This window comes from Chamaea fasciata, unplaced genomic scaffold, assembly GCF_029207755.1.
Source record: "Chamaea fasciata isolate MVZ Bird 193981 ecotype frontalis unplaced genomic scaffold, bChaFas1.0.hap1 SCAF_22, whole genome shotgun sequence".
Classification (NCBI taxonomy): domain Eukaryota; kingdom Metazoa; phylum Chordata; class Aves; order Passeriformes; family Sylviidae; genus Chamaea; species Chamaea fasciata.
Genome location: NW_027094107.1, coordinates 1,957,288 through 2,096,027, shown reverse-complemented (window position 1 = coordinate 2,096,027; position 138,740 = coordinate 1,957,288). Strand labels below are relative to the sequence as shown.

The window sequence follows — 138,740 nt, the reverse complement described above, 5'->3', positions numbered from 1 at the left end:
AGCCAAGTGCTAGCTCTACCCACCTAGGCCTGATCTAACCACTGCTGTCCTGGGCTCGAACTTCACATTGTTACTGCAGCTGAGTTAAGTGACAATGAAAATTTAAGTCCTGATCTTAGGAACTCTCTGTGGCTGTGACAAGGACAGCTTCAGAGGTTGATGTCATCGTCATTTTTCTTTAGAACTTAACACGAGTCACGTGGGGGTGTGAAGAAATGCTAATCCACAGCTGTTGTGTACAGCCCTTCTGTGCTGCCCCAATACAACTGTCACCGCTGCCTCCAGAACAATGTCAAACGTGGAGAAATCCACCCGCCGCACAGCAAGGAATTCAGAGTAACAGGGAGCCCAGCTAGGGACAGTAATGCCCTCACTTCTGAAAATCAGCTTTGTTCCAAGGAAACAAGAGATTTTATTCCAGTGGAAAAGAGTCTGAGCTCACGGAGCGTTTTCAACACAAGGAAATTTAGCACTGAATCCCACCTTATCATGTCGAGGTTTAACACTGCGAGGGGATCCAGCCCTGGTGGGATTTCCTTTCTATTTTAAAACAGACCTGATTTAAAGCTGTTAAGATAGTTTTGTGAGAAGACCTTGCACCCCTGAACCAAGACCAGCCAACCCTTTGCTCCCATTCCATGACACCCTGCAGAACAAAGAGCAGGCCCTGCTCCTGCTCTGCCCGGTGATGCCTGGCACCAGGAGAGGCACAGCTCAGGGATCCCAAGGGCACTGCCACCCGTTCCTTAGTGCTGGAATATCCACTTCTCCTGCAGCACAGCCACGGGGCGGGGAGCTGAATGGGGAAAGCACGTGGCTGCCAGCACTGGCTCTGGCAGCAACCACTGCACGGCCCCCAGGTTGATGTACAACCTCCCGGAGAAGAGGTGACAGAAGGGAAGGAGCAAAAGCGCAGCCAACCATCAGGGTTACCCGGGGTCAGCGAGGGGGAGATGGAAGGAGGAGCTTTCAGATTGTATTTCCTCAGATCAAAGGTGTCTTGTGCTGCTCCCTCCTCATCCCGAGCGCAGCAAGCACATCCAAAGTGAAGCATTTTCTGAATTCCGCCCACCTTCACCCCAAAACTGTGAGGTGGCCAACGTGTGGGATGTGCAGTAGGGGTGAGCATGGGGTGCATGGATCCATCCTACAACACTGGCCAAATCAGTCAGTTTTTTTCCTGGAACAGTCCACATGAACACACCCTCTGGATTAAACGAGAAATGAATGGTCGCTTTGCTTGTCTTATGGAGAGAAGGCTTCAGTTTCAAAGTCTCCCTGGTTATAATAGCCCCTGAAATAAAGGGAATGCACAGAAAAATTCAGAACTGCCTTTTACACCCCTCAGAATTCCTCTGCTTTCCCTGGGGCTGCAGGGGGAGCAGCATTGGGTTTCCGTGGTTTACTTGATGTGTAGGTTGTGCCTTGAGCCTGTGTTTCAGTATAGGTATATCCCCAAGCAAACCTTTTATTCTGATCCTTTTCCATCAACTTGGGAAAAAAAAAAACAGCTGAAAGGATCATAAATAATGAGCCTTTGATTTATTGCTTTCATAGCTCGAGGCTATTAACTGAAAAATGCACCTTATGGACATCTAACACCACTTGGCTTGCCTGTAATGTGCACCAGTCACAAAACAGAGAGGATTTCTTTTCCCAGCTGTCTGCAGTGCTGCTGAGGAGAGCAGAACTCACCAGTGTTGGCTTCGTAGTCCCCAATAAATCTCTTGGTGAGGAAGCGCACGACCAGGGCTGCAAAACAATGACAGAGAGGTGGGTCCTTAATGAGAGCCCAGATCCACCTCAGCACAGCTCCTGGAACATCTTCCTGCAGGAAGGAGCCTCCCACCAAACCGAGTTAATTTCTGCGTTGCTCACATGTTGTTCTGCAAGTGCTGCTCTCAACACTCACAGATAAAGATCTGGGGCCAAGCTGGGGTTCCTAATGCAGAGTTTTTCACAGCTTGTGTTGGAAATGAGCCCTCAGATCCAGGGTGGCAGCTCAGCGTGGGACAGGGAGGTTGTTTCCCTGTGATCGCAGGTAAAACAATCTCTCCTTTGTTCTGAAATAATTTAGGAAAAGAGTAACAAGCCAGCAGACTGTAGCTAATCCAAATTTAAGCATTTTATGTCATGCAAGAAGCGAGGCTGATGGATGAAATGAAACCCCCACAAAACCCATTAGTGGTATCTAATCACAGCCGGCAAACAAACGCCGTGTGCTCTGCACCCTTGGGTCACGCTGGAGCGCCCTGGGCCTTCTTATTCACCTTAACCTCGGCTGCTTTCTTAGAATCTTTGATAAGAACACTTTCCTTTCTCTGCATAAAGCATTTAAATCCCATCGTGGCAACAGTAACGTGTTCCTGTGCTGCTTTGATCTCAGTAGATTCCTAGGAACTTGCAAAACCACTTAATTAACAGTTAAAATAAAATGTCTTACTCTGCAAGCAACATTATTTTATAACAGATTTCATTTCAAGCAATAATATTGCTCACAGTGGTCCTGGGTCATCTTTTAGCACCCTTAGATGAAGTTGCCTGTGCAGCTGTCTTCAACAAACTATTTAAAAATAATATGAAGATGTGGCTGCTTCAAAGCCAAAACAATCAAACATTTTGCTGAACCCCGTGGAACCACAGATGTCATAAAGCAATCTGCTTTTAATAATTCCTGAAATCACGGAGCAATTATTAAAATGCACTTTTTTACCCTCTTTTCTTCCCCTCTCCTTTGGAGAATAATAAAGGCACGTCTTGTATGCCGTGATTTACCTGCAGAGCATAAAACACTTACAGCAAGAGGATAAAAGCCACATTTTGGGGGGTGCAAATTTAGCCACAGTTAAATAATTTTGCACAAGACCAGCTAGAACCATTTGTGAGTACAAAACTCGCCGCTGGCCGCTCACGGACCCGCAGCAAATCTGCCTCACAAAGCCTTTAAATCTTTAAAATTTAAAGAAAATCTTATTTTCTTTAAAAAATAACAAAAAAACCCCCACCCCAAATCCAAATAGTTAAGCTGGGCCAAATCTCACAGCTCTGGGTGTGTTTGGCAGGAGCTGCAGGGAAGCAAAAGCGGGGCACACACCTGTGCCTTACCTGTCTTGCCCACGCTGCTGCCGCCCAGCACCACCAGCTTGATGATTTTGTTGGGAGCACAGTCCAGCGCGGGGTACTCCGGGATGGGCAGCAGCAGGAAGTTGGTGGAGTACTGAGACATCGTATCCTCAGGGGTGAGAAGCATGCCAGAAGGGATGGCTCTTCAGCCCGATTCGGGGGAGAAAAGCAGGAGCGCTGCTCCCCGGCGCCTGTGCCCGGCTGCGGGGAAGAAACCCTCTCATCCCACCGGAGACGTTTTCCCGAGGAACGCCAGAGCTCCCGGCCTCCTCCGGCCGACGGCTGAGCTCAGACAGCGCCTTGGGAGAGGCGAAGGGAACTTTTTGATCGGCCCCCGTGAAAGCTGACTCCGGCATCCCGCGGCCAATCACGGCGGGACCGCGACATTCCTGCAGCCGGGCACCGAGCGGCGGCCGGCGCTGCTCATCGCTCCGCACGGCCTGCTCCGCCTGCCGCCGCCTGGAATCCCACCCTGGGGGGGGTCGCAGCCGTCACGGTCACCCCCTGCTCCGCTCTAATCCCGCTGTGAATGATCCTGTTCTGCCTGTCCGTTCCTTTCCCTTCTCGAAGGCTGCAGCCCCGCGCTCCTTGTTCTCCCTGTGCCTTTGTGTGCGGCTGGTGGGACCCCGCTCGTCAGGATAACGAACGCTTCTCCATCCTCCCCCTCCCCAGCCTCCTTCAGAGCTCTCGGGCAGCTGTGGGATATTCCCAAATCCCAGCTGACGCGTGAATCCTCCGGGGAACATTCGATCTGCTGCTTTGTGCGTGCTGGGAACCCTAAAGGCCCGCTGCAGCGTGGGGTGGGACGCCGCGGGCTCCCCAAACACGGGGAAGTGAATTTAGGGCTGGTGACAGGCTTGGGAAGATGAGGAAGGACGGGGTGTCTTTTCAGAGGGGTTGGAGAGAGAATGGCTCCTCTGGGAAAACGGAGTGGGGGTTTAGGACAGCTGGCAGGGTCTGTGGGATGACAGCCTGGGACTGAGCACTGCTCACAATCAGCTCTCAGTTCTCTGGGAGAACAGGGAGGGAGGAACGCTGGGGAGGGAGTGACCCAGATAAAGCAGAACTGCAAATAATACGAAACAGATGTAAATTAAACTAAGGAAAAACAATGTAGTTGGAGCAGTCATCTTTGGAAAACTTCTCGCAAGGGAGCAGAGGCGAGGCTGGGACGTGGACTGTGTCAGGCTGTGTGAGAGACAGGGATGGGAATGGAGAGCAGGAGAATCCCCCCCAGCTCCTGGAGACCTGGGGATGCAGTTTTCCTGCAGGCAGGAGATGGGCTTGGCTCGCTCTGGGGAGGCTGCAGCCACCAAGAAGCCTCTGTGTGCCCAGCTGCCCTCCCAGCTCTGCTCTGACCCACGGCACACACCTGGGGGACCCCAGCAGGGTCCTGAGCCAGGGTGGGTCCCCAGGGGTGGGAAATGAGGGCAGGGCTCCCGGTCACTGCCCCTTCCCGAAGCCCCCAGCCCAGCTTCCACACCGGCATCACAGAGCAAGTGCTGACTGCGAACGGCCCTGAGGAAAATCCAGCTTTGGGGCACAGCAGTGCGCTGAAATCAGCACAAGAATCCCAAGATTTATGGACGTGTCACTTCTCCAAGGTCCTGTTTCCCCTCTAAAACCTCGTTGTGCAGCAGAATTTGTGCAGGGATGCTCTGCAAAGCTCTCAGCCTTGTTCCTTCGACCATCCTGGCAGCTGATGAAGAGGAGGAAAAAATTTCTGGAGGCTGATGCAGCTCATGGAGCTGGGAGAGAGTCACTGGATCCTGTCTCTTTTGGGACATGACTCCTGTGGGAAGGGTTTGCAAATCTTCCTGTGTCAATTTGCTTCCAGATTTTTGCAAAACCCCAGACACTGGGGAAAAAAAAAAAAATCTTTTCCAGGAAATGTCATTACCGGGGTGCTTTAATCTCACACAAGTTTTGAAAGAAGAGGCAAAATGAGAGGAGGAATAGGAAAAAAAAAGCTTCAAATCTTGTTGTCAATTAATAGGGCAGCACTTTGAAATGTGTCATTGAGCTGGACAGTGATAAATTTGGGATTAGTTAGCAGCAGTCAGTCCCTGTCTGCCTCTCCGAGTGCTGGAACCTTTGTTACCATTTGCTATGAAAAGCATATGTTAGTGAGTAATATAAAAACATTCATCACAATAGTCCTCCTCCAAAAACCAAACAGTCGTAGATCTGTCAGCTTCTAGGTGGCCAGAAGAGCTCCAGCCCAGGAAAAAAAAAAAGCCAGAGAAGTTCAGAAAGACCAGGAAGCATATTCTATACGAGCAAAGACATTCCTAGAAGAAAACAGCTCTGCTGGCTTGCTCCAAGAGAAAAAAAAACCTGAAAAAACTGAAAAAAAAAAGTTAAAATCGTTTTGGGTAACCAAATGCGGTGCTGAGGAGCACAACAGGGAGTCAGAGGCACATGGAGGGTGAGCTTCGGTCTGGATGAATGTGAGGCAGACAAAAAGAATGCAAACTGTGCTCAAATGATGCTGAGCTGGGATGTGGCACTCGAAAATCAGGAGTCACAGGAATGGGCAGGGAGCAGCTGCTGCGTGAGGAGGGACAGGGAAGCTGTTCCCTGTGCTTGCAGGGCTGGATCTGGTGCTGACACGGGAGAGGGGATGTGTGGGGGCAGGAATGAGACAGCAGTGCTGGAGGAAATGTCGAACTGCTGCTTTTGGCAGCTCGGAGGGCTTCTGGTTGCCTAAAACAAATGTGAAAGCAGTTTTAGGCTGCATGTTGGAAGCAGACCAGTGCAGTTCGAGTTCCTTTGCTAATGTGGTTCAATGTGAATTTCTTCTGCACCAGCCCAGGCTTCTTGTGCTTCTCCCCAAAGCTGGTTCCACCACGTGCAGGAATCTCTGTGCAAAGAGGAGGGTTTGTGGTACAAATAAAACCAAAAACCTATGCATGCTCCCAAACTTTTCGATCTACTCTCAAACTCCCCCCTCCTTTTAACTTCGAGGTTTAATTCTGAAAGGATTCAAGTAAAATACAGGACCAAAGCCAGAGGTTTTCAAACGCGGTCCTTCTGTGATTTTCTAGATTGCCAGAGCAGCCTTTTCACAGGGTGAAGCCACGCAGAAGGATTCACACTCTCTGGGATTGTATAACCCTTGGCATGTGGAGTAACAATTGCTTTTAAAGGAGATATTCATTGTTTGTGCACAATGGACTTATATTTAGCTAAGGAACCCATGTTTTAAATTCGAATTCTCTTGGTAAAAAAAACAATAGCTTAAGTTAGAGGGGGAATATTTGCAAAACTGAGAGTGACTTTGGGACCATTTGGATGGTTCTGGAGGTTTCACTTTAGCAGCCCTCGGGTTGCTCATGCAAAGATCCGTGCCTTTGCTTCACGCACAGAGATTGTTATTTCCACACCAAATTTTTTTTTGCAGATTTATTTACTGCTCTGTGTTGCTTTTGGCTCTGTTTGTTAGAAGATTTTCTATTTATATTGTTGTTGGCCCTCCTGCACATCTTCAGGGACGAAGCTTGCTAAAAATAAAAATATTTGCCGTGACCATAGCGCCTGTCACAGGAGGATGTCAGAGTGCCTCAAAACTGGTTGTAACTATTCCTCATGCATTGTACAAAAGGAGTAAGAGATGAGCAGAGCCAGGGAGACCTTGCTAAGATCCCAGCAGGTTGGGAAAATGTTTCTCCTTCTGCCTAGCTCTGGCAGAAATGTTTTTTTCCCGCAGAAGTCCATCTGTAACCATTACATTTGCCTCTGGTACATCTGTCATGGAATATATTGGTGTTAGGGGGACTTGGAAGGAGAGAACCAGGGGTCTGTTCAGAGCAGAAGTGGGAAACGCAGCTGTGGGGAAATGCCAGGGGCTGTGGCAGACGCTGAGACAAAACTCATGGCATGGCTGCACACACCCCTGAATTGACTCCAACCAACAAGGATCGATCCCTGCAGCTCCCTCTGCACCTCCCTGTTGCAAACTCGGGGCCCAAAGGTCACTCCTCACACTGCACTCAACAAACATTTTCCTTGAACCACCTTTCTGCTCCCAGTAGCTGAATACCTCAAAGCTGAGAAAGGCAGAAGAGGAGGAGGTGAGAAAGGAGCAGAAATGAGTGTGGTGTGCTCGAGGAGCCAGCCTCGGGCTGTGCACTCAGAATTCCACCTGGCTGAGTTTAAATGAATTAAAAGTGCATCTCTGTGATCCACCAGTGACCTCTGAAGACATCTGGGGACAAGACCACAATTTTAGGCCCGTAATTCTACTCAGCACCAACTTGTACTGATCCTGAGGCCAAAGGGCAAGGAAATGTCCTTAGATGCTGCTGCAACAGCTGTGATAAATCATCTTTGAGTCTATTTTGGGACGTAAGAGAGGTGAACATTTGAATACATGCTTCAGTCTGGTCAAACAGATTCCACAGTTTCTGCATTTCCTGATTTTAAAGCCCTGCCATTCCTGGCCGCCCTGTAAGGCCATGTGGCCCTTTTCCCTTTGGGATATTTTGTGAGGGTTGGGGTTTTTGTGCTCCTGAGGCCTGTCCCTGGGGAGGCCGCAGTGGATGATGTGGGAAGTCCAATGTGTGTCAGAGGACATCGCTGCAGGCGAGCAGCTCAAACAGAATGGAAACATCTCAACCTCAGAAAAAACTTTCTGCTTGGGGATCTGAACTGTTCTCCCTTCCCCACAGGTATTCCCCCAGGGGCTGGGGGGTGGAAATAGCCCTGGCACCGCTGGGATTGTGAGCAGGGAGCTCCCAGCCGCCCTCAGCAGCACTTCCAGCAGCTTGTGAGCAATGAGGAGAGGCCGGGAGCCTGCAGGCTGGACACAGCGCTGGGTCAGGATCAGCCACATCCCAGATTTCTGCCCATTCCTCCTTGATTCCCAAGGGCTGTTTCTTCTGAGATGTGCCCTGCAGGATGAGCTTTGTGGTGTCTCGGGAGCTGTTGGAGCCCTGGGCACTGGGAATTTCAGGCTTTCTGTGCTGACAGGCGCTGTCCCTCAAGAAAACACCACATTTGACCCGAGGCCGTGGAAAAGGCTTCCAAAACTGAATGATAGAACTGGGATTGTGGGTGTGGAGTTTGAATAGAAGTGTGTGACATCACAGGGTGCAAAACTCAGATTTTAAGGTTTTAGAATATAATGATATATATAAAGCAAGATGGAGGCTTCAGGGCGTAGGATGAGCTCTTCTTTCACCTTCTTCCTCATGGCTTTGGGTGGTGTATTGTAACAGGGTGAAAAAATCTGCATTGTGGACCATGGGTGGTTGGCTATTGGGCTAAAAGTAAAAACAATATAGGTGTCCTCTCGTAATTGGATAATTTATGCATAAAAGACCTTGGAAAGGGTTAGAGCCAGAGCCATTTTCTACCTTGTTAGCTAGAGCTCACAGCTTGTGGGACTGTAACATAGATAAGAGTCAAACATCTGAGTCTGAATGTGAAAACCGCATCTCCTGAGTATTAGTCCGGGCTCTAACAGAAGAAAAGAAGATAAGAAACACACAAGGAATGTTCCCACTCCTTCTCCCACCGGATTTACAGTGGACACTGTTGTCACCTGCAGCTCTGTGCTCTCCAAGAGCCTTTTTGTCCCTTTTTGCTGGAGCAGGGCCGTGTGGTGTGGACAGCAGAGGGTCACCGGGGCAGCACCACTGCCCCACTCCAGCTCCAGATCCCACTGACCCACAACCACTGGAAGGAGTCTTGGGAATGACAGAGCTCCATGGGGCACCTCGGAGGGGTTTTGGTGCTCTGGGGTGGCCGTGGTGTCCCTCGGTGGGGTTTTGGTGACATGCCCCCGTTCCCAGCCCCCCCGTGGGGACAGTGCCTTCCCCCAGTGTCACCAGCGACCCCCGCAGTGCCCATCCCAGTGGGCCCCAGGAATCACGGAATTCCCTGAGGGGGAAGGGGCACACAAGGATCATGGAGTCACAGACTGACAGAATGTTATGGGTTGGGAGGGAGCTTAAAGATCATCCTGTCCCACCCTGCCATGGCAGGGACACCTCCCACTGTCCCAGGGTCCAGCCTGGCCTTGGGCACTGCCGGGGATCCAGGGGCAGCCACAGCTGCTCGGGGAAACCTGTTCCCCAGCCCGGTCCTGTTCCAATTCTGATCCCAATCCCATCCTGATCCAGTTCCCATCCCAATCCCATCCCCCAGCCCGATCCCCATCCCAATCCCGACCCCGATCCCAATCACTTTTCAGTCCCAGTCCCAATCCCATCCCTTTCAGATCCCGACGCCACTCCAATCCCATTCCGGTTCCGATGCCATCCTGATCCCATCCCGTTTGTATCCTCATCCCGTTCCTATCCCGGTCCCGATTCCGTTCTCCAGCCCGGACCTATTCCCATCCCGATCCCTTTCCCGATCCCTTTCCTGATCCCGTTCCCATCCCGATCCCGTTCCCATCCCGATCCCATCCCGATCCCAATCCCGTTCTCATCCCATTCTCATCCCGATCCCGTTCCCATCCCGGTCCCGATTCCGTTCCCCAGCCCGGACCTATTCCCATCCCGATCCCTTTCCCGATCCCGTTCCCATCCCGTCCCCGTCCCAATCCCGATCCCGTTCCCATCCCGGTCCCGTTTCCATCCCGATCCCATTCCCATCCCGATTCCATTCCCATTCCCATCCCGATCCCATTCCCATTCCCATTCCCATTCCCATTCCCATTCCCATTCCCATTCCCATTCCCATTCCCATTCCCATTCCCATCCCGTTCCCCCGGACCGAGCACGCCCGGGAACGCTGTTTGCGGGCCCGGGCGGGGCGGTTTGGGCGGCGCACGGCCCGGGCCGGTTATCGGGTGCGCAGCTGGCGCTGTCAGTCGCGGCCCAAGATGGCGGCGGCCGGGGGCGGATGGAGGCGCTGGTGACGGTGCGGAGACTCGCCGCCGTGTGTACCATGGTGAGAGCCCCTCCCGGCCTCGTGCCCCGCGCCGAGCGGCGGGGAGCGGCCGCCCGCCGCGCCCCGGCGCCCTGCGAGCAGCAGAAGTGGCTCAGACCCATGGCTGCGGGAGGCCCCGCCGGCGGCCCCGGGGCTCTGAGGGGGCCGGGGCGGCCCCGGGGCTCTGAGGGGGCCGGGATGGAGCGGGGAGCCTTGCCGGGGCTGAGTGTCGGTCCCCAGCCTGGCCGGGGCTCGCAGGGCTTTGGGATAATGGGCTGAAATCCCTGCTGGGAGAGGTGTTGGGCGGCTCGGCAGAAACGCGGACCCGGCGCTCCCGGTGGGTGTGTCCGCCGCCGCCTGTGCCCGGAGATGGTTTTGGGGCCGGTGGGCGCTGCCTTGGGAGAGAACGGGAATTCTCGAGCGTTGATTGGCCTCGTGCCCAGGTCGCGGCCGGCTGTTGTGATAAGTGAGTTCATTTAAAACTTGTTCTACTCGTTTATCAGAGCTCCGCGATCGCTCCACGTGCGTGCGTGTCCCAGGGGAGGGAGGCGGGCTGCTAATTGCGTGATTGTGCAGAATTTTTAATGAACTTACGGCGCTGTGTGAATAGAGCCCGGCAGTGGCTGGGCCGGTGCCGGAGCGCGGCTGACTCACCGTGACACCTCCGGCCCGGCCGGGAAACACCAAAACCCGGCCACGGGGAACTTCGGGGAGCTGCCCTGCCTCTGGGCTCCGGCAGGGGCGAGGATCCCCAAAGCCAGCCCGGGATGGGGCTGGAATTCCCAAAGCCAGCTCGGGATGGGGCTGGGATCCCCAAAGCCAGCCCAGGGTCAGGCTGGAATTCCCAAAGCCAGCCCGGGTTCAGGCTGGAATTCCCAGACTTTGTTTTTTCTAATCCCAGGTTTTCACTGCTCCAAGGGCAGATTTCCAGCTCCTTTCTGCAATCCCAGCAGGGACTGCTCCACACCAGTTTCCTGCCTCTCTTTTCACCTACGTGGAAGAGGAGCAGGATTTTCCTACTTTTCCCTGCAGGTGCTGACCCCCAGTTTAACTCCAGGCTGGCAGTTTGCAGCTCCACACCCCTGACAAGAGACACTGATCTTGTTTTCACACCCCTGTCTTTGGGAGAAGACTTCCCAGCACTTTATCCTTCCCTGATCCCACCAAATGTGGGGTTTTCTACGTGGTTTGTGTTTTTTAATTGCCCATCACAGCCACGGGGTGGGATTAAGGCCACGAGAGGTGAGTCAGGGCTTTGCTGTGGAGTTCTGCACCCCAGGGGCTGGATTGACTCCATCCAGGGAATATTTTGGGTCCATTCCTGACTGAGCACATCCCAGTGGCATTTTGGCATTTTTGCTCCTGTGCTTGCCTGGATTTTGTTTGGGATGGTGGCTGGAAGCCCCCCACTCCCCCTGCTGAAGCTCTTTTCCAAGAAACTTTCCTGGGGAGGCAGATCCTCCTCACTGTGCTTCAAGTGGAGAATTTGCTGTTTATTGTAGAGCAGTGCTGGTGGCACTAAATAATTGCGTGGAACCGGCTTCCAAATTCTTTAATTAGTCATTTAATCAAGTGCTGTGGGATCTGTCAGCATCAGTGTTTTAGGTGCATGTGACTGCCTGTCAATATTTACATTTATTCCCTCATCCAGCCCAGGAAATCAAGGCCTGGGTGCTGTATTTTAAAAACTGGATCAGTTTATTTGCATGCCCAGCAAGTCAAAATACTGTTTTGTGACCTTTGTCATGAAGGTACATGAAAAACCTCAGCCTGCTTTATAAAAACATTGAAATGCATGAACAAAGTCCCTTTTGGGAGCTGCCTTCTTCAGGATTGTGCTGATCCATGGTGGTTGTTAAAATCATTGATAACATGATTTTATAATATAAATAAATTATTGAGAAAATCCATAGGACTTTACATATTTTTTTTTAGTAAAACGTGCGGTTTTCTACCAACACTTCCAGTCATCATCCGTGCCCCGGGCTGGAAAGGGCAAAGCCAGGTTTGTGACACTGTCAGGGACATCCCAGGGATGTTCCTTTGCTTCTCAGCCTCTCCATTCCACTCCAGTGTCTCTTTAAAAACGAAATTCCCAGCCTGAGCTTATTAGCAGCCAGTAATGAGGTTGGACTCAGTCATCTCCCCCTCCCTAAAATAACTTCCCCGTGCTTCGGGGAGGGTCAGCTCTGCTGGTGCCGTTTCCTCACTCCCTCTTGCAGGGTTTCATCCCTTTGGGGTGGCAGGGCCAGGGATGGAGCAGGGATCGTTCATTTGAGTGTGATTCACTGCGGGGGGAACCGCTGCCCCAGCTCTGCTTCCCTGCCCCCACTTTGGTGTCCCAGCCCTGCCCTTGGCTCTGGGGGTTTCCCTCTCTTGGCAGGATTGAGGGAGATGGGAGCAGAGAGCTCTGCTGAGGCGTTCTGCATTTAAAAAAAAAAAAAAAATCTACAGTTGGTGTTTCCAAAGTGTTCCAAGGGGTGTCTATGTGTGGGGTGAGCAGGGGGGAATCCTCTCGTGGCTGAGCAGGGCAGGATTCCTGGCTCCGGCTGCATCCTCTGCCCCAGGACGTTGTTTGCTGGGCTCTGAGGCAGCTGTGGAACTGAGTGTTTGAGTCAGAACGTGAGGATTTTGTTGGATTGACAGAACTTTTGGAAAGCAGCTTGTGAGGAGTCTGAAGCCAGCCGTGAGCAGAATGTTGTCACTTTGTGGGCAATTAGGGCCACTTCCTCCAGGTTCATGGCTAATTGGTTGTTGAACCAGTAGGACGTGCCTGAAGAGCTCCAATCCGGGCTACAACTTGGGGGTAGTTGTACCTGCTCTGAATCAGGAGGTAACTATTGACTTAGTGCTGGAGGGAAGGTGGCTGCAGCCTTGGGAAGTCGCACATTTCCATTTGCCACCTGAATAATTCACAGGCAGGGCTGTGGTGTCCCTGGTGTGTAATGTCACCTGTAGCTGTGGGACTTTGGGTTGGCTCTATCAGGGAATTAACATTTATAGCATTTATTTTTATCACTGGAAGGAGGGAGGGTGGAAGTAGAGCTGGCTAAGCAGATTTCTGTCTCCAGCCCTGCTCTGCTTCTTGACTGACTTGTTAAGCTGAAAGAAAGAAAATATTCCTCTTTGCACTTCAATCCCAGCCTGAGGATAATTGTTTTTTTTGGGGGGGAAGAAATCCATAAGCCTTTGGAAAGCAGGGAGGAGGTCACTTCAAGGTTTTCCAAGGTGCCGTTTGTGTTGTGGTTTAATGCTGTGTGTGATGGGTGTTTATTGCTGCAGATTTGGGGCTGGGAGCAAAGCCAGGCTGCAGTTCAGGTGGACCACACAGGTTCCTTGGGATTTTACAGGAGTCCTGAACACATACATGAGCTTTTGTGCTGTCCTAGTGTCTGCTTTGACTGTCTATAAACTTTTAAAATGTGGTGCTTTAATTGTCCTGAGGAAAATGAGAGCTCATGAGAGAGCCCAACGCATGGAACTGGGGAAACTGGGCACCCCATGATTCATCTGGTCAAAGTAGACACTGATATATGATAGGACCTCTGCTTCAGAGCTGCTGCCATTTAAAAATGAAGTGAGAACACCTGGGGAAAGATGCTAAAATAACCGAATGTAGCTTGTTCTGTGTTACTGAATCTCTGTTGTTTGGTTCTTTAATCAGGATTCAGAGCAAATGCTTTTATTGCCTTGGGTTCGTCTGTTTACATGCACATCACTCACTGTCTTGTTGCTGTTAAAAAGGAAATGGCTTTCAGCAGATGTCAGTTTGGGGGATTCCTGCGCTTGTTGCCAAAATAAAGGGCAGCACAGTACATTGTTATGGTTTGTTCCTGTGTCGTGTTTTGTATTTTCAGCTCCTTTTATAGTGGATCTTTAAAGTGGGCTTGTAAAACAGACGGGGATAAACTTTGTTATGGAAGGACAGGAGGGAATGGTTTTAAACTAAAAGTGGGTTGGTTTTGACTAGAAAGGAAGGATTTTTTCCATTAGGGGTGGTAAAGCCCTGGCACAGGGTGCCCAGGGAAGCTGTGGCTGCCCCTGGATCCCTGGGAGTGCCCAAGGCCAGGCTGGGATAGGGAGAGATGTCCCTGCCCATGGCAGTGCATGAGCTCTAAGGTCCCTTCCAACCTAAACTATTCCATGATTTATCCACTTAACCTCTCCTGCACTGAGCTGTGAATGTATTTCCCCATTCAGACATGTTGATTGGCCCCACGGCTGAATTTTACTGCTCTGTGCCTGTGTCATGTCTGAAGTTACAACCTGTTCATAAATGAAATATAAGCCTATTCATAAATCCTCCCCTCAGCATCCACTTCCTCACTGCCCACAGCATTGTCCCTGCACTGTTTGATGTGTGAGGCTCCTGATCAAGTCTCTCCGCCAGCTCACAGCAGAACAATGCTGGTGAGCACTGGGCCTTGCACAGCTGGGAGCTGTTTGTGTTTGTTGTCTTGGAGCCCAGAGAGCTGCGAGGCAAAGCTCCACTCCTGTGTGTGCTACTGGGGCACTGGGAGGACTCTTGTGGGTGGGGAGATCAGGGGTGTGGACTGGGAGCACTGGGGATGTGGGAGGCTGGGATGAACTGGGAGCACTGGGGATGTGGGAGGCAGTGGCTGAGGAGGGGAAGGAGCTGTTGACAAAGGTCAGCACCAAGCAGTGGTTCTGTTTTTGCTGCCCTTTCTCCACATGCTCTTGTCACTGGAGCCCAGCTCTGCTCCCTCACTCAAAGAGCCTAAAACGAGAGGGTTTCACAGGAGTGTGGGCCCTGCTGTGCCTTTGGGAGGAGTGGATCCTGTGCACCTCGCAGGACCAGCTCCTCATGGAATAAACATGTGCTTGGAGGAGTTCACAGAGCACCCTGCATTCATTGGTTTCAAACCACTCCAATTAAAGCTTCAGAGGAGTGAACTTCGGAAATGCAGCACTCCGGAGTTTCTCTGGGTGAGCTGGCAGCAGTCAGGGTGCTCGGTGAGCTCTCCTGCCCGCTGGGAATGGGCACAGCCTTTCCAGGAGGAGGATTCCGTGGAGCTTTGGGTAGCCTGTGACACTGCTCCTTTCAGGATTATCAGTTTGTTTGGAGTGGTTGTGCAGGCAGAGCGCTGCAATCCAGGGTTCAGTTTACAGTCATTTGTTCTGCCTGGAACACAGACAGCCTTCCATGAAAAGGGATCCTTTCAACCCCCCAGCTGACAACTCTTTTTATCTGACTTCGGTGCTCCACAGCCAAGGAGTTCTAAAGGATGGGGAAAGCAACATCTAATCTGTGTTCAGAAGACCATGACAGTGTGTTCTGTAAATTTGCAGCAACACAACCCCAATCTGCTCCGTTTCCACTTCCCCCTGGGGTAATTTGAATAGTCCTGGAGCTGGAAGTGTTATCTCAGCAATTACAGCAAGTGCAGGCAGACTTCTGCATCAGCTCATGCAGATTCCTTTCCTGGAAGGTTTTAAGTAGCTCTGGCTTGGCCTGCTTGTTCTTCTTTTCCCCTTTTTGTTTTGATTTGTTTATTCACTCTTAAAACAACTCCTCAGCAGTGGGTTTAAGCAGCTCCTCTAATCTGGAGTGCTGCACGATGGTTTCCCTTGGAGCCTTTCCACACAACCTGAAAGCTGCTTCCCGGCTTGTTTTAAACGCTAAATCTTCTCCCACTCTCAATTGTTAAAAGGAAACAGTCAAATGAGTAATTAGAGAGCAAGACTTGTGCTCCAGGCATGTTCTGGACGCTGAAATCATGTAGATTTTTTTCCCCTTTTTCTGCATTTCTTTAAGGGAAATGTCTTTTGCAGGCAGGTGCTCAGTGGGAAGCAGCTGGTTCCAGTCCAGGAGTCGGGATGGTGTGGAGTCCAACCAGAATATCCTCAGGGATTTTTTATTTCATCAGGTTTTTACTCCAGTGATGCTACACAGCTTCTGGGTGTGCATCCAGCTGCAGGGGAAGGTTAGAGATACCCTGAGTTATTGAGCCTTTAATTCTTCATTTGAGCTGAATTAGAGTCATTGCAGAGAGAGAAATGCATAAAAATCAGGTAATGTGGACATTAATTTTTGTACTGAGCTAAAATGATAATAATTATCCTTAAAGAAAGGCTCAATCTTCCAATTTGCATGGGCTGTATGCAGAGGGCTTTAAATTAACTGATTGTTAAAAGTGAGCTAATGGAATAAATTAGTCTTGGGTGTGTTGTAAGCAGGCCTCAAGCAGCTGAAGGGTGGAGGCAAGCATAGAGAGCTACAGTTTCAACAGGGTACTACCAACAGATAGAAATTTTTCTGAAATTTTGGGAGACACGTCCAGATTTTACAAGTTCTCTTTGACAATCTGCCACTGTCCACAAGTGAACTGTAAATGGAGCATCTGCTGGGGTGCATGTTTTTATCTGTGTCCACCTCAAGGAGTGGAGTACCCAAAATAAGCACAGCAAACTTTAACCAAAAGAAAAAAAAATTGACTTCTTGTAGATTTTGGCAGGATCAATACTGAAAAAAGACCAAACTGTAAGTTTGTAGTTGTATTTTTGAAAGGACTTCACCATTTTAGTTAATCCCCTTGTGCTTTAGCAGCTGCTCCATCCCTGTTAACTCCATGAGTTAAAACCTCATGCAGCATTTGTTTGACAAGTCTCTGAATTTCTGTGTCTGTCAATGTCACTGAAGAGATCTCGAGTCTTTTTTTGTCATTATACTGAGCTGCTGGTGGTTCTAAACCCCCTGGCAATTCCAGCCCTGTGTCATTAGAGCCCCTCAGAACTTGTCAGAGGTAAATGCCCTGAGCTCTCAGGGCAGTGGGATCTTCTCACTCCTGCCCCTTTCCCTGCTCTGTGTGTTTTCCCCTCATTTTCCAGCCCCACTGCTCACTGTTTGCTGAGCAGCAGCACAGCTCTGACCTGATTATTTTGACAAGAGCTCAGAATAACTGTGAGGATCCTGACCCAGACTTGTGCTAATTTTGCTCCTTTTTTTTTTTTTTTCCTGGAGCTGCAGCAGCAGCTGCTCCGTGCTCAGAAGGTCTCCTCACACTCTTTCTGCTTTTCTGACCATCCTCACACGTGCAGAGTTACCTCCAGAGCAGCACAAAGATATTTGGGAGTGGAAATGTGGATTCCAGCTAAGTGGGGAAGTGTTAGTTCAGGGTAAAAACTTGGGTAGTCTGTAAAAACAATCCTCTAATTCTCAGCCAGGGTTTGTGGTCAGTCAGGATTTCACTGAAACTCTGTAAAACCCATGTTGCTGAAAAGGGAAGAGGTTGTAACTTGAAGCAGGAGCCACGAGGATGCTGGAAGTGTGGAATTCTCAGGTGACAGCAGCTCCTGTTCTGAGCTGGGGGGTTGTTCTTGATCACTCCCAGCTTTTATTCATCCACAGCTTCACCAAAACTCTCCAACTCCCAGCTGAATTGCAATTTCTACCATAAAGCTAATTAACTATAATACTGAGAACTGATTCCTGTCAGATAAGTGAATGCAACCTATAAGCTTTTTCTCTGTGAGAGTAATTCCAAATCCAGGAAGTTTAAGGTCACAAAGTATTGAAGCTCCAGGAAACTTGATACATTTCCAGTTTCTGAAATCAGTTAAATCTAGGCTGTGCAAAAAATACTCATTTTCTTTGCAGGAATAGGGATTTTTTTTTGCTATAAAGAGCAGTAATGTTGTCTGTGCTCTCCTTTTGGTGCTGCAGTGAGTTACCACTGGCTAAGAAACAGAAGTCTGCTGCCATTTATTCCCCTTGCATGGTGCATTGAACTGGAAATAAATCTTTAAGACTTCTCTACTGAGCAAAAATCACTCAGAGCTTACGAGCTGGGAGAGCTGATAGATCTCTCTCGTGGTTTTGATGGGTTATTCAGTTAAAATTTCAGAAATACTGTGGGATCCCTGCCTCAGGATGGCCTGGTTAGACAGCTCCCTCAGGGAAGGGGCTTTGGATCTGCTCTTTTCACATCCCTTTGCTTTAAAAAAATTCAACAAAACTTGCCTTGGGTGTTTTCTGGGTAAATATTAGTTTACCCCCATGGTGTTCTCTCTATATCTCATCCAGATCTGAGCATGGAACAGAATCCCAGCATCATTTAGGTTGGAAAAGACCTCCAGGATCGTGGAGTCCAAGCTGACAATCCCCACCTTGTCACCTGCCCGGAGCGCTGAGTTCCACATCCAGCCTTTCGTGACATTTTGAAATCAGCACATTGGTGTGATATCCCTCACTTTGTTGGTATGAGAAAGTGAGGAAAACCTGAATATTAATTCTTTGGGCTGTTCGATACTTTAATATTTGGCATATGGGATTTTTTTAAGGGTGTGCTTTGTCTTTTCAGTGAGCACGAATGTTCTTGGGTAGACCCTTCATTTAATTAGCTGATATGCATAAAGCAAAACGACTGCAGCTATGGTAGGAAATGCTTTATTGTTGTTTTTTGAAAGCAAGACGACTGAAACTGTGACAGGAAGTATTTTATTGTTGTTTTTTGAGGGTTTCCTTGATCGTTTTTAGCTGTGTGTATCCCTGCTGAGGTGGTGATTGCTGAGCTGGGCCAGGCAGTTCTGCATTTTCCTGTTGGATAATTCCAGAGCTGGGGAAGCACAGCCAGTTCTGTGAGCGGGCTGTGAACAGAAAAGGGGAGCTCTGAGACAGCACTTGGAGTCCCAGGAATTTGCAGGAAACTGAAAATCCTGCTTACAAGTGTTGAAACTTCCCTTGTGGCCTCCCCCAGCCCTGTAAAGCACGAAATTCACATCTCATTGTGTAAGTCAATCACTATTAGCAGGTAATTAATGAGGGGGAGGTTTTCCTCCTGGGCTGATGTGTGTTGTATAAATGTGGGTTTATTCCTGCTCAGTTTGATGGTCCTGAAGCAGTGCAGCAGATCCTTGAGAGCATTTCCTTGCACCTCCCAGGAGTGAAGGATGCACTTCTGGGGTTGTTCAAACATTCATTTATTTCCCCTGCACCAATCTCCTGCATTCATCTTTGTATCCAGCTGTATTTTAGTTTTTAGTGTTTGTTTAGCAATTCTGTGCCAAGCAAACTCAATTGCTATGGATGTGGGATTTCTTTTTTTCGTGGCATTTCTTGTTGCTCCCACAATATGTGACACAGTTTAGCAAAACTCTGTGCTTTTCTTTTGGTTTTAGGTGTGGGAAGTACCACAAGATGCTGAACCCTTTGGCTGTGGCAGCCCAAAGAGGTGCATTTCTTAATTTTCCAAATAATAAAATAAGTTTTCATGTGATGGACACTTGCCACTCGGGTTAGATTTTTAATTCTAGACAAGATGTGACTTTCGTATTTCCAAAATGATGAAGTGTGGATTGTTTCTCGTGAGGAAATGGTCCTGTGATCTCTGACAGATGGAAAAATCTTTTAGCTGGGGTGGGAGAAGGTGTGTGACACCTGTCAGTGTGACAACAAACCATTTCATCTGCACTGGGTTAATTGGATAATTGTTAATTGAGTTGCAGAGATCCCTGATTGGGAGGAGCTGGACTTTGGCTGCAGTTCTGGACCTTAGCCCAGAACGTGTCCGAGTGGTGCCCTGACAAAAAAGGATTTTCCCCCCTTTTCCTTGTTTAGAGCAGTTCTCCTGGACATTGACTCCGTGGTGAATCATCTGCAGGGGAGTTATTTTTCCATGGAATGCTGGGCATTGCATTTCCTGGAGCTGTCTCACTATTTAATTTGCGAGTTTGCATCTTCAGAACTATTTATGGTTAATCCGTGATTTCTTTTGATTCCTCCCACAAGTGCTTCGAGTCCTGCTTTGGGGTGGGGTTTTTTTATGATTTTAGGAATTTAAAATATTCTCTGACAAGAAAGTTTAGAATCATCACAGAATCCCAGAATGGTTGGGTTTGGAAGGAGCCTCAAACCTCATCCCACTCCTTGGGCAGGGACACCTTCCACTATCCCAGATTGCTCCAGCCTGGCCTTGAACACTTCCAGGGATGACGCACCTACAACTTCAATTGTAAATCATACATTCAATATAATCTAATTTATTAAGGAAACTTTATTTTTTTTTAATCTGCCTCTGCAGTTAATTTACCCAAATTTATAAAGTTTGGGCAAAAAATACAAGGAAACACTTGGAAAAAAAACCCCTCACCTATAACCTGTCAGGTTAAATGGATACAAGTTGGTGGTTTGGTTGACAACCCTGGTTTATGGTTCTTCAAGTCTTTATATCATAGTTCTATAAAAAATTACAATTCTTATGGTTTTATTTATTTGTTCAGGTATTCATCCCATGTGTTGCTTTTCCACTGGAGCTTTTGGGCTGTCAGGTTTCACTGGTTCTCTGAGGTTTGGGACCTCCTTTCATGGGCTTTTCTCCAGTGTTTCCCTAATAAAATACTGGAGGTCCTGGAGGGGACGAGGAAACTCCAGAGAAATTGAAACTGAACTTCACAAGCTCACAAGATTTACAAATCCTCCTTTCCTGCTCTCCAAACATGCAGCATGGAGGAGCAAAACAACCTCAGCAGGAGCCAGGTCTGATTTCCAGGCTGAAAATTCCTGAATTTTCACCTCTTGTGCATTTCCCTGGAATTTTGATGATCCTCTCCAATTGTACCATTTCCCAGAGGCAGTGTGGATCAGAGCAGTGGAGGTGGAGAGCTGAGGGAGCCCTTGGAGAGACCCTGTCAGCAAATCCTCCTTGCTCGTGCTTCTCCTTTTTTTATTTAGGTTTGGTTTGGGATTTTTGGGGGGAGATATTGGAGGGAAAAGAGCTCCTTGGAGGCAGGGAATGGCTGCAAGGAAACAAATGAAAGGAGCTGCCTGAGCTGGCACTGGTGCCTCAGAAATGTCGTGTGTAATTGCTGCTTGAGCAGAGCTCTGCTTGTAAATCTGTCAGCACCCTGTGAGTGTTTTGTGGGGTTTGGAGCACCCAGCTCTGAGCCTGCCCCGTTCTCTCTGTCTGGAGAAATGGACCTCACTGTAAATCTGATGGGAGACATCCAACTACAGCTGTGAAACCAGATTATTCCTTGGTTTCTCTGCTGGTTTCTTAGGGAATTTTTTACTTATTTCTCTGTTAAAGACTTATCTGGATGGAACTGTCCTTACAGTCTCTGCTTAACATTAACAGGGAGATGATGAAAATGTTTCCTCGGCGATTAAAAGGCATCGGTAGCTTCAGGGGAATAAATTAATTGAGTTTTGCTGGACTGTAACGTTTGGTTCAATGCTTTTCTGAGGTGTCTGAAGGTGGCTCACCTGTGCAGAGGGATTTCTGTTTGGACAAGGTTAGAGCTGCAGTGACCTGGGCGTTTAGAACAGAATTAGAAACCCAAAGTGTTTGGATTCTGCATCAGAGGAGCTCAGGATTGTTGGAGCATCAGCAAGAAACATTAAAGAACAAGGTGGAGAGGAATGAGGGAAGGTTCCAAATCCCAAGGTATTCCTATCCATAAAGTGTTGGATTGAAAATGGAAAGAGATGCAGCAACCACTTTGAATATGAAGTGGAGCAAGTTAAAATTCAAAATAAAACACTGGAATGCTTTAGTTGTTGCTTTCTGTGCCAAGTAAGAGCAGTGCTGTTTTTCAGCTGTATCTAAAACAGCAAATTCCTTCCTCATTGTACTGCTGGAAACTCAAGGACGTGTCAAAATGCGCGGTGAGCCTCATGCATCACCCTGAAATGAAAGGTAGCAAAGCCAAAGCGCTTTCAGGTGATCTGAGATGTGATGAAACTCTTTATTTCCGTTCTTATGAGGGTTTGTAATCAAAAATTCACTTGTCCATAGTATTCTGCAAAATCAAGCTAGAAAAATACAGGCTAAGTCTCTTTATTTTTACAGTGCATTCTTGACTAAATAAAGTTGCTGTTTCTAGGTCACTGTGGCCAACCTGGTATTTTAAGTGAGAACAGTTGATTGTGGCAATTTCCAAATAAACTCAAATGTAGGGAAGCCTTCTGTTAGATAACTAATTTTGGCTGATGGAGTTGAGATTTAAAATGAAACCTTGGTGCCTTTATGATAATAAAGCATCATGTTCATTTAATTCTGAAGGACACAGCAAGTACAAAATACTGATTTTTTCAATGGAAGTCAATTATTTCCTAAGCTTTGGGGTTTTTTTTAGGAAATCTGAATTTTATCTAACATAAATATTGTTTTTTGTAGGGCGCCAATGCCTCTGCTTTGGAGAAAGAGATTGGTCCTGAGCAGTTCCCTGTGAATGAGCATTATTTTGGCTTGGTCAATGTAAGTCAATTTTCTGTGCTTAAAATTGCTGGGGTTTAGTTCACATCCTCATTTGGAGCTTAACAGGATTCTCTGAGAACTTGTTTGATGAGAACTTCTCACTTAGAGGGGACTGAGCACAGGCACCACGTCCTGCAGTGTGATTATTAACCAAGAAATCATTTCATCTGAAACACAGGAAAATAAATGTACTTCTTGTAAAATCTCTGCGAGAACCCTTCCTCCTCCAGTGCATTTCTAATTCTAAGATTTTAATATTTAGCTGGAAAATTAGAAATAATAAAGTGTGTCCATTGTGCATATGCTGATCCAGAGAAGATTTTTCCACTGATGCTGCAGTGCAGGGGAGGTTTTAAAATGAGAATATGTTACTTTTCTAAAAACACCCCTCTGGTGGGAGGAGTGGAAGTTTTGTGCAGGAGATGAATGACATGCACTGGGTGGATAATTCCTTCATGTAGTAATACTCTTCTGGATTTTTGGCAGCCATGAACCCTCCAAAAAAGCTGAATTTTTGCAATTTGTGGGGCTGTGGAGTTGTCTGCCTGCATTAACTGTGCAGAGGATGTTGGTCCTGGTTAGTTCAGAGCAGCAGTGATTCTGTGCCATCCTATTTATGATGGGAAAAAGGCAATTTTGGCAGAACTCACTAGAAACAGAATTATTTCTGTGTGCTGGTCGTCAGGGTTGTGTTGAGAGCTGGGAGATGCTTCATCTCTTCACACACCAAGTATGGCCAGCTAAGTGGTATTTATTGAGTTCATTAGAGACCCAGTTAATTGACTTTGGGTGACTTTCCAGCGGTTTATATTTCAGACACCCATTTATCCAAACACACAGAGTTCTGTTCCCTAAGCAGGGTCTTGGTGGCCATTCCAAAGCTGCTGAGGTTTGCACCAGAATGGCAAAAAAAAAAAAAAAAAGGAATTGTAACAGAAATAGCAGAGCACTGAATGGTGTGGAGAAGAAAAACAGCATCCTAAAAATAACCAGAATTATTAGAACCCCATCCACTCTCTGTTTCGAAGGACAAAACATGACTAACACTGTTGTGCTTCGTTTCTTGCAACTGGTTCCTTGAGGGGTGGTGTTTTCACGCTGTTGTTCTGCTGAGCTTTTTTCTGCAGTTATTTTGGGTTCTTTCATGATTTGGAATTAACTGGAGCATTCTAAAGAGTGCAGTTTCCTGCCTTCAGCACCAGTGCTGTTAAATGTGTGATTGCACTGCAAATACAGTCAGGTGTTGAACTTGTGGGCAGTGGAAACCAAAACTTTGGGTTGAATAGTTACTTAATTTTTGCATCAGTGAGCTAAAGCAACCTGACTCTGTTAAACCGTGTCTAAAGCCACTGCAAAATATGTGGGAAACTGTTAAAAGTAGCTTATACTTACTAAAGCACAAGAGGGATGGAACAATGGTGTCATCCCAGAATTTCATCTCCACTTTCATTTTAAGAAGCTCCTGTCTTCAAACAAGCCCTCAGACTTAGGCTGGCTATTTTGTGTTGTGTGCAGATTTATTTAGCACGGTGCTTCTTTGTCTTTCTAGGTCACTAACAAGCATGTGAGTGGTTCTCTCTCCTAATTCATGTGTTTAGTTTCCATATTTATTTTCCTCATGTCGATAAATTTTAACTGTTGTTCCCTGTTGTTTGCATATGGTGTAAATCAATGTTACTGGAGCTGTAATCCGTGACCTTTTGAGCTGGATGAATTAAGGTGTTCGTTTTCTGCTTCAGTCAAAGTGATTATTAGCTTGAAACCACTCTGCTGCAGTAAAACCACACCAAATCTGGGTGAACAGTGCCAGTGTCTCAGTGTGTCCTTGCTCTGTAGACAGATTTTATGCTTTTTTTGGTTTATTTAAAATGTGTTGCTCTTGGGGTGCAAAACCTTGTTACCAAATATCTGGGGACTGGCAGATGAAGAATTTGTCTCCCTTTTTTGAAGCAACAGCCCAGTAAATTGCAGAGCAGCAGCTCTGGAGCCCTGGTATGTTGTTGTGGGTGATAAGCTGATATCCTGGTGTCCCTCCTTGCTCAGCCTCTGCCTTATCTGTGCCCTCACACAGTCCAGATGCAAACCAGCTGCTCTGTGCAAGGCCCTGCATCATATGCTGCTCAAAACATTCCATTAGGAGCAGGAAATAATTGATTTTACTGTTAATTTATAATACATTTTGCCACTGGGGTTGGCTCAGTTGGTCAGAGCAGGGTGTTGGTAATGCCAGGGCTGTGGGTTTGATCCTTGTGTGGGTTGTTCACTTAAGAGCTGGACTCCATGATCCTTGGGGGTCCCTTCCAACTCCAAATACTCTGTGAAGTTTATTATTCATTTGTTTAGTGTTCCTGGTACCTCTCCCCAGCAGGCTCTCAGCTCTTAGGATGATGGGTAGTGCTGTGTCTCCACAAATTTTGATTCTTTGCTGAGCCCTTAATTACTTTTTCTGTGTATTCCCAGTACCCTGTGAGTGTTGTCTCCTCTCCCTTCCTTTGCTGTCACAAGGCTCAGCCTTTCCCCCCCATTCCAGCCAGTGTTTTCCCCCCATTCCAGCCAGGATTCCCCCCCATTCTAGCCAGTATTTCCAACCAGTATTTCCCCCATTCCAACCAGCATTTCCCAGTTAATGAGCTCAGCCAGGTGACTCCTCCAGTTTCACTGCGTGACATTCTTAATGAACTCTCTTCCTGTCATTTCCTTTTTGCCAGCCCTAATCCAAACCCCTTTGTTTTCCTTCTGTTCTGTTTTTGTTTTGTTTTGTTTTTTTTTTTTTTTGTTTTGTTTTGTTTTGTTTTGACCAGTTCGGCAATACCTGCTACTGCAACTCAGTCTTACAGGCACTTTATTTTTGTCGGCCGTTTCGGGAAAAAGTTTTGGCGTACAAGGTGCAGCCTCGAAAGAAGGAAAGCCTCCTGACCTGCCTCTCTGATCTCTTCAACAGTATTGCCACCCAAAAGAAGAAGGTGGGAGTCATCCCACCCAAGAAATTTATTTCCCGCTTGAGGAAAGAAAATGGTAAATGAATAAATGATTTTTTTTTAATGTGTTTTGAGGGATGTAAAAATGTTAAATTCAGGGTTTCTTTTGGAGTCTGAATTGTCAAGTTTTAACAGGGTTTTTGAAAATTTTGGTGGTGTGGAGTTCACCACCTCTATGCTTGTCCTTACCTCAGTGTCTGTGTTTCTGGATTTGCACATGTCCAGATATACTGCACTGGCATGGTGCTCCCTAGAGGAGCAAAGCACACTCCAGGTCAGTGCTCCAGGCTCTCAGGAGCTCTCACAGGACACCCAGCCACTCTTAGCCTGTTCTCTTGCATTTGTAATAGGATAAATTCCTTCGGGGTTCAGAACTGGTGGTTATATCCCAGGGCTGTTTGGTGAGGAAAAGTTCTGGCTGTTGATTCATCCTCTCTGCTTGAATTTGAAAAGATAAGAAACTCCCAGTAGGGGATTTTTGCCCCTTGGTGCTGGACTTATTGAACCAGTGGCCCAAGGCAGCACATCTGAATTTCTTTATTTCTCTCAAAAGAAAAAAAAACCTACAAAAACCCCAAACCAATTTTCTTCAGTTCTGAGAAATGGCCAAACTAAGATTCCTTAATGGTATTTTCCAGCTCTTTGTTTCTTGCAGCCTGAGGATAATCACTGAGAGAACAACAAGGTGCAATTCTTGCCAAACTCCCCAGTGCCAGCAGAGCTGTGTGACAGGGGAGAGGAGGGAAGGGACAAAGCCACAGTGACCTGGTGTTGGGCCGTGTCTGTAGCTGTTCACTCTCCTCCCTCTCTTCCTTTCCAGAATTATTTGATAATTACATGCAACAGGATGCACACGAATTCCTCAACTACCTACTGAACACTATTGCTGACCTGCTGCAAGAGGAGAAAAAGCAGGAGAAGCAGAATGGGAAGCTGCAGAATGGCAGCATTGAGAGTGAAGAAGGAGACAAGCCTGATCTGACGTGGGTCCATGAAATCTTCCAAGGAACACTAACCAATGAAACCAGATGTCTTAACTGTGAGGCTGTACGTGCACCACCACACCACACCTCTTTAGCTTTCTCCCAGCTCCTGGATTGGTTTCCCTAACCCTGAGCACCCTTTCTCATTCATTAGGGTAGATGAAAATTGCACTGTCTCTAGTAAAACGTGGAGCATAGCCTATTTTAGGACTCTATGTTCAAAGCAGTGCCCATTAAGGTATGTTGCCCAGAAAAAGCCCAGTGCTTTCCCTGTTTCTCCTCCCTGTTTCCATCGAGGCAGCTGCACCTGGCTGATCCAAGCTGCCTTTTTGTCTCCGTGTTATTCCCTGTGTCAGTGATTGAGAGTTTGTGTTGTGTTTCTACATGAGGGTTGCTCTTAATTTAACGCTGGGATGAACTGAGTTGCTTGAACTGGAATTCTGTGCGTGGTGCTGGTCCTTGGTCTCTCTGTCTGACAGCAAAACCAGTGGCATGAAGTCTGGAATTAGAAGCACACCACCTTCAGACCAGGGATTTGTAGTCAGTCATATGCTCTGATTTAATAGTGCTGAAAAAAAAGAAAAATGAAAACCCAGATGGGGAGAGAAATAAAAAACCCAAGAAGTGGTTACAACAGAAAAGACTGTTCTTGGCATTTAAAATCTAAGGTTATGGCCGTGTGGTGAGGAGAAGCTCTAAAAATGACGTTAATAGGATTCTGTCTCAAGGTTTTTGCAATGAAATGTGACTGTTCCGCAAATGGAAAGATGGTTTTCCTCCCTGCTAACCCGTTTAATTGAGGAGCCATCTGCCTCTCTCTGCCTTGCCTCTCAGTATTGACTCTTACACCCTGAAATGCAGCAGAGAGCTGCATCAGGCTGCAGAGAAAATGGAATGTGGTTAAAGCCTCGCCACTGAGAGCTCTGAGTGGTTAAAACCTGTCTTTGCCAGTGGAATAATCAGATGTGCCTTGAAGACTCAAGGGGAAGAGATGTTTCACTAGAAAGGGTTTGGGGTTTTGTGCTGTTTTCCGTGGGTTTTTGGTTTTGTTTTGTTGTTGTTGCCTCTTTTTTTTAATGCTTCTCCTCACATTTAAACACCACATCAGATTATTTGATCACTTTTAGTTTACCTCAAGGAAAGACCTCTTTGTGTGAGCGTACATTTTCTTTTAATCACATTGCACCACTCCAGAAATGATTAAAATTATGGTTAAAATTCCAGAAATGGTTAAAATCTGCCAGCTCTAAGTTGTTACCAAATATCTCTTCTTATTATTTGTTTTTTTTCAAGGTTAGTAGCAAAGATGAGGACTTTCTGGACCTCTCGGTTGATGTGGAACAAAATACATCAATTACACATTGTCTAAGGTAAACAGAATTCTTTGGGAATGGAAAAAAATACCTGCCCTGGTCAGAAGGAAAGAGCCTGGATTAGTTATTCTCTGGTGCAACAGTTGCAGGCTTTGACATGTGGTAAAATATTGTGAGTTTTGGAAGGTTTCTCAGTGGGTTTTAGTAGTTAATAAGTACTAGTAGTAGCTAAGATTGATTTTCCCTTTCTTTAATGAGGATTTGAATTTTGAGGATTACATCACAGAGTCAGGCTTTATCAAAAACAAACATGCAGTGTTTGGTTTCTCAAAAAAATTCTTGATTATTTTCATATCCTTATTGAATTTCAGTTGCTTGGCCTTGATGTTTAGGGTCATTTTGGTTTTTCCGGATAGGCATTTGCTCCACGTGTTTGTCTGCTGGATCCAAGGCTTATCAGCTGCTTGGATATTTAATTTGCATCCAGCATCTGGCTATTTAATAGCTGATAATGGATCTGTAATTGCTGGGAGCTGAAGGATCATCCAGGCTCTGCTACTTAATGGCTGTAGATGCGAACATTTAATTTCTGCCACTGAAGAAAACATGGAATGGCTGCTGATGGAAACAAAACTCAGTCACCTTCTTGCTGTTTATTACCTTTCCTAGCCAGAAAACAGGCAGTTAAGAGTGTAAACTCCAGATTTTTCCAGCTGAACACTGATGCTGCATCCCAGGAATGAGACAAGTACGCATGAAATGGATCTGGGAGCACCATGAATGAAAGGAGCTTCATCCTCTGTGTGTTGTTTGGGGTGGATTTTTCAGCATTTTCAGCAGTAGCTTTTACCTGGATGCTCTGGAATATCCCTGCTTATGCCACTCTCTGATTTCCACAGGGGATTTAGTAACACTGAAACTCTATGCAGTGAATACAAATACTATTGTGAGCAGTGCCGCAGCAAACAGGAGGCACAGAAGAGGTAAGGGCCAAATATTCAGGCTGAGGGAGATGTTCCCTTAAAATTTCTGGGCAAATAACACCTGGTGAACTCAGGAAAAAGAAAAGGTAAACTGGTCTAGGTCTGTGTTTGGTGGAGAGACCAAGTAACTTCATGGCAGCCTCATCATGAGGAGATTCATTCTGTGTTTCTTGCAGAAGAGTTTGTATCTGGTGTTTCCAGACATCCACGTTTTCCCCAGTTAGCGTTAATCAGCTTAAAGCCACTGGAAAACATCTCATCTGCTTTGTCTGGGAGCTCTGGGTACCAAAATATCTTATTTTTTCCCTCAGACTTGGTCACAGCCAGAGCAGCAACGCAGATTTATTCCAGCTCTTTCTTCCCATTAGTGGGTGAAAAATTGATGTTGTCCAGCAGTTGTCCTGCATTCAGATGTCAGTTGTGCTGTTAATAATTTTGGAACAAATGTTGCCTGTTCTCACTTAGAGAGAAAAAGCAGCATTTAAAAAATCCTCCCGATATTTTGGATGCCTTTTAACGACTCTTCCTCATAACGAAGCCGTTCTTGGAACAAATCTCAATTTGGCACAATTTGCTAAATCCTTATCCTTCGTTTCACCTCTTTTTGTGCTCCAGAATGAGGGTGAAAAAGCTGCCCATGATCCTGGCTCTGCACTTGAAGAGGTTCAAGTACATGGACCAGCTGCACCGCTACACCAAGCTGTCCTACAGGGTGGTGTTCCCCCTGGAGCTGCGCCTCTTCAACACCTCGGGGGACGCCACCAACCCCGACAGGATGTACGACCTGGTGGCCGTGGTGGTTCACTGTGGCAGGTGCTTGGGGGGTTTTTGTTTTCTTTCCTCTCAGAGCTGGGATTAAATGCTCCAGAGATGGTGTTTGTGTTCTGATTCGGGTGTTTGTTAATCCTTATCTATGTTAGTCTCACAAGCTGTGAGTTCTAGCTAACAAAATAAAAAATGGCCTCTGTTTCTTTCTCTGCAAGACCTTTTAAAGGATAACCTGTCCTATTATGAGGTGACACCTCAATTATTTTTACTTTTAACTCAATAACCCTCCACCCCGTGGCCCACAATGCGGATTTTTCTATCCAGTTACAAAACGCCACCCAAATCCACAAGGTGAAAAAGAACTCAGCCTACCCCCTAAAACCTCCATCTTGCTTTATATATATATAATACATAAAAATACATGAAATATCTAAATATTTATATAATATATTTGTATGTATTTATATCTATATTACTATATTCTAAAGCCTTAAACTCTGAGTTTTGCACCCTGTGTGTCACACACTTCTATCCAAACTCCACACCCACAATCCCAGCGCTGTCACTCAATTTTGGGTGCTTTTTCCAAGGCCTCAGGTCAAATGCAGTGTTTGCTTGGGGGTCAGTGCCTGTCAGCACAGAGTCTGAAATTCTCAGTGCCCATGGTTCCAGCAGTACTTCTGCACATTCCCTGCCTTCCCTTGGAATTTTCAAGGAATCTGTGCTGTTTGATAACACTGCTTGGCATTGCAGCAGCACTGCCAGAGCTGGTTGGCTGGAAATATTTCGATTTTTTTTTTTAATTTATGCCTTTTTTACTAGGTGCTTTGCCATTTTAAATTTCACCTTAAAATTTTTACTGGTTTAGATTTTACTTTACAGGCTAAGATTTGTCATTTTGTGTCATTTGTGTCATCAGCACAGTGGCACATCAGACAAGCTCCTTCTTTGTGCTGTAGCAAAGAGCAATCACTAAAAAACCCCAAAACGACAAAACCCCCACCCCTAACCCTGCTTTCCAGGAAACGTCAATGGAATAAAAAGAAATCTTGGAAAAACACCTCCTAAAATAGAATTAAATTATGTTTTCCATCTTGCTGCTGCCTAAACCCTTGGAGTTTCTTTAGGAGCTGGTGCCATCATGTGGAATCCACTGTGCACTGCTGGGTTTTTTTCAATATCCTTATTTTCTTCATGAAATTTTAGTTTTAGCAGCTTCAGTTCTGGTTTTAAAAGCAAAGAGGAAAAAAATTGTAAACTTTTGGGGGAAAAAAATCCCTCATGGAAGGAAAAAAAAATATTTCTAACTGTATTTATTTCTAACTATATATAATATTTCTAACTGCTTTCAGGAAGGGTGAGTTTTAATGTAATCAGTTATTACAGCACATAAAATCTTTTGAAATATCTTTCTGAGGAGAAAAATGCTAATAATGCATAGATTTAGTATAAACAAACTTCATGTAGTTCTAGGAGATTTTTGTTGTGGTGCAGTTGCAGTGTTTATTCAGGTTTTATCATTTAGGAGCTCATGGAATGCATTTTCTTGTGTAGTTTTTATTTGCCAGACCTGTGCCTGCACGTACATGTTTGGATAATGGTGATTAATAATTCAGATTATTAAATGGTTTTTCTTTTTTTTTCCTCAAACCTTTTATTCTTTTGTGGAGCTTTTAGGATTCCTGTAACTCACCTGCTCTCAGTTCTTACTGGGAATTTACCAAAGGCTTGAGATAAATGAGATTTTCCTAAATATTTTGAGTTCTCTGAACTTTTTTTTTGAAATATTTTGCACGTGGGGTTTTACTTCAGTTTAAATTTAAGTGAAGTTTAAATTTAGTTTTATTTAGTTGCCCTAACCAAAGGAATTGCATTCTGTTGATTGGAAACTTCCACCAGAAAAGTGGGAAGAGCTCTCAGAGAAGACCTGGCTGTGGTCAGGTGAAACCACACTGAGAACTAAAGGAATTCCTGCTGTGAAATAAAATATTCCAGCGCTGATTTAATTCCAAACTTCACAGTGGTCAAGGTACTCAGCAGTGGTGAATGGAACAGAAGAGACTGAAATATTTTTAATTTTGGTTTTTAAAATCTATGAATGATGATACGAAATATTTCTGGCACGGTGTGTTTGGAATATTTTGTATTTTCAAGTAGCCAACAGCAACATTTTAATTGAAGCGATTTGACGAAAAATGTCAAATCCTCACCAGTGTTCTGGGCAAAGTGGAGCTGGGACAGCCAGGGGTGATGCTGGGAAGGAAATGGCTGGTTTTTATTTTATTGAAAATAATTTTTCCATCCCTTTTCCTGCAGTGGCCCAAACCGTGGACATTACATCACCATCGTGAAGAGCCACGGCTTCTGGCTGCTCTTTGATGACGACATTGTAGAGGTGGGTAAGGAACAGCAAAACACCAAATAACTCTGATTTCAGCCCATTTTCAGCCTCCTTTCCATTGCTACCTTGCATTTCATTACTGCACTTCTCTTTTTTTTTGGGGGGGGGGGAGGGTCACTTTTCACCAACAAATTGTAGAGAAGAATTATTTTTAGTGATGATGTTGAAACAGCTCAAGCAAATTTGTCCCTTTCTGCCAACGTGTCTGTAAATGCTGATGTCCACAATATTTATACATCCATGGATTTCACCTAATGATTAAGCAAATATCAAACAGTAGAACAAATGGCACAGCAGAGCTGCTTTTTGTAAAGATGAAAATGTTTTGTTTGTCTCGGAGATCCCGTGGTCAAGGCCTGATTAAGTGTCTAAATAGCAAAATCCGTGTTTGTGTTGAAATAAAAATGTGGGACATTCCCCAGTTTTAATATTTTTTTTCCAACATTTGCATTGCTTTGAGCATCAGGGGTGGCTTCCCAGTGTATGTGGCTGCCAACGCTTCCCTTTCTCCCTATTTTTGGGGTCATTTTCCTCTGTTTCTGTCATGGGCCAAGTACAGAATCGTGTCACTTAATTTGGAAATAGTGTTCACCTCAATATTTTAAAATGCAAGTATTCTTTGCCTTTCCCATCCAGGAGATGAACTTCACATTTTAAAAGACGTAAAATAACCATCCTCTTATTCTGTATTTGCTTTCTATCAGTCACTTCTCTGTTGTGTCTTCACCTTTAGGGCAAAACCAAATTTCTGTTTATCTGCAAACCCTGTTGACACTTTTATAGATGTGCCAAAAATGGCTTTTTAATGTGTGCTGTCTGTTATTGGGCAGTAAATCCAAGGAGCTGTCATGGAGTTCTTCTCTTCTGGAAAAAAACCCCACTTTTTTTTTTTTTTTCCTTTATGTTGCTTTTCTTTCTTTAATTGTGGCTTGCTTCCCCCCCCCCCCCCCCCCCAAGCTCATCTTCTTTTATAGAATTTATTTTAAATGCTAGAATTATATTTATAGAATTAATTCAAAACCAGGCTCTTTGGAGGGTTTCCATTCTAGGTGTGGCCACCTAACAAAACAATAAGGCTTGAAAAGGTGAGTGCAAAGCTCTTGTTCACAGATACTGCAGCTGAAAACCCAGGAAAAGGCTTTTTCCCCTGAAATACAGAATGCTTTTTTGCATTTTTGGCAAGTGATGGGAATGAGCAACTCCAAACTGAAAATAGGAAGGAGTTTGTCCTCATTACCCACTAAATGTCAGCAGTGGGGAAGGCAGATTTATTTGTCTGTTAGGATTTCATTGGAGGGCCAACTCTCAATTAAATTGGAGATTGATGATCCCCAAACATGCTGCAGCCAGATCCAGGGGGAGAATCAGCCCGAGGGGGATCCTGAGCCAGGCAAAAGGGATTGTGAAACCTGAGCCAGTGATCTCTGCCTGATCTGAATTTGACATTTGTCACCAGAGCAGCCAGGGGATACACCCCAGAGCCGGTGTTCACCTGGGAACATCCATCCCTGGAGCTCTCCACACTGAGGGGAGGCACTGAGTGGCTTTGCTTAAAAAACACCTGAGATGGGAATGCTGGCAGTGGCATTCCAGAACTGGGTTTGGTGTGGAGAACCAGAAATGAGCAAAGAAGGTTTGCTCTCAGTTCATAAGAAGCAGCATTTTTAATGCCAGGTGAGGCTGCAGAATCCTAAAAGTTGCGGCTTTACAGTAACAACGATCCCCTAGTTGTTACTCCAGAGTTACAACTGGGTTAAACTATACCTGGTCAATAAGAATGGGAGGAATAGAATCCATATAATCCCCTTTCAGTTCCACTCCGTTTTCTGTGGATAGTGGAATTAAAGAAGGAAGTCAGTTCTGCTGTGCTGAAACTAAAAATATCTGAGGCATGAATTAATATGGATCAAATGTTTGAGTTGCATTCAGGATGAGTAGTGGAAATAGGCTTGATTGCATGGCAAGTCAGTTGGCACTTAAAATAAAACATGTTTGACTTGTCTGCTAAATATACTGCAGGAGCTGAGGAGTGTTCTTTCAGTATCTTTCTGTTAAAATGTGCCTCTGACAGCCTGTAGTAACGTTATGTTAATAAATGGTGTGAAAATGCACCAGCCTCAGCAGAGGATTTCAGCTTCCCCTCACTCCTTGAATGGAGAAAGAGCTAAACATCTCTTTGGGGGATCTTTTTCCCCCCTCTATATTTTTTAAGAGAAGGTGTTCAACAAAACTCTTCAAGAGAGAATTTCTGCAGTTGATGCATCTTCTGAAAACTCTTGTTTTTTCTTGTGCTGGGAAAAGGCTGCTCCCAACTCACTGCTGGTTGGCAGTGCCACATGGAGAAGCCGGTGCTGCTGAGCTTGTGGTGATGCCAAAATCGGCTCAGGGAGCAGAGATTTCACCGTCTCCAAATGGCTTCTGCAGCTGAGGAGGCTCCTGCTGCAGGCAGAGCAGGGCCCCTTTCTTTGAAGGTGCAATCCCAGGTTGGTCTCTGCTCCTCCTGTGCAGAGCAGGTGTTCAACCCAGAGCTGCTTGGATTTGGAACATTTCTTTACTTCCTCAGCTTTATTCCTTGGGAACCAAAGGACACTTGAGGCTCATCTCCTCCTCAGCCTCTCATTTCTGCGGATGCAGAGTCCTAAAGGTATTTAAAAACTCCATCCCAGTGGAGTGCTGAGCAGCACTGATGCCTGGAATGTTTTATTCCAGTCTGGGCTCCAGGATCCAACTCACTCTGCATCAGGACATGTGGAACGTGCATCTTTAAAAACCCTTTAAAATTCCCTCCAGTTGCTGCTTGGAGTATGAGAGCAAAGCAGCTTTTCTGTGCATAGGTCACCACTTGAAATACAAGCAGACTTTAATTCTATTAGTACAGCAAATCGTGATTTTTCTTGAGACACAAAGCTTGTGATAATATTCCAGAAGGCTTTGCCTAGTAGGAAAGCTGTCTTATGACCAAAGATCAGAATTAGATGAGACACACAGAACTCGTGAAGCACTTGCAAGAATTTTCACCTTAAAAGGTTCACAATGACTTTGAAATCTGGAGTTACTTTAGCTGAATTTTCACTCTACATAGTGTGTACTTGCAGCTGTACAAAAACCTTCTTGCCTGATTAGTGACTTATTAAAATATAGTAATAATAATTATAATAATAATATATAATATATTAAAAATATAACAATATATAATTTTTTAAATTAGTGGCTTTTTTAAAAATTACAAAATAATTATAAAATGCTCAGGCAAGGTACCACCAGTGTGAGAAGAGCAAATAGAAAAATGTCATGTAGTCCTTTAAGGATACATTTTCATGGATCACTTGTGTTGTAGTCCAGCTTAGGACTGCACCCCTTCTGAGAAGTTTATTATTTCATCCTGATTTCCTGGGTTTTTTTTCAAAAGTCAATAAGTTATTAAGTGGGGAAAAAATGTTTTGTTGGATTGAATGATGTTGAAGTGTCACTGCTTGGCTTTCCAGATCACCTCCAAGAACTGGGAATAATGGTTTATCTGGGAAAAGGCTTTTAGTGTGCTGTTGTGATTGAAGCTAATTAAAACTTCCATTAATTTTCAGAAAATTGACGCCCAGGCCATCGAAGAATTCTATGGGTTAACATCAGACATTTCCAAAAACTCCGAATCTGGATATATCCTCTTCTACCAGTCCAGGGACTGAGACAAGAGACACAAAACAATGGACACAAGGAAAAAGGGATCAAGCTTTGTGCCAGCAGAGCAGTTCCTCGGTGTTGCTGTAGGACCAGGACAGATCAGGGGGAGGAGAGAGCTCCCTCCTGCCCTTTTTGGAGGATTACTGCTCAGCTGCCCTAACAAGAAGAGCTTTTGTTCCAGTTTTCTTTCTGGGCTTTTTTTTTTTTTTTTTACGTGCTATCTTCCAAAATCTGTGTTACCTCTACTTGAAAACCCGGCTGCTTCTTTGTTCATGAGCTCCAGAAGAGATTTCAAAGTAGCATTGTAGGATTTTTACCATTGAAACTCGGCCTGAGGCTCTACCTTGGTTTCTGCCATCGTTTTTCTGTATTTTAGCAGAACGATTTCGATATTCAGTGTCAGCTGAAGGCATATTTTAGGATATGAGCAGCAGCTGGTTGCTGGATATTTTTGGTGACTCAGACTTGAGAAGCAGTACAAAGCTAAGACGTATTGGAAATGTCAAGTCTGTAGTTTTTATAAAGAAAAAAGCAGACAAACCCCTCTCTCTGCAGCGTTGTAAACCTCCCCATTCTGCATCCTCTTGGGTTTAGAGAACACTAACAGCACTGCTTCTTTTTGTACTCTCTTTGTGCTGTTCTGTTTCTCCTGCGGAAGGCAGAGAGCTGTCTCCCCATCCAGCCTTTCCTGCTGTGCATTTTCCTTTGGGAGCAGCAGTTTTGCCTCCAGGCCCCCTTGCTGCAGGTTCCAGGGGAGCAGAGCAGCCCTGACCTGTCAAAGACCATCTCTGCTGCAGAAAAGTTGGGAATTCTAGCCTCTCTTGGAGCTGTTGCATAAACCAAAAGTGCCCTCATTCTGAAGCGGGATCTGTTCCACATTTCACTCAATTCCCAGCAAACTGATGCAAGTTGTGTTTTGAATCTATGCTAATCCACAGAAACGCTAATTGGGAAGGGTTAACCAAGGGAAAGGGGTCTTTAGGGAACTAATCCAGGAGTTCTGAGTCTTCAGGGTAACGAACAGGTGAGAAGGAAAACCAACCAACCCACCAGGCATTACCTGGTCAGCGTTGCAGTCTTTGCTGGTGATGTTTGAACCATCTGGGAATCGTGACACCCCTAAAATGCTTCTGATGGTTTCACCTCTCTAGGCCTTGCTTCCCAGGGGAAATTGTTGGTCTGTTGAAGACTGAAATGAAGCAATTACCTGTCCTGTGTATATATTCTAATCTCAAGGATAACTAGGAAGAAAAGACTTAAGGAAGTGAGTGAGAAATCTCAGAAAATCTCGTGCAAGTTTCTTTTGGAGAAGTGCTGTGGCTGTGCCAAAGGCTGGCACAGCTGGCTCCACCCTCCCAGGGGGCTGAGTGTTCTGCTGGGTCCCTGAGCTGTGTGTCCTCAGTGTGGCTGTCCCCAGCACAGCCCCTCCTCTGTCCCCAGTGCTTGTTGTTCTTGAGGATCTTTAACTTATGCAATTCTGTGGCTTGTGCAGGATATTCGATATTTTACCAAAACACTGTCCTCAGGAAAGCAGCATTCCCCAGTTCCTCACGCCGCCTGTGTCTGTTCCTCCCTCTCATGACCACAAAGGTGATGTTTAGCAATTAACTCCTGCCTTCAAAATGCAAATGAACCATTGCCATCGTATTCCAGCTGGGTCCAGCTTCCATTCTCCTGGCACATCTCTTCCAGAAGATCAAATACGGACATCAGGTTTTTTAATTCTTTTTTATTATGCAGAGTACTGTCATTTTAAGAGACACATTCAACAGCAGCAAATGTTCTTGTTCATCTTGTTCCTGTTGTGTGACAATTGTTCCTGGCTAAGAGTCTTCTCCCCTTCTCCACACACAAGCTGTGAGTCCTCTCCTGGTGCTGCCACCAGAAGACTGTCATCACTGAGTCTTGCAAAAAATGAAAAAAAAAAAAAGAAAAAAGAGAGCACTGAGTTAAAAAATAATCTAAACAGTAAATACAAAAAGTAATGTAGTACACAAGACATGTATTTTGTATATCTGGTGATACCTTTTTACAAATGAAATACCTGACTGAGAGATAATATTGAAAGATATATACTATAGATTAAAAACTGTTCAAAGTGCACTTTTGCTACAGATTTATAAGGAGACTAAAAGGAATTAAATGGGAAGAGAATGGCGAGATGTTACTTCTGTATAATAAATGACCCCACCTGACTCCAATAAAGGTCATTATGATCAAACCCACAGCACCCAGAGGCTTTTCCTTGAATTTCACTCCTGAATTTCTCCCACCCTGCTGGCTGGCTGAGGACCCTGGTCCTGCTGTGTCTGCATCCCTGTAACCTGTGCAGAAATGGGTCAGGGCAGGAGAGCTCAATAATTCAGTGTCAGAGATTGTAACTGCAGTGCTGGAACAGCAGGGAGAGGTTACCCAGGGCCTCTGTTCCTCCGTCACCCCTAGAGCTCTGCTGCTGCCTCTCCCTGGGATTTCTTCTCCCTCTTCCCCCTGTGTTGGACTCGCTGAGCCTTAGTTGCAAATATCATCTGACTGATCTGGAACAGAGACATTTAAAAGCAAAAGCAGGAGCCTGTGCTTGGAGCTGCTGAGGTTCATTGCAGGACAGGTTTTCATTTCCTTGTGGTTCACTGCCGTTCACCTTTGCACTGGGAAAATGGGATCAGCTGTGCTCCTGTGAGGAGGAATTTACGGGAGTCCAAGGGAGATGGGAAGATGGCAGCTGCTCTGTAATTCCCAAATGCTGTCTGGTCCTTGTCCTGCTGGGTCACACCTTAGCAGGAAATAAATAAATTGAGCTGATTTTAACTCTGGTCAATGTCAGTTGGGCTTGCCAGGAAGAGCATTCCCTGGAAATTGGGAGAAAGCAACCAAACCCTGAAGGGCTGAAAGCAAAGTGGTTTGACCTTTGAGTGCCAGGAGGGCAGGGCTGCTGCTGGGGTTTGGGAGCTGGGGTTTGGCAGCTGGCTTGGTCACTGCAGCTCTTCCCCAGAACCTCTGCTGGAGCAGGGTGGGGACCATCCCATGGTTCTTATGTCTCTATAAAATAATATTTTGCCTCAAATTCCACGGCTCCTGCAGCGTTTGTGGCTCTGCAGCGCAGAGGTGTTTTCGGACCTGCTGCTGGTGCTCAGCATGTTCTGCTCACTGAGGTTTTCAACTCCCCCTGCCAGTTCGGTTTGGGAGATACTTAAAACAAATCCCATTTGATTGGTACAAGGAAGAAAATGGACTGACGAAAGCCCCTGAGACAAGTCAGACCTTCCCATTGTGGGCCTGGGCGTTTAGCAAAAGGAAACAATCCCTGAAAGGTAATTAATTAATTCCCAACACGTCAAGTGCTGCTGGCGTTTGCTCTCGCTGCACTAATTAACCTCGGGGCTGCTTCTGCTCTGCCTCCCTCCTGCTCCTGCAAACGCGGGAGTTCGTGTGGTCCCCAGAGCAGAATTCGGGTGGGGTGGGATGTCTGGGAGGGAGAGCTCAGGGTGGGGAAGGTTAGAAATGAAGCAGTGGCAGTGGGGTGGTGCCAGGGTCATCCTGTCCTTTCGTGCTGCAAAGGGAAATGCTTTGATCTTGACGCGTCATTTGTGTCAGAATTAATGGCCTCAAAGTGACACTGGGGCAGTTCAGATGGGATTTTTGGGTGGGAATTCCTCCCTGGGAGGGTGGGCAGGCCCTGGCACAGGGTGCCCAGAGCAGCTGTGGCTGTTCCTGGATCCCTGGAAGTGTCCAAGGCCAGGTTGGACAGGGCTTGGGGCAGCCTGGGACAGTGGGAAGTGTCCCTGCTCATGGCAGGGGATGGATTGGGACAATCCTTTTAAGGTCCCTTCCAATCCCTTCCCTCCCTGCTGGTGCTTGTTTGGATGTGCTGGAGTGTGGGGGATGTTTCTGCACCCGCAGGAGAGAGAAAGCTGGGAAGGGAAGGATGAATTAATTACACAGCAGCAGCAGCCTGTTAAATATTTGAGTTGCTAATAATGAGCGCATTTAGTGGTTGTCAGTTGTTTTAAAAGCTCCTAAATACAAATAACAAACGCAAATACAAAACACTGCAGTGGTTGCAACACTTCAGCTTGTGTAAAATCAATTAAAGACATTCAGATGGTCCCAGCTGGGTCTTCCCGGGTGATTTCCAAGCCCCAGGGAGCGTGAAGGAAGGGCGGAAGGGTGAGGATGGGGTCTGGGAGTTTGGAGTCAGGAACATCCCAGGTCTGCCCGAGTTCATTTTGTTTCCCAGGTGGTTTTTGACTGGAGCGAGCTGCTTTAGCAGAACGTGTTGTGTGAGGAATTTTGGTGTAGAAAAGAGACATTGACTTGGATTTAAGGCCTGGAATTAGAAGGGACGAGCCATCAAGAGCTGGACTGAACCTGGAGCTGCTGCTGCTGCCACCAGCCCAAGGGAGGCTGAGGCCAAATCCAGCTGGAGTTTGTGAGTCCGTGGAATCGCAGGTGGAGTTCAGCAGGAGCTGAGTTTGGTAGTGATTAAGTGCACTAATTAGCACTCGATTAAGTGGTTTTGTTTCCTTCTCTGAGGAGCAGCCGCAGCTACTCCAGCAAATCATTGCCAGGCAGAAAGCAGGGAAGTGCTGTGGAGGGGTGGGATGGGATGGGATGGGATGGGATGGGATAGGATGGGGTGACCCAAAGGAAGGGAAATCCCGTCTGTCAGCGCTGCTGTGCAGGCCCAGCTGTGTCCAGAGGCACTTGGCACCACAGGGTTGGTATCTTGGAGATCTTTGTGGGATAAACCCCACTCAAAGCCAGCAGGAAAATGTGTTTAACCGGGAATCTCACATTGATGACAGCTCAGATTCCAGAGCTGGTGTGACCTCCTTGACTCCTTTGCATCCCCCCCCGTTCGGGTCTGCGGGTCCTTTTGGGTGATTTGAAATGCCCTGGAAGCATCAGCTGCACAGCGGTGTCCTGGCAGGTGGGAATTTCCATCCCAGAGAATCCCTGGATGTGAAACCCGTGTATGTCCAGCCCACACCTGTAAAAATCCTCCCTTTCCCATCACCTGGACAAGCTGAAGTAAAATACTTCAGTGTTTTGCTCCATTTGGAAACTGCTCCAGGTCCCTTTGCTCCCACCCTGACACCCTCGGCTCCTCCTCAGCAAATTCCCAGGGAATTGCACGAGGCAGCATGTGGGGGTGATCAGGGAAAAGGGTTGTTCTTGGCCATCCTCCCCGAGTCCTCTTTTTTCATTTTCCTTTTTTTTTTTTTTTTTTTTTTTAACATTAAACTGTTCATTTTCAGATTTTGAGTCACAATATTTCTCCAAGCGAAAGGCCACGAGTCTGGAAAAAATCCAGTTTATTCCTTCAGAATCCTCTGCCATCATTTCAGCACCAAAGAGCCAAATCAGAGCCGGGAGCTGCTGCTGATGGCGATGGAGGCACAGCCCCAACACCTCCAGGCTGCTGAGGGTGCTCATCTCCTTCCAGAGCCTCCTGCCAGGTGCCCGGGGTGTCCCCTGAGGTGTGGGGACAATTGTGGGTTGGTGAGGATCAGGGAGGGGCATTAAGGGATGTCCGAAGCCAGCAGACACAGAACAAAATGGAATTATTTTTATTAACTCACCCCTAGGGAGTAGTAAAGTGAAAAAATGAATGGAGATTTTACACTTCTTTTTTGTCTTGCTTTCTCACGGATGGTATAAAACTGAACCTAAACCCAGGTTTAAAGGGAATTTCTTGAACCTCAGACCCAGCAGAAAAGCCCAGCTTGGGTTTCCTTCAAGTTTCCCATTCCTCCCCCACCGGGAGGAGGTTGCTGGATTTTGGTAAAACCAATTTCTCTGAGCTGCTTCCACCCGGTTTGAGCCAAGTCCTCGGAGAGCAATGACTCGGGGACAGAAGGATTCCCGGGGGAGCTGGCAACCGCGTTATCTTCCAAAAATATCTCCCACAAACGCTCCAGCCTCTCCGGAATAACGCGGGGAAGGAGCGGGGGGCGATGCTGGGCTGCGGGGCAGGAATTGAGCAGGGGGAAGGAATTGTGTCCGTCCTTGGAGCGGCGACAGCGCGGAGGTGACAAACCCGGCTGACAAACGGGCCTCTGGGGAGGTGGGAGCGCTGGGAGAACGGGAAGGGGAAAAAACAAGAGCTTGGGGGGGGATTCTGTGTGTGGTCGCACCCCGGCCGTGGCTCCGGGATCTTGGTGGTCCCAGCTCCTGGCGGGGGCTGCCAGTATCCGCTCCTGGGAGGGGCCGTGGATCCATCCTCATCCCCCCTCGAGCTCTGCCCAGGGTCTTCTGCTCCCCGAGGCTGCAAAGTGTCTCCTGGAGTTGGGGTGGTTTTTTGTCGTTTTTTTTCCTTCCTTTTTTTTTTTTTTTTCTTTTTTTTTTTCCTGTGGAGTTTTGGTTGGGGGTTTTTGTATTTGGTTTTGGGTTGGGTTTTTTTTTTGTGGTTTTATTTATTTTTGACTTTTTTCCTGTGGGGTTTTGGGGTTTTTTTGGGGTTTTTTATTCTTTTTTTCTTTTTTTTTTTGTCTGTTTTGCTTTTTTGGGGGGGGGGGGGTTGTTTGTTTTTTTTTTCTTTTTTTTTTTGTTGCTTTTTTGGGGTTTTTTTGGGGGGGTGGGTTTTTGGGGTTTTTGCGGGGGGGGTTGGGGGTTTTTTTTGTTTGTTTTATTGTTTGTTTGGTGGGTTTTTTTTTTTTTTTCCGTCCCGGAGAAGAAAGAAAATATTCGCTCTCCCCTGCACCTTCCCCGGGCGTGTTTAATGGTTCGCCTGTTAGTCACAATCCCGAGAAAAGCAAACGCTGCGGGGTGCTGAGTGACAGGGTGACAGCTTCTGGAGAAGCGGCACGAATTTTACCTCGGCACTGAGAAGAGCAAACGGGGCTGGTGAATCTGCTGGGAGGGGTCCCGGGAGCGGCTGGATGCCCCAAACCCTCGGAGCAGGCTCTGTGCGGACCCACGGACCCCTCCTCCATCTCCGCACTGGTGACTGTCACCAGAGAATCGTCACGGAAGGGTTTGGAGAGGACCACCCCGTGCCGGGGACAGCGACACCTTTCCCTCTCCCATCCAACCCCTTCCATGGATGAGGAGTCGCCTTGCTTTGGGTTTCATCCCATCCTGATTTTCCTCCAAGCCTGCTGGGAGGCGTTCAGGGACGTCTCCCTTCCCCTCGTGCACATTGGATGGATTCGAGCTGCTGCTCTCCCCTTGGCAGCCAAAGCGGCTCCGCTGTCCCCAGCCCTGCTCCAGGGGCATCTCCTCTCCCCCTGGGGCTGGGAGAAGCTGGGCTGCCTCTTTTTCCCCGTTTCCCTCGCTCCAGCATGACTTGGGCTGTCTCAAAAGCTCTGCAGAGCCGGGAGCAGCGGATGGAGGAGGGGCTGAGGAGTTCTCCAGTGGATCTTGATGTGCCTTAACTCTCTTTTATTTTTCTTTTTTATTTACCCTGCTGAGCAGATTGCCCTACCAGACACAGCCCTGCTCCCCACCAGGGTTTTGCCCCTCGCCAGGGCACCCAAACACCCTGATTTGGGGTCGTTCCTGCTGACAGTGCCTCCTGCCTGGGCAGAGGCAGCACCAGCACCCGTCCCACTGCAGGGCACAGGGGAGGTGAGGCCCTGGCACTGGGCTGTGCTGCTCTGGGTGCCGGGGCTGTGACACCGGGAAAGGTTTTGGGGATGAAAATGCTGGAATTAGAGGGGAAAGTTTGGATTTGTCGGGTCCAAGTGCAGTGACAGGGAGGAAGGTGCTCACAGGGACGCCTTGGGGAGCCTCTGCTGGGGTATAGGGACAGAGCGCAGCCCGTGGGGATGCTCCAAACCCAGAACAGCCCCCGAGGGCCGGAGCCCTGCCCGTGGGGATGCCCCAAACCCAAACCAGCCCCCGAGGGCCGGAGCCCTGCCCGTGGGGATGCCCCAAACCCAGAACAGCCCCCGAGGGCCGGAGCCCTGCCCGTGGGGATGCCCCAAACCCAAACCAGCCCCCGAGGGCCGGAGCCCTGCCCGTGGGGATGCTCCAAACCCAGAACAGCCCCCGAGGGCCGGAGCCCTGCCCGTGGGGATGCCCCAAACCCAAACCAGCCCCCGAGGGCCGGGCCGGGCTGCCGGGGGGTTTCTGGCCGTGCCCTGGGCTCGGGGACAGCCGCGACCCCCCTGCCCTGGGTGCTCTGCAAACCAACCCCGCTGCCTCCGCTTCCCTCCCCTTCCCCATCCGCTAATTGAGCTGAGGCGCTAATTAACGCCGCGGCGCCCAGCTGAGCGCTGAGGGGATGCTCTGAGCTCCGTGTCTCCAGTTTAACAGAGTCAGGAAATGCCGGCCCCCCGTGCCTTGGGGTGACATCCCCAAGGGTTTATTTCCCCAAACCTGCAGCGAGCCGGGGCTGAGGGTCGGGCCCCCACCCCCAGCACTGGAGGATTCGGGGATGCTCCAGCCAGCACCGGGCGCTCCCAAGGATCGGGAATTCGGGCTCGGTTTATCTTTCCCGATATCCCCGCGATGTTTTTCCTGGATGGGGTTTTGTTTTCTTAAAAAGCCACGCGGCTAAAAATAGCCGCTCGCCCGCGGTGTCCCGGCGTGAATGCGAGTGCGGAGCCGACCTTCAGCTCCAGCAGCCCCACCCCGGAGCTGCCTCCTGCGCTGCGCTATTTACAGAACCTCTGTGCGCCTCCAGAAACACCTGATGGGAAAAACGGGATTTCTTTTTTTGGTTTTTTCCCCCTCGTTGGAAGAGCCAGCTGGCCTCAGATCATCCCGAAGTGGCTGATTGCGGGTCGGGTTTAATTAAGCGCGGGGCTGTAATAATTTAGTTGGGTGGCCGTGGGGAATCTCTCCCTTCCCCAGGGTTGGGGTTGTGCACCTTGGAGTGCGGGGAGACAGCAGGGCAGGGTTTGAGGGTCAGTGTTGGGACCCTGGAGGCTGAGAATTCCAGGTTTTCTGTGCACTGACCCTCAAGCAAACTCTGCATTTGACCCGAGGCTGTGGAACAGAATTCCAAAATCGAGTGACAGCACTGGGGTTGTGGGTGTGGAGTTTGAATAGAAGTGTGTGACTTCTCAGGGTGCAAAACTTGGAGTTTAAGATTTCAGTATATAGTAATATATATAAAGCAAGATGGAGGACTGCTTCTTTCACCTTCTTCATGAGTTTGGGTGGTATTTTGTAATTGGGTGAAGGAATCCATATTGTGGACCACAAGGGGTTGGTTATTGGGCTAAAAGTAAAAATAATAGAGGTGTCATCTCGTTATTGGGTAATTAGTGCTTCAAAGACCTTGGAAAGAGTTAGAGCCGTTTTCTACCTCGTTAGAACTCACAACTCGTGAGACTGTAACATAGATAAGGATTAATAAAGACTGACTCCAAACACGAAATCTGTGTCTCCTGTGCTTTAATCCCGGCTCTAAGAGAAGAAAAGAAGATAAAAACCCCACAGATCAGGGACTTGCCGAGGCAGGATCTGGGGGCTTGGCACTCAGCAAGGTGGGATTTGAGGGGAAGAGACGGAACTAGGCAGGATTTGGGATGCAGAGACCCAGCAGGGCAGGATTTGGGGAACTCGGGCACCCAACGAGGCAGATTTGGGGACAGACCCCATGAAGGGATTCATGGAGCAGAGGGAATTCCATCAGTCCCCCCTCCTCCATGGGCGTGGTGTTGCCAGCCTGAGGAACTCCCAAAGCGCTTGGGGAATTTGCCAGGTTGGGTTTGGCGGGGCCGTGGTGGGACAGAGCCTTCCCCAGTGTGGCACCAGAACACCCAAACCTGATACCCTCAGAGGTCTGGGGCTCTCCCAGTGCCCTCTTCTTATTTTTCCCACCTTTTCTTTTCCCCAGTGGGTTTGTGGAGGGAAGAAGATGCTCCTCTCTGGAATCCAGAGCTGCTGGGAGCACAGTAAGCATCTCTTAAACCCCCTCACGCAGGAGGGGTCGAACACAAACACTTCGGCTGAGCGCAGCTGAAGGCTGGAGGCTTCTTCCTCGCGAAGTGGCACCAAATTCTCCCGATCCACAGGGGAAAGTGTGAGTGGGCAAACTGCATCCCTGGCAGGAGCAGGGGAGCTAAACTGAGCCCGTGCTCACAGCCGTGAAACGGCTTCAAGGAATGAAGGGGAGGTAATTAGCGGTTCCCTAATGAGGAGCTGGGGCTGTCCCGGGGCAGAGCAGCATCTCTGCTGAGCTGGGGGGGTTTACCCAGGCTCTGCAGGGATGGAACTGGCAGAATTCCCCCACCCCGTCCCTGCAAAAGCGGCCGGGAGCCTCCTCCGGTCTGGATCTGGGAATGGATCCCCGAGCCCGGCCCGAGAGAGGGGAAGGGGAACGAGGGGTGAAAGCAGAGAGTGACAGAGCAGCCCTGGGGGTTAAAGGCTGGCAGCCACCGAGCCGGGAGGGGAGGGGTCACGGTGACATTGGCGAGTGTCCTCGGTGAGCCGGTGGCCTCATTCCAAAGGTGACAACAGCCGCAGCTCCCCCTGATCTCACCTTTCCCAGCAGGGCAGCAACCGCACTGCGGAGGGGTCAGGCGCTCCCGGGAGCGCTGCGATTCCCTGGGATAGAGGGAAAAGCCTTGAGGAAGGATGGGGAGCTCAGCTTCTGTCACCCCAAAGCCCTGGAGCTCCCCGTCCCCCGTGTGCCCAAGGCCAGCCCTCATCCTGAGCCCTCCTGGTCCTTTCCCAGTCCCCAAACTCCAGGATGTCCCACGCTCAAGGACCTGCCTGGCCACCCCTGCAGCCGGGATACCGAACTGGGTCAAAAAGTTACAGCAGAGGGGGGGGTTGGCCTGGAATTGCTGCGTTTTCTGTTTGAGCAGGGTAAGGGAGGGATCCTCTCCCCTCTGCTGCCATCCCTATAGCAACCAGCAGCCTCTTCCTGTTAAACAAGTGACTCATCAAACACGATTACACTCGTATCACGGATGCTGCTTGTGACTTCGAGCTCTGACAAGAGAGCTGACCTTTCAGGAGGGAAAAAAAAGTTCAGAACACCCCCCCCCCCCAGCCCCGCCAGGGAAACTGCTCAAAACTGGGTGGGAAGGTGCAGCTCTGGGTCTCATTCTCCCCATCCATCCTGCTGCCTTCATCTCCCCCAAATCCTTCAAGTTCGGCAGTTTTAAAGTATCTGGAGGGTTTTCCCTGTTTGCTGCTTTTCCCATTCCCTCCTCCAAGCGCCTTTTTGGCATTAATTCACCTGTGGGGATCTCAGGGGGAGGATGTTTGTCAGCCAAACATCAGCCCAGCACAGCTCTGGGGTGGAACCCCCAATTCCTGTGGGGCCAGAGAACCTCTCTGCTTTAAACCCCAGCCAGGAGGATGCAGAAGGCAGATTCCCAGGACGTTTAGCAGCTCTCCACTCCAGCTGGGTGCTCACACTCCAGGAAATGTCTCTTTTATCCCCGAGTGCTGAGACAGCTCTGCACAGTGGTGCTGAAGGAGAAATTGCAATGCCCAGAGAGGGAAAAATACTTCCACACCCCCCCAAAATCCAGGTGGCCATAGCTCAGGCTGAGGGTTGGGATGTGACCACGTTGCTGGCAAACCCCACTCGTGGCTGTCTTTGAGTAAACAGATTTTTTTTTCCAAGACAAGCACTTGCATTATACAAATTATTTCTTTCCCAGCAAGCAGCTGTGGCCTTTTCTGGGTGATGTCCTGACCCACCCGATCCTGGAGACCAGGGCTTTGGATCCAGGCATTGTGGTTCCCCAACCTGATTCCCGGGAATGTGCCTGTGCTCAGGAGGGGAGCCCAGTGCTGTCACCCCACACAGGATCCTGTTTAAACGTCAGGAGCCCCAGTCAAAAATCAATAAATAGAGAGGAGCAGTGTGGGGGTGCGGAGCTAAAAAAAAAAAATCCATCCTTTATGCTCCACCTCAAAGCTGGGAATTTGTTCCCCAGGAGTTTTGGAACCCGACATCCTTCCTGCCCACTGGGAAAGGGGCTGGGGAGGCTGGAGGAGCTGTCAGTGCCACCACAGGGGGGATGTTCCCCCCGTGCCAATCCCCCAGGAGGGATCATCAGGGGTGCAGGGATTGAATGGAGCAGCAAATCCATCCCTGCCAGCACCTGTGGATTCCTGTAGGTCCTTGGGGCAGCCAAGGGCTTTTCCACACAGACCCAGGCCCATCCTGGTGCTCAGAGCTGCTTCTCTGCTGCAGCTCCAGGGTCTGGAGCAGCTCACTCCAAGCCTGGTTTTGGAAAACCCACACTGGTGGCAGCAGGTGCCCGGGGCACAGCGGGGAGGGACGGCTGCCCAGAACTCAGATGCAAAAAAACTCCAGATTTTCTATTTTTTTTTTAAAGGCTCTTTCCTATTTTTCCCGATCTAAACCCCTAGAAAACCTTCCTTACCTCGGTGCCACGTCAGGTAAATCGGGTTATTGTTAATTATTTATTATCACACTCATATGCCCGAATATTTTGCCTCCTATTCTGCATGCTCCCGGTGTTCCCTGTGGCTGAATGGCAGCTTAGGGAAACACAGTCACTGCTGATGAGGCACCCAGCCAGAGCAGCACATAAAGCTTGAGAGGAGTAGTAAAACAGTGCAAAACCCTTTATTTTGGGAAAAAAAAAAAAACAAACCCAACTTTTTCCCAGAAGCCCTGCTCGGTGACATATGGTGGCACGGCATGTGCCAGCAAAGGTGCTCCAAAACGTGTCCCTCTGGCTCAGGCAAGGACTTGGAGCAAAACCATTAGTGTGGGGATGATATCACTGATGGGAGGAGCAAAAATCCTTCCCCTGGCTTGGCCTGAGTGCTTGGTGAGGACCAGGAGGAGAAGTCTTGGAATGGCTCCTTCCCTCCTGGCACAGCCGGGCGTTGTCCCCCTCGATGGGGAATGTTCCCTGCATGTGGAACAGCAGCAGGGCAGTGAGACACGGTGTCCCCACTGTCCCCAGGCTGGACAAGCCAGACAGAGCTCACCTGGGGGCAGGAAGGAGTCCTCTGGTGCTGGAAGAGCCGAGGATCCGCCCGTGGCTCTCCAAGAGGTGAAATCAGGGCTGCAGCAGTGCTGCTGCAGGGGGATGGCAGAGCTCACCCCTGCAAGCCAGGAGCTGGAAGGGGCCCATTCCGGCTACCTGGAGAGAGGCTTTTCAGGACAATCAGCTCTTTTTCCACAGAAGCGGATGATTTTATCAGCCACACTCCTGCCTGCCGCCCTCCAACTCCTCCAGTGCCTGGCTTTGGCATCAGCACCTCAACCACCCCAACCCACCGTGGAGCCCTGGCTCTTCCCACCAGGCTGGGATGCTGCAGCCGGAGCAGCACTGGGAGAATTCCCATCTTTCCAGTGGCTGCAGTGAGAAAATGGCCTCATTTCCCGCAGGAATTATGCAAAGCCGTTGAATGTAGGGCTCCTCTAGCTCCCCGGCGGCACTCGGCCCCCACGGCCCCGTTTTGGGGAGGCTGGCGGGCTCCGAGCTCCTGTTTGCCACCCTGATTAGTCAGCACTGCTAATTATAGCTGTGCTTTTCCTCCTCAGAGCTCCTCAAGCGCCGATGGAGTAACAGGGAGCAAGGGAGGTGCTGGGATGAGGCTGGATCCGCAGGAATGCCGCCGGGATCAATGAGACGAGGGGGAACGTTCCAGCAGCGCTGGAGCCTGGCTGGGGGTCACAAGGCAGTGAGCTCATGGATTTGTCAGCTCAGCCACAGGAGGCTCCCACAGGAGTGGGGAAAGCTGAGGTGATGACGTTTCCCCAAAGAAAAGAAGCAAAGCTGATTTTAATACTTCTGGGGATAAAAAAAAAAATAAAAATGATGGAGAGTTGGAGTTGTAGTTATTCCTCTGTAGCACCAGTGCGCCCTTAGACAGCAGCCCGTGTTCCAGCTTTGGTTCCCAGTGGGCTGGGCCTGGGACAGCCACGTCATTAGTGATTGGCGCCCTGCTTTTAACTTGCCACCCACTCGTTTTAAGCAAAAAAAGCACAAAATGTGAGGCAGATGAGCCCCAGGTGAAGCCCTGCTGGGTGCTGGGAGCACCTGGCATCACCACAGGGCAGTGCCATACCAAAACCTGCCTTGTTCAGCTCCGAGTCCTCTCCCAAAGGCCAAAATCCAAGGAGGATGGTGAGGAATGAAGGTGGGAGAGTTTTTCCATGCTGAGCAGCATTCCCAGGTGAGGCTGGTGGCCCCTTGCTCTGTAATTACTGTCAGCCTCGTGTCTTTGCTTAGCTTCGATCTTTGCTCCTCTCTATTGAGTCTGCAATTTAAACACAGATAATAAATTTAAATACAGGTATCTAATATCTGAATATTGCCAGAACGGCCTTGCAGCTGCTCAGGGAGCTCAGAACATTAAATACAACTTCATAAAGTAGATTCTCAAGCATTGAAAACAGGGCGCGCAGTGGCTCAACCTCTCACGTGCGACAGGGCTGCTCTGGGGACAGCAAGCCCTGGTTCAAACGGGGGCAGATAACGTCGGTTTTGTGACCAGAAAATCTCAGCGTTCTTGGGCTACCCCAGCCGGTGCTTTGCCAATCCACTGCACCTCCTTGCACAGGTGGAACACCAAAAAAACTGACTGGGGACGCGGGGCAGAAGGACAAGCAGGTCCCATCACTGGCTGAGATCGTCTGGGATGTGTGTATGGAGAGGGGGCACTGCTGGAGCCGAGAGGGATAACATCTGCCAGGGACCGGTGTTTCTGTAGGACACAGGAAAATCATCCCGGGGTCGTGGCAAACTTGACCTGGGATGTCGAGGGGAGGAACTGAAGGTGGGAAGGAAGGGGCTGCAGTGGGAGTGCCGGGTGTTCGAGGGTCTCTGCGGGGGGAGGGCAGGAAGGGTGGGATGCTGGATGGAGCAGGAGGGCCAAGGCAACTTTGGGAGCTTTGGGATCAGCTGGGAGCGTGCGTGTCCCTGCAAGGGGCGGCTCCGGGTGACAAGGGCCAGGCTGGGTCACTGCGTGTGTTGGCTGCACCTGGCGCCCGGGGGCTGGGGACAGCAGCGACATCCCCGCTCAGTCCCGTGTGCTCTGACCCCACAGCCCACCGGGCCCGGCCGGCACATCCCCGCTACATCCACCGCTCCTTGCAGCGCTCCTGGCAGGCAGCGCTGCCGAGGGGATCCAGGCAGAGCTCCTCGCCCGCCTCCCCTTTCCCGGGCGGTGCGTAATTACCGGGAGCGGGAGCGAATTCATTCAGCTCCTGGCTCGGGTTTCCTCCGCCCCTTGTGATGTCGCCGCTGTCACTCGGCTCACGGCGCTCGGTCACGCGGCCGGCGGCCCCAGGTAGATGACGATTCGAGTCCCCTGGGATGGGGCTTGGCCTGATTAGGAAGGCAGATGCTCCAAATTGGGGCGGCTGGGTTCAGCCAAAATCACTGATGTTCACCTAAATATCTCTGCGCATCAGGAGCTGGAAATCCTTCCCAGCGCTGAGCGGGCTGCACCGCAAAGCTCCAGCCTGGGAGAGAGGGGAGAGAGGGGGGGTGGGGGGCTGGGGGGTTGAAAGAGGGTAACTGGAGTGTTACGAAACCAGTGGGGGAAAGGGGAGAAGGTGTAGCTGAAATCCTGTGCATCCAGGAGCTGAGCATCCCTGCTTTGATGATCCTGCTCCCAAGATGAATCACGGAGCCATTTATAGCTGGAAAAATGATCGTGTCTTTGGGATTTGTTCCTTTCCAGGCTGTTCCTTTCCCAGAGAATCTGGGAGGAAGCTCTGGGGATGGGTGGGTGCTGCGGTGAGGGGGACAGACCCTCACATTCAGCGTCCTTGGGCAGGTTCCAGTTCCACCGAGATCCTCCTCATCCCAGCTTTTCTCTGCCTGAAGGGAAGCCCGTGTGGGGCGAGGACTCTGCGGAGCGATGTTCGCCCGCGGAGGGATGTCCCCACCCCAGCGCGGCTGCACAGGATCCCCGAGCACCCTGAGCCGCCGCCGGGGGCCGGTGCCGCTGTCCCGGGCATTGTCCTTGAGGAGCGCGGCACGGCGGCTCGCCGCCCTCCCTTCGCATCCCCGGGCACGGGCGGTAAAAATAAACCCTGCGAGGCGCCGGGGCCTGGCCGCTGCCCAAACTGCATCCGCAGGACGCAGGTGCGGCGGGCCCCGACCTTGGGGAGGTGCGTCGGGGCGGCGGCGGAGCTCATGAATGAACGGTCGGCGGGGCGGGTGCGCGCACCCCCCGCGTGCCCGCGGGTGTGGATGGCGATGTGGAACGGGGAGCCAGCCTTGTTGTTATTCTGATCACAGCGGCTCTGATTCACAGACTTGGATCATGAATATAAGTGAAGACTTTGACGTCAGAGTTGAGATTTATCAGCAGATCCAATGGGGCAGGAATATTAAGTGCAAGTCGATGCCAGCTCTCTGCCAACGCTATTAGCGATGCTCGCCGAGGAATGAGGCTTCGCACCAAGGGCTGGAAGGACCGGCAAGGAAAAAAATAAAAACGGGGTGGGGGGAGCGAGCTGATCCTCGAGCATTAAAACCAGGTAAAACAACAACCCCCGGCGTGGCGGCTGCATGCGGGAAGGGGCGGTGGTGGCGGCGGGGGATGGCAGCGGGCTGCGGGCACAGCCCCGACCTTCACACCTGGGCTGCCCCCCCGGGCGGGGGGATTCACTCCGCCGGGCAGGGCAGGATGCAGCCGCGGGCTGGGAGCATCTTGCGGCAGCTTTTTCCGAAGGAGGGAAAGGCAGGGAGGAAGGAGAAACTTAACGCAAGGCTGTCCCTTGCCGCTGCCTTCTCCTTCCATCAGCGGCTCCGCATACAGGCGCTGGCCTATTAATAGTGTTTATTTTTACTCACTGCACGCAAAAAAGAAAAGGCTGCGGGAGGAGGGGGGCTGAGGGGTTGCGCTATAAATAGGTAGCAAAGGTGGCCGTGGCCCGGGGAGGGGAGGAGGAGGAGGAGGAGGAGGGGGCGGCCGGTTCCTCACCGGGTGCGCAGTGGCTGCGGACCCTGCATGGAGCCGAGCGCATGGAGGCGGCTGCGGGCAGCGGGGTGATGAGTTGTGCTCGGCCTCAGCCCGGCGGGAGATAGCGGCCAGGGGTGCGTGTGGGGCGAACCGGGGCCGGGGGGCTCGATCGCGGGGAAGCTGCAGCGGGGCTGGGGGCGAGCGGGCGGGGATGCGGCGGGCGGGGGCGGCCCGGTGAGGGGCGCGGTGTCCCGGGGCGGGGGGCTCCGGAACGCGGGGCGGGCTCGCTGAGGGTCTCCCCCGGCTCGCTGCTGCTCCGGGCTCGGGTCGAGGCGCGGGCTCGGCGCGGCGCTGGCCGCACCGGGCTCGGCGGCTCTCCGGGGGCTCGGGGTCCGTCCCCGGCTCGCCGCCCTCACCGCCCCCTTCTCCCTCTCTCCCCAGCGATGCTGCACGGCCCCGCCGCCATGGGGGAGCCGTGGCCGCCGCAGCCGCAGCAGCAGCAGCGGCTCCCGGGGCTCGGCAACGCCTCGGAGCCCCCCGCCTGGCCCTCGGCGGCGGCGGCCGGGCCGGGCACGGCGGCTCCGGGCGGCGGGGGCCGCGGCCGCGGGCTCGGTGAGCCCCTGGGACATCGCGCTGTGCGCCACGGGCACGGCGGTGGCGGGGGAGAACGCGCTGGTGCTGGCCGTGCTGTTCTACACGCCGAGCCTGCGGGCGCCCATGTTCCTGCTGATCGGCAGCCTGGCGCTGGCCGACCTGCTGGCCGGCCTGGGGCTGGTGGCCAACTTCGCCGTGCGCTACCTGCTGCGGCCGCCCAGCGAGGCGGCGGAGCTGGCGGCGGCGGGGCTGCTGCTGGCCGCCTTCTCCGCCTCGGTCTGCAGCCTGCTGGCCATCACCGTGGACCGCTACCTGTCGCTGTACAACGCGCTCACCTACCACAGCGAGCGCACGCTGGGCTTCACCTGCGCCATGGTGCTGCTGATGTGGCTGCTGTGCCTGGGCGTGGGGCTGCTGCCGCTGCTGGGCTGGAACTGCCTGCGGGACCAGAGCTCCTGCAGCATCCTGCGGCCCGTCACCAAGGACAACGCGGCCGTGCTGGCCGTCACCTTCCTGCTCCTCTTCGCCCTCATGATGCAGCTCTACCTGCAGATCTGCAAGATCGCCTTCCGGCACGCCCAGCAGATCGCCGTGCAGCACCAGTTCATCGCCACGGCGCAGGCCACCTCCACCCGCAAAGGGCTCTCCACGCTGTCGCTCATCCTCGGCACCTTCGCCCTGTGCTGGATCCCCTTCGCCATCTACTCCCTGGTGGCCGATTCCAGCTACCCCACGGTGTACACCTACTCGCTGGCGCTGCCCGCCACCTGCAACTCGCTCATCAACCCCATCATTTACGCCTTCAGAAACCCAGACATCCAGAAGTCGCTCTGGCTGGCCTGCTGCGGGTGCATCCCTTCCACGTTCTCCTCCAGACCAAGGACATCCAGCGACGTGTGAGGACTGAGCACGGAGCCGGAGGTGCTCCCCGGCTCTCCTCCTCCTCTTTTCCCCCTCTGTCGTTATTGTTTCCTACCGGGAGGAGCCCCCCCCGCCCGGTCAGCACATCTCGTTCCATGGCAAGATGGCCAAAAAGAGAAAGAGGGAAAAAAAAAAAAAAAAAAGGGGAAAAAAAAAAAGAGAGAGAGAGAGAGAGAGTGTAGAATGATAATGGTTTCCTTTAGAAATGTTATTTTCTTACACATTTTATTTTTTATTTAAAAACACAAAACACAAAAAAAAAAAAAAAAAAGGGAAAAGAAAAGGATGAAAGGAAGGAAGAAAGGGAAAAAAAAAAAAAAAAAAAAAGAGAAAAGGATCCTCGCACGGTGGCGTTTTCTTGCTCTCGGGGTAAGGAGCCAGGGGAGCAGCGGGCCCCGTCCGGGTGGTCCCACGCCTCGGGGGCACATCCCATGGGAAGGCCACGGGAGCGGGGGGCGGGAGGGAGGCGTGCTGTCCCCTCCCCCGGCGGGGCTGGTCCCCACGCGTGGGGTGGCCGTGCCCATCCCCTGAAATCAGGGCCTGCGATGCTATGCAATAATGAATAACGGGGGGGGCCCGCGTTCAGCACCGCGGGGGAGGAGATCTCCGGCCGGGGGGGCCGCGGCAGGACGGACACGGAGACCCCCGCTGCCTCTGTGGTTTGCGGAGCACTCGGAGAACCTGCGGGGTGAAAGACATTTTAGGAGTGGCTTTTAGGGCAGTCGCAGGGATGGGGGTACTCGGGGAATCCCTTCCCTCCTTCCCCCCGCCCCCAAAAATGTGACTGGGGCGGGGTTGGCGGTGTGCGGGGGTGAGGGCAGCCGGGGTGCCCTGCACCCCAAAGTCTGGGAGGCCAAGGAAGGGCTCTCCTTGCCCAGCTGGGGCAGCGGGGTGCTGCTTTCCCCCCTCCCACACGAGTTGTTTACATGGGGTGGGGTTTTCATCCAAAGAGGGGTCCGGGCTTGCTGGAGTCCCCGAGAGGGAAGCCTCTGTCACCACACGTGTCATTGCCGATGCTGCCACTTTACTTTGCTTCCTTAGAGAAGCGCCGGGCCCCGACATTCCTGTGCTGTGTGATGTGCTGTGTGGTGTCAGTGAGACCATGATGAAGTGTCCTTTATCCTGTGCTTTCTTTTGGCCGGGAGGTGGAATCGTGCATTCACCGATAAAGCCAGAAAGAGTCCAAGCAACCCCCGGCGAGGCGGCAGGGCCGGGGGTGCGACATCCAGGGTGGCTCAGGGCACACAGGGGGTGCTGCCCGGGGCCCTGGCATGGGGGGGCTTGAGCAGCTCAGTCCGGTACCCAAATAATTCTGCTTTGCTGGAGAGAAATTGTTGTGGTGTTGGAGAGGGACTTCGGCAAGGGTGTGGAGGGACAGGACACGGGGAATGGCTAACCAGAGGCCAGGGATGGGTGGGATGCTGGACAGGAATTGTTCCCTGGGAGGGCGGGCAGGCCCTGACACAGGGTGCCCAGAGCAGCTGTGGCTGCCCCTGGATCCCTGGCAGTGTCCAAGGCCAGGTTGGACATCGGGGCTTGGAGCAGCCTGGGACAGTGGGAGGTGTCCCTGCCCATGGCAGGGGGTGACAGTGGTTGGGCTTTGAGGTCCCTCCACACCTGTAAAGTTCTGTGAGTCTGTGATAGTGGAATAAATGTTCTTGCTTTGTGTGTCTGCAGAGGGTACAAAAGTCACTTTATGGCTGGATCCAGACAGATCCAGGTGGATTTTGTCCCTGGGTCTGTGCAATGAATCTCTCGCTCCTCGGAGCTAAGTGCACATGAGAAAGTTGTGAATCTCCCAAGTGTGCCTGGGGCTTGGGCTTATTGTCTCCCTGTGAGAGGTGGCCAGTCTTTGAGCTTCTATGTTTTGTGGGTTTGGGGTTGGTTTTTTTCATTTCCTTTCTCTGTTGAATACCTTGGGGAATGGGCAGTTGGCACAATGTGGAATCAATGTAAGTTTTAAAGTAAATATATATATATATATAAGAAAGACTAATATTTATACAAACACTCTACTCATTCTATTTCTTCTGGTTTCTCAAGCGCGGCCAGGTCCCTGCAGTCCTTCAGTGTAAAAACTCAATAGCTTAAACCCTTTTTGAAACATTGTGAACATTTGAAATGTTTTTTATACAACCACCCTAGCTAGAAGTCAGGATTCGTTTCTCTGGGCGGCTCATTTTTGTATCTTTAGATGAAAGGTAGTTTAACTAATCAGCTCTAGAGAAACCTTGACACGAAAAAAAAGTTGCATTTTTTTTGGCTTTCCAGTGAATTCCCTGTTGCTGAAGAGCTTGATTTTAACAATGTTCTTTTCAGAGTTGAGTTGCTCAAGTAAAATGCGTCTCAGTTTGAGGGATAAACTGATAAACTTGGCCAAAGTCAAATAAGGATCGATGAAAAATTTCTCCCTGTGTCCCTCCACAGCAAGAGGAGAAAGATTCGGGATGTGAGGAGCTAAAGCTGAGGACACAGCCCCTGCCAGACTGAGGTTAGGAGCAGGGGGATGTCCTCACTGGGACACTGGGTGCTCACCCAAACACATTTTCAGCCACTTTGGTAAAAGCAAACTCTGAATCCTGGTCCTTGAGTGCACTGACCCAGCTCACGGTCAGTATCAGGATGTGGTACCAGCCTATTCTTGTGCTCAGAGTTCCTGTAAAATAATGATTTCATTTCTTTTCCTCTGATGGTCCAGCACCTCTCTCTTTGAGATGTTAAAGCTGCCCATGGAAGTTGTAAAAAACACTTGTTAGGTTTCAGGAAAAGTCTCAAGAAATCTCCTCTAAAAAAACTCCCCCATTTTGATAACCTGGCATTCTTGCAGTCATTCCCCTTAATAAAATCAGTGCAATTTCCAGGGTTGGTTTTTGGGGTTTTTTGGGGTTTTTTTCTGTTTTTTCTTTCCTGTTTTATCAGAGAAAAGGGAAGCGGGGAAATGAGGGGAAGTGAAGAAGAGGATAAAGAGGTTTAGATTCACCTGCCAAGCGTTGCCTTGTGGAAACTTCTGAGCACTTTACTGCACCTTTGCTTCAGTGCTTTGGTTTTGTTTTCCACAGAGAAAACCTTTTACTGGCAGAGTTTGGAGTGGCAAAGTTGGATATTGGGGGGAGGATGGATTTTGGGGCCTCCTTCTGTTGAATGAACACCAGGAAAGTTCATTTAAAACCTTAAATCACTGACTGAGGCAGTGCTGCTGTGTGCAGGGTGGGAATATCCGGGGGTTTGGGGCTGCCTTTGGGGCAGGTTTAGGATGGAATGCAGGGCCTTAGCATGAGGTTCTGGGGCCAGAAACAGGGAGCAGCTCCCGTGAATGTAACGGTGTCACTCGTGGGCGAGGCACCGCTGGGGAGGGAATCACTGGCAGGCAAAATGGGGTTTCCAGCTGGTGGATTCACTGAGGATCCAAAGCTTAGTGAAAAGAGCCCAGCAGTCCCCGTCCCCTTCCTGGGCACCACCAGAAGGACATGGAGCAACTGGAGCACATCCCGGTGCTCCATGTTTCCTGGTGTTGGATGTACTGGGGGCCTCCTCCAGCTGGGATTCTCTATCTCCGTTAAACTGAGGTCTCTAAAAGCCTCGGGTTTAATGATTGTGCTGTTCAGCTGGGACAAGGGCTCAGTGGCAGTCCTGCAAAGCACAGGGTCTTTGGCTTGTTGGAAATTCCCAGGTGTCCTCTGATTTCCACAGAGTCCCCACGGCCACTCCAGGTGGAAACTGGACCTGCCTGGGGGGGGCTGGTGGGTGTTTGGTTGGGAAGAACTCCCCGTCCTCACCCTGGCCAGGATCTTGCCACTGTATTTTCAAACTCTGAGCTTTGCAAATAGCTTTTGATAGAGGATGAGAGGCCAGAGCCAGGCTGGGCTTACATTCTTGTCGCTTCTGGACTCTCCAGGAGCTGGTGTGGATCTGCAGCAGCAGAAATGGGCAGAAAACTGGTCCTGAGTAATTACAGGTGGTGTCCAACCAGCCCTGAGCCTACGGCAGGGATGAGCATAGCCAGGGAAATGAATCCACTGCTTGTTTGCTGATTTATTTACAGGTTTCTGGGTGCCTTTGGCTTTTCCACCACGAGCTGGTGGCCAGCAGAATGTAGATGTGAAAAGCTTTTGGCGTTGGTGCTTGGCTGGTTGAGCTGAGGGGACGAGGAAAGGGCGACGAGGGGGAAAAAGGAGAAAACATTCCTCAAATACACTGTGACAAGGCCAGGGCCACCGTGGCTGGGATGTAACCACAGCAGCCCTGAGGGTCATGGAGATGTGCCAGGGCTGGGGGGAGCTTGTGCGTTTACAACAAGCCCTTTTCCCTGTCCCAGCATGAGAAATTCAAAAGAAACCACACACAAAAAAACCTATTAAAATGTACAGACTCTACCAACAAAGCCGCTTGGTTTTATTTTGGGGGTTGTTTTCTTTTTTTCCTTTTTCATTTCGGTCAGTTTGAGACTTTGAGCAGTGAAAGTGTCTCTTTTTAGCCAGCTTCTCGTCAGCAACCAGCAGTAAAGATTCCAAGGATCTCAGTCCTGATGTGGCAGCCCCACAATTAGAGAGTTTTAATTGAACCTGGGATGAACCCCCAAGAAACCATTACTGTTCTCATTAGGTGACGGAATATCTCTTTCTTGTAGAAGCATCAAATCTGGGGTGGGGAGACCTTTAAAAAAACCATTGGTACTCACTTGTATTGGTGTGTCCTGACCAGCATCGAGACTCACGTCATTGTTAACGATGAATTAACAGTTCACTCCTAATTGTCAGGAATAATTGTTGGATGCACACGGTATTCCCTTGTAATTCCTCTCGTTCATGCTCAGCCTTCCCTCGTGGTGAGGTGAGGCAGCTCCTGCCGACCATTTGTACCTTCTCTGTTGTCAGCGCAGCTGCCCACTGCAAAATCCCCCCCAGGGCACCTTTCCTGCTGCCCCTGCAACCCCAGCACAGAGCTCTCCCATTCCCACTGGGAAACTCTGCAGTACAGAGCATTACAGAGAGAAAACGGGGTTTTCAGCAGAGTCAGACTCTTGGTCTGAAGCTCTTTGGCCCCTGACTTTGAGGGAGGTGAATAAATCGTCTCCAGCTCCAAGGGTAAGAGTTGCCTTCAGGAATTCTGCTGGCTGCCGGGTGCAGCTGTGCCTGTGCCAAGGTTTTCCCTGCCCAGAGTGAGGGTGCTGGGGCAGGCAGGACGCTGGGTGTCTCCCAGCACGTCGTGTCCCTGGCTGCTGAAACCACAAGCACAGGTTTGTGGCCTTATTGCAGGCTCTGGGAGCGGGAAAACAGCTGGCTCGTCCCAGGAAAAGCTTCTATTCCAACTGGGCAGTGGCTGAGGGCGAGGGGCAGTGCTGGCCGCAGCCCTGGGCCCTGCCTTGCCTTTCCTCTGCAGCACAGGGACAAGCACCGGGCTGTGTCTGATGTCCCTTGGGAGCAGGTCACTCCAGCCTCCGGGACAAAGATCATCCCTCCCTGGGAAGGAAATCCTCCAGGCCTGAGGCAGGGATGAGTTTCTGGTGGTAAAGCACAGCAGGGAACTCCCCCCGAGGCAGAGCGTGCTGTGCGCTCACCCTGCTGGGGCTCGGAGCCCCGGCTCCGGCTGGCCAGGCTTCTGGAGTGGCTGTCAGCAGCACAGCCAGGGTGGGAATGTGCCCTCCCCGTTCCCTGCCTCCCGTCCCACCTGAGTCCCCAGGAACGAGGCCATCCCACAGCAATGGGGACAGCGCCTCGTGCTGCTGCCAGTGTTGTCACGAGCCTTTTGACTCGACTGGGAACGTTGATCTCCAAGGAAAATGTACAGTTATCATTCAATTATGGTTAAATCAAGCCCCTTCGATGCACTTTATGACCGAGTGAAAACAAATCAATGCTGTTATTGCACTGTATCTCTATTGTGTATAATATTATACATTCATCTGTAAGAGTAATTTATTTTTATTACTGTAAATAAAACTGTTAAAGTGATTTGTCAAGAGAATATCCAAAAATAGGGGGGGGGGGGGATAAAATTAAAACCTTTGAAGATCTGGGCTGCTGTCCCAGGTATGTGCCATGCTCTGTGTGTCTGTGTTTTTATTTCGGAGCCCAGAACAGGTCTCTGCCTTCCCTCCCCCGGGCTCTGTGTTTCCCCTGGGATGAGGACAAGAACTGCTGGAGACACGGAGGGTTTGGGAAGGAGCAGCTCCTGCTGCTGGGAGCCTCCAAGCACAGACAGAGCTTTTCCTGCCCTCTGATTATCTAGGCAGTCAGGGATTAAATACCCTGGGGAATTAATTGATCTTTGAGGGCTTGATCCTCCAAATGAAGGGTTTTAGAGAGATCACAGCTTTCCGCTGCTCCTTCCATGCCCCAGCCTCTAACAGAGGAGGGAGCATCACAGGGCTGATTATCTCCCAGCAAAGGACAAGCTGACAAAAAGCCAAACCCGAATCTACTGTAACCTCTTAAAATCTTTATTAATTTTTTTTCCTCTTTTTTTTTTTTTTAACTTCTTTTAAATTCAATTAGCACATGCATAAAGTGTCAACAGTTTGGGGTTAAGATGACATTTCTTGAACAAATGTAGTCACAAGCCTCGGGTCGATGCAGGTTTCCTCTCTACCCCGTACAGAAGGAAGCTCGGCGTCGTCCCTACCTTCCCATCCTCGTGTCACCACAGGCAGAACCCACAACACTGGGGACAAATACACTTGTTCACACGTAGCAACTGGGTAGGGGAGATAGATACGGGCAGCAACATCTACTCACACCTACTGACTAAGTGCACATGGTTAAAGAGCCCACCAGACAGGGAACATCTCCTTCCTCGACTCAGCTTCTGGAACAGTGGGGGATCTCACAGAAAAATATGGGAATCTTACATCTTGTCATGGCCTGCAAGGGGTGACCCTCCCTTGGGAAGGCGCCTGTCTCCCATCAGCTCCTTCTACCAGCACATCTAAGGAGATGGAGTCATTCTTCTGCCGGGATCAAGAGATGAGCCTTTGGCAGGAGCTCTGGGGCACTGATGCCGAGGTGTTCCTGTCCCCTGCAGAGCTGGAGTGACCACTCCAACCTCCACGCAGGGCAGCCCAAGCCCTGCCTCTGGGCTCTGTGTGTGATCAGCTGGTGCCAAAAGGGGAGAAAACTGCTCTTAAAATGCTCATCTGGAGCTGGCTGCTCACCGGTGCTGTGTTTTGGGGGGTGTGATGCCCCCGTGCTCCAGGAGGGCTCCTGAGCTCAGAGTTTGGGCACTGCAGAGGGCTTTGGGGCTCTGAGGTGCCTTGATCTGCAGGGCACCGGAGGTGATCCTCACCTGCCTTCGGTTCCCTCCAAAACAACTCTCCTACAGCACCCGGCCTCACCCAGAGGTGTTGGTGCTCCTGCTGGCTCGAAAGTGGATGGGAAACTGGACTGAGACTTCTCCCGTCCTGCTGCAGCAGCTGGCATTGTCCCTGGGCTGGGACAGCAGCAGCAGCAGCAGGAGGAGGAGGAGGAGGAGGAGGAAGGCTCCCCTGAATGCTTGCCCCACGACAGCAGCAACCCCCAGCATGTCCCTCAGCAAAGTGGTGACAGGCTTTGTCCCCTCCCCACGCCTCCCGTGTGCTCTGGGGACTGTCCCCATGGCTCCAGGTTGTGGCAGCAGCTTTCCCTGGATCGGCCAAAAAAGCTGCTCCCCAGGCCCCTCCTGCGGGAGGAGGGATCCCAGAGGATCCCAGAGGATGCCGAGGGGTCTGGGCAGCTCCAGGATCCCAGGCCAGGTGAGCTGTGCCCATTCCCTGCACAGCAGCACCTCCCACCCCAGGAGGCTCCCAGGCACTGCCAGAGGCACCTCCAGGAAAGGCACTTGTGTCATCAGGAGCTGCCCTGGCCCCGGCGTGCTCCCAGCAGGAATTCTGGAGCCAAGCCCTCTGTGGGACAGGGCACAGCTGAGAGCAGAGGGGAGGAAGGTGCCAGCACAGCTCAGCATCACCCCAAACTCACAGCCTGCTTCACATCCCCCCAACGAGTCAGGCAGCCCCAAAATTAAGGAAGTCTTTGAAGGTGAGAAGCCACCAGCCCCAAATGGTCCTGAAAATGCATTTTGAACAAAAGAATTTTTTAATTTGTGGGGATTTGAGCATGGTGGGTGGGACTTGGGGCAAGCTGGTCTCATGGAAGGTGGCCCTGCCCATGGCAGGGGGTGAAACCAGGCTGGAAACCCAAACAATTCTGGCAGTCTATGATTTACTTTCTTTACCTGATCTACTCTGACCTGAGACTAAAAAAAACAAAAAACCACCAGAAAGAGCAGCCCCATTTGTGGAAAAGTGGCCAGAACTACAGCCAGAGCTGAAACATCTCAGTGTAAAATGAAATTTGGAGGGGGAGCAGCACGGGGGGTGTCGATGGTCGTGCCTGTGATTTTTGGAGACCTGGCAGGGCCCTGCCGAAGCTGCTCCTGCTGCCAGCAGGAAATGACCAGCTCTCCACGGGCACCACAGGATTGTCCCTGGCTCCAAGTGCCCTCTTCCTTTTTAACCCAAGACTTCTGTGGCTTTTCCATGGCAAGAAGAGATTTTTCCATGGAGTCAGCATCAGGATTGCACCAGCACCAGTAAGAGGTGAGAATCACTGGGGTTTGAAACACTTGAGCTGGGGAGGGGCCTCCAGGGACAAAAGCACCTCCTGTAGCGGCAGGAGAGCCTCTCCTTGCTGCACTGGGCGTGATGTGATTATTGCTTTTCCTTAAACACCACTTTCCTGGGATTTTTTGGAAGCGGTTCTGGCGGCACCTGCTTCGTTCTGTTGCTGATTGACTGGGAAGCGTTGCTGTGTCTGACCTTCCCTCGAGGTCTGAGGGAAGGAAAGGGAACAGTTTATCCTCCTGGAAATCACATGTGAGTTGTTTGTTTGCTTTTTAGTTTTGTGGGTGGGTTGTTTGTTTTTTTTTTCTTTGTTTGCCTATTTTTAGATTTATGTGGGGTTTTTTTTAAAGTTTTATTTTTAGATTTCTCAACAGAGCTACCCCAAATCAAAGGGTAAATTTTAAACTGTCCACCTTCACGGCTTCCTCGCTACAGTCTGTGGATCATGAATGATCCAGAGGAGCTGCTGCCTTTTAACTATTGAAATGGAGCAGAAACAGCTGCCAGTTACCATCCTTCTCTCTCAGGTGTTTATTTTGAGCACGTTTTATCTTTATTCTATTTGAAGGTCAACACCAAAACCAAGGGGGAGCACAAGCAGCTGCCCTGGCTGCTGGGGGATGCTTTGGGGCTGTGACCCACCAGGACAGACCCCCAAGGAGGGGATGAGGGCAAATTACAAATGCCCTGTGGGCACCTCCACCATTCCCTGGCTGCACACAAGGTCACCAGCCTCTCTGACCTGAATTTCTCCATCCTCACCTCCAGAAAGCTTTCCCCGAGACCTGACTCAGCTCCTTCCTGCCGCAGCTCAATCCCACGCCGACCCGGAGAACACATTTATTCCCCTCACTGCCCTTGGTGGCTTTGCACAGGGTTTGACCTGGCTGAGCTTTCCCCTGTGCAAGCCGACGTGAGCATAACCAACCTAAAACGCTGGGCTGGTTTCTTTCTGCCTCATTTTCTCCTCTCTGCACTCTTAACCCCGTACAGAACCCAGCGCTGGAATTACCACTGAGCTGAAAACTCCCCCGGGGCCAGCCCAGTCCCCCTGGCGTTACCACAGTGGGGAAAATGTGCAGGGAAAGGCTCCTTGCACACACACTTGGGCTCACGACAACCAGCAAGAGCTTTAATCCTGTTCCTGGGAAGAGTGAGGGCTCAGAGGCACCTGTGGGGAGATCCCTGCTGGGAGACGCCCAGGGGAGGGTGAAGCATCAGTGGCGCTGTGGTGGCCTCAGGGTCCTGTCGGTCTGTAACTCAGACACCAATTTGGGCAACGTCACACCAACTCTGCCTCCAGGGGACATTTCCATGCAGCTCTTGCCTGGGGGTTTCCCTCAGCTGCAGCCCAGCCCTTGCTGCAGGCTCTGCCTCAGCCTGGTGGCACCACCAGGATGGTGTCCTTGTCCTCCCTTGGGGACATCCTATTGTCCCACCCTACCTGGGCACAGTTCTGAAGGCTCTGGGGCAAACACCTCCTCCCTGAAGTTCGTAACTCTGGGGGTTGATTTGTTTTGGTTTTTTCTTATTCCTTCCACCAGCAAAATCCAGGCACGTTTTTCACCCAGAGAAGGTGGGGCTTGAGAGAGCGAGCCTAGAAAACCTGGGGTTTGTCCAAGGAAAATCAGACTCACACACAAAAAAAAACCCCAAAAAACAAAAACCAAACCTCTTTGATTCTCAAAAGGATTGAACTACTTCAAAGTCCAGGTTTGGGCTGTAAGTGTCTGGAGGAGGATGCTTTCCAGAGGCTGTCACAGGAGCTGGTGGTGGCCAGGTGGCTGCAGCGGTGCTCCCAGGACCATTCCCACCCCATCCCTGCTCGTCCCAGCGAGCACAGCTGTGTGGGGGCTGGGAAAGGCCCCCCCCGAGGGCACAGGGACCCCTTCAGGGACAAACCCAGCGTGGCTTGGCTCTCCTGGGCTTGGCTCAGGCACTTCTGCGTGGGGGGTGAGGGGCAGGAGGGCCCCAGTGCTGTCCCCAGCACGGGGACGTGGTTGTGGTGCTGCTCAGGGGTCACCTAAGGAAGGGACAACAGCCCTCGAGGCGCTGCTGCCCACTCGAGGGGAAATCAATGGGGGAGTGAGCATTTGAGGCTTCTAAAGTGCAGTGCAGGTTACGTGGTCTTTGCTGTAGACTGTAAACTCCTCAGGACAGACTCCTTGCCCTTACTTTTTATTTTTTTAATCTGTAAAGTGACATTCCAGCTGAGAAAACCTTACCCCTAAATAACTACTACTACTACAGGAAAAACAGGAATCTCAGTGAAAGGAACAGCCTGTGCTCCCCTTGCCAGCATCCCATCACGGGGAGTGCTTCCCATGGCTCTCCGTGCCCCATCCACAAGGAAGTGGCCCAGAGTTCCTGCCAGCTGTGCACCTCTGGAATGCACCCTCCAAAAGGCCACCTCCGCTGCCACAACCTGCCTCCCTGCAAGCAAAACTTCCATTTGGCATTAAAGCTGAGGTGTTAATTCAGGCTCAGGGGAGACTGCAAAGCTTCTGGTCAGGCTGGAAAGGGAGAGAGAGGTGGAAAAGTTGCTGGGAGGAAATTTGAGGGCTCTTCTGTGGAAAGAGCTCTCCGAAGAAGCCAAGTTCAGCCTGAAGTTTGTCACTGGAGTAAAAGCTTCCCAAGAGGAAACAGCTGCAAAAGCAGGAGCTCTCGTGGGATGGGATCATTGCTCCTCTCTAGGTCTCTTCCCCGGGTGGGAAATTAGAAATCAGGAACTGCCCAATCCACCCTTCCTTCAGGACACTGGTCCTTTAAGAGCCACCAGCAGCACCAGCCAGCTCCAGTGGTCACTCCAAAGCAGGGAGACACGGAGTGCAGCGCCAGGAGCGAACGCTGCAGGACTTCCACCAACCCCCAGCAACCCGAGCAGGACCAGCCTTCAGCCCTGCTGGGCACAGAGGTCCCTGCAAAGTCCCTTTTCAGATGAACCTGGGACATCCAAGAGGTTCCTGGCGGACCTCAAGGATGACAGCCTTCCACTAATGTCTCCAAGGAGAACCAAAATGGTTCGTTGACTGTCCCGCTGACTCCAGCGCGACCCATTTGTATGGACACTGGATATTTCCTCCCCCCCCCTGCTGACAGCCATATTTATTATTTTTAATCTATGCCCATCAATTGGCACGCAGGGAGGAGCAGATAAAATGGGCAAAGGAACTCTCAGGAGATCAGTTGGACTCATTAAACGTTTGGCACTCTGTGATCATCCTTTGGCAATGAAATGGCACTGCTGTATTTTAGCAGGGAACACGATACCTTAATGTACGGGAGAATCTCCTCAGCCCAATTCTGGTACTCTTGAGAGAGGAGAAATTCAATCATCTGTGACCTGGATTGCATTTTTTTTTTCAATGTCTGCCGAGCTAGATAAAATATTTAAATATTCACTTTTATATCGGCCCACATGAGGATTTGAGCATTTCAGGTTGTGTAACACAGCATGGCCTACTTTGGGCAGAATGTACAGAAATAGGCACATATGTACAAAATACTGAGCGTGCAGCATGTGGGGCAGACAGACAGTGTTAATTAGCGTGGCACAATCCCAGCCCGGAGCAGCCAAGGAATTGGTGTCACTTCTGTTGGATTTCAAAGGTCACCTGAGCAAAAACCAGGTGAATCTGCCTCAAACAAAGGTGGTCAAGCGTGGCCGAGTCCCTCAAGGGAAGGCACTGAGGATGGAGTGGCTCTCATGGGACTGGGGCTCTCAGTGCCACCACGTGGCATTAATGCTCCAGCTTTGGAGATCCTGGAGGTCTTTTCCCACCTGAAGGATTCCTGCTGCTCGTCTGCCTTGGCAGGAGCTGGGAGTGCCAGGGTCAGACCAGGAATGGGTGTCCAAACCCACCCCGAGGTTACTTCTCCACCAGCTCCACCAGCCACCTCTCTGGGATGAGGATGGGGCATCCCACCCCTGCTACCAAGACAGCTGAGGGGTTCCCACGGCACTTCTGGTCCCTGGAAGAGGAGGAAGGTGATGTTTGCAGCCTGCTGGCAGTGCTGGGAGGTCATGGTGCTGCTGGCTGGCCCTGCAGTTGAGAATGTGAGCTGGGTTTGTGTTATCGGGGGATTTCCTGCAGCAGAACAGGATGGGTGACGATGTGCTGGGATTGCTGGGATGCACAATGGGGACCCGGTGTGAGGACACAAAGATGTGAGGACATGGGGGTGAGCCCTTCCTGCCCCCCCTGGGGCTGCCAGCTGTGCATCTGCTCTGCAGATGTGGCTGTGCACAGAGCAGGCAAGGCCTAAATGACCTTTGGGGTCCCTTCCGACCTCCCTGTGATTGTCAAGCACTCTGCCACGCAATGGCACCAATGCTGCCAGCTGCCAGTCCCAGCACAGGTGCTGTGAGGTGACAGGGCAGTGGCAGGCCCCGGGGACAGCCCTGACCTGCCACACACCCGTGGAGCCCTGCCCCAATTACCACGGCCCCATGTGACGCACACAAAGCAACTGGTGCATGAAAAGAAGGGAGCTGGTCTTTTAGGGGCACTGGGCTGCTCTCCAGTTCCCACCAGGACTGGCTCAGCTTTGCAGAACCGGGACAGTCACAGAGCCAAGGGATGAGCCAGCCCCAAGTGTCCCTGAGCCCTTTCCTGGGGCCACTGGCACTCCTCAGCTCTGCTGGGTCCCCACAGTGACCTTGCAGCCCCTCGACCTCTGCAACAGGTAAGTGCAGATCCACCAGCCCCTGCTGTTTTCTCTCTCTCACAAAGGGTTATTACTCCTCCTAAATTCCCCAAATAAACCAAATTTCTCCTCACTTACAAACAGTTTTGTGATTGTATCTACATTAATAACGCTCCACCAGAAACACCGCCTTAAATGCTGCCCTGAATTTTTACACCCCTTCCTTCTGGGCCTGCTCCAGGCCAAACAGCAGCTGCCTTCCTGAGGGAAGCAGGTCCTGGGCATTGCAGGGGCACTCTGTAAAAAGCCCTTGCAGCCCTTTCCCTGCATCTCAGAGGGTCAACATCAGAATCAAGAGCTCCCAGCGAGCATCAGGAATTGCCTGGCCACCTGCAGGGTACGGTGTCTCCCCGCCTCCTCTGGTCACTCCTGCTCCTTGGGTTTTGCAGATGAGTTATTCCATGTATCCTGTTCTTCCTGTGCCCCTTGCCTTGCCCTCTCCCCCATCCCAAATCCACTCTGCACCCCTGCTCAGGCCCACCGTGCACCACAGCTCCCAGCCTGGCTGTGGAGGTGTGGAAGGTGTCACATCCAAGGGACAAGAGACCGTTTTGTGCCACTCAGGAGAAGGGAGAGCTCCTGGGGGCACTTCCCAGCAGCTGGGCAGAGGATTCACCATATCTGGCCATGAGGGGTTTGTCACTGGGAGAAAAATGAGCAGATGTTTGGGACATTGCTCAACACCAGCATTTCCCAGGAAATCAGCAACCTGGTCTAGTGGAAGGTGTCCCTGTCCCTGGCAGGGGGTTGGAATGAGATGCTCTTTAAGGTCCCTTTTATCCCAAACCATTCTAGGATTCTGTGAATTTAAGGATCAGCATTTGGGTCTCAGCCACGTCCTCCCACCTCTTTTACAGGTCTGGCTGCTTCTACATCCTCAAAGAACTGCTGAAGCAGCCATCACCTACAGGGCTACTGGGAGAGGCCGGGAACTGGGCACAGAGCTCAGGCTTTCCCCATTCAGGGGCTCGTGGGACAGGGGAACACAACAGAGGGTCTGGGGACATCCCATTGCCCAATCCACAGCTGCTCCTGGCCCATTTTCCACAGGTGGGGAACCTCTCCCAGCTCTCTCTGCAGGTTTTCACACCTGCCTGGGATATTTCCAGTATTTCCCACCCCTTTGCTCTGCCTTCCTCTGTGCCTCCTCCCTTCGTGGCTCTGTGAAAAGTCTTCCACGGATCACGCTCTGTTTTGATGGGAAAACAGGTGTTTTCAGTGCTGAAACAGGGGCCTGGATACCCAGCGCCTCCATCAGTGTCCAAACGTGGGACAGGGAGCAGGTGGAGCAGGATCAGGTAGGAGGAACCAGTGCCTGGGTCTGAGCTGATCTCAACTGCACAGGCACAGCTTGTGGGGCTGCAAAGTGCAAGCTGAGAGTTTACCTGAAAGCCGCAGATTGCCTGATTCGCTTTTTCTCAAATAACACTGGAAGGGTGTCACACTAAGGCCAGGGAGAGCCGGGCTTGGGGAAGCTCCCTGGACACCTCTACCCCTTTGCTGGAAAAGGCAGGACAAGCCCAGACAAGGCTGTGTCTTCCTGCCAGCCTTGCCTTCCCCCTTTGCTCCTAGAAAAGCAGCTCTGCAGGTGGATACAGGCTAAGGTCACAACACCTTGGGCTGCTCGTGCAGCCTGGTCTAGCGGAAGGTGTCACAGTTCTCGTTGGACTAGATGGGCTTTGAAGGTGCCTTCCAACCCAAAGCATTCCATGATTTTCCAGGCAGCAACAACACAATGGTGTAACTGCTACTAAACGTGGTGTGCTGATTCATAGGGAAGGGGACTCCTGCCCACAGGCAGCCTTTGGAGCTGCCTGACCCCAAAACCAGCAGCAGCAGAGTGTCCCCAAGGCCACAGGGCCACCCCTGCACTCCTGTGCAAACAAGGCTTCTTCTCCAGGAGCTTCTCGTTATCACAATTAACATCTAGCTGAAAAAAGCACTGCTGCCTCTGGGGCTCCCTCCTCTCGCAAAGCACACTCAGGGCCGGTCTCCGGTCTTGCTCCGGGTGTAAACCTGGAGTAATCCCATTACCCTGCCTTCAGAGAATTCTGGAAGTCATTAACTGTGAAGGTGCTGCTAATTCCTGGTCTCACTGCCTCCGAGGTGTATCCTACCAGTGCTGCTGCTGCTGCTGCCCGAAGGGGGGTTTTGACATAGTGTAAAAGCAAAAGCTCCTGAGCGGGCGGGGCCCCCCGCGCCCGCCCCGCCGGCAGCGACGTTGGGGAAGGTGCCTATACACACCTGGAACGGAGCCGGGAGCTCCGAGCCAGCCCCGCCCAGCCCAGCCCGGGGCCCCTCAGTCCGACCACTCGTTATCGTCCAGCTCGGAGTCGTCGTCGGACTCGCTGTACTCCACCGCGATCCGGCGCGACAGGATGGTCGCCACGTCGTTGCCCACCGGCTCTTTTTTGGCCTCTTGCTCCCACTGCTCCTGGACTTTCCGGAGTTGGATTCCTGCAGGAAAATGGGGGAAGGCTTTAGGGGGAGTGTAGCCCATGTGCAGCACCTCCCATCCAGTTACGAAGTGTTGGCTGAGACAAGAGGGTTGCTGCCCTGGTGATGACAAAGTTATACGGGGTAATAGGATGGGATTGGTGGGGCAAGGGGAAATGGCTGAAAACTGACAGAGTAGGCTCACATTGGATGTCAGGAAGAAATTCTTCCCTGTGAGGGTGGTGAGGCCCTGGCACAGGTTCCCAGAGCAGCTGTGGCCAACCCTGGATCCCTGGATGTGTCCAAGGCCAGGCTGGACAGGGCTTGGAGCAGCCTGGGATGGTGGAAGGTGTCCCTGCCCATGGCAGGGGGTGGAACGGGGTGAGCTCTAAGGTCTCTTCCAACCCATTCTGGGATTTTATGAATATGTACGATTACAAAGCTATGTCACAGAATAAAGCTCCTCCTCTGCTTCCACTCAGCCTGAAGATATTGAACCTTCTGGAAGGTTCAATTTCCCATTTGACCTGGAGATTCGCAGGAAAGGGAAATGCAAGAACACCTGGGAGCACATCATCCACTCCAGCCTGGGAGGAAGCCACATGCCTGAGAGCTGCCAGCAATCCACGGGGCTTCATTCCACCTCCAACCACGGACCCCCCACCTCCACACTGCGTTTATTCCCCCCGCAAGGTCCCACCATCCTCACCCATCACCTGGCCACCGAGCGCTCATCTCGCCCTCGGTGTCACCAGTGCCACCCGACTCTCCAGTGCCGGCTCCCCGCACTCACTCCCTCATTCCCTGCTTCCCTCACCCCTGCGGATGGCTGCCAGCAGGTCGCTCCGGGCGTCGCTCATGGGCATCAGCGGGATCTGCGGCTTGCGCGGCTCCAGGGCGGGGGCGGGCGGCGAGGCGGAGTGCGCGGGCGAGGCGGACACGGCCGGCGGCCCGGGCGGCGGGGGCGGCGGGGCCACCGGCGGTCCCACGGGGCCGGTCTGCGGCGGGGACGCGGAGTAGGGCCCGGGGGGCGCCGGGGGCGGTGACGGGGCGTAGGACGGGGCGGCGGCCGAGCCGGGGGCCAGCGCGGGGGGAGCCGAGATGGGGCTGTCGAAGGCGGTCTGTGCCGACGGGATGACGGGCGGCGGCGGCGGCGGGGCGGGCGGCACGAAGTACTCGGCCATGGGCACCGGCTGCGGGCTGCAACGGGGGGCACGGGGGTCAGCGCCGGGAGAATCACGGAGTCGAGGGATGGGGTGAGATAGAACGGACCCACGCGGATCAGCCGGTCCAACTCCGGGCCCTGCACGCGGCCATCCCAAACAATCCCGCCCTGTGCGTCCCTGCGAGCTTTGTCCAAACGCTCCCGGAGCTCTGGCGGGTTTGGTGCTGTCACCGTTCCCTGGGAGCCTGCTCAGTGCCCCACGAGCCTCTGAGGGAAGGATCTTTTCCTGATATCCAACCTAAACCTCCTCTGACACAGCTTCAGGCCATTCCCTCGGGTCCTGTCACTGGTCATCGCAAAGGAGAGATCAGCATCTGCCCCTCTGCTTCCCTCAAGAATTTGTGGACTGCAGTGATGCCTCCCCTCAGCCTCCTCTTCTCCAGCTGAACACGCCAAATGCCCCAAACCACTCCTCACACGGCTTCTCCTCAAAGCCCTTCACCATCTTCATGGGCTCCTTTGGACGCTCCCTAATATCTCAAAGACTTTTTTATATTGTAGTGCCCAAAACTGCCCCCAGTATTCAAGGTGAGGCCGCCCCAGTGCAGATCAGAGCAGGACAGCCTCCTGCCTTGCCTGGCTGGTGACGCTGGGCCTGATCCTCTCTAGCTCCCATCACCCATCCCAGCACCCAACTGGCTCCCTTCTGCCTTGGTTTGCTCTGAACCCCACAAAAACTCTGTCCCAGGGCTCAGAATGGTGCTGGAGGTCTGCTGGTGGGACGGGCTATGGGTCATGCAGTGGTGGAAAGCAGCAACACCCCAGGGGAAAACCCTCCATCCACCCTGCCCCCTTACCTGGGATGACCCCGAAAGTGCTCCTGACTGACTCGGCCTCGAGTCTCACCGCCAGTTTTGGACCATGAAAGCCGCAGAGGAGGTTTAGGCCGGACATCAGGAAAAGATTCTTCCCCCCTCCATCGACCCAGAAACGGGGGGTCAGACCCCCCCCCCGCTGCGAGCCTCCCTTCCCTGGCACACCCCTCCAGCAGCTCGCCGGCTGAGGCTTTACCCGTAATCCTTGACGAGGTGGGGCCTGGGCCCGTTGAGGACGGCCTCGGGGGGCGGCGGGGCGTGGGGCTGCTGCAGGCGGGTCAGGCTGTTCTGCCGGCTGCCCGCGGCCGGCCGGAACACGTGCTCCGGGGGGTTGGGGGCCGCCAGCACCCCCTCCTTGTGCTCCTGTGCCGGGGCCAGGTGAGCCGCCGGGGCCAGCAGCTGCGCGGGGTGGTTGGGGCTGGCCGGGTAGGAGTGGTCGGCGGCGTCCGAGGCGTAGGATCTGCAGCACAGGAAAACCCCGCTGTTGTACTCCTCCTGTGCGCGCTCAGGGCGTGTTGGGGTTTTGGGGTTGGGACAACAAAACAGGGAAAGGCCACGGAAATCTCGATGTACAAGACAGCGGAGTGAGAGCAGAGGGGACAAGGACACAACAGAGCTGAACCGCTCTCTGCTCTTAGATGCAAAACACAAAGCGCTCCGGTTCTATCCCAACGCCAAGGCTCCTCCTGAGGTCCAGGGTGACACCCTGGGGACACCAGCCATCCATGAAGCTACCACAGGCCTGCAGCTGAGCACCCCGACCCCGCTGTGGGCAACACGTCCCCCGCAACGACGGAGAGGAAGAGCAAAGCAAAGGAGAGCCGTGAGCTGAAGGTGTAGGAGGTAGAACCTGCCTATTATCTGGGGACAGTGATCCTTCCGATGACGCCATGTGATAGGGGGATGGTGAGAACCTGTTATCCGGCCGGAACTCTTTATCATACGCCATCATGTTCCACTCCAGGCGCCGGTTGCGGGCTTTCCTCACTTTCTTCACCTCCCGGGTGGAGTCCTCCACCAGCCGCTGCTCCTGCGGGAACACAAAGCCCACCTCCAGCCCGGCTCCTCCAGACCGGGAGCAGTCCCTGGGGAGCATCACCCAGCCCTGTGAGATGCACCCAGTGCAGGGGAGGAGAGCAGGGAGGATGCACCAGGTGGTGGCTGTCCCCAGATCCCGAGCAGCCCCAGCTCCAGCGCCCTTGTCGCCCGCCTGCCCCCACCCACCTTCTGCCTGCGCTTCTCCTTCCTCTTGTCCTCTGTCGCCTGCAGCATCTTCTCCTTCCATAAGTTGAAGAAGTAGGAGGGGTCGGTGTAGAATTTGAGGCCGTCCTTCTTGTCATCCCTGGGGGTTGGGAAAGGGGGAGAGAGGGTTACCAGCCACAGGAGACGACCCCCTGCTCCCCTTCCCAAGGGCCTTGGTATGATCATGCCCTCGATCTGTTGCCCCACCACAAACACATCCGAACCATCCATGATGGTCACTACCATGTGGACACACATTCCAAGCATCCCCTGCAAGGGGGGTGGCAGCATGTTGGAACCCTGGAGGCTGAAGAATTTCAGGCTTTCTGTGCTGACAGGCGCTGACCCTCAAGAAAACACCACATTTGACCCGAGGCCGTGGAACAGGCTTCCAAAACTGAATGATAGAACTGGGATTGTGGGTGTGGAGTTTGAATAGAAGTGTGTGATATCACAGGGTGCAAAACTTAGATTTAAGATCTCAGTATATAGTAATATATATAAAGCAATATGGAAGATTTAAGGTGTAGACTAAATTCTTCTTCTTTTACATTCTTCTTCATGGCTTTGGGTGGTGTATTATGATTGGGTGAAAAAATCTGCATTGTGGACCATGGGTGGTTGGCTATTGGGCTAAAAGTAAAAACAATATAGGTGTCATCTTGTAATTGGATAATTTATGCTTAAACAACCTTGGAAAGAGTTAGAGCCAGAGCCATTTTCTACCTTGTTAGCTAGAGCTCACAGCTTGTGGGACTGTAACATAGATAAGAATTAATAAACATCAGAGTCCGAACACAAAAACTGCATCTCCCGAGTATGAATCCTGGCTCTAACAGAAGAAAAGAAGATGAGAAACCCACAGCAGCCCAGCAGCTGGAGAAATCAGCTGCAAATGGGGGGCATGCCTGATCCTTCTCATGGGGAGGGCCCCCCGGGAGCTCCAGGAAGCGCTGTGCCCCTTCCCTGTAGGGCCCTGTCCCTGTAGGGCCCCGTAGGGCCCCACACCTTTAGGGTCCCGTACCTGTAGGGTGTGAGGATGTTGAGCGGAGGGGGTTTGTCGCAGCGCTGGTACATCTCCATCACCGGGTTGGGGATGGAGTTGCGGGACACCACCTGCTGGTTCTGCACCGTGGAGCTCTTGAAGGCTTTCCTCATGTTGATGTCCTGCAGCGAAACTGGGGGGGGGGGACGACACAGGAAGGACAAGGGATGCAGGGGTGGCCTCAGCCCGCCGAGCGAGGCGTGGCGGGGGTCCTGTCCCCAGAGCACACCTGGACACCTCCCCAGACCAGCCCCTCACCTTCCTCCACGGTGGAGTCCAGCTGCGTCACCTTGATGACCAGCAGGTCCACCCTCTCCTGCAGCGAGTTCATCCTCATGTAGAAGCTGTTGGCTTCGTTGAACAGCTCTCCAAAGATGTCCTCTGCGTGCCTGCCTGGCAGGGGACACGGCGCCTGTCACCGCAGCAGGTGGCTCCGCCTGCCCAGCCCATCCCCTGGGCCACCCCCTCCCCACTGCCTCCGTGGGGTGCTCTCCCCAGCCTGGATTTCTGGGAGCTGAGCCTCGTCCTCTCCCAAAGTGCTGCAGGGAGGCAGGGGAGCCCAAAGGAGCCTCCCTTTCCAGTGAGAGCAGCACCCACGGGAGCACAGGACATTCACAGTGCCCTAAAGAGCCCCCGGATCCATCAGGACAGATCAGCCAAAAAAATGACCATCACCCAACATGACCTGGGGAAATTCAGCCTGGGGAGAAAGCCAAGAGCAGGGCAGTGGGGACGGTGCCACAGCAGGGACAATCTGCAATTTGTTCCACTTGATCAGTATTTTTCCTGCATCTCTCAGTGCATCCCTACCACAGCTTATTTATTTAGGGTTATTTATTTAGGATTATTTAGCTTTTTGTTAGGGTTATTCCTGTGATGGAGCTGAGCAAGGTGTCTGGCTGAGCACTGCTGATACCTGTGGGTTACAGCATCCATCCCATCCCATCCCATTCCCCCAGATCCTCAGGGTTTCCTCCAGTCCCACCTATCAAACAGTTCCCAAGATCACTTTTAAAATCTCCTCAGAGCATTCACCAGCTTGGTCATATTTGATTCCCTTTTCCCCTGAACTAGGAAGCCCGAGCAGATGTGGGTGCTGCTTGTGTGAGCCACTGAATTTCCAGCAGCTCCCGAAATCCTGGGTTTATTTTTCTGGGAGTATTTTAGAGCAGAATCTACTTTTGGAGGTGTGTAAAAGAGGAGGAGCCCTGAACAGCTTTCCTCTCTATTTTAAGTGGATATTCAGCATGAAATAGGTTGCCCCTGTTAAAGCTTCACACTGGTGTGTGCAGTGCTCTCATCTGCCCCTTTTCTGCTGAGATCAGTCCCAGGGCAGGAAGACAGCTGAGGATTTAGACCTTTGATAGAGACTTCTCCTCCTCAAAAAGCTCTAACTTTAAAAAGAATGGCATGGAGTATTTTAGATCTTCACCTGACCTTCCTATTTCTGGCCAAGTGGAGAAGCAAGGGGCTCCTGAAGGCTTTGTGTCCCCCACTGCACAGACCAGCTGTGAGAGGAAAACGGGTCTCAAAATGTCACCAAGTCCCCATTTTGAGTTTGGCCCTGAGCATCCTCTTATTTCAACAATCTGGATAATCCCCACTGAATTAGGAGTGGCTGCAGCCCACATAACTCCTGTTTCGGTGTGTTTGGGACTGGTGGGAGTGACTGTGGCATCCCATGTGCATCCCGTGCCATCCCAGTGCCATCCCAGTGCCATCCCAGTGCCCCCCGTTGTGGGTCTGATATTTCTGGGTCTGAGAGATTTTATCCTGCTGGCAGGTGCTAACTTTTTCCCAAGAAAAAAATTCTCAAGAAAGCTTCATCTCAAAACAACCTTGGCAAACAACTCTCCTTTCCCAGAACAATCTTTCTCCAGGTGGTGTTTTGCTGTTTCTCTGGTTTAACCCCTGGCATTAGAGAGGTGTCGTTCCTATTCACCGACCACGTTAGGTCTGGGTGGGAACACCTTATAAAAGGTAGGAAGAATTAGACAAAAAAGGCTTTTCTCTATGCTCTTTGCCTTCTGAAATAATTGGAGCCTCTCATCTTTCGTGTCTTACAGCGACAATCCATCCCAGTGCCATCCCAGAGCCATCCCAGTGCCATCCCAGTGCCATCCCAGTGCCACCCCACCCCAGGGGTGCTGTCGGTGACTTACTGAGGCTGCCCAGCTGCTTGATGATGGCAGCCAGCGTGCTGTTGGTGACACACTCCAGCTCACTCGTCACCCCATCGGGAAGGGCCCCCCGGCACAGGTGCCGGGGCTCGATGTTCCTCTTCACCAGCGGCATGGCGAGCCCTCACGCCTCTCCTGGGACAAGGAGAAGGAAAGGAAGATGAAAACACGCGATTTCCACCACTGGCCTGCTCCCCCCACACTCCCTCACAGGACTTCTCCAAGCAGGGGACGCTCTGGAGGTGCAAACCTCGGGGTGCTGGTGAGCACACAGACGGTGGAGGTGAGGACTTTGTCCCTGCCTTGTGCCACCGCGTCCTTTCCCACTCCCTTCCCAGAGCTGTGCTCCCCCCAGGAGCGAACTCCCCTGTGCTGCAGCCCTTCAGCTGGCCCCGAAAAGCCTCGTCCAGCCCAAAGAGAAGCAAGGAAGCGCTTGTAATGCCATTATTTCCAGCTCACTGCAGGCTCTCCAGGGTTTTATTTGTGCGCACACCACACCGAGACAAGCTGCTGTGGCCAGCTCATCCCAGCTCCCTGCATGGCCCCACGGCATCCCGGGGTGTCCCCAGAGCTCCTGTGTGCCCACACAGCACCTTTGGGTGTCCCCACAGCACCCTTGGGTGTCCCCACAGCTCCTGTGTGTCCCCCCAGCATCCCTGGGTTCCCCCAGAGCTCCTGTGTGTGCCCCCCACAGGATCTTTGGGTGTCCCCATGCACCCTTGGGTGTCCCCACATCTCCTGTGTGCCCCCACAGCATCTCTGGGTGCCCCCACAGCATCTTTGAGTGCCCCCACAGCATCTCTGGGTGCCCCCATAGCTCCTGTGTGGGCCCCCACAGCATCTCTGGGTGCCCCCATAGCTCCTGTGTGCCCACACAGCATTTCTGGGTGCCCCCATGGCACCCTTGGGTGTCCCCATAGTGCCTTTGTGTGACCCCACAGCATCTTTGGGTGCCCCCTGCTCCACTGCTTCCCCCATGAACTGGGGATTGTTCATTTTCTATAGGGTTTAAGGAGATGTAGGTAGATACCCGCACCCAAAGGCCCCGTCCCCACCGGGCACCCATGGGAGCTGCAGGGAAGGGTGAAGGATGGGCACCATGGGGTGTGGGGTGCTGGGGACAGGGTACCCCGCTGATGTGAAGGGTGAACGGTGGGAGACAGGCTGGGAAAAGAGGGGGGAAAAGCGCAGGTATTATCCATGGTGGTGTCTCCTGGGACTGGGACACAGACCCTGGGACTGGGACATGGACCCTGGGATTGGGACATGGACACAGACCTTGGGATTGGGACACAGACCCTGGGACATGGACACAGACCCTGGGATTGGGACTGGGACACAGACCCTGGGATTGGGACATGGACACAGACCCTGGGACTGGGATAAGGACACAGACCCTGGGATTGGGACTGGGACAGGCAGCGACCCCACAGGCTCACACAAGGGGGTCTCAGGTGCCACCGTGCTCAGCACACTCCCGAAGCAAAGGCAAACTTTTGGCTGGGCTGATAAGGACCAGAGAGCAGCAGCAGCATTCCCAGAGAGCAGAACCCCCCGTTTCACGCCCCGAGCGCTCCCCACCCGCCCCATCTTTCACAGAATTTTGGCAGCGAAGGAGAAGCAGCTTCCGCCGACGGCCGGGAGCGGAGCCGCCGGGTGCCGGCACCGGAGCCAGCGATTCCGCCCCTGAGCGGAGCCAGCAATCTGCAGAGTTCACATTTTTTGGCCCCGGCAGCGTTAGACAGAACAGTTTCCCATTGATAGCACCCGGCCAGCGCTCCCAGCAGCAGCAGCAGCAGCAGCTCCTCCGCTGTTTTCAAATGCAAATTCAAGCTGCCCCCATGAAGGAGCCCCAAGCCTTTTCCCGAGGGCTGGGCAGTGCCCGGGGCACTGGGGGTGCCAGGGGAAGGACCCCGGTCCTGAGCCCTCCGCAGGGTTGTGCGGTGCTTCGGGCTCAGAGCGAGCTCTGTGTCCTCCCGTGCCTCCCAGAGTCGCTGCTCATGGATGTGGTGCTGTCCCCTCCTCCCAAAAATCAAGATTTCTGCCAGCTGTTTGCTCCTCTGTGACACCCAGGGGAGGCGCTGGGTGGCTGCTCTGGCCGTGTACAATCCCCCTTTCTGGGCACCCCCGAGCCCCCCGAGTTCTGTGTAAAGAGCTGAGCAACGCTGGCAGCTTCACCCCGAGCTGGTTTTATGTGTCACCCCAAAATTCGCCCTCAGAGGCTGAGCCCTGGCACATCCCAGGGCTGCAGGGACTGCAGGGCACAGGGCAGAGCCCTTAATGAGCTGCCTGAGCCCAGCAATTAAAACAGGGAACAAAGAGCCGTTCTCAGCATCCCTTTGGGCCACAGCCACGGGACACGGCCACTGGACACAGCCACGGGCCCCCGGGGCCTTTTGTCCCTGCTCAGGGGACCTGGGGGGAACTGGGGCCACCTGAGCCCGCAGTCCCCACGGGGAACCTCAGCAGAATGAAGGGAAAAAAAGGGATTTGTGCTTTGAAACTTCCCAGCAGAGATAGATTGGAAGAGAGGCAGAAAGTGGGTGAGGGGTGCGATGGCAGCATTTGAGATTGCGCCATGGGAGGGCATCCCTGGAGGAGGAAAATCCCTTTAATCTCACCCCAAGGAGGCCAAACAACACTCAGAGCCTGCAGCAGAAGGAACCAAGGAGGAGTAGGGCAAATTTTTATGCAAGGACAGCCTGTAAAGGTAATTTTGACCAAACCACAGGAGAAGCAGCTTTCCAAACCCCCCCAACAATGGAGCACAGGGATCAGAAGCCCCAGGCAGCCCTTCCCTGACAGGGGGTCTCTCAACCTGCTGCCCCAACAGCACCAAACCTCTGACTTCTGCCTGAAATCCCAACTGCTCACCTAAAACCTGCCGCCTCTAGGCCTGTCCTGACTCATGGGGCCACGGTTCTCTGGGTGGGGATGGGCTGCACGTGACTCCAGAGAGGCCAATTTCATTTCTGTCCTGGCTGGCACATCTTGCTCACCCCCACCAAGAGGCTGCACACAAATCCTGAGCTCTGCTGGCCTGGCCAGAGCCTCAGCAGGGGATGCTGAGCTGTGCCCAGCACTGCTCCTGCCCTTGCTGGTGTTTCAGGTGGTTTCCAAGATTTCAAGGGGGTGGTTTTGGGTGGCAAAATCTTTTCCTCAGCAAAAGGCTCCTGAGGGCAGGGATCATCTGGGTGCAGGCTCTAGGATCATTTACATGGACTAAACCTCTGGGATTTCACTGTCTCCTGACTGGAATCCTGGAGCCCTGAGTGGGAGCTGGCGTCAGGATGCAGGAGGAGGAAAATGGGAGCCGGCAACTCAGCAGGAATTTCTTGGAGGGTGAAGGCAGGAGAATGGGACCAGCCAGGGGCTGGCTCAGGTTCCAGGTCCACTGTGGGGATTCTCCCACCACTCAGCTTTTCCCTGTGACTGGAAAGAGCCAATAGCTCTAAATGTTGTTCTGCGAAATGCCACAGGTGAGGGGAGGCACTCACCAGCTTCCCACCTGCTTCCCAAACCCAGTGGTGGAGCTTGGAAAGGAATCACATCCAGCTGAGGTGACCAGGCAGGGGAGGACATGAGACAGAAAGGAGCAGTTTGTTGTGCTCTAAGATGCTGATTTCCCCCAAGGACCAAGCTGGCAGCACTGAGGAGCAGCCCCTGCTTTCCCAGAACAGGGAGTTCTGGGCAGTAAGAGCTGCCCCAGCCCTTGTGGACCAGGCTGGGGATGTGATTTGCTGGACCACGGGTGACCCCTCCAGCTGGCTCCTTCCAGATGTTCTCCTTCACCTCAGCAGCCACCAGCATCTGGCAGCTTAGATCCCTGGGGGGCATCAGGGCAGAAAAGCATCTCTCATTTTGTAAGAGGGTCCAAAAAAAGGAGTTTTGTGCCCAGTTATTGCTCCTGACGTTCTTTGTGAGAGCTTTTCACGTGCATAGCTGTGCCCTCCTCCCCTCCCTGCCCCCAAACCCACTCTCTCTCACTGGGCTGTGATTTACAGCCCTGTAGGCAGATCCAAAGTGGCCTGAAGGACCAGGTGTGCTCTGCGTGGCCGGGTGGTCACAGGCTGGTGACCACAAATTTCTCAGGTGCTGGTTAATTCCCGTGGCAGATTTTGGGGTTGGTCAGGTCCCGGCACCTGCAGCCCTGGAGCCCTGCTCGGTGTCACATGAGAGAGAAGGGAGAAGTGTCCTGGCTCCCACCTTCTTTCCCTGGGCTGTGGTGGAGCAGGAAACGATGTTGGGGTTTGTTTTCCATGGGTGTTCCCTGCAGGAGAAACCTGGAGTGGGAGTGGAGCCACAGATGAGATGAGCAGCACTGGCAGGAAGGATGTCCATGATGTCCATGATGTCCCGTGCTGCACATCACCAGCTGCAAATCCAGGCACCTCCAATGTTTCTGATGGAATTGGGTGGTGCATGGAGCAGCAGGAATGAGGGAAACTTCCTCCACTCTGTGTCAGACAGCCAGGAAAAACCCCGAGCTTGGATCTGGGGAGAATGTGGGTGTGTATTGGAATGCCCTGCCCGGGGAGGTGGTGGATTCACCATCCTTGGATGTGGTTAAGAAAAGACTGCGTGTGGCACTTGGTGCCATGGCTGAGTTGAGGTTGGGGTTGGGTTGGACTTGATGATCCTGGAGGTCTCTTCCAGCCTAATGATTCTGTGAAGTGTGTGGTGAAGCAAATGCCTCACGGCTGGGAGTTGGGGCCAGCTCTGCACTAAGCTCAGTTCTAGGTCAAGCTTTGGGGCAGTCTGCTCAGCCCTTGCCATCGAAGCTCTTTCCCAATTTGGGCTTCCCAGGGTCCTTCTGAGCCCTGAGGAGCACACACTGCCAGGAGCCAGAGGCTTTTGCAAGGCAGCAAATCCTTGCTCAGATGCCAGGAGCCAGAGCAGTGAAAAAAACCAAGAGATATGTTGAAAAATCTATTAACCTTGAACAAAAAAAGTTTTTAAGTGAATATTAAACAAACAAGAAGTGCCAGATCTTGTGGTGGCTGCTCACCACGTTCTGCACCGGTTTTGGTGCAGAACCCTTGGAATGGAGAGGTGAGGAAGGGCTGGGGGCAGGAGGTAGGCACAAAGCAGTCCTGAAATAGTGAAAGGAGCCACAAAACCTGAGTCTGAAGCCAGGGAAAGGACGAGAGGCAGAGTTGACACTCAGTGGGGCTTGTAGGTGCCTGAAGGAGCTCGTCCTGTGGAGTTTGGCAGGATGGATCTGGCACAGAAGAGGGCTGGGAAGGATCTGGGGGTGTGTGATGCTTCTGAGCAGACAGAAATAGGTGGTAGGTGTGAAAGCAGCAGGTTCTCGAGGTGTCAGTTTGGGGAGCTCTGCCACAGAGTGGCGGAAACCAGCGTGGGACGGTTCAAAGAGCAACAGGACAAACCTGCAGAGGACAGAGAGGCCACCAGCGGCCACCTCATGGCTGAGGGGCAACCTCTGGCTCAGGTGGCCCTAAAGCCTGCTTTCCTACCACTATGGGCCATGGGAAGAGCAGAGCCTGGAGCCTACAGGGGCTGGGGTTTTGTCGTCTCAGGAGAAATTCAGGCAGGGAAAGCCATGCAGGCGGCTCTTTGTGGTGCAGGGGAAAACCTGCCTGGGAGAGCTGGGCCAGATCTGCTGATTTACTTCCCACAAAATGGAGCGTGAGCTGCACCACAAGGACTCGCTGCTCTAATTTACAAAATGCATCTGCGACCACTCCTTCATCTGCTGCCAGCCCAAATGCCTGAGAACACCACCGGCATGACAAATGTCACTGCTCCCTGTGAAGGTGATCGTTGCTCCAGAGCTGCTGTCCAAAGCTTCGTTAAATATATTAAAACCAGCTGGATCCCAAGTGTTCCCCTGGCTCAAAATAAAGCAGAGGTCGGGATTCCAGCCAGAGTAAATCCCCAGGGTGGCACTGAGGGCTGGTGGGCGTGGGAGAAGCAATGCCACTGCCCGCCCCTTCCCTGGGACCTCTGCATCCCAAAGGAGCCTGGCTTTGCCAACGGTCTGGGGCCATCCCAGCCCCACTGCAGGGCCAGCAAAGCATCAGGTGGAAAAACGCCTCGGGACTGAAAACCCCTGGGTGTGGGTGGTGTTTTTGTCCCCCATGCCCAGGGTATCAGCCTGGGGAGCTGGCAGCTGTGAGCTCGCTGTGAATGGAGAGGTCTCAGCCCCGGGTGGCACAGAGGGATTTTTGCCGCCGGCCAGGGACAGATTCGGGTGGAGCTGGGGAAGGGTCAGGCGCCCCTGGCAAAGCGGGGAGGGAGCTGTGTCGGGGTGGCCCCGGGGCACAGCTCCGTGGCTCCCTGGCCGGCCTGGAGCCCTGTGTCCCACCGGGAAGCGCTGCCCTCTCCCTCCCCTGCCAGCTCTCTCTGGGAGAGAACACTGCACAGCAAACCCAGCACAACCTTCAATCACAGCTAAAAATGTTCCTCAGGAGCTTCGTTAGTAAATGCCACAGTTGGGGGTTTGGTTGGGGTTTTTTCTCCCGCCTTCTCTTTTTACTGCAGGGGCAGCACTTGACAGAATTGTCTCTAAACCCCCAGCACCTCCGAGGGCCGTGCAGCACCAGCCCTGCTTAGGAGGAGGCCATAAAAGCATCCTCGTGCCCTAAAATGCTGATTTTCCTGACCAGCCTGCCTCGTTACCCTGGGGTCAGCACAGAACCCTCGTCCTGCTGTGAGTCTGGTGTAAAACAAACAGGCTCCTGGAGGGGTTTCATCTAAATGATGTTTCTTTTAGAGTAGGCGAGAGCAAATGCTGTAAATCACAGAATCACAGGAAGGTTTGGGTTGGAAAGGACCTTAAAGCTCACCCCATTCCACCCCTGCCTTGGGCAGGGACACCTCCCACTATCCCAGGCTGCTCCAAGCCCCAGTGTCCAGCCCAGCCTTGGACACTTCCAGGGATCCAGGGGCAGCAGCCACAGCTTCTCTGGACACCCTGTGCCAGGGCCTCACCTCCCTCACAGTGAAGAATTTCTTCCTAACTTTTAATCTAAATCTCTCCTCTTTTGGTCCAAAACCAATCCCCATTGACCTATCACTATGTCCACCTGTAAAAAGTCTTTCCCTTCTTTTGATAAGCCCCCTTTAGGTACTGGAAGGAGCTCTAAGATCTCTCCAGAGCCTTCTCCAGTCTGAACAACCCCATCTCTGGCAAGGGGATTTTCAGGCAGTAGCTTTCCTTGGGGTTTAGTTAACACGAAGTTTGGGTTCTGTAGTTTGATTTCTCAGAAACGGGGAGCCCTCAGTGTCCCCTGGCAGTGGTCATGGAGCTGAGGGCCAGTCCTCCAGGTCCTTCCCATTCAGCCTTTGGCTCAATCTCTGCTATGGATACGGATCAGAGAATCTGTATCTGTATCCATGCAAAAAAAAAAAGAAAAAAAAAAAGAAAAAAAAAGACATCCATCCTGATACCCTCGTGCGGAAGGGAAAAAGGAGGGGGAAAGTTGTGGGTGAAAGTGTGCATGATCCTCCTCCATCATCCCTTGGCTGCTCCATGCCTGCTTCCAGTGCGAGGAATGCCCGGGAGCAGCGGCACTGCCTTGATCTTGCGAGGAGCAGTCAGGGGCTGGGGCTGTGGGAACACAGCACAGATCTCAGCTCTGTTTTGGCTGCAAAAGGTCCCTGCTGGCCCAGGAATCATGTGTTGTTTTTAATGACTCTATCACCAAAGGAAAATCTTCAATGACAGCTTTTTTTTTTCCCCCCCTTTTGTGCCCAGCTCATTACCAGAAGGATCTCCCTCGCCCGCTGCCGGGTTGTGCGAGCAGGGCGCTGCTGAACAAACCAGCCTTTTTCTCCTCAGTATAGAAGGAGCTTTGATAAACCGGGGAAACCCTCGGCCAGCAGCGAGGGGCGTTCTGGAAAGGCTCTGCTGCTGCTGCTGCTGCCGCTGCCTTTGGGAAGAGCCGCAGGACTGGCACCTCCAGCCGCGGAGCAGAGCGCTCCCAGCCAGCTCCAACCCGCTCCCTGCGGGGCCGGCCTTTGCCTGCTGCTCCCCGGCCTGTCCCCGGGGCTTTTCCCATCAGGGCTGGGCGTGTGCCCGACAAAACTCCGGCTGGATGTGGGGAAGGGGCGGCAGATCCCAGCCTGGAGCTGGCTGCAGCCTCGCTGCGAAATGCCGCGGCTCTTGCCCGCGGGGTGCAGTGAGGAGGGTGTCTTTTTGGATGAGCAGCTCTGCGAAGGAAAAAAAAAAAAAAAAAAAAAAAAAAAGGCGTTCTTGCTTTTCTTTTTTTATTTCTTAACACTTCTGGCTCGAGGGCTGTTGTTCGTAACTTGTCAAGATCTTGGCATCGGCGGCTGATTTGTCATCCGCCATAAAATGGAGGATGAGCATCTTTGGTTCAGAACTGGGCCAAGGGAGACGACAGCTCAAAGCAAAATATGCTTCATCTCCAGTTTTCTCCGTGGGCTTCTGCTCCCGGGAGAAGGAGCGGACATTCGGGGTCTGAGTTGCATCACCGCGTTCTGGGTAAGAGCCCTTCTCCTGCTCTGCGTTTGCGACAGCACAGCCCGGTGCACGTTAACCCTCTGCCTGCCAGAGCAGGCTGCGCTGGGCTGACGCTGCCATCACCCTGCCCTCCTCACCCAGCTCTGCAACCCGTCACCCTGGCGGCCACTGAGACACTCAAATACCACCAAAACACCGATTTTTTTTTTTTTTTTTAAAAAGAAAACGATACCGGCAATCTCTTTAAAACGCAGGCAATGAGCTGCAGCGCGAGGGGTGTGCCTTGGCACGCCGAAGTTTGGAAGATGAATTATTGATGCTGCCATTCCCGAGCTGCCCGCGCAGCCCGGGGCTGCGCTCCCCTCCGCCGGCAGCGTGTCCGGCCGCTGGCTCCACCGCGCCGGGCACACAAAGCAGCCACAAACTCCCTTTAAAAGCATCTCAATCCGTAGGTATTCCATCGCACCGACACCACCACGAGGCAGCAAGAACTCGAGTTCGAGGCGATAGAATTAAAGCTCCCTGCAAGTAGCTGAATCACTGAGCGTGGAGGCCCAGGCTCGGCACCTCCGGGGGGCTCTGGGCCCACCTGCAGCTCTGCCCATGGGGGTGCCCCGGCCTGGGGGGGTCACCAAGGGAACGCAGAGGGGCTCCAAATCCCTGGGAGGACAGCTGGATGGGGAGAGGGGGGCACGCATGACAGGTGACAGCAGGTTGTGCCCTGCTCGGCGTTGTCCCCTCTGTATCCCCAGCCTCACACCGGCCTGCAGAGACCCCCAGACCCGCCCCCAGTTTCCCAGGCAGAGGGTGATGAGCCCTGCCCTGCTCTGGTTGTGGGTGCACAGGCAGCCGTGGGCCCAGTCTATCCCCCACAGTGATGTAAAGATGAAGGATCCTCCCTCCCCAGCGTGGCACGGATGTCAAGTGAAGCCCCCCGCCCCCACCCCGCCCCCACGCAAGGGTGCCGAGCAGCCCGGTCCCCCTCCCTCTCCATGCAGGAATGCGAAGTGACAGCACACACACCCCCTCCCCAGCGCAAAGGTGCAGAGAGGCCCCGGAGCACCGCGGTGCGAGTGTGCCAAGCGCTGCCGGGATCCCTCCCCCCCGCCATGGGAACGTGCGGAGCAGCCTGACCCCCTCCCCTGCAGGAAAAGGTGCAAAACGTGGAGGATTCAAACCCCCCCCCCCCCGGCCATGAACAGCTGCAAAGCGGAGGGACCCCCCACGCAAGGAGGCGAAGCAGCTTGGACAGCCCCTTCCCAAAGCAAGGATGCCAAGGGATGGAGGACAGCCCCCCGCCCCCGGGCACGGATGCAAAGCTGGGGGGGGATGCAGCAAAACGGGGATGCGGAGTGGCCCTCCCCCCCCGGGAGGATGTAAAGGGACGGGAGAACCCCCCCCAAAGGATGTAAAGGGATGGAGGATCCCCCCCAAAGGATGTAAAGGGATGGAGGATCCCCCCCAAAGGATGTAAAGGGATGGAGGATCCCCCCAAAGGATGTAAAGGGATGGAGAACCCCCTCCCCGCCGGAAAGATGTAAAGCAGCAGAGAATCACCCACCCCACCATGCCAGGATGCAGAGCGGTGGGGGATCCCCTCCACGCAACGATGCCCCCCCCAAAAAAATGATGAAAAGACATGGGAGACCCCCACAAAAAGGCTGCAAAGCCCCGCCAAGAGATGTCCCCCCATGCGCGCTCACACCTGGGGGGGACAGAGACCCCCCACTTTCCCCGCGCCGCGTCATTCCCGCATCCCCTGCGCTCACCTCCGCCGGGCTGGGGGCGGCCGGGCTGTGTCTCGGCGGGGCCGTGCGGGGCCGTGCGGGGCCGTGCGGGGCTGCGGCCGCCGCCGCCGCTGCCCGCGCCCCGCGCCCCGCTCCGCTGGCGCTGCCCGCGCTGCCCGCGCCGCTCCGCAGTGCGCGCACGGCGCATGTGCCCCCGCGCCGCCCCCGCCCCGCTCCGCCCCGCACCGCCCGCCCCGGGCTCCCCGAGCGGCCCCGGAGCCGCCCTGACAACTTGGGGTAATCCCTCCTTCCCCTCGGCTCTCCGGCCCGGAGCTGCGGGTTGGGAGCATCCCGCTGGAAATCGTTCCGCTGGAGCGGTCGGGAGGGGAAGGGATGCTCCGGTGAGAGGGAGAGGTTTGGGCATCCTCTCCTCCAGGTGTGGCGTTGCCACCATCTTCTTCACGCTTCCCCTGTGGAGTTCCTGGGTGTCTCCCCATGGATCAGATCCAGGCCAAGGTGTTGGTCTGAGGTGTTGATGAAGCCCCATCGTCGTCCCCAGCTTGTCACTGTCACCCGCTGCCGGTGCCCGAGGATTCGGGGTCCTCTCCTTGGTCGTATCACAGAGATGCTCCAAGGGCTGGAGCCCCTCTGCTCTGGGGGCAGGCTGGCAGAGCTGGGGGTGCTCACCTGGAGAAGGGAAGGATCCAGGGAGAGCTCCGGGCCCCCTCCAGTGCCTAAAGGGGCTCCAGGTAAGATGGTGACAGAGTTTTTAGCAGGACCTGTTATTGTAGTACAGTAAGTGACGGGTTTAAAATGAAAGAGGGTCAGTTTAAACCAGATGTGAGGAAGAATTTTTCTACAATGAGGGTGGGCAGGCCCTGGCACAGGGTGCCCAGAGAAGCTGTGGCTGCCCCTGGATCCCTGGAACTGTCCAAGGACAGGATGGACATTGGGGCTTGGAGCAGCCTGGGGTGGTGGGATGTGTCCCTGCCCATGGCAGGGGTAGGACTAGAAGCCCTTTAAAGGTGCCCTCCAGCCTAAGACATGCCATGATTCTGTGCCCCAGTGGCAGCACTGCACCACGGTGAGTGCAAACACTGCAGGAGCCTCATCTGTTTGGGGGTCTAACAAAATCCAAGCCTGGGAGTCCCAGAGTCCCAAAATGGATTGGGTTGGGAGTGACCTTAAAGACCACCCAATTCCAACCCCCCTGCCAAGGGCAGGGACACCTTCCACCAGACCCCACCTCGGGGCTCTGCCCTTCCCAGCCCACGCCAAACCCATTCCAGGCTGTGCCCACACTCCAGCCCCAGGGACTGGCAGGGATTTTGCAGGCTGGCTAAGGAGTGACGTGAATGGCTCCTTCAGGGGCTGAGAGTGCAGGAAAACCACACAGCTGTGCCCATGGCAGCTGCATGTCCGTGCCAAGGATGCCAGCAGAGCCAGGGCAGGCTCCAGTGACCCCACAGCCCTTCCTCAAATCCCTGGCCTTGCCCCTGCCCAGCCAAGGGGCATTCTGGGCTGGAGGCTAATGGTGAGCAAGGCACTCACAGAAACAGAACCTCAGCTCCTGGGGGCAGTTCTGGGCCCCCCAAGAAAGACATTGAGGGGCTGGAGCGTGTCCAGAGAGGGGAATGGAGCTGGGAATGGGCTGGAGCCCCAGGAGAGGCTGAGGGAGCTGGGGAAGGGGCTCAGCCTGGAGAAAAGGAGGCTCGGGGGGGACCTTGTGGCTCTGCACAGCTCCCTGACAGGAGGGGACAGCCGGGGGGGTCGGGCTCTGCTCCCAGGGAACAGGGACAGGGGGAGAGGGAACAGCCTCAGGCTGGCCCAGGGGAGGTTTAGATTGGTTATTAAGGAAAATTTCTTCACTGCAGAGGCTGTCCAGCCCTGGCACAGCTGCCCAGGGCAGTGGTGGAGTGCCCGTCCCTGGGGGGATTTAAAGGATGTGTAGATGTGGCACTCGGGGTCACGGGTTAATGCTGGGTTTGGCAGCGCCCTGGGAATGGCTGGACTCGATGAAGGCTTTTCCACCCTAAACATTTCCCCGGTTCCATGATTCTCCGACTGCTGTAAATGCAGCCGCTACTAGAGGGCAGAGTGAGGCAGGAGAGACAGGTGGTTTGGGCTGCGCGGGAGCTGCGATGTGGGAAACGTGTTCGCTTCCCCTTGCACTGGGGCGTGTGGGGGAGAAGAAAGAACTTCAGCAGCATGAGGGATAATCTGTGACACGGTTTGAGGTTTGGAGGGAGATGACTCACGCTTTGATTTCTTTACGGAGCGCTCCAGGGCGGGATTAAGCCGTGTTTGTCAGGAAGGAGCCGCATCCAGCAGCGTGCAGGCAGCGGGGAAAGCTCCTCGCTCCCAGCACATCAGGCTGCTGCTCCCAGCGCAGCTCCCGGCGCTCGTCAGGAACAGAAAACCGGCAGGGATGAAGGGCGAGGGGATCCCGAAAGGGACAGCTGCCATCTCCTGAGCGCTCACTAGGCTGGACCTCGGGGTCTGGCACAAGGCTGTGTCCCAGCCCGGAGCCCTTTTGCAGGCAGAGGTAAGAGCAGCTCTGCGGTGCCCGGAGGAGCTCGGGCAGCTCTGCAGCCCACACCAGCCCCAGCTGCCGCACCCTCACTCCCATCCCTCCTGCCCGTGTCCCCAGTGTCCCCTTCCCTGAGCAGCCAGCACAGCACAGCACACTCAGGCTGGATATTCCACATTCATCCCGGGCTGCCTTGGTCAGCTGTCCTGTCCCTGTGCTGGTGCTACCAGAGCTGTTCTCATCTCCAAAAACGAAGTGAAAGTTTCCCGTGACCCAAACGGAGGCAGAAGTGCAGCCGCTCAGGGCGAGGAGGCCGATGCTGCTCCCAGGACTGTCACAGCTGCAGCAGCGGGCAGAGGTTTGGAGGACTCACGCTGGGATAGGAGGGGTGGGCAGCCCCTGTGCTGTGCCCCAGGACAGAGCTGTCCTCTCCTGCCTGCAGCCCCCGGTGACCCCCGGCCTGTGCTCAGAGCAGCTCTCAGTGCTGCCACGTGCAGCTCAGCTCAACACAAACACTCAAACTGCCAGGAGCAAACCCAAAGGGTGTCACAGCTGCCCCAGGCCTCAACCCTGGAGACCCCAGGCCATCTCCTGTATTCCTGGGTGCTCTTGGGCACTCTCACACCTGGGCTTGGGGGGCACAAGCAGCGTGCCCGGGGTGACCCACACAGCTTGGTAGGGTGAGGGAAGGGTGCAGACAGCGGCGCCCACAGATCTGAGCATTTCAGCACCCTCAGCCCAGAGCCAGCCTCAGCCCAGGCTCTTCCCAGCTCTGTGCACAGCACACGAGGGGTTTTACCCGAGTTTTTCCTGAGTGTCAGAGCAGCAGTGTCCTCTGCTCGAGCTTGGGGTCACAAACCAGCTGCACCAAGACTTCTCTGCTCCCCAGGCCGCTCCCCCTGGAGGTGTCTGTGCTGGCTTTGCCCTGGGCTGTGGGACAGGAGCCTGCAGAACCCCTGACCATGCAGCTCCTGGAGATGTTCCAGGCTTGCCATGAGCCAACTTTGTGCCATGCCGGAGCTGGGCAGTGCCCCCACCCTCCAAAGTGAGGAGCTGAAGGGGAATTCACCCTTTCCCAAGGGAATTCATTCTGTCACTGGATAAACCATGCAAATATCAGTTAATAACAGTAAATTAATGAACCATAGGAAAAACTTATCCTGGGGGCACATCCACAAACTTTCTACCAGTGATTCCCTGAACCCCTCGGGGTTTTGAGCAGCTTGAGGTCAACCACGGGTCCCACATCAGTGACACTGCGGACAAACAGGCACAGTGAGGCCCAGGTGAGCAGCCCGCCCCAAACCCCACCACCCCTCCATCCATCCATCCCAACCTGCCAAAGGCTGTGTACTGGGGTGGGATGCCAGGAGGCTGCCAAAGCCCTCTGTTTTGGGTTGTGGAGCCCCAGCTGGCACAGGAGGAGGTGGCGGGTGCCGTGGCCCCGCCGCACGCGCTCGCCTCCCGCGCGGGCTGCTGAGGTAATCCCGGGTAATTCCTGACTTCCATGGAAATGCCTCTGGGCCACGATGATTATCACTGTAATTAGCCTCTCTGATTTTTCTTGGTGTTCCATAAAATATTAATTTACAGCTGGATCCTTGCCTCCTTTGTGTGCCGGCTCGAGCTGTTCCCATCAGCAAAGCGTCTCTGGCACCTCGCGCCCGGGTCCTGCGGGGTTACGGGGCACAGCTGGGGCTGAGTCGTGGCTGGGGTTGGTGGGGCTGGGCAGGAACTTCCACTTCCCCACAGGAACGTGCCCTTCCAGCTCCAATTTCAAAGGAAATATGGAAAACCAGTGAGGCACAGTCAGAAAATATCCTCCACACCTGTGCAGCTGGATGGGTGCAGGTGAGCAGGCAGCTCTGTGGCTCCAGAAGCCCTTTAATACAACACAGATCCACCCTGTCCCTCTGTTTGGGCCAGAAATCGTGGGTTTGCTCAACTGTATGAAAAATCAGGTAGGGCAGCAGGGTCTGAGCAGCACCATGTTCCTCACCCAGCCTGGAGCCACTGCTGTGGCTGTGATTTCCACTGCCAAAATGAAGCCAAATGTGGGGTTTGGTGGCACGTGGTGCCCTGAAAACCAGCACTGCTCACACCAGCACTTTAAAGTTGCCTCATTTTTCAGCCAAGCTAAGTAGAATCGACTTTAGTCTTTGCTAAAAAGGTGGGAAATGCCACCTCTGGTACTTTTGATCCCAAACATTGGGAAGGCCAGGCAGAGGAAGGATGTTGCAGTGTGCTGGTCCTCTCTCTTCCTTCTCCCTGGACAAGCCTTGGGCTCCACATGCTGCCTTCCAGCCTCCCTGCCACGGAGTGAGTCCTGCCACCTCCCTGAGGCCGCCCCCGAGCTACGCTTTTCTCTGGGGCAGCGTCTCTGCCAGGCCAGATGTAGCAGCTGCCTCAACTACAACTCCAGTGGAAAGAAAGGAGCATTGTTAATGACAGGAAGGGGCTGTGCCCAGCACGTGAATGTCTCTGCCGGGAGCTGCTCACCACTAGAGATATTTTCCCAGAGCTTTTGGGCCTGCAGCAGATGCTGTCAGTGAGGTTTTGTCCTCAGGACACCCCTACGTGTCCCCGTGTCACTAACACCAAGCCAGGTTGCGAAGCCGTTGGGAATTTGCATTCTCCAAAGCCACGTCCTCCTATAACACTTCCCAAGGTGTTTGCACAGACATTTCCATCCCTCCTCCCCTTCTGCAAAAGCAGGCACACACTTTGAGCAGGAGCCAATCCCTTTGGCAGAGGCTCTGGCACCACGGTTTGGAGCCAAGCACACGCTGCTGACAGCCACGCTCTGCCCCGGTGGCCGGGTGGCTGTGACACGAGGTGCTCCCTGCCAGCTCCCCGGGGATGCCAGATGTGGATCTGGAGAGCCTGGAGGTGCTGCTGCCATCCACTGCAGCCCTCAGCAAGCTGGCGGGCTCAGGGCTTTGAGGAAAACCATGTGGCAGACACAGAAGAGTGTTTCAGCATTGAGTTCAAGGGAGAAGAGCAGCTTTATCTGGTTTCCCTCGGTGTTTCTTTCATCTTGTGGTTATGAAGCTGCAGAGCCTCTGGGTGGGATGCTCCATGTTCTTGCAGCAGGCTGAGCTGTTGCTGCCTGGGTTTCCCAGAGCTTCCCAGGCTGCATCTCCCTCCCCGATGAAACCTCCATCATCTCACCCAGCCCAGACTTTTAACCCCTGCTTTTTCAGTCCCTTCTGTGATTTTACTCCCTGATCTCCCTGGTCCAGTCCAGCCCAGTGATGCCTGGGTGAAAAAATGCTCTGTCCAGGCACAATAGAGCCAGCCAACATCCAGGAGAGATGCTGCTCCCTTGCTTTTGTGTCTGGCTCAAGGTCCAAGGAATATTAACCGCCTGTTTCTCATTCTGTGAGAGCCTTCTGCAGCTCCAGAGGGAAGAAGTCTCCGTAATATGGTGTTTTCTGTGGCAAAGGGCTTTCCCACCTCTCTCACTGCTGTTTTTAATCTAGTCTTGCTTTGCTGCCGTGGAGAGTTTTGGGGGGCAGCTTCCCAGCGCACCACCCGGGGTACCCCAGACCCCTTCTCTCTCAGCTTGCAGGGGCTTAACGAAATAAAACCAGCAGGCCGGGAACCTCAGCCTTCTCTCTGGTGGTGTGGATATTAAAATTCAGCTGCTCGTTGTGTCGGCAGAGGGCAGTGGAAGATGCTTCCAAAGCTCCCAAGCCTCCCCCGGCCGCGCTGTGGAGATGGGGATCCGGGGAGGAGACTCCACCAGAGAGGAAGGGAAATAAAAATGCAGTTCCTCCAGCAGCGAGGCTGACCTGAGCGTGGCGTTCCCGCCGGGCACGCCATCGGGCGAGGGGGGATTTGGGCTCATCCACCGGCGCGGCGCCCGGGAGGGAAGGCGAGGGGAGGAGACCGCGTTCCCCATCGGCGCATCCCCGCGGCTCGGGTCTCGCCATCGCTCTCGGAGGCTGCTCAGAGCCAGCCACAGCCACTGCTCCTCATCCTCTGCCCGGGAGGAAGCGGATGGCGATGGAGCTGGCAGTGATTTGCCGGCGGGAAGGCCGAGGAGAGGTTTTCCTGGCTGTGGCCGCGTCCCAGAGCGGTTCTCCAAGGCCGGCGAGCCGCAGCACGCAGACAAAAGCCTTCCCAAGCCGCAGCCCGTGGCCGGGTGCTGCTCCGGCTGCGGGAGAGGCAGGGAGATGGTGCGGCCCTGCCGCCGCCTCCCTGCCGGCTCCGCACCCTGCCCTGTAATTAATATCCCTGGAGGTAAAGAAAGAGCAGCGGGAGGTTGGGATGTATTATTTTACTCTGATAGGAATCTGACACTGACACAGCCATTAGGGAAAAGAAAGAATAATAACTCAGACTTGGCATATATGAAAGTGTAAATACCTTCAGCGTGTGAAAAGACAAGCTTTAATATATTGGTGGGTTTGTAATTATTTATTGAAAGAAGAGAAAAGGCAGAGCTTGCTGCAAAACGAGGCAGAGGCGAGGGATCAGCTTCCAAAATCCTTGGGTTTGGGTGGCCGCTGCCATCCCGCCCGGAGAAGGCAGCGTGGGGTGACAGCTGGGGACAGCCCCGCTGCCGGGGTGATGTCGGCAGCTTCCCCCGGCCAGAAGGCGGGTTGGTGTCACACAAACGCTCTCCAAACTTCCCGGGGTAGGGCACGCCAAAAACCCCACCGGGATGCCCGGCGCGGAAGGAAACTCATCCCCTCGCCCGCCGTTCGCCACCTGCTCGGGCGGCTCCGGGGGCTCCGTCGCGGGGCCCGGGGAGCGGCAGCATCCCCCGCCGGGCCGGAGAGACCCCCGGGGCCGCTTCCCGGGGATGTCCCGCGGCCGGGGCACCGTGCGGGGCCGGGGGGCAGCGGCGGCTCCCCCGTGGCTCCTGCCGCCCCCCGGGCCCCGCGGGGGCGGCGCTGGCGGGGGCCCGCCCCGGGCCGGGCCCGCTGCAGGATGCGGCGGCGGGGGCGGCGCGGAGGCTCGGCGGGCGATGCGGGGCCGCGGCCGGGCCCGGGGCCGCCTTTGAGCGCCGCGGGGGGAACGGGAGGGGGGCGCGGGCGGGCGGGCGGCCCCCGCCGCAGGTAGGGACGCGGGGGCCGAGCGGCGCGATGGAGGAGGAGGAGGAGGATGGAGGCGGCGGAGGGGAGGCGGGGAGTGAGGCTGCGGCAGGAGGGGGCGGGCGGGGGGGCCGGCCGGGGGGGGCGGCGGGCATGTGGGACCGGCTGCGGGGCAGTCGGGCGGCGGGCGGCGGCCGGAGCGCGGCCGCGATGGCGCAACGCGACGAGAAGGTGCCGGCGGCGGCGGCGGGCGAGAGCGAGCCCGGGGCCGGGGCCGGGGCCGGGGCCGGGGCCGGGGCCGGGGCCGCGGCTGAGCAAGGACAGAGCGGGGTCGCCGCGCCCTTCCAGCCCCCCGAAGGCGGCTTCGGCTGGGTGGTGGTCTTCGCCGCCGCCTGGTGCAACGGCTCCATCTTCGGCATCCACAACTCCTTCGGGATCCTCTACATGATGCTGCAGAGCGACCTGGGCGAGGGGGAGAAGGACCCGGCGCTTGAGTTTAAAACAGGTACGGGCTCCGCGGCCCCCTCCCCGGGCCGGGCGGGGCGTGCGGGGGGTGCCCGAGCGGAGCGGAGATGCCCGAGCGGAACGGGGAAAGGTGCGGCGGCGCGGCCGGCGCTGCCTCCCGGAGCTGGAAGCTCCTTCTCGGCTGTGTTGAACCTCGATTGCTCCCTGCCCCCTCTATCCTCGTAGCTGTGGCTATATTTATCTCCGACGGCATCATGTGTTTCTAAGCTCCGATGTACTCAATTAAAAGTAATTCGGCTGAAAAAACACACCCTCGGCTTGTCCTGCCGGTGTGTCTTGGGGTAAAGCAGAGCAGCGTTGGTGAATCAGCTGCTGGGTGTGATCCACCCCCTCTAGTTTTCTTTATTATTGTTCTATTTTACGGGGTTTCAAGCTTTCTGTCTGGCTGCCCTGCTGGCCGGGGGTGGCTGCAGGAGAGCATCTGCCCGGCTGCCACGCTCGCTGCGAGCCGTGTCCATTCAGTGGGACAGCCGGCACGGGGCAGGGCTGGCAGCGCCGCCCGCGCCGTCACTGCGAGGGCGGCGCGGGGTCCCCAGCACTAAACATCCCTGAAAAGCCAGATCCAGGGGCTGCACCCAGCTGCGTGTTTTGGTAGGACCGACAGGCCCGGCCGGGATGCACACTGGGTAGGGTTAACTTGGAGAAAAGGGATGTTTCTTGCTGCCAAAGACCCTGCTGTTGAAGTAGACTTGGCAGAGTCCACCAGCCTGCCGGCGTGGTGGTCCCGGCTGGACACCGGTGCTGGGAGGCCCAGCCTTGTCCCAGGTCCTGCTATCCCCCCTGGAGGATCGTATCCCTGTGATGGACACCCGTGGCCCACCTTGCTCTCATCTGCCAGGTGGAGACAAACACTTGACGCTGAGGGAACCTGCTTGTGGTGCTGTCCTGGCTCTGGATGGGACACGGGCAGCAGCCCGGAACGAGGAGTGTGCTGGGGAAGGATGAGTGCCGGGGGTGTGTAGGGACCTCCAAGCCTTGTTTTGGGGACCAGCACTGCCCGCACTCCCTCCCTCAGCTGGCGCATGGCCGGCGAGTGCGGCGGGGAGCGCGCCAGGATGGATTTCATTACGGGATCCACTGCATCTACAATCCCAAATTAACTCCCTGATACTCTGACCAGGGAAACGATGCGACCATGTAATTACGGGTACTAACGGAGTGCCACAGCGAGCTGCGGACGTGTGGCCAGCTGTAATTAGGGTGATTGATGGGCCGGGAGTGTGTGTGTTGTGTGTGTGAGCGTGTGATGCCCAGGAAGCTCATAGTGTAGCTCTCTGTTTCCTGCTGCCTGTGATTGTATCTAGAAAGCCTAAGGCAGGGCTCTAAAGGTAGAAGCCGTAACAAAAGAAATTAAATGCTGCAAGTTCTGGTGGTTTAAAGGCTCCGTGCCCAAGACGGAGGTTGTAGGAGTCAGCATCTGCCTCTTGCTTCTGCCATCTATTTATTTAAGGCCATGACCACAGAGAGGCCTCGAAAAAGAAAGGTGTGTGGGTGTGCGAGGTGAACCCAGGCTGGGTAATTAAATTGCCTGGGTGACGAATATATGCATTTGGGTCCGGGCGCTTAATGAAGAGGCCGTTAATAACTCCTGCCGAGCCCGTGGCTCCGAGGTTGTGGCGCGGCCGTGACGGAGCCCATCTGCAGCACCTCGGGGGCTGCAGCTGCACTGGCAGGGGCTGAGGGCAGCGGGGTGCAGCCCGGGGCCCCCCTCCAGCCCTTCCTCCCTCGCTCCCACCCCTCCCCGCTCGGCGTTGCATAATTTCCCCGCGGCGCTCGTTTGCGTGCAAACATAATCAGGAAAATATCGTAGCTCCTTTTCCAAGCGCTAAGTGATATGGCCTTCCTGAAAAGACCGGCGCTGTCTGTTTGTCCTCCCACGTCACTCCGAGGCCGCCAGCTGCAAGCAACAGCCGGGCCCCAGGGAGCCCCTCATCCCCCGCCAACAGGGAGCAGGTTGGGAGGACGAGGATCCGCTCCCCGCTCCCACAGCGGCATCCAGTATGGCTGTGGGCACGGCTCAGCCTTTTGTCTCCGCTCTTAAACCACCTCCAGGTCTCAGGGAAGGTGGGTTTGTATCACACAGGGGGTTTGGAGGCAAAATGGGCAGTAATGCTGTCAGCTGGTCCGGCATCCCTTTAAAAATAGGGTTCTGTTTATGCTAAAGCGGGTGCTAGTCAGCACTAAACAATAGCCGCCCCGGCTATAATTATCAAGGTTTATTTCTTGTTTGCATTGGTCACGTTTTCTCGCGTTTGATCTTGAGAAACGCAGGATCCGTGGAGTTCAGGTCTGGGGTCAGGCTTTGAAAACAAACCCCGTGGCAGCGATGCATCGAATGCATAGGCTCCTGTCTTTAAAGAAATATACTGTGCTGCCTATGTCAACAAGCACGGCGGGCTGGGGCGGGCGGGCTGCTGCGACCACCGCGTGGCCCTGCCCCGCGGGACGCCTGCACCGGGGCCCGTGCGAGGCACATTCTGTGCTCTCTGTGCGTTTGTTTTCTTCTGGGGGGAGTGGAGGAATGCTGAGGCCGGAATAAAAAAAAATAATAATAATAAAAAAAAGAATAATATACATGTGAGCACTTGGCCAGGAAAAAAAAATCCAGCTTTGTTGGAGAGGTGTTGAGTGATGCTTGAGGGTGTTTGCTGGGAGATGAGTGGTGACGTTTCCCTCGGGTTGTACAAGGCTCATTCCGGTGCTGAGGGATCCGTGGCTGTTCCAGTGCTGGTGGCACAGCGAGGGCTGACACTGAGCCAAGGGCCGGATGAGCCATCCCAGCAGCCTCATCTTCCCCAGCTGCAAAAGCCCTTTTGAGTGGCAGCACGGTCCTGGTGTGAGCATTAACTGGCCATTAATCTTCTTACATCAGTGTCTGCTCTGCCACCGCTTGGATGCTGCCCCAGCCCTGGGAGAGGGGACCGCAAGGTGACCTTGTCCCTGACCAGGGCTGTGCTCTCAGCCAAGGAGCCACCCAAGGGTCTCAGAGGGTGCTCCAGCTACCTGGGCAGAGCCAGGACAGTGACATTTCTAGGAGCCTCTTGTTCCTCCAAACACATCCTTGTGGCTGTGCCCAAGGTCTGGAAAGCCTCAGTGGGACAGCCTGCAGAGGCACACAGATCTTGTTTTTTCTTTTTTAAAAAGATCTATTTATCTTTTTCTTCTCCCCTCCTCCGCTTTGTGTCAATATCCCAGGTATAGATTAACTCTCTTCGCTTAATATTTAATGTTTTGGTGCCTGGAAATGGAACTGAAAGCATTCGGAGAGACAGCCTGAGGAGCTGCTCTGGTTTGGCTGCAGCTCCTCTGAGTGCAACCCTGTGTCCATCAGCATCCTCTGATCTGTGTGCGAGAATTTGGGGAAGAGCTTCCCCCCTTTGGTCCGGCTCCAGGCAGGGAGCAGAGGCTGCTGGAGCTCCCTGTGCTCAGGGAAGCTGGAATAGTGCATGGATCACAGCCCCTGACCGACCAGATCCTGAGGCCAAGGCGGGGCTGATGTCACCTTCATTCCTGAATTCCCATCTGTTTTGCTGGGGAATTTCTTTGTGCTGATTTCACATCCTCAGGACAGGTGAGCAGAGGTGGAGAAGGCTATGTTAACTCCAGCAGTGTAAGGAAGGCTTGGTAAGAAAGAGCAAAGCGTATTTTCTTTGGAGAAAATAAAGCATTTCAGTGTTAACAGTCATATGAAAGAGGGGGAGGAGAAGCCCTGGACTCCTCTCTGGGCTGAAGAAGATTCTGTGGGTGGGTGAGCATGGCTGGAGCTTTAGGAGCTGGGAAGAGAAATCCCAAGTTGAGGGTAAATCACGGAGTGCTTTGGGTTGGAAGGAACCTTGAAAATCACAACATTCCACCCCCTGCCATGGGCAGGGACACCTCCCACTGTCCCAGGCTGCTCCAAGCCCTGTCCAACCTGGCCTTGGGCACTGCCAGGGATCCAGGGGCAGCCACAGCTGCTCTGGGCACCCTGTGCCAGGGCCTGCCTACCCTCCCAGGGAGCAATTCCTTCCTGGCATTCCTTGTCCTGTCCCAGTCCAGCTCTCTTGGAGGCCCTTCAGAGGAGGGGGACAATCCCCTGCCTCAGCCTGTTGGCCACATTGCTTTTGATTGCAAGAGGTCACTCTTGGAAATGATCCCAACCGAACTGGGGTGATGGGGTCATCATCCAGTGCCGGCACTTGGGAAGCTCCCGTGTCCTGAAGGTGCCACTGTGGTTGTCACCTTCTAACCCAAATCTGCAGGATTCGGAGCTTTAGCTAATTACCAGGGTGCTCTGCTGGCCCCGTTTCACAGCTTTATTGGCCAAGGGTGCTCCCCTGAGCATTCCTGGGGCCTTTCCCACATCCATCCGGGCTCCCAGCCCTCCTCTAACCCCACAGAGGGGTGCACTGACACAAACGATATTTACATAGCCCAGGTGGGGATGTAAATCCAGCAAAAAGAGATTAAAAAAAGACGTTTCTGTTGCCTTGCCCTGCTAGCTGGGGAGTACAAAGGGCAGCACAGAGCTTTCCCAGATTTCCTGGGGGTTTTCCGTGGTGGGATGCCAGTGTGCCAGCACCAGGCTCTGCCCCAGCTCAGCTGCCTCTGTTTTGGGAGCTGGAGTTTGTGACTACAGGGAAACAGGGGGGAGTGTTTTAGAGTAACTGGGGTTTTGCCTGAGCTGATTGCAAGGTGCCGTGTGAGATAAAGCAGCCTGAAAAGCAAACAAAGCCCAGTCATGTTGTTAAACCTGGTTCTTGGGGCTGTCGGGAGCGATTAAGGTTATTAGGAGGCCGGAGTGCTGTTTCTAAGGGAGGTTCTTGTTTTTCAAGACTACAGGGGCCCTCTCAGCCTGCACGTTTGCCATTTTAGTGGGTTTTAATTTACTTTTAAGTGTCCTCTGCTGGCCAGCCAAGAAGATGTGAGGTTGTATTTCCTGGTGGCTATTTGTCCTTGAGTGGTGGCAGCCCCTGTGACCTCACCGTGGCCTATGAAGAAGGGGAACACAGAGTTGAGCAGTTGGTTTGGAGATTTTTGGTCCTTTCAGCTGCAACTAAATGAACAAAACCACCTCCACTTTGTGGGGTTTGGATCAAAGTTTGGATAAGCTAAACTTTGAAGGTGCTGAGTTGCAGCTCCATCACTGAGACTGGATTGGGAGTAGGAGGAGGATGAGGAGGAGGAGGGATTGGAGGATGAAGGGGTTAGTGCTGCAGATCACCGGGCTGGGATGGATGTGGCGGCCCAAGGTGACAATGGGCTGTGATGCAGTGCAAGGCGAAGGAACCATTTCATTTCCTGTTTTGGGGAGAGAAATCCACAAGTTTGACAAGTCACCTTTTAATTTCCTTAAAACCCCTCAGCAGCTGGAAGGCACCCATCAGCCAGGATGGTTCTCATCCAGCACCTCAAAATAGACCTGACCCATCAGGTTGGGCCAAACCCCGTAGCTGGGAGGCACCCCTGACCTCGCTCAGTGCCCAGGGGCTGGCTGTGCATAGCTCACGTGGGCGTTGTCACCTGCCCGTGTCCCTGGGGCAGCTCCTCTGGCTCCCTCCTTCCTTATCCAGTTTCTCCAGACACGTCTGTCCACAGGGATTATCCCACTTAGGAGGCAGCACCATCCATCACCCCATCCCACCAGTATCAGTCTTCCAAAAAATCTGGTGGTGTGATGGGGACCATCAGGATCGGTGGGTGTGGAGCTGAGCTCCCTGTTTGGGGAAGGAGGAATCACCCGGGTTTCCACCTCCCAGGGCTGATTTTATATCCCACAGTGCGCACGGGGGAAATTCCCTGGGGGGCAGCGAGCCAGCCCCGCTCCTGCCGTGCTGACAGGGGGGTGACCCCGGTGCGATGGTGGCACTGCTGCTGTGTCTGGCAGGATTTGGCAGCGTCTGAATACGAGCCCAGAGCAGCCTTTTGCTGTTTTATCCCATTCACTGCCGGGGCCCTCAGCCAGCGTGGCACATGCCAGCAGCAGGGGGGCAGCGTGGCTGGAGGAGGTGACACGTGGCTGGTGGGGACATTGGTGGCATTTGGGGTGATGCCACGGGCACTTCCCAAGCTGTGCCCCCTTGCTGGAAACACACGAGGCCCCACCCTGGCTCCATAATCAGGGAATAGGTTGGAAAAGGCCTCTAAGATCACCGAGTCCATTTTGGGGTTCTGCCCACTGCTGGCTGCTGTCCGGGAGCCATACAGAATTTTCTGGCACGTCACCAAATGCCTCGGTCTCTTCCACTCACTTTTTTTGGAATGATCACCCTTCAGGGGTTTCTCATGAGTGGGTCAGAGCTTGGAGGAGGATGCCAGAATTTCCCAGCCAGGACAGAGGCCATGCACCCACATCTTGCAGCCGGTGTTTTCCCTGAGGAGTCACTTCTCCCTGGATCTCCACGACCTCCAGCCTGTGCATCCCACGGCATCTCCACGGCAATGGGCAGCAGGGGGACTGGACACCAGTCCAGCACCTGTGCAAATACGCTGCTGAACCCATCACAGCAGGGATTTGTTGGGTTTTCCCTTCCTCTTCCTCGAAAGGCTTGATTATTCCCTATTGGGGAAGGAAGGAGATGGTCAGGGAGATTTCCAGGGGAGGAGACGCTGCCCTTTGGCATTCAGCCCCGCAGAAAAGGGCCCGGTGGAGAGGTGTGTGCCATGGCCGGGAGCGGTGCCCGGCTGTCCCGCCGGGCGTTCCCGAGCTCGCCGCGGGCCCCGGAGCGCTCGGTTCTCCCCGGGCCCTCTCGGCGCATCCACCCCGAGACAGTTGGGGCGGTTGCAAAACCCCCATGACGTGTGCTGGGAATTGCTGCAACACGCTCGCAGGCCCGAGCCATTCCAGCCTCTCCCCGGCACCTCGCACAACAGGTCCTGCCAGCTCCGGGGCCGGCGGGACGCGGCGCTGCCCGCACGCCCTGCCCGCTGCGCTGCGGGGCTCCGGCCGCTGCTCCGGCCACCCCCGGGACACACCCCGCGTTCCATCCGCGCCTTTGCAGGGTTTTCCCGCGGCCCTTGCCCTTTTAGCTGTAGATCCCTTTAAAAATGACCCGAGGCACGAGCTTGCTCTGTGTCCCCAGCACGTCCTTCGAGAGCTGGAGCGGGGTGGAACACGGGGGAAAACCCGCGGGAAGAGCTGCCGGCTCACAGCCCTGTGCCCGTGGCGAGTTGTTTTGCTGGAACTCATCTTGGGCATCCTTGGCAGCTGTGCCATGCCGTGCCGTGCCATGCCGTGCCGTGCCGTGCCATTCCACGCTGGCCCCTGTGCAAGGAGCAGCCCAGCGTGCTCTGAGCAACCTCCCGGCCTCTTGTGGGGTCACCGAGAGGACACAGTGGCAGGACAGCAGCCCCAGCACCCCTGTGCATGCCCCAGGGGAGCTCCAGCTCGGGGATGTCCCGTTCCTCCAGCCCGCAGGGCGCAGGCAGAGGAGCATTGCGCCACACGGGAGCTCCCGGCGCCGTGTCCCGGCGCCGTGTCCCGGTGCAGGCACCACAGGGCCAGCGGGTGAGGGTGTTTGGGGTCAGTGCTGCCAGCAGCGTGGTTTGGGGAGAATCTGCTCTGCGAAACCTCACACTGGGGGAGATGAGCTCACCGAATCCCGCTCCTCCGCATCTTTGGGATTTTTTTGGCTCTGAGTTTGGATTTAGCAGCTCGTGATGGGTTTTGCTTGCTTTGCCACGGCTGGGTTGGATGGGGGTTTAAGCAGGCTGGTGCAGTGAAGGTGTCCCTGCCCACGGCAGTGAGGCTGGACCTGGATCTTTGCAGTCCCTTCCAACCCCAAGCATTCCAGGATTCCCTGCAGAGCAGCTGCCTCTCCCGGGGCGGGCAGCCCCGCGTGCTCTGCAGCAGCTCAGGCGCTCGGTGCATGGGCTGACTTGTTGGGGTTCGCCCCGGGCAAACACCAGGGCCCTTCTCAGGGAGGAGAAACAACCCTACCACAGTGCCTGCAACCAAGGAAGCTGCTCTGAGCACCCACCCATCGCCCCATCCTGGGGAGCAGCTGAGCTGGGGACCCCAGGGCATGTGGCCACCCTGCCCAGTGGCATCCCCAAAGGCCCTTCTCTTGGTCATCTCACATCAGGCACCAAAACAAAGCTTTTGTTCCAAGATCCCGGCCTCAACCTGTCCACCCGCAGATCCCGGGTGTGAAAGGGAGGCAAAATCCTTCGCTCTTGGGGGATGTGGGTGTTTGCCAGGGAGCTGGAGGGGTTTTCTGCACAAAACCTGTGCAAAGCAGAGGGAGCTCAGTGAATAAACCTGGAGCCCACCGAGGTGGGGAACACATCTAATGACAGCTCCTCCGGTGAGGATTGTGCCTCCCATGCTCCGTCTGATTCGATTCCGATGGAAAAGTAGCATCTGTGATTAAAGATTGACGGTAATTACATAATGGGCATGCACCAGATGATGCCCAGACAAGCTCCCTCCTGGGATTTCCCAACTTTTGGAGTGTTTGCAATCATCCTAAAGAGCTTCCTTCTCCCAAGGAAGGGGGAGGGGTAATTATTGATTTTACGGCAGCACCCAGCACAAGGCTCAGCAGCAGCACCGTGGCCACCAGAGCCAGGCTGTGGCGCCCTGAGAGCTCTGGGGCATGCTCAGACACAAGAGATGCATCCCCTCCAGCCCTGCAATGGCAAGAAAAATACAATAAAATAAAGGAGAACAAAACAATAAGGGAGTAAAGCTGCTTTTTGGATTCGCTGGCAAAGCGAGCGGAGCGGCTGCAGCCCTGTGCTTACGCCGTGACCGGTGACGAAAAGGCAACGTCAGGATGTTCTTGATGGTGGGCCAGCCATTAATCCGCGTATTTTAGCAAAACCCAGTTCGTGTCTTAAGATTTGTGGGAGCGGGGACAACTGGGGGTGTGGGGAGCTTGTCTGGGATTAAACCTGCCTGAGAGCCAAGCACGCCAAGCTTGCAGGCCCGGGGAGAGCTTAATTAAAGTCAACGGAGAAGCATTTCCAAGAAAATAATACGGGGTTTTTAAATGGGATATTTTCGTTCTGGGCCCAGAATGTCTCCTTTTCCCTCTTCGGTGTCAGCTTTAATAAAACAAAACGAGATCTCCAAGAAAAACAAATTGGAGCTCTTAAAAGGCGCTGCGGAGATAAAAATCAGTAACAGTGTTGCTGGTAACACCTTGGGTTATTAAAAGGGAAAGAATGCTAACGATGCAAATCGCATCGGCCTTTCTTGTGGCTGCTCCCCGGCGGGAGCCCGCCCGCCCTGCCAGGGGGGCACGGGCACGGTCCCCTCGCCGTGGCCCCTGGGGCTGCAGGGCCACGGGGGCTTTGCCCTTTAGGGCCGCGGCGATTGGGGCATGTTTGGGGAATGCTCACCCGGGGAGGATTTTGGGGTTTCCTTTCCCCCAGGTTCTGGTGCCAGGTCCCCAGGGTCAGGAGCGGCGTTGAGGTCAAGGAGTAAAAAAAGCTTGGAAAAACGGGAGGCATCAGGTTTCAGGGGACACCAAACTTTAAAACGGCTGAAATCAGGGCTGGTGCTGTTGGGAAGATGCCACAGCCCCTCCGAGCTCCTTTGGAGGCGATGAACGTGAGAATGGAAATAGCAAGTTGGGCTTTCTATGGCCTGAGAGCAGCTGGGTGTGGCTTTGCTCCTCATCCCAAGGCATCAGGCTGGAAAACTGGGGTCACTTCCTTTACATCCAGTGCCCCAATCCCACCGGTACAGCTGGATCCCACACCGGGATCTGCTGTCACAGTGCCCTGGCCCCTGGCAGGCTCTCCCGGCTGCCTGGCCTCGTGCTGCTCCCCAGGATGCTGGAGCAGGGATGTGGGAAGGGCTGGGGGAGTCGCTGGGGATGTGGGTTGGTGTCTCCACCCTCTGCTGCTGCCTTCCCACGGCCAGAGTGGGCTCCGAGCTGCTCCTTTTATTCCGTGTGCTCCCATCCTGGCCGGGGCTGAGCCTGCTGTGGAGCTGGGGATGGCAGTGGGGCAGTGCACAGGGGTGATGCTGCTGCCCCAGGGAGCTGCTGTAGGGCCTGCCCGTCTATCTGTCCACAAGGCAGGAGAATCCTTTCGGACAGGGTGGCTTTAAAATGCCCAGGGTGATGAATTCGAGGCCAGCTCCTGCTTTGCTGCTGTGCCCAGCTACATCAGATAAGGCAATTACAGCTTTATCTCTTAATTGCAGAGCATAATAATAGGAGCGGCATCAGGACAGGCCACTTCCAAGGAGGGAATATCGGCGGTATTGGGTTCTTACCTTTTTTTTTTTTTCAGTATACACTCGTTGGAGCCTCAGCACTGGAGGAGGTTTGAGGTCTTTGTGAGGCTCCTCCTGCCTGGTCCCCACCATTCCCCTACCCAGGAGAAAATTCAGCATTCAATAAATGCTGTGCTGACTGTCCTGATGCCAGGGAAACTTCTCCAGAGTCTGTGAGAACCCAGCCTGGGAGGGGAAGGAGTGAGGACTGACAGGGATGTTGTCAACAACTTTGTGGACAGCTTTTCCCTTGCACCTTGGGAATGAGATTCCCATCCCTTGCAGGTTTTTCCTGTCCTGCTCAGCAGGTGTGGGGTGCACGCTCATGGCGCTAATTCTGGGGGTCTGAATGCCCTTGGGAGGGACAGCTGGGAATGAACCCTAAAGCCCTTTGCACCAGGCTTTTCCACTCTCGGTGTCATGTGCGAAAGGCTCGATCGCTGCCCTGGAACCCAGATGGGAAAATGAAAATTTTATATTTGGCAACTCTTCCGCAGCCTGCTGGGGTGGTGTGGGAGAGGTGAGAGACATTGGCTGCGACAATCCAGAGCTCTGCTTGTCTCTGACTCACGTGGTCCCAGTTTTCCACTCTCCCAGTGGAACCGTCAAGGAGGCTGAGCACTCCCAATGTCAAGATTCGGGGTCTTTCCCCACCCAAACTGGCCTGGCTGGTGCTTTTCTGCCTCAAAAATGGGGATTTTCAAGACCCAGGATGGCTTTCTCACCAAGAACTGAAGTTTTGCCTTGCTTGTCCTGATGTCTGCAGGGTCAGGAAATAAAAACTCAGATGATCTGGGGGCAAGGAATGGTGACACAGGCTTTTCCCTGGGAGAGCTGAAACTCCCTTGGGATCTGCATTTTAGGAGAGGACCTTTATTAAGGGAGATTCATATAAAATCCAATGTGTTGCCCAAAGCTGAGAAATCATGGCAGATTTTTTTAAAGCTGTCTTTTAAACTCTGCCCTGCTTCAGTTCATCAACCAAAGCATGAACCAAAGAGCCTGGAGAGGAGGCACTTCAGGTCCTGGTGTGACCCCTGCGCCTGGCTGTTAACTCCTGCTGGCCCATCCTAATCTCCATCTGGAGATAAGATTAGCCCCAGCCTGGTTTTCAGAGCTCGTTTCCTTCCCTTGGGACAGCATCCTCCCAACCCCAGGGTTCCCAGCCCCACCATCTGCGGCCTCCCCCCGCCACAGTTTGTGTTCCACTGGCCTCATAAACAAAAAATGACGCAAAAAACACCCCCACAGAAAACAGTTTTTACAGCAGGCAGAGTTTTCCTACTCCACAAAGGCGGTTGTTTAGATTTTTATTGCCGGATGAAGAAGGACAGAGATAAAAAACAACCCTAAAAGCTGTTGAGAAGATGATGTGAGGCAGGGCAGCGTGGAAAGAGACGTCTCTGAGGGGCTTTAACGTTTCCTCCGCTTCCCAATGAGGAATCAGCTATTGCAAAATGCCAGGCATTGCCGGGTGATCCCGGCCCCTGGCCACGCGCCGACGCTTTCTGCAGCAGATAACTCCTGCTTTATCACCCGACTGTAAAACTTCCCCTGAGCGCTGGAGCTGGGGAGGATGATGAAGAACCGAGCGGGCAGGATGTGGGGCTGCTGTGGAAGCGGCAGGTTGTTTGTTGGCCGGGTTCCCCATTAGTCAGGGTGACGAGTCGATCTCCTTTCCCATTTTCTTATGAATGAATCAGTTTTGGCTCGGCCCGATGGTCAGACTGGTTCAACGAGAAGCAGCTGGTATCAGTCTCATTAGCAGAGGAGACAAAAACGAGCCTCTCCCCGGCTCTGCAAACTCCCTGTGATCCCGACAGGCCCGCGGCTGCCGGGGCTGACACTGCCGCGGGCTCGGCTCCTCCATCTATCTCCCCATTCCCTCCCTCCTCTGTGCCTCTCCCAGCTCCTGGGCACGCTGAAGCTCCACAGACACTTCAAAGCAAGTGTGGATGCACACAGGGTCCTGCATCCCCAGCCTCCAGCTCTCCAAGTGCATCAGCGCTGCAGCGGGGACGTTTTTAGGGGACAGCTTCAGCCGCAGGTTGCCCGTGGGTGCTGCGGGGAGCACCGCTCGGCTGTGTTGGCTGTTCCGCCCGGAGTCGGTCCTTGGCCACTGGAAAATGCTGGACGTTTTGCCACAGCTTCAGCTGGAGCGGTTGGGATTTGGGAGCCCTCCCTGCCCGGGGCAGGGGCACAGGGGCAGCAGTGATGTGTGGCTGCCTCTGTTCAGCCCTGTCGCGAGGGTTTGCCGCGGTGCCACCGCTCTTCCCTTCGCTGTTGGCACTCAGCAGCCCTGTCCTGCTCTTCCTGTCCGTAATGCCCACCCAGAATGTGTGCCAGCTCCCTTGGGAAGGGATTGCCTCCTGCCAGGATCGCTGCAGAGGCTGAGGAATGCGGCGATGCCTCAGGAGCAGCATCCCCGGCGCTGTCACAGAGCAGGGCGGGCGGGCGTCCTCCAGCACATCCCCACGGATCCGTGCTGGGAGAGCAAAAGGGTTGGGCCCACCCCACGCTGGGGGTTTTGCATTCCAGGGCTGCCCCTGGCCCCCCACATCCCTCCATACCCCAAAATCCTGGCAGGCTGCAGCTCCACGCTGCTGAATCCTCTCAATGCCTGCTTCTCCCTTTGCCCCTGAGCGCGGATGGGCGAAGGGGAAGCTCAGGCAGCTGAAAACAAGACTGGGGGCTGTGGGGTCTGTTCCCTACAGCAATCCTACCCTTGGCACCCGTAGGACAGGGGTAATTTTGTAGGAACACGGTAGTTTTGTAGGAACAGGGTAGTTCTGTAAGGACAGGGTAGTTTTGTAGGGACAGTGTAGTTATGATTCCCACCCCAAAAAGCCGTATTTCCATGGAGAGGAAGATGAGGCTCCCCGGCCACAGAGATGGGATGTGAGGCTTTTAACCCTGACTCGCAGGACCAAACCTCACCCAGTAACTGACAGGAGCCTTCATTAACCTGCCCTGTTGTTTATTCCCATTTCAAAGCCCTTGATGCAGCAAAAAAGCGAAGGCATTTCCTCGGGAAAGCACATTAACATTTCACCTGCCTTCAGAGCCCTTTGCCACCGGGGCACTCGGAGTGGTCGGGGCTGTCCCCAGTTCCCCTCGGTCTCGTTAAACATTGTGTGGCTCCAAGGGAGCTCTGCCTGTGGCTGTCGTGTGGGTTCAAGCCCTCAGGGGCTCGGGTTTTAATCTGGATGTAGATGTGAGTGTGCGGAGAGATCCACACGGGCGGAGTTATGGATCTGGATCACGGGTCCCCATCCGAGGGGCAGCAGCAGGAGCTGCGGGGCTCGGGGCTGGGTTCCCGGGATGAGGATGGGGAGAGCAGGGGGCTCATCCTGCTCTCAGCCGCGCCGCCTCTTCCCTCCTGCCTGCAGCACCCAAGGGCAGGGCTGGCCCTTCCCCGAAGCCAGCCGGCGTCTGAAAAACTTTCAAATGAGAGCAGGTCAGCCAAAAGTGACAGCCCGCTGGCAAAGGGGTGTAACCTGCTTCTTGCTGGGCTAAAACAAAAAACAAACAAAAAACGCCCCCCAAAAAAAACCTGCTAGTTTTCACTTTCCTTCAGCGGTTGGATTTGCTTAATGACAGCCCGGTCTATTTTTCTGAGATATCCAGTTGTTTCCAAATGTGGTCTTTAATGTAAGGAAGCTCCTCCAAGAGATTAGAATCACATGGATATTTTACCCTTCTCTTGCCCTCTGGGTGTCTGCTTTAATGATGATACGTGACTGTTGTGTCATCTGGGGATCTTTTTCCTGGTCTGTAGGCTCCAGGAGCACTATCCAAAGGTGCTGCTGTCTGTGCTGCAGACCCAGGGGAAACTCTTCAGCCTTGGGGCAAGAAATAATTTCCCAAAGGCCATCAGGAGAAGAGCCCAGATGTCCCAGCACGGAGCTGTTTTGTCCCACAGACACTGTGTCAGCCCAGGATGACTCTGTACCTGCCCCAGGGCTCTGCTCAGCCCACTTAAAAACGGCTTTTCTTCATTTTTTTTGAATTTTGAAGATATTCTCTCAGTGGAGGAGGCTCTGAATGTGGTCATTCATCACCTCATTGCCCCTCATTCCATGGGAGGGCCGGGGCTGAGCCCTGGGACAATCCAGGGAAGATGCTGCTGGCAGGAGAGCTGAGGTGGAACAGGCCTTGGAGGAGGTGTTACCTCCTGTGTGAGTGAACCTGGGGGTGAAAAAAAACTTTAAAGGCACCTGGCACAGTCTGGGGAGGAGCCTCCTCTCAGAAAGCCCCAAGAGCAGCCACTGCCATTCTCCCTTTCGTGTTTCCAGCCCCGTGCATTGCTGGGTACGGGGCAGGCTTTGTCTTCGGGGAAATTCGGGCTGTGTTGGGTGGAAGCAAATAAGCAACATAACTGAAATATTTTGGTGATATTGGGGTGGGTGGGAGGGATCCCAGCCCTCTCCATTTCAGGGGTTTTGCTCCAGTGGGGCTGAGGCTGAGGTTGCCACAGCATTTTTTTCCTTTGGAGCTTGGAGGGCTCGGGGGGGTGGCTGTGGGTGGGGGTGGCTCTGGGGATGGTGCTGCAGTGCCAGTGGAGGGTGTGGTTGGCACTGGGAAGAACACAGGAGTGGTTTTTTTCCAACCTCACTCCTCATGGGTATGCCCCAGACTTGGCTGAGGGGTGTTTGGGAGCTTTGACTCTTCCCACAACATCCCAATCCCCATCCCCATCCCATCCCCACCCCATCCCCACCCCATCCCCACCCCATCCCCATCCCCATCCCATCCCCATCCCCATCCCCACCCCATCCCCACCCCATCCCCACCCCATCCCCATCCCCATCCCATCCCCATCCCCATCCCCATCCCATCCCCATCCCCATCCCCATCCCCATCCCCATCCCCATCCCATCCCCATCCCCATCCCCATCCCCATCCCCATCCCATCCCCATCCCCATCCCCATCCCCACCCCATCCCCATCCCCATCCCCATCCCCATCCCCATCCCCACCCCATCCCCAGCTCATCCCCATCCCCATCCCCATCCCCATCCCATCCCCATCCCCATCCCCATCCCCATCCCATCCCCATCCCCACCCCATCCCCATCCCCATCTCATAGGATCACAGAACCATGGAATATCTCAACTTAGAAGGGACCCTCAAGGATCACCCAGTCCAATCCTAGACCTGCACAGACACCCCAACAATCCCAGCCTGTGCATCCCCAAATTCTTCTGGAGCTCTGGCAGCCTCGGGGCCGTGCCCATTCCCTGGGGAGCCTGGGCAGTGCCCAGCACCCTCTGGGGGAAGAACCTTTCCCTGATCTCCAACCTAAACCGCCCCTAAACAATTTCATGTCGTCTCCATCTCCATCCCTGTCCGGCGCACGATGGGAAAGGATTGGGCTGACTGGGAGATGTGGAGGAGAGGAGTGAGAATATGCAGAGCTGCGACCTGGGCTAGGGTTGTTCCTGGTCGGGGACAGAGGGTGCATCACTGCCTTCAGCTCCCTCAAAAGCTGCAAAACCCGAGGTGATTAACTGTCCAGTGAGGGACAGGTTGCAAAGAGATGCTTGGAAATTTTGCAGCGGGGAAGGTTGGAGGAAATACTTGGAGTTCAAGGCTGGCCCTTGTCTAGGGGGAGGTGTAGATACATATTAAACACCCTGTTGGGATTGAAACGACGTGTTGATGAGGCACTTGGGGACATGGCTGAGCGATGGCCTTGGCAGTACTGGGTTAACAGTAGGACTCAATGGTTTCAGAGGCCTTTTCCAACCGAAACGACTCCAAAATTCTATGATTCCAAGACTGGACATGCCCACCACCAGAGGGTTTGGAGGAAAGGCTGTGCAGAGCTCTGCCAGGACTGGGAGAAGGCCACAGATGTCCTGCAGTGGCAATTATTTGTCTAAAAACCAGTGCCTGGGCGGGTGAGGAGCTGTGGCCAGGGCTCCTGGGTTTGGTGTCCAGCCTGCTGGGACTCTCCCCTTAATGCTCAGGGCTGGCAAAGGGCTGGAAGTATTTTTCTTTCTGAGTATCCCTTAATTAGCTAAAAGGGAAGGCTGTCAAGTACCCAACTGGGAAGGAAAAAGATCTTGGTGAGCCTGTGACCAGCGAACATTTCGCCTCCATTTATTTTCCCTGACTTCTTTGTTTTGCCCCTTTGAAAAGAGGGTGTTTTTCTCTTTCCTTTCATTTAACTGCTATTTATTTGCTGGTAAGTGGAAGGAATTCAGCTGGGATCAGCCTGGCTCCTGCCAGCGACTGGAGTTGAAAAGTTTCCGTGGGGGGAGATGTAAGAGCAGAGCAGGGGGGTTGTTTTCCACCCGCCCTCGCTCTGCGGGTCCCTGGGTCGCGGCCAGCCAGGTTGCATGGGTTTAATTCTCCTTTTTTTTTCACTGGGATGTTGACAAGTGCCCATGGGAGTTGCGGTGGGAGGAGCGTGGAGCTGGGCCGCGGGGCTGCTTCTTCTCCTCGCTGTTAATGGGAAACAGAAGATGGCTTGGGAGAGATTTGGCAAAGAGGGAAACTTTTCTGTCTCTTCCAGCTTGGAAAAAAAGCATCCTTTCTCACCCCTGTCTCACCGCAGAGGGAGGAGGGCTCCCAAACACAGCCCAGGAGGGGTTGGTGGGAGGGGGGCAGAGGAGGCAGGAAGAGCCCGGTGATTTCACAAGGATGGAGCAGCCTTGGGCCACCAGCTTTGTTTCGGGAGTGGAGCCCAACCTGCCTCCCGCTGGTGGCCAGGATCCATCCCATCTTCTCCCCAAGGCACCAAGGGCTTGGGATACCCCAGGTGCTCTCACCCTGGAGGAAAGCTGGGGATTTTTGGGGTCCTGCGTGTCAGGAGTGATGTCACCATGTCGATGGAGATGCAGTGGGGGATCAGTGCTGGGCACTGGCTCCCATAGGGATGCACGTGGATTCTGGGACATGAAGCCCTGACCTTGGTGTGAAGAGCTCTGTTGGCTTTGCCCCTCATCCCAGCTTGTGAGCCGGCACTGCTTCACCATCTGCTCCGAGCTGCATTGGCCAGGAACCACAGCTCCGTGTCCCTGTGGATCACAGGGCTGGCCAGGCTGCTCCAGTGGGAACCACAGCTCCGTGTCCCTGTGGATCACAGGGCTGGCCAGGCTGCTCCAATGGGAACCACAGCTCCGTGTCCCTGTGGATCACAGGGCTGGCCAGGCTGCTCCAATGGGAACCACAGCTCCGTGTCCCTGTGGATCACAGGGCTGGCCAGGCTGCTCCAGTGGGAACCACAGCTCCGTGTCCCTGTGGATCACAGGGCTGGCCAGGCTGCTCCAATGGGAACCACAGCTCCGTGTCCCTGTGGATCACAGGGCTGGCCAGGCTGCTTCAGTGGGAACCACAGCTCCGTGTCCCTGTGGATCACAGGGCTGGCCAGGCTGCTCCAATGGGAACCACAGCTCCGTGTCCCTGTGGATCACAGGGCTGGCCAGGCTGCTCCAGTGGGAACCACAGCTCCGTGTCCCTGTGGATCACAGGGCTGGCCAGGCTGCTCCAGCTGGGAAAAGCCGTGGCAGTCACTCACATGGGGCAGCTGGCAGGGCAGGGACTGCTCCCAGAGTCACACTCCAGCCCTATGGGACTTTCAGTTGTGCCCCCAAAAGTGACAGTGCTCACCTGGATCACAGCCTGGTAAACAGTGGCCGGCCCTGGCTGATCACATATCCCAACACTGCTGGCCCACTCCTGGTGCAGCTGCCTTCCCCTTTCATCCCTCCCGCCCTGTTTGTGGGCAGATGAAGCATGGGGGTGAATTCCTGAGGCTCCACCACCCCAGCCCCTCAGCTGCCCAGTCCTCCCAGTTGTCTGTGGCTACAGGAACTGGTTGCCAGTCCAAACCTGCCAGTTACATTAGGTGGCCATGGTGGGGTTCAGAGGAGATGACACATTTTGGGGCTGGAGGAGCAGCAGGGGGTCACACCTCGCTGTTGGGGACAGGGGATGGCCGTGGCAGGGTGTGAGTGCTGAGCTGTTCCCAGGCTTGGTGACCTTGCATCGGTGACTGCAGGAGGTTAATCATAGTCAAAGCCCAGTGAAGTTTGTTCAGGTCACGGCTTTTCCAAAGGCTGAGAGCTTTGGACATGCAGCCAGTGTCTGGGGCCACGGCTGACCCACGGTGTCCCACCAGAGTTAATCATTGCCATCAGCTTGGAACCTGCCTGCCTTCAGCAGCGGGAACTCTTTCCCCAAAAACACAGGGTAAGGGGCCTGGAGGAAACCCCAACCCACCAGGATGCATTGGGCTGGGGAGCGCGGTGTCCCTGGACCTTGACCCTAAACCGAACTCTAACCCTGATCCAGACCCTCACCCAAACCCTAATCACAGCCCTGATATTGCCCCTGTCCCTGATCCCAAAGCTTTGCTGTCCCTTTCATTCTACAAGGTGGATATTGTGTTTCTTGCCCTGTTGGAAATGGGAGACCCTGGAGCAGCCACTGGCAGCCCCTCAGGACCCTCTGTTGGGCTCTCACTGGACAGCTGGACAGAGGGGAAGTCTCTGATCTGCTTTGGTCACCCAGTCCCAGCTGGCAGGTCCTGGGGGCTGCTAGTCCAGCCTTGAGCTGCTGTGTTAGGAGATGCGGCCACTACTTCTTGGACACTGTAAATCCCAAATCACTTCACATTAAGCCCAGGAATCATGAGACTTGGGTTCTGGCTTCCACTGGTGAGGGCAGGTTCCCCAAAACGGAGCTGTGGATGGGCTCCCCACAGTGCTTTTCCCGTCCTCCCACTTCAGGGCTTCCATCCTACAGTTGTACTGCAGGGGGAACATTGAGAGACATCACAGCTGGGAAGAAAAATATGTATTAAAGGAAGGGGAAGATGGACAAAATCAGGAGGTCTGGTCTGGGCACCGTGTGTTTGGGAGAGCGCCGGGACCCGGGGGGCAGCCGGACCCTGGGCCGGTGCCGTGCTCGCCGCTGGTGTCCTGATGCTGGAAGGAGGTTTTTATGTATATATATAAAAAAATACTTTCTTCTCCCTGTGGGTGTGTTTTGAAAAGGGGCTTGGGAACAATGAGGATTAACAAGCAGATAGAGAATTAAATGCAGGGTTTGAGTCTTCAAATGTGTGCACATTTCAGAGCGCGTGTTTGTGCCAAGATAAACTCCGTCAGGAATAAACATCGTTTTACATGAAAGGCTAATTACAGATTGGTGCTCCGCGGGTGGGAGGAGGGAATTTTCACCAATTAAAATGGAACTTTTCTGTTTTTCGTAAAATCGCTGGATGAAAACGGAGCCAGGGGCTGGCGAGGCGTTTGACAGTGCAGTCAAGGGGGGAGATGCTCGTCCCCAGGATTTGTTTTTTCCCCCCCCCCCCAGTGCTAAAGAGTCTTTGCCAGTTCATTTGGGCAGGAGCTGTGGGAGGGCTCTGGTCCTGCCCAACAGCAGCTGAATGCCAGGACAGCCCTGGGCTCTCACACAGGGAGATGGGACATGGGCAAACATGGTCCAACGCAACATCCCTTGGACTCACACAACACCAGGAGTAACCAGATCCTCGGCCTCCTTGGGTGTGTAGGTCATGGAAAGACGTCTGGATGGGACGTGGCCCACATTGAGGAGCTGCAGCTCCTGTTTGTTGGGTAACTTTAGTGTGTGGTAGGTGAATCATCCCTCAAAAATTGCAAGCCAGAGGCGACGCAGAGAAGAAAAGCCTTCCTGGCCTGTGGAGTGCTGGGAAGAGAACTCCCGCCTGGGCACATGGTGGGTTTCAGCTGCAGAGCACATGCTGCCTTGCTGCTTTTGGACAGATTTCACAAGAATTTGCATTTCTGGACCAGCTCTGGAGCCTTGGAGGCTGAGGCTGTGGATGGGGAGGACATGATGCAGCCCAGAAACCAGCTCTAACGCCATTTTGCTCTAGCCAGGGTCAAGTTTTATGGGTCTGGAATGAAATGGATGCAAAATGTGGCTGGGACTGAGTTTCTCTGGGATGTTGAGTGCAGGAAGCCCAGGCAAACACTCCATGCCTGCTGCTTGCCAAACAAAACCACAGATCTGTCTCCATCTCTACTTAGCGTGGCCACAGGGCAGCTTGTTTTGGGACATTTCTCTCACATAAGCTGAGATCTGTCACTTAGTGGTTACAGGAGGTGGCCTGGCCATCATCTTTTAAAAGTCCCCTGCGTCCGTGAGAGTGAGGGGATGCAGAGAGATGCAATCAGGAGAGGTGTGGTGGGGTTTTTAAAGCAAAGTACATTCCCAGCCTGCTCTGCTCCAGTGCTCTGTGCTCCTGAACCAGTTCAAAACTGTGGTTTTAAAACTCCCCTATGGCAAAGACTGGACCGACACTTGCTGGGTCCGATCTCTGGGAAGCTGTTGCCTTATCCATGGTCATGGGATCATGGCACAATGACAGGAGCTTCCACTTCTACAACATTCACGTATTTCCTTCCCCTCTCCTAATACCACCATGAGCAGGGCACTGAAAGGGTCTTTAGCCAGACCTTGCCTTGAATAATTCCTCTGAATAATTCCATTTATTCCAATTTTCAGGCTGTTGTGGAATTGTTTTCAAAAGTGGTGGGGAGGGGGTGGGGTGGGGGGGAGAAGTCAGCCAAACCTGATAAAGGACGACTTTGTTCTGAAGCTTTAGGGTATGGTACCAAGCAGGGCTTGCTATACAATTAATGAGTTTAGCTGGCTTTGAGCTGCACGTGATGCACAGTGGCTGCCACCACAATGCCCCGCCACCACCAGCTGCCACCCAGAGAAGCCTGGCTGCTTCAGTTTGGTGCTGCCCGGCCTTCATTTGGGGTTCTTCAGCATCAACTGGTGCTCCCCAGCCTTGGTTTTGGGCTCCTCAGCATCAGTTTGGGGCTCCTCTGTTTGGGGCTCCACAGCTTTGGTCTGGTGCTCCTCAGCATCATTTTGGTGCACCCCAGCTTCAGTTCGTGGCTCCACAGCTTCAGTTTGGTGCTCCCCAGCTTTGGTTTAGAGGTTCCTCAGCTTTGGTTCGGGACTTCTCAGCATCAGTTTGGTGTGTCCTGGTGTTGGTTTGGTGTGTCCTGGTGTTGGTTTGGTGCTCCTCACCTCCAGTTTGCAGCTCCTCAATCTCAGTTTGGTGCTCCCCAGGTTCAGTTGGATGTTCCCCAGCTTCGGTTTGGGGCTTCACAACTTTGCTTTGTGGCCCCTCATCTTCTGTTCGGTGCTCCCCATCTTTGGTTTGTGGATATCAGTTTGGTGGCCTCCAGGTTCAGTTTGGCGTTCCTCAGGTTTTGTTTGGGATTCTCCAGCTTTGTTCTGGGGCTCCTCATCTTCAGTTTGGGGCTCCACAACTTCATTTTGGGCCATTTCGGTTCTCTTCTGCTTCAGTTTGGTGCTCTCCAGGTTCAGTTTCTGCTCCTCAACTTCAATTTAGTGCTCCCCAGGTTCAATTTGGTGCTCCCCAGGTTCAGTTTGGGGCTGTCCAGCTTTGCTTTCAAACCCCTCAGCTGCATTTTGCTGCTCTCCAGCTCAGTTTCCCATCCCACCGTGCATCGTGGTGGTTTCCTCAGCTCTGACTTTTGCATCTGCCTTTATTTAAGCCTTGACCATGCGTCCCTGGGACCGGCCCAGCCCGTGGGGGGTGTTGAGCACATGGGGCTGAGCCGCTGGGAGCGGTTCAGGCTTCGCTCTGAGAGCACAGGGGGATGACGCAAATGGCTCTTCAAGGGCACGAGATGAAACAGCTGCTTGGTTTTCATTCCAGATGTGCCGTGGGAGCCCTGCTGAGGGGGGCACGGCCGCCTGCTCCCCCACAGCCTCTGCCTGGGAAGGGCCACGAGGTTACCTGGGCTCCCAAAACTCGAGCCAGGTCGGGCTGGGGAGGGCTGCGAAGGTCCGTGATGAGGTTTTGTCACAGCAGCGGAACTTCGCTGGGCCTTTAACGAGTGAAAAGCGATTCTTTCCTTGTAGGAGAGGTGCAGGAGGCGAATTACCTTCGGCTGCCTCGTGTCTCCTCTGAGGACTGCCAGGTGCCTGGGGGAGGTGACCCTGTGCCCCTTGTCCCCGTCCCCTCCAGCCTGTCCCAGCTGCGCGGCGCGAGCGGGAGAAGCCGCGGGAAGCGAGGGAAGACACTTCCTCCAGCGGCGGATCTGAGGTCACCTCCTGGCCCTTGATCCCTCCAGCCCGGGGTATTTGGGTCAGCGGGGAAGCACAGCTGAGAGCGACGTCCCTTCCTCCCCTCTCCCTGGAGATTCGGTTTTTAAAGGAACAAATAGGTTTGGCTTCAAGTGCTGCAGTCTGATTTTTTAATGATGTTTTTTGGAACAATGAGCTAAATACCGGCGGGGTTTGGATCTGCGTCTCAGAGTGGTGAGATTTTCTTCCTTTCTCACCTTCCTGCCCCTACCTTGCTCCGCTCTCAGAAACCTTTTTCTGCTTAGGAAAATGCCAGCAAACGAGGGGAGTTTGTCATCCTGTTGGATGGTCTGGCTGGAAAGAGAGCTGATCTGGTGTCCAGGTGGGACCACCTGGGCTGACCCTGAGGGCCCTGCCCACCACAAACACACAGGGTGCTCACAGCCCTCAGGGACCCCTCAGCATCGCCACTGCAGGGGGAGCTGAGCTCCCCCAATCCCCATGTGCCCATCCTCCTCTGCCACAGGGTCCCCGGGAGCTTTGTCACCCACTGGTGGGAGGAACAGAAGGTGACCAAAGCACTGCTGGTCGCTCATCCACTCTGGGCACAGTTTGGTGCTGTTGGGCAAGTGGGCTGATGGACAAATGGGTCACCTCCCCAGTTTTCACTCTGGCCTGAGCCCAGGGTGAGTGGTGCTGGGGAGGATGGATCATCCTGGCCATGCTATTGCAACAGCTGGCAGTGCCCAGGGCCAGGTTGGATGGGACTTGGAGCACCCTGGGATGGTGGAAGGTGTCCCTGCCCAGGGCAGGGGGTGGAACTGGGCGATCTTTATGGTCCCTTCCAACCCCAACCCTTCTGATTTTATGGTTCTGCGATCTCCCACACCTCTGATGCGCTGTTCCCCTTGGAGAACTTCAACCACTGCGTTCCCTGCCCACATTGAAGGCCACATGGCTTTGGATCAGCCATGGGCTGCCAGCTTGGCTGCCTTCGTTAGGGCAGAGTGGGAAGGAGGAATTTGTGGAGCTTTAGCTGGAGCTTTCCCCTTTTGTGGGAGCTGCTGGTGGAATGTTCTCCTTGGTCAACAACTCTGCTCCAGCAAAGCAGCACCAGCCCCACTCTGGGCTCTTCCCCTACCCCAGAGCATCCCTAGGAGCACCAGGAAGGTGCTGTCAGCTCTCTAAGTGGCTTGGGCTGGGGGGGCAGCAGGGGCTGGTGTTTTCCCCCAGCCCCCTGGAGCAGGGTGTGTGCCCCAGGGGGGTCCTGGCCCCTCAGCTGCTCCTTCAATCCCTTCAGGAGGGGCTGTGGTGGGAGCAGGGCGGGATGGACAGGTCTGGGCTCCATGGAACTCTCAGTGCCAAGCAGAGAGGTGGCTGTCAGGAAGGGCAACACACTTTGAGTCACTTCTAGTATCAGCAAACACCAAATCAAAAGTCATGTGCATTTCCCCTCACCAAAAGCAGAGTGCTTTTACGCCATTTTTTTTTTAAATCTAAAGATACGGTTTCTGAAGCCTTTTGTGTTTCTGTCAAGACACCTCTTGCATGTCATCTGTCAAGTTGTTTCTGCCAAGACACCCCTGTCACCAGCCAGCTCCCCCCATGGCACCCAGCTCCAAAACCAGCCCCTTCAACTGGTGCACCCAGGAGCTTGTTGGACTCACAGCACCCTAAAACACAATCAAGTCTTAACCCGATCCCTGTCGAAGTTCTGGCAGCTCCTGGGCTCCTTCCAGCCCCATCCTCAGCTGGATTCTCTCCATAGCTTCTTTTAGGACCTGCTTGATAAGACTCCATGCCTCATGTGGGGGCTTGTCTGTGTGTTTCCATATCTCGCCCAGCTTATCAGCCACAGAGGGTGGGAGGTGTGGCCAGGCTGGGAATTAACCATCCCATCCGAACCCTCTGGAAATCAGAAGCAAAATTCGCCCCCTTTTTTTTCTCACGTTGCTTTAAATCAAGAGGCAACTTCTCCAGCGTTGGAGGATCCAGAGGAGGGAAGGTGCTGAGCCCTGCCTGGCTTCCACTGGAGGAATGGCTGCCTCTGCCCTTCACATCCAGCAAAGTCCAGCAGAAACTTCAACACCACAAATTGCCAAAAATAAACCCTTCTTTCCCTGGAGCTGATCCAAGGACTGTGCCCAAAGGGGCGGGTTTGGGGCTAGGCTTCACCTGAACTCCATTTCTTTCCCAACCTGTGCTTTTCTGCCACGCCTTCCCTCCATCCTTGCCCCCCCAGCCCAGGTGAATGGAGATCACTGGGGATGCAACAGAGGGGGAAGTGTGCCGAAAGTGTGCCGGGGGTGTTTTGGTGTGAATCACGCCGGGATCAGAGCAGGCACTGAGGCAGTTTTCTCCTGCCCCCAGATTTTGCCGAGGTTTCCTTCCAGTGCTGGAGCCGGCCCAGCCCTCCCGGCTTCCCGGGGCTTCGCTGGGAAGCGCTGGGAAGACAAAACCCCGCTCTGGAAGTGAGGCTATTGTTCTTACTAATTTTAACTGGATGTTCTTCCCCAAACCTATTTTTATTCATTGCTTGTGGTAAGCCCTTTCTCTAAGGTAGAGCAATTTGCCACAGGACTCCTTTTTTTTTTTTTTTTGTTTTTTTTGGTGTGTTTACCGATTTTAATTGAGAGATGTCTCCTTTTTTACAAACCCAGAGCTGGAGGAGCTTTTCAGTGCCTGTTGCTGAGCCTCCTGCCCTGGGTTTTGCTTTGATCTCTGCAGGTGAGTGTGCGTTTTTGGGACCAGAGATTGATCCTGCCTATTTGCATGTAAATCCCCGGCTTATTAAGATCTGAATCTGGCCCTTTAAATTTAATACTTCGCTTTATGCTTTTATTTCCGCGTTTCTTAAAGTAATTTCCAAAAATAACAAACTTCAAACATGACGGGGCCATCTAACGTTTTACTGCCTTGGCTGGAGTAGAAGGAACATTTCTGGAAGTATATTATCCAATTTAACGAGCCTTTCCCATCTTGGCGTGGCTCCCACCCCTCACCCCCTCTCGGAGCTGTTTTGGACGGCTCTTTGGATCCGTGCCACCTAATCCCATTAGAGGGACTTTCGTTACACTGTGCCTTGTGTTTATAACCAAGAAAATCAGCTGGAGAGGGGGGTCCTCTCCCTCTCCCTTCCCCTCTCCTGTGTTTTTTGCCCGGGGTTGAGACGAGAGCCCAGCCAGTCCCATGAGGTTCCTGCGCAGCCCTTGCTTTTCATTTTATTGCTCCACTCTGCATTTATTAAGGAAGATTTTGAAGTAAATTGGGTCCTTGTGAACTTATAATTAATTTGGAAGGGTCAGCTCTTCCCAGCCTGGGGAGGGCTTCTTTGTGTGGTCCTTTTGTGAAAGGCAGAGGTTGGAGAGGCTCTTCTATAGCTGGGATTTGCTTTTAATAGGGACCTGGCTATTTTTGAAGATCTCACGGCTCTGGAAGGACCATGAGGGTGATTTTATTCAGGGCTGTGATGAAAAGGTTTGCAGAGCCCTTGGCTTGAGTGCAAAAAAAACCCAACCCAAACCAACCCTGCAAGAGGTAAAAAAAGGTAAAAGGACTTCATGTCCTGGAGCTGTGCTTGGCAGCCCAGAGACAGCACCTGGAGCTTGGAGATGCTCCAGGGGGTCCCTCCACTTTGGTGCCAGGTAGGGCTGGGGGCCCCTTGTCCCTCTGTCCATCCTGCTCTGCCCCACACACCACCCAGGGGACCTCTCTCTTCTCCTCAGAGCTGGTAGAACTGAAATTCCCTTCCTTACCACATTGCTTTTCTTGAAATCCTGCCTTTCCTCCCTGAAATAGTCACATAAACCATTAAAAGGAGAAGGTGCAGGGCCGGGAGAAGACAGTGGACAGGAGGAAATGGCCTCAAGCTGTGCCAGGAGATGTTAAGGTTGGATATTAGGAAAAATTTCTTCACTAAAAGGCTGGTCAAGCACTGGCGCAGGCTGCTCAGGGCAACGATGGAATCGTTGTCCCTGGAGGGAATGAAAAGCCATGTGGATGTGGCACTTGGGAACATGGGTTAGTGCTGGGCTTGGCACTGCTGAGGGAATGGTTGGACTTGAGGATCTTAAAAGGCTTTTCTAACCTTAATGATTCTAGGATGGACTGAAAAATAATCTGTGAATAATTAAAGTTTCTGGGGAAAAAAAAAAAAAGACAGACAGGCAGTGGGTTTTTTTGGAGTGGGCTGGAAGGAGACAGGGCATGATGGTCCCACTTGGGCACGGCCTGGCAAGGTCAGGGGTGGAATTTAACCTGGGACAAACATGTCTCCATCAGCTTGGCTGACCGTGGGGAGAGGGGAAGGTGAGGAGTGCTGACTCTGGGGGGTGAGGGAGGGAGGGCTGAGTGTGCTCCCCGGGACTGCAGGGCTGAAACTCGGGATAGGAAACTCTCCCTTGCCAAAGCTGGGGAGCAAAGGGCTTGGGGCAGCTCGGGGGGCTTTTGGCTGTGGAGATTCCTGATGGAAGTGGCACCAGTGGGGCATCTTCCCGTGGGCAGCAAAGATTGTTTGGACAGAGCGTTGAAACTCGGTGCCTTCCCTGGGACACAGTAACCCAGCAGAGAGGAATACAAGGAAAACCTGTCCGTACTCCATCGTCGTGCCCCATCCGTGGTGCCACCAGGTCTCTGTGTCATTTGTAGTTGCCCTGTTAATTAACAGCACTTAACACTGTTAATTACCTGTGCGATGGGGCTGCCTCTCAAAGCTGCACTCGGTCCCTGGTTGATTCCCCACTGCCCCTGTTGGATGTCCCACCCTGACCATCACCTTTCTCCTCTCTCTCCCCAGCGTGGGTCGGCTCCCTGGCCATGGGGATGATTTTTTTCTGCTCTCCCATCGTCAGCATCTTCACCGACCGCATCGGCTGCAGGACCACGGCGGCCATGGGAGCCACCATCGCCTTCATCGGGCTCCTCTCCAGCTCCTTCACCAAGTAAGGCTGTGCAGGGGACACCCAGCTCCTTGGAGAGCTCCTCTTCCTCCCCGTTCCCTGCAAACCCCCTGCCAACACACTGCTGCTGCCTTTGGGGGCAAAGCAGGTGGTTCCCACCCGCATGAGAGGTGTCCTGGCATCCCTCCAGCCCATGAGTGCTCAGCCTGCTCCCCTCCAGACTGTCCTTAGGTAAAAAGGGAGCGGGTTTTACCCAGGCAAGGGACTGTATTTTCTGGGATTTCAGCACTCAGGTCCCTCGTTTGATCTTTACGACGGCAGGAGAGGTTGGTGTGCCTCTCACGGGCAGCTCCAGAGAGGCACTCACAGAGAAAACCATTCTCCTTTGCAACCATTTTCACATTTGGTGCTGAAAGTAAATTAATGCTTAAAATAACATTTGGTGGATTACGCCTAAGAGGGAGTTTCTGTGCTGGGCAGACAGGGAGGGGAAGGCAGACAGGGTTTGGAGCAGTTTGTGGTGTTCCTGCCCTGGCTCGTGTGTCTGCAGCAGTGCAGGGCCAGTGCTGCTCCTTGTTTTCCATGCCTGATCCCATGCCATGAATTTCTGCTGGCAGGCACTGGCCAATGTGCATTTGGATGGCAGGTGTACCTTGTGTGTCTTTCCAGCCCAGAAATTGGGGTTGGCATGGTTGTGGGAGCAAAAAGAGGTCACCTCTGGGGTAATTTATGTGACACTTACTAAACACAGTCTCAGAGGCTCCATGGAGAAACCTCTAAAGCAGCATTTGCCCCACTTTATCTGAATAAAAACATAGCTTTGGATTTCAGTTAAAATCAATATTGTTTTAATTAAAATGCTTCAAGGAGTGGGTTTTTAAAGCAAATACACACCAGTTTCCAGAGGGCGACTTGCCCGCTCTGTGCTCCTCCTGGTCAGTGAGACCCTTGTGCTCCTCCCAGTCCTGTTTCCCTGGATCCCCAAATCCTCATCTGTGGAATCCCCCCATTATGCTGGGAGTGGGGATCAGGAAAACCCCCCAGGACAGTGGCCAATTGCAGATGGGATCTTTGGCATGCTGAAACCGTCCTGGGCAGCAGCATGGAAGGAACCACTGTCTGCAGCTTCCTCCTCAGGTGCCACCCTTTGCGTTTCCAAAGGTAATAGCAAAAGGTGCCGTGGGTCCTGAGGGAAGCTGTGCCCTGGCACGCAGATCACGGGAGCTTCCCATGTAATCCTGCTTTCCTTCTAATCAATGGAGCTTGGACTTTTCTCCCCCCTCTACTGTAAAATGTGCAAAGAAAAAGAGCTCGTGGGAGCACACCACTGCCAGGGGCTCGTTGTGTTGGGCTTCAAAAAAAAAAAAAAAAAAAAAAAGTACAGGCAGAGAGGAATATAATTTCCAGGAGAGCTATAGGACTGAAATCCCCATTTCCTGCTTCTCACTCTTGGACCACATTCCTCTGGCTGCCTTTTAAGGGAGAAAGGAGCCCCTTTGCAGCTGGACCACGGCGAGGGAAGCTGCGACGGCGGAGCCGAGCGGGGCCAGGGGAAGAGCAGGGAGGCTGTGGGATCTGGCAGCGCTCCACCCGGGTGGTGAAGGCTGCTCCTGAAATTCGGGGCTTGTGGCTCCAGCTCTCCCAGAACAATGGAGAAGGTTTTTTTGGTCCCTCCTGCCAAGTCCCTCCACCACAGCTGGAGATTGTTCCCCTCTGATACAAGCACTGGTGCAAAGGGACACAGCCTGGCTTTGGTGGGCTCAGGCAGAGCTGGATTAAGGCTCATCCATCCCCCCTTTGTCTCCTGGTTTCTCTAAAATGGGTTTGTTTTGTCCAAATGGAGGAGCAGCTGTTCCCAGCACTGCACTGATCTGCTGCAAAAACCCTCTGAGCCACCAAGAGTGTGTGGCAAGACCCCAACGCCCGGCTCAGTGCCTCTTGTCTCAAAACATTGGGAATTTTGTATGAAAACCACTAAAGAAACCAAAGATGCTGAAAAGCAAAGCTCTGGGGAAGGCTGGATGGGGTCAATGTGAGGCTTTTCCTCTCTCCTGTCTTGCTCTGAGGTGTGTCCTGCACTCATAACCAGCTCAAGCCACCAGAGACCTTGTGTGCTCTCAAGGAAAGAGAAATCCCAGTTAAGGCTTTAGCTTTAGCTTCCCTCCAGTTTAAGGGTGTTGAGGAATGGGAGATGATGGCCAGCTCAGCAGGGCCGTCTTCACATGCCCCCAGTGCCCTCCCAGCCCTCCTCCTCTGCACTAAGTGTTCTGTAGGGAGGGCTGGGTCCCTTTTCATCCGCTTCTCCTTCCCCTCCACAATTTCTGCCCAGTTACTCCTGCACAGAGGAATCCCCCAAACTTCTGCCAGCGAGGATGAACCAGGGCTGTTCCCAGTGAGGGCTGGAAGCAAGAGGAAGCCAATGGAGGGAGACCTCCCTGTCCCAGGAGAAACAATTATCCATTGGCGACCTCACAATCCGAGGAGAGGATGCGGCCCTTCCCAGCGGACAGCAGCTGGCTGATTCCCAGTGAGCAGGCTGGGAAATCCTGGCTCCTTAGGAAGCGTGGCTGAAAGGCGCCCCTGCTCAGGCAGGGGTGTCTGAGCATCACCAGGGAGCCAATGGGAACTGAAAGGCCTCCAGGATCCACCTTGGGCAGGACAAGAGCCTGGCTACACCCAAGGTGAACTAAGAATGGTCGCAAAATGGCTGACCGGTCATGAGACTTTATATTTTTATAAGTTTTGGTCCATTTGCAAATTGGGGTTTAATTGTCCAATTCCAGCTCCAGGTTGTGAGGTCTCATCCTTCTTGTCTTCTCTCTTCAGTCCATCGTTGTTTATGCTGAAAGGCTGAAAGTTGTCCTTGGTCTCCAGCAGGAAAAGGATTTGTTTTGTCTATGTACTCTGTGAAGAGAGCTTATCGCTTAGCACTTAATATGAGGGTCAGAACTATATCTCTAGGCAGCACAGAATCTGAAAATATGAAAGATAAAGTTTAAGGCATCACCGTGACCAGGCCAGGGCTGGTGCGTGGGAGGTCGGACACGGCCACAAGGCCCAGCTGCTTGCCTGGCGCCCACAGAGGGGGCTTCTGATGTGGTTTTGCTCTGGAGTGGATGGAAGTTGCCTTTCATGACAGTCATTTGTCTCGGAGCCGTCAGGCACGGCGACCGTGTTCTGCTTTCTGCTTGGCAGGCTGGAGGGGTGAGCGTGTAATGGAAGGAATGATGTGCTTGTAAAGGTTTTCCCAACTTCCAGCTGCTCTGGTAGATGTGGGCTGCTGTCTCCTCACTTGCTCTGAGAGCAGCACTCGGTCTTGCTCCCAGGGTTGGAGCACAGACCCTGCTTGTACAACACCCTGAGCTGCACAAAGGTTTTCCTCACACTTTCCTCCCAGGCAGTGTCCCATGGCAGACCTTTGCAGCTGGATGTATGGCAAGGGTTGAAGAAAAAAAATTCCTTCATCTGGAGAGAAACACAACAGGTTGTTTGTGCTGCCTAAATCCAGGCTCCTTTGTCAGCTGCTTCTGTTGGGAAAATTGGGCTGGAAATTGGGAAGCAGCTCCTTCCAAGGGCTTTCAAGACTCTCCATCTGCTCTGTAGAGCAGCCACTTCACTCCCTCCTCAAGTGCAGCCACCAATGTAAGGTACAAATGAGATCTATTAACTGTCTAATTTAAGCTCCCAGAGGAGCTTAAAGAAGAACTTAATTAACCAGCCTGGAGCCTGGGCAGAAACACCACATTTCCTTCCTACGTGCCTAATAACCAGCAGGGTTGGTGCCTTCTGCTTCCAAACACCGGGTGCAGAATGTTTTCAATTAGTCCTTTCAGTGGAAAAATGAAAAGGATTTCTAGCTAAAAATATCCCACCGTCCCTACCTTAGAAAATCTTGTTCGCTGTAATTCAAAAACCATTGAAGTAAGGACAGCCTCCCAAGGAGGCCAGGTTGGCTGCTGCCTTCTCCTGGTGGCAGAAAGCACTTCCCTGCTACGCTTCATTTTGCAGATTTCGTGTGCCAGCTGCAAGGTGAGGATTATCCCTGCTTTGGCGAGGGGATAAGCTCCTCGAGGTCAGGCTGTCTGTGCAGCACCTGTGCTGTGCGAGCCCCTTGGCAGGCCTGCAGGGGAGGACGCTTCCTCACCTCTGCCTCGCTCCCACGTCTTTTACTCCCGCCAGGTCGCTGGAGGTCCGTTATTTCACGTATGGGATCCTCTTTGGCTGCGGCAGCTCCTTCGCCTTCCAGCCCTCGCTGGTGATCCTGGGTCACTACTTCAAGCGCCGCCTGGGCCTGGCCAACGGCATCGTGGCCGGGGGCAGCTGCCTCATCTCCGTGCCGCTCCCCTTCTTCCTCAAGATGGTCGGGGGTGCCATCGGCCTGGCGCACACTTTCCAAGTACTCAGTGCCTTAATGCTCATCCAGATCTTCTTGTCCATGACCTACCGGCCCATCCTGACGCCTTCTTGCGACCCTCAGCACGACGGGCACGACAAGCTGGGCAGCAGGAGCGTGAGGCAGCAGTGCTGGGCCCAGGTCCGCAAGTATTTCAACCTGAGGGTTTTCCGGAGAAAGACTTACAGGATTTGGGCCTTTGGGATCGCTACTGCTGTCCTGGGATACCTCGTACCTTACATGCACCTGGTGAGAGCCGTGCCTGGGGCTGGAAGGGGGAGGCTGGAGATCCCTTTGCCCAGAGTGGGGAGGGAGGAGGAGGTGAGGAGTGGGGACGGGCAGTAGGGGGAGAGGCACCAAAAGCCTTGAAGCCGAGAAACTGCTGCACGTCCTGTAAACAGGAACTGTGACGGTTTTGTGTGTCCTCCCTGTGCCCTCTGTGCCAGGGTAGGCCAGGGTCACTTCCCAGAGCTCCTAGGGACCAGCACCAGCAGCAGGAGAGTAAGGGCCTGTTGGGTTTGGGGTGGGTGGAGGGTGTAGGTCAGTGTGGTGTGGACACAAGGGTCACACAACCACCCCAAATCCATGAGCCCTCTGCAGGAAATCTCATCCCTTTTGGGGAGATGAGCGGGATCAACGTACTGCAGCTTCACGTCCTTGTGTCCTTGTCTCCACCCTAGGTCAAATACGTGGAGAAGCGATTTCAGGAAACCAAAAAGGACTGGATCCTCCTGGTTTGCCTCGGGGCCATGTCAGGGCTGGGGCGCTTGGTTTCGGGCCGCATTGGTGACTGCATTCCTGGGCTGAAGAAGATTTACCTGCAGGTAAATCTTGGTGTGTCCAACCCTCCGTGGAGGTGCTGGCCAACCACAGCAGGGCAGGGATGGAATCTCTACCTTGGTGTCCACACTCTGCTCAATAACTGTCAATCACAAAGCCTTTACCAACCACTGTCTGCTGTGAGGGAAGAAAATTGACTACAGAAATGTGTGAGAGGAGTTACACACTTGACCTGAGGGTTCGGTGTCTCTTCAGCAAACTCCATGGTAGCAACTCTTCCCAAACTACCAACACCCTTTCACCTCCTTGTGGGTTTTGAAGAACAAACTGCTGAAATCTAGCAGCTAATCCAGCAGCTAATCCTCCTTAACCCTTCTTAAAAGGTTACTCTTAAGGGCCTCTCCGAGACAGGAGCAGCGGCTGGATGGCTTTGCTGGGTCCAGGGGAGGGAGCAGCGACACTGACCTGCTCAGTGTCATCTCCATGGCTCTCCCTGCTGCCCATCCCCGCTCTCATGCCCGCTTCTGTCTCCCCAGGTTGCGTCCTTCATGCTGTTGGGCCTCCTGTGCATGATGATCCCCCAGTGCCGAGGCTTCGAGGGCGTCATCGTCATCTGCCTCTTCCTCGGCCTCTGCGACGGCTTCTTCACCACCATCATGGCCCCCATCGCCTTCGAGCTGGTGGGGCCCATGCAGGCATCCCAGGCCATAGGGTACCTCATGGGGCTGATGGCCGTGCCCATGACCGCGGGCACGCCCATAGCAGGTTGGTCACGCCGCGGGGCCGCACCGGCACCCAGAGGTTGGGAGGGAGATGCCGGTTGGCAGCTTTCACCCGTGGTGGCGTTTTGGTGTGAGACCAGAAGTGCTGGTTTGAGTTTTCTGGTTTGTCAGGTGGCGTGGAGGTTGAGGGGTGGGGGTGGCGTCGCTCCACGCCACGTCCTGTGGCGTCTCAGGGCTCTTCTCAAGGCTGATGGAAGGTGATCCTTGGGGGAACAGTGAGCCAAGGTCACATTAAGTGATTCCTGTTTGCAGCTGAGCTAGAAATTGGCAGGTAATAATTTTCTAGAAGTCCTTTTAGATGGAATTGAAGTTGGAGATGGAGGCACCCGAGCCTCCACAAAGACCTGGGTCTGTGTTCCAGCACAGCAATAACCCCACGGTCCTTAACAGCCAGGGCTTTGCCAGAGCTGCCCCTGAGCAGCAGGACCTCTGCACCGGCCGAGCTAAGCCAAAGCTGGATAAGCACCTCCGATCTCTCTGCTTCCGGCAGCAAAGTTCACTCCAACGCCCTCGGGAGGGAACGTGGGGGTCACAGAGCTCTCACTGGGAGGGGCTGCACCACGACCCCCTGAGCGGGGCTTGCTGGGTGAAGGGGCCCTTTGCATCAGCCTAATCCCCAGGGAAGTGTCCACACAGGAGGCACTGAGAGGGATTTTCCAGCACTGATCAATGGCCATGTGTTATTCTCCAAGGACGCCTGGCTGTGTTGGAACTTGCCAGACAAATGCAGAACTTTGTTGGGTTTTAAAGGCTTGGCTATTGTTTGTAACTGGCAGCGTGTATTTCACAGCTGGAGAAAAAACGTCCCTGAGGGCAGGGCTTCCAAATGGAGACAATCAGCAGAGGAACAGCCCCTGCCCACTTTTCCCATTGCTGGCAAGCTCTGGGAAGAAGTGTTGGGTTTAACGTGTCTCAGCTTGCATTTGGGATTGTCTGGGATGTGGCCGATTGTGTCCTGCTCTGGTGAAACAGGAGGGATGGCTGAGGCTTTCCTTCTCCACTCCCTTGGTACACAGTGCTGGCTGCACACATCCTTTAATCCAGGGCGTAAAAACTCCAAGAAATGCAAACGGAGGAAAAAAAAAAAAAGAGATTATTTTAAAAACCCAAATCTCCCCAAATCTGGGTGGGTGACGCAAACCGCGCTCCAAGGAGGGAACAAGCAGGTCATTAGACTAATGAGCTCATTAACCCGACGAGGCTCTAACTTCGTCTCTCGCCTCTTCCAGGATACCTCAATGATTATTTTGGGAATTACGACGCGGCCTTTTACTTTGCCGGGGTGCCGCCCATCATCGGCGGCCTGGTGCTCTCCGTGGTGCCGCTGGTCCACCAGAGGATGCTGAAGAAGCAGCGCCTGGATTCTGGCAAAGACAAGATGCTGGTGTCGGAGGCGGTGGTGAACGGGGAGCTGCTGCCGGGCTGCCCAGCCTCCGAAGCGCACATGTGACACACACGGTGACACGGTGACACGGCTCCTCCCGGGACACCAGCAGCCTCTCCATTGCCCCAGCACGGCCCCTTCCCCAGACGGACCGGAATTCCCAGTGATCGCAGATGCACTATGTTTGTAAAGGAGAAAACACAAAAAGTTCTTCTAGTTAAAGGCTTTTAACTAGCAGAAATGCTTTTTTTTTTTTTTTTTTTGTCGGGGACAGTTTTGATTTCAAAGCCACCTTTTTGTTTTGGTTTGGTTTTTTGGGGTGTTTTTGTTTTTGTTTTTTTTCTCCCCCTCTAACCATTTTTCTAAGGAGAACCTCTCACCAGGATTCAAACTTGATCGAGCTCCCACTCCTCTCCCCGGTTTTCTATACGTCACGACAGAGGTTTACAGCTAATAAATGCCTTTTCCGAGCAGGCCACGGACGGAACTTGTTGAACCTTGCAGCTGTCCATCCTCCTCCTCCTCCAGTGTCACTCGGGTGTCACATCCAAGTGAGACAGCCCCCTCCCCGTCCAGCACCTGGGGCTGTTTTGGAGCCAGAGATCCGAAGGAGGAAACGCTGCTTTAGTCTGATGCACAAACCAAATAAATGTCAGCGAGTCCCGCTTTCATCTTCTTCTTTCCTCCTTTCCCGCTGCTCTCCCACACCCCCAGGGAGCTGCAGCTGGGATGACAGGGAGCTCGGCTGGCTCCAGCCATCGGAGTCACGCGGGAGCACACCCTTCCTGCAAAATATGCCTTAAAAACGCCTGGATGAGACCAGCAGGTCCCTTGGCTGCTTTCCACCTCCGTTTTCCCACCCAGCAACTCATGGTTGGGCTTTCCGAGCTGCAAAAGAGACGGGCAGCTCCTTGCACAGCCCACAGTGCCCGGCTCCGGGGGGCCAAACCCGTGGGATCGCCACCAGAATGGGCACTTTGGTGGCTTTGAGGCACAGAGGGTTGGGACAGAGCCCCTGTGCCGTGGATCAGCTCCGTGCTGGGAGGTGGCTTCCCTGCTGGGGCGCCCACGGGGATGCTCCCGGCTCAGGGCACAGGGTGCCACTGCTGGTTTTGGGGGCCAGTTGTGTATTATGCAGCAATAAGCATGAGTCAGTATTGGTGGGGAATCCCAGTTTTCCAAAGGGTTTGACAGCCCCAGTAGCATTTAACTCGTAGCCCGTGTGTTGTCACTGAGCTGGTGCAGGGTCAGTGCTGATCCAGGGGGAGAGGGAGACAGTGCAAGGAAATCACACAGCCAGTGGGCACCCACCACACTGAGAGGCAGCAGAGCTCAGCCTCGGGCAGGAACCCATCACTGCCCACAGAAAATTGTAGAAATTCAAATTGCGCAGGGAAGCTGTGACTGCCCCATCCCTGGAAGTGCTCCAGGCCAGGTTGGACAGGGCTGGGAGCAACCTGGGAAAGTGAAGGTGTCCCTGCCAATGGCAAGGGGTTGGAATGAGATGAGCTTTAAGGTCCATTCCGACCCAAACCATTCCATGATTCTATGATCATCCCCAGGGTCTGCTAATTAGCGTGGCAAATGAGTGAGAAGGGAAGTTCTCCTGCCCTGGTGGGTCCCTGTGTGAACAAGGAGCCAGCTGGAACTGGGGAACCTTCTCCTGGGAGAGAGCAAGAAACAAAACTCACATTTATCCTGACTACAAACCCATCCTTTCGTCAGATTTTCATTTTGTTCACCTGCCACTAAAAAACGGAGATGTCTGAAGAGGGATGTGTGCGGTGGGAATCATCCCTTGGTCTCCAGGCGAGTGTGGGGGTTTGTAACACCAGGACATGTCTTTGCTGTGGAAATCTGGGCTCAATGGAAGCCCCTCCCACTGGCAGTGGTGGGACTTTTGTACATAATAGGCTCAGGACCCTGCATGTCCCTCTGGCCCTGTTTTTATCCCCTGTTGGCTGATGCATTGTAAGGTCTTGTGGTCTTGTGGCCCTTCTGTCCCCGTACGAGCTGGAAAATTACCTGGTGTGTTGTGACGTGTCTGTTTATGATATAAAATGAGATGTCTGCTCGTCCCTTTCTTGGATATGCTTTTCCGTGACTGTTCTTACCCTTCACGGCCTGCATTGCATCGTCTGCTGTGGCTCCTCACTGAGTTTTGGGAGCCACGGGAGGCAGATGAAGCTGCAGGAGGAGGCAGGGCTTGAACCACAGAACTCCAGCTCCAGCTGGGATCTGCCAGACTTAGCCTAGGGCAGGGTGTTAATGTGGTGCTTTTTGGGTGGGGGCCTTGGCAGTGGGGCAGCTTCAAAGCCCTCCAACAGCTGAAGGAAATAAAAAACTCCTCACTGTAACTCCTGCGAGTTTTGGGGCATTAATTCACATTGGAGTTTGATGGAGTTCATTAAATCGTGTTTTGGACCTTAATGCCCCCCAAAGGAGAGATTATGAGAGATTTGAATTCCAGAAGTAGCTTCTTCAGAGCAAGCAGAGCATGAGCAGAGCTGTGTCCAAACCCCATGTGGGCTGAGGGAGCTGCTGCGCAGCAGACTCCACTGAGGGCTGCCCCCAGACTTTGTGCGGCAAGACCTCCCTGGCTCCTAAGGTGATTTGTGGTTCAAATCCCAAATTTCTGCAGAATTCCACTTGCCTTAACTGCTCCATCTGCCTGCAAAGGTCCTTGCCCTGGGAGAAGCCTGCATTCAGTGCCTAGCACTGCGGTGGCATCAGAGCAGCTGTGTCAGCCCAGGAGGGGTGCTGGTACCCACCTCTGTCCCCCCTACATTTTGATGGCTTTTATTATTGACCCTCCACTGAGGATGGTGCTTTCTTGGCCACCCCAGCCTGGCCAGAGGAAGCCACCCCTCATCCTATCCCAGACCCATCCCACGTACCAGCCTCCCAAACCCACACTCAGTGTCTTTGTCTGGTCGAAATCCTGCCCTCGGTGGGGACATCCTGCGGCAGAGAAGGCAGATTTGGACAACAGCCATGAAAGGTCTGCTCATCAGCAAACACAGATGGGAATGGGAAGGGCAAAGGTTGGAGCAGCGTCAACATGCAGGGAATATTTGGGGCTTGTTTGTCAGGCTGCTGCTGCAGCCTTTTGAATACCAGGCAGTTTGCAAGGATTTCTGCATGTGAGAGGTGGGGTTGTGTGGTTGGAGTGCCTGTGAACAGGGAAGGGTTCCCGAATGTTGCCCACTGCTCTCCAAACATCCCTTCAGCCTATGGTGGTCTGGTAGTGTGACACCGAATGGGTCCCTAACTGCTGCAAAAAATCCATCCCAAAGCCCCTCCTGTTCCACCAGGGTCATCTGGTCCCAGCACATCCCCGTCCCCTTTGGGGCTGCCTTTTACTCAGTTTTCTGATTAAACCCCAACCTTGTGCCTCCCCTGCGAGTGCCAGGCTGTGATTCCTGCCCTGCTCCCTTGCTCTGGGAAGGGAAGGGGGAGCCCAGCACTCCAGCTTTGGGAGCCAGCAGGGGCAGGGGCGTGGGCTGAGCCCCTGGGATGGGAAAGGGGTGAAAGGGAGCGGGGAGGGCCCCACTTCACCCCGTGGCCGGGGTGTTTGCAGAGCTGCAGAGCCTTATGTAAGTGTGCAGTGAGCACAGGACGTGTCCCAGCAGCGCCTGCTCGGGCTGGGCTGGGGCTGCCTCTTAAATCTTTACCTTAAGGGTGTTCAAAACCAACTTGTTGTCTTTTTTTTTTTTTTTTAATTGTTATTATTCTATGGCAGAGTGAGGCATCGGGTTTAACTCCTCTCGCTCTGGCTGAGCGATGGAGGGGGACAGCTGAGCTGGAAGGGCTCCAGGGATGGTTGTGTTTGTGATGGGAAGGGTAGCAGGGCTTTGGGATCTGCCTGGGAAATTCCATGATTCATGGCTTAGAGCTTTCTTTCATTTAAAACAATATGCAGGAGCTGCTTCACTGCAGCTTGCCCTGCCCTGAGGTCCTGCAGCCAGGCAAACACAAGTTTCAAAGTCCCAGAGCTTAAATTTATCAAAATCTGGCCTCTCTCCGGCTGGGCTTGAGGTTTCCTACCATTTCTCTGCTGTGGGAGCTGTGGGAAGGCCACATCCTAATTGCCAGCCAAGCAGAGGGCTTTTGCAGGTCTGCTGTGGTACTGTGGGGTTTGGGGGCCCCCGATTTCAGGAGGTTTTGGCTCTGCCTCCCGCCACGTGGTGCTTTGGGGCTGCCACTCAAGGAGCTTCATCACCCCCTGGGCTGAGCTGCCTGGAGGAGCCAGCAGGGAGGTGGGCAGCAGCTGGGCAAGGACGTTCCTGCCTTTCCCTGGCAGTGCCATGGGAATGCTCTGCGTGGCAGCTGAGGCTCTCTTTGGTACGTGGGTGCCAAGGGCAGTTCGCTCTGGGCAGCCTGATTTGGTGCTGAGGATCTCACCTGCTCTGGATTTGAGCCCTGGCTGACACTTGCATCTGTAAGTGCCCATTTAATCCTCATGTGGATAAAAGTGAACTCGGATCAAATCCTCTGAATGCAGGGGGACAGATCCAGCTGAGACCTTTGCTGTCTCTCCATTCTTCCCTGCAAACCATCCCTGGCTTTTGTGTGCTCCTGCACCCCACGGTTTTGTTTGGGGTCACCCTGATTATTTTAGCTTCAATTATTTCCACGCTGGCAGAGTCTGCTTCTCTTTTTCCAGCTGGAAGCAGAAAATTGGAATGACTTTGAAAGCCAAGGCAAGCAGAGCAGCCCCCTCCCTCCACCTTTATGCCACCAAACGTGGACTTGAGCAGCTCTTTCGGGTGCTTGCAAGGCACCCTTGTAACCTTTGGGGACAATGATGTGGTTGACAAGCGCTCCTTAAATCCTCCTCCAAGGTGCTCAGGCACGGAACCGGCACAGAGAGGGGCTCTGTGGGCAAGTAACCAACCAAACTAAAGCTGTTTCCTTTCTTTCTGAGAGCCCTCGGCAGGAAAGCAAACACAGAGATGCACAAAGCTCCGAGAGGGCTTTGGTCTGCAGGGGTGACCCTGTGCCATTGCTCCAGGTCCTTTACCTCCGTGGACTTAAGCCCTGGTGACAGAGAGGTTATCACTGGGCTTTGGTGGGACCACCCACGCAGCCCCTGTCGGGGGGGAGCTTTGTAGATTTCTTTTTGCAAATATTTTGCCGTGCCCTCAGTGCCACCCTCAAGGCCAGACCCTGCGAGTGTCCCCGTGTCCCCTCTTCCCATGAACCTCGGTGGTGAAACCCTGCAGGTGCAGGGCTGGGATCCATCCTCCCAGCTGAGAGGAAAGACACAGAATCCCTCCTGTTCTCTGCAAAACGTGGCTTCGGAGGGGGCTTTGTACCTCCAAAGTTTCTCCTCTTTTTGTACCCCACTCCCCAGGGCTCACCCCGCACCCACCTCCACCCCCCCCAGCAATGCAGCCCCTCCTGTAGCATTCGAGACAAGACCTCGGGGCTCTTTTACCAAGGAATCCAGCTCGCTCTTTGTCCCTTTTTTTTTTTTTTTGTAGGTTTTCACTCGTGGTGTGTAAGATGAGTTGTTTACTGGAGCAGGTTTCTGCACCGAGGTGATGCTCCCCTCCTGGTGGGCCACGGCCAAATTGCCTGAACCCCGTTGGCATTTGGCTGTTCAACCCAATCCTTTTGGGAAAGAACACGACCTCCCCAGGCCTGAACTTTCCCAGCATATCCTGTTTCAGCCATTTAAACCCGTTAGAGCCAGAGGCGGGATTTTTTTCCGGGGAGGCTGAGGGCAATTAGGAAATTACCCCGCTCCCCCTCCCCTGCCCTGAAATCCTGCAGGATGAAGCCAAATATTTGCTTTCGGATGGGTGGATTTTGGAGCTGGCTCCACATAACAGCACCGGGGTGGAGGCTTGAATTTTGGCCGTTTTGGGTAATTGTTTTTGAAGCAGGACCTCCAAGCTTGCTGCCATCACCCTGCTCAGCAGATTCCAAAGCCGTGCCCCGTCACAGCTGGCATTTGCTCCGTTGTTGATGGAAAACAGCCTGCCCATGGGGTTTTGGGGTGGGATGCACCCTCTCCATGTCTGTACCCACTAGAAAGACTCAATAAAAGGCTGCAGCGCCGTTGGTAGCTTCGCAATCCCATTTTTATTTTTTTTTTCTGCTGTGCTCCAGGCTCTGGAGCAGCAGGAGCCGTGTGTGGCTCTGAAATTGGTCCTGGGAGTTGTCCAGGCCTGCTGGGCACCCTGGGCAGAGCAGCAGAGCCAGTGGTCCAAAAGCAGCTGCTCAATTCAATGCTGAAATCAGATCTTGAAGCTTAAAATTATTCCTTTTCATTTTAAATTTTTTTTATATATATCTGCTCCTTGTAAGTGATTTATAACCCCTCAAAATTTTGTATCTGGAAGTAAAGTGAATGTGTCTCTTAAAAGTATGCCTATCCTTTCAAAATGTGAATTTCTGATTGTTGGAATAAAAAAGTAAAATAAAAAGAAAGAAACCTACCCCATATTAGCCCATTTTTTGTAATTAATGTTTTATGAATGTTGTTTAAAGGATTTGTGTAGAATAAACCAGTTTAAAAAGAAAAGGGATTTGTTGCTGTGTTTTGCCAGGTCTCTCCTCATGGCTGGTCATGGTTCTCAGCAGCTTTCCCAGATGCTGCCAACTCTCCAGAGGGGCTGGAGAGGCGAGGATTCACCCTGGGAATTGTTTTTATTAAGTGTTGGATGCACCCTGAGGAAAGGCTGAGTCCTGGAACCTAACGGGGGAGATGTTCCCATGAGCTGTGAAGGGTGACAGCTGGAAGTGGATGGTCCTTGTCCCACTGAGGCATTTAGAGGTAAAAAAACTATTTTTAAAATCCACCCCTGAGAACATCTGGATGCCCAGAGGGTGCTCAGGATGAGCCCGGAGCCTCCTGGATGTTTTCCATTCCCCTGGGGGCAGCTTTGGGTCTGGATTTTACCACCCAGCATCTCCAGGGGCTGCAGCGTCTTCACTCCGTGGGGGCTCTAACACAGCCACAGCACCAGGGCTAATTTTAAGCATCATTAATATTATTTATGCCCATTAGGCAGTGGTTGAAGGGCACAATGAGGCCTGCCAGGTACCTCCTGGTCACAGGAGAATTAATAGTTTTGTCAGTAAAAGAAGTTATGGGAAGGTTGGGAAAGATCAGGGATGATAATTCATGAGTGAGGTTACAGAGGTTGTGAGACACTGAAAACACAGCTTTTATCCAGGGTTTTCTATTAACGATTTGTTTATATGAGGTGCTTTAATTGCCATTAGATGAAAGCTGACACGTGCATTAATTTTATATAACTCGGGTTTGTTGTTTGGGTTTTTTTGTTTTTTTTTTTTAAGTGCACCTCAACCCTTTTTCAAGTTGGGGATATTTACTGCAAATAGTGTTAAAAAAAAACCCAAAACCACCCCATCAGGAGATAAGAGATGGTAAACAAAGATTCAAAGGGGGTGAGAGTACAGCAGTGAGCTCCTCCAGAGGACTCTGTGCTGTGCATGCAGGGACAGAGCAAGGGGAGGGAGTGCTGCAAGCCATTCCTGGGAGAGGGAAGCACAGCCCTTCCCTTACAGGCACCAGAAAAAAGTGGCAATTTTAGCTTGGTATCAAAACGTGGGATCTTCTTGGGATGGCTGGAAAGTTGGGGGGAATTGGGAGGGTGCTGGGGTAAAAGTGGGCTGTGCATCCATGGGGACACTCGGAGAGGTGATGGAGGGGACACTCTGCCCTGCTGCTCCAGCACCCCCAGGAGCAGCAGCTCAGCACAGCCCATCCCCACAAATTCCACAGAAATTAATATATATACACATACATATGTATATACATATATATATACACATATATTTAAAAAAAAATATATATATATGCATCTCCAAAGGTGTGTTTGTGCATGGGCCCACTGGAAATCCCCTCTCAGCTTGGCTGAGCACAGGGCAGGAAACACCAGTCACCTCCTTCTGCTCTGCCAGGCTGCTGGATCTGGCCCAAATTTATTAAAAATGGGAAGAAAAGCATTTTTTATCGGACAAAACCGTGAGTTTTTCCACAAAAAAAAGACTGTGGATGAGAAAAAAAAAAAACACCAAGCCACGACAAAATCAAAGGATGTTTTCATCACTATAACACAGTGGTTCAGTATTTAGATATCTATTTGCACATCAACATCGAAATATCGTGGATCAAACCAAGTTAATTAGATATAATAGCTGATATTTGTGCTGCAAAACACATGTGTGTTTTACATATTAAATATATATAATGACAAGTATGTTTTATATATCAAACAGGAGCCACATGTCAATGTTTGGTATTAATTTAATAGCTTTAATTACATATGATTTAGACCAATACGCGCAAAAGGCATCTATCTATCTATTGATTTTTGTAAGTTTACACAGAGATTCAGACACAAATACATCTATGTGTGGATGTGCAGTGTGTACACTGTGCTGTGCCCGGCCCCGGCTCCTCTCCCCGCGGCCTCTGAGCTGGGTTTGTTTTCTTTCATTGTCTTCTTCTCCATCTGTTTTCTTTTTGCAGGACTTCAGTATTATAATCCTTCAGAAAAACAAAACAAACAAAAAAAGGCGAACCCCCCCCCCCCCCCCTCCATTTGCGAGCTCCTTTGAATGGTTTGAAGGATGCACTGAGGAGTGGCAGGAGATTTTTTAATTTTTTTTTTTTTTAAATCATCCCCGCGTTGAAATGCAAATCTTTCCTAGAGCCGTTGCTTCGCTGTCGTTATTCAAAGCAACAATTTGGGAAAGATCCCTTCCCGAGGCTGTTCCGGGCGCACCCAGGGTGGATGGGCTGGGCTGTCGGGGTCCCTGTGCCCCCAAAGCATCGCCCGGGGGAAGGAGAACACACCGGGATGGGTGCGGGATGCGCCGCTTCCTTCGGCTCGGGATTGGGGCTTCTTAAATGCCAGGGAGAAACCGCTTCGTCCTGGCAGCGGGGAGAGCAAGGAAAGGCAGATCCGGGGTGAGATCTTCGGGAAACACTGCCCAGGGGAGGGGGGAAAGGAGGGGGAAATGAGAGCGAGGAGAGAGACCCCCAAAGCATCAGCACCCGCGGGGTGGGGCAGCCCGAGAGCGGGAGCAGAAATCCCAGGGGATGCAGGAGCGTGGATCGCCTTTGGATTGCCCTTCCCTTTGCCCTGGGGATGCGGGAGCGTGGATCGCCTTTGGATTGCCTTTCCCTTTGCCCTGGGGATGCGGGAGCGAGGATCGCCTTTGGATCGCCTTTCCCTTTGCCCTGGGGATGCGGGAGCGTGGATTGCCTTTGGATCGCCTTTCCCTTTGCCCTGGGGATGCGGGAGCGAGGATCGCCTTTGGATCGCCTTTCCCTTTGCCCTGGGGATGCGGGAGCGAGGATCGCCTTTGGATTGCCCTTCCCTTTGCCCTGGGGATGCGGGAGCGTGGATCACCTTTGGATTGCCTTTCCCTTTGCCCTGGGGATGCGGGAGCGTGGATCGCCTTTGGATTGTCTTTCCCTTTGCCCTGGGGATGCGGGAGCGTGGATCGCCTTTCCCTTTGCCCTGGGGATGCGGGAGCGAGGATCGCCTTTGGATTGCCCTTCCCTTTGCCCTGGGGATGCGGGAGCGTGGATCGCCTTTCCCTTTGCCCTGGGGATGCGGGAGCGTGGATCGCCTTTGGATTGCCCTTCCCTTTGCCCTGGGGATGCGGGAGCGAGGATCGCCTTTGGATTGCCTTTCCCTTTGCCCTGGGGATGCGGGAGCGTGGATCGCCTTTGGATTGCCTTTCCCTTTGCCCTGGGGATGCGGGAGCGTGGATCGCCTTTCCCTTTGCCCTGGGGATGCGGGAGCGAGGATCGCCTTTCCCTTTGCCCTGGGGATGCGGGAGCGTGGATCGCCTTTGGATTGCCCTTCCCTTTGCCCTGGGGATGCGGGAGCGAGGATCGCCTTTGGATTGCCCTTCCCTTTGCCCTGGGGATGCGGGAGCGTGGATCGCCTTTGGAGTGCGAGCGCTGTGCCGGCCGAGGCTCGGGCCGCGCTGGCTTTAGCCGCGTTCTCACTAAAGGAGTCTCTCCCGATCACCTGCAGCCCGCCCTGGAAACACGAGCGGCGTCCGGGGG

The 138,740-nt window shown here is 53.3% G+C and overlaps 5 protein-coding genes across 6 annotated transcripts in view; 3 read left to right on the top strand and 2 right to left on the bottom strand.

Annotated features, from left to right (window-relative positions):
* LOC136300309 (ras-like protein family member 11A-like) overlaps nt 1–4,025 on the bottom strand; it is a 12,406-nt gene extending 8,381 nt beyond the window's left edge. The window contains exons 1-2 of the mRNA XM_066202622.1: nt 3,106–4,025; nt 1,696–1,752 (exon numbers count right to left, since the gene is read on the bottom strand). Of these exons, the coding sequence (XP_066058719.1) occupies nt 1,696–1,752; nt 3,106–3,250 (202 nt within the window). The 5' untranslated portion in view covers nt 3,251–4,025. The remainder of the gene's footprint in view (nt 1–1,695; nt 1,753–3,105) is intronic.
* Nucleotides 4,026–9,948: 5,923 nt separating this feature from the next.
* Nucleotides 9,949–38,120, top strand: LOC136300172 (ubiquitin carboxyl-terminal hydrolase 12-like). 2 transcript variants are annotated; one of them, XM_066202377.1, is made up of 9 exons: nt 9,949–10,023; nt 22,137–22,217; nt 25,159–25,232; nt 26,016–26,242; nt 27,472–27,548; nt 28,391–28,474; nt 29,090–29,287; nt 31,559–31,637; nt 35,225–38,120. In XM_066202377.1, the coding sequence occupies exons 2-9, from the start codon at nt 22,192–22,194 to the stop codon at nt 35,324–35,326; spliced, it is 867 nt and encodes a 288-aa protein (XP_066058474.1). In that variant the 5' UTR covers nt 9,949–10,023; nt 22,137–22,191; the 3' UTR covers nt 35,327–38,120. The 2 variants fall into 2 exon arrangements, with proteins under 2 accessions (XP_066058474.1, XP_066058473.1); XM_066202376.1 differs by having other exon boundaries at nt 9,955–10,023; nt 25,019–25,232.
* Nucleotides 38,121–51,410: 13,290 nt separating this feature from the next.
* LOC136300308 (G-protein coupled receptor 12-like) lies at nt 51,411–59,626 on the top strand. Its single transcript, XM_066202621.1, is given in 3 exon segments — nt 51,411–51,708; nt 52,575–52,734; nt 52,736–59,626. Coding segments are annotated over 2 exon segments (1,050 nt in total). The 5' UTR covers nt 51,411–51,708; nt 52,575–52,576; the 3' UTR covers nt 53,628–59,626.
* Nucleotides 59,627–62,576: 2,950 nt separating this feature from the next.
* LOC136300183 (actin-binding protein WASF3-like) lies at nt 62,577–86,174 on the bottom strand. The gene is made up of 9 exons (XM_066202392.1): nt 86,110–86,174; nt 75,874–76,026; nt 73,970–74,104; nt 73,691–73,844; nt 72,649–72,766; nt 72,279–72,454; nt 71,621–71,884; nt 70,202–70,584; nt 62,577–69,405 (listed from the first exon to the last, which is right to left on the bottom strand). Exons 2-9 carry the CDS (start codon nt 76,004–76,006, stop codon nt 69,248–69,250), a joined length of 1,521 nt encoding a protein of 506 aa, XP_066058489.1. The 5' UTR covers nt 76,007–76,026; nt 86,110–86,174; the 3' UTR covers nt 62,577–69,247.
* Nucleotides 86,175–93,792: 7,618 nt separating this feature from the next.
* On the top strand, nt 93,793–129,150 carry SLC16A2 (solute carrier family 16 member 2). Its single transcript, XM_066202367.1, has 6 exons — nt 93,793–94,144; nt 121,236–121,380; nt 125,518–125,980; nt 126,412–126,555; nt 127,048–127,276; nt 128,523–129,150. The coding sequence occupies exons 1-6, from the start codon at nt 93,793–93,795 to the stop codon at nt 128,741–128,743; spliced, it is 1,554 nt and encodes a 517-aa protein (XP_066058464.1). The 3' UTR covers nt 128,744–129,150.
* The last annotated feature ends 9,590 nt before the right edge of the window (nt 129,151–138,740 follow it).

Bases quoted from the DNA above. Each gene is read 5' to 3' on its own strand.
- LOC136300172 (XM_066202376.1), top strand. From the start codon at position 9,976: ATGGAGGCGCTGGTGACGGTGCGGAGACTCGCCGCCGTGTGTACCATG. The intron at 26,243-27,471 runs GTACGTGCACCA...TTTTTTTTCAAG, and splicing joins GATGTCTTAACTGTGAGGCT to GTTAGTAGCAAAGATGAGGA. The intron at 31,638-35,224 runs GTGGGTAAGGAA...ATTAATTTTCAG, and splicing joins TTGATGACGACATTGTAGAG to AAAATTGACGCCCAGGCCAT.
- LOC136300183 (XM_066202392.1), bottom strand. From the start codon at position 76,006: ATGCCGCTGGTGAAGAGGAACATCGAGCCCCGGCACCTGTGCCGGGGG. The intron at 72,767-73,690 runs GTACGGGACCCT...CCCAACCCCCAG, and splicing joins AACATCCTCACACCCTACAG to GGATGACAAGAAGGACGGCC. The intron at 72,455-72,648 runs GTGGGTGGGGGC...GTGTTCCCGCAG, and splicing joins AGGAGAAGCGCAGGCAGAAG to GAGCAGCGGCTGGTGGAGGA.
- SLC16A2 (XM_066202367.1), top strand. From the start codon at position 93,793: ATGTGGGACCGGCTGCGGGGCAGTCGGGCGGCGGGCGGCGGCCGGAGC. The intron at 125,981-126,411 runs GTGAGAGCCGTG...TCTCCACCCTAG, and splicing joins TCGTACCTTACATGCACCTG to GTCAAATACGTGGAGAAGCG. The intron at 127,277-128,522 runs GTTGGTCACGCC...CGCCTCTTCCAG, and splicing joins CGCGGGCACGCCCATAGCAG to GATACCTCAATGATTATTTT.